This window comes from Hippopotamus amphibius, chromosome 9 (genome assembly GCF_030028045.1).
Source record: "Hippopotamus amphibius kiboko isolate mHipAmp2 chromosome 9, mHipAmp2.hap2, whole genome shotgun sequence".
NCBI classification, from domain to species: Eukaryota; Metazoa; Chordata; class Mammalia; order Artiodactyla; family Hippopotamidae; genus Hippopotamus; species Hippopotamus amphibius.
The window spans coordinates 67,087,264-67,222,895 of record NC_080194.1 but is presented as its reverse complement, the minus strand read 5'-3'; the positions used below and the strand labels follow the sequence as shown (position 1 = coordinate 67,222,895).

General features: G+C 40.4%; 1 protein-coding gene and 1 pseudogene across 6 annotated transcripts; one reads left to right on the top strand and one right to left on the bottom strand.

The window, feature by feature from the left end:
* Positions 1-13,985: 13,985 nt before the first annotated feature.
* On the bottom strand, positions 13,986-86,459 carry RAB30 (RAB30, member RAS oncogene family). 6 transcript variants are annotated; one of them, XM_057749850.1, is made up of 6 exons: positions 86,279-86,441; positions 58,759-58,854; positions 30,673-30,773; positions 26,831-26,914; positions 20,065-20,248; positions 13,986-17,117 (listed from the first exon to the last, which is right to left on the bottom strand). In XM_057749850.1, exons 3-6 carry the CDS (start codon positions 30,763-30,765, stop codon positions 16,867-16,869), a joined length of 612 nt encoding a protein of 203 aa, XP_057605833.1. In that variant the 5' UTR covers positions 30,766-30,773; positions 58,759-58,854; positions 86,279-86,441; the 3' UTR covers positions 13,986-16,866. The 6 variants fall into 6 exon arrangements, with proteins under 6 accessions (XP_057605833.1, XP_057605834.1, XP_057605835.1 ...); XM_057749851.1 differs by lacking the exon at positions 86,279-86,441 and adding an exon at positions 74,030-74,294; XM_057749852.1 differs by lacking the exon at positions 86,279-86,441 and adding an exon at positions 59,691-59,778.
* Positions 86,460-86,662: 203 nt separating this feature from the next.
* On the top strand, positions 86,663-96,597 carry LOC130861609 (cytochrome c oxidase assembly protein COX20, mitochondrial-like; annotated as a pseudogene).
* The last annotated feature ends 39,035 nt before the right edge of the window (positions 96,598-135,632 follow it).

Sequence of the window (135,632 nt, the reverse complement as noted above, 5' to 3'; positions counted from 1 at the left end):
TCATTGTGGTGCTCAGGCTTCTCAGTGTGGTGGCTTCTCATCACGGAGCCCGGGCTCTAGGCACCCTGGCTTCAGTAGTTGCAGCATGTGGGCACAAGGGCTTAGTTGCTCCACAGCATGTGGGATCTTCTCAGACCAGGGCTCGAACCTATGTCCCCTGTATTGACAGGTGGATTCTTAACCACTGTGCCACAAGGGAAGTCCCAGTATAATGATACTTTGAACACTAGGTGCCTTCAAATGATGATAGAGAACCAATTCCTTATCTTGAGAACTGATAAAAACAAAGGGAAACAATTAAACATTTATCTTAATTTTCTTATATGAACTGTACCATTAGATAACCAAAAACATGTAGGGAAGTTCTCCTTATATGGACCCCAACTAATACATTTCATAAATGATAGAAACGGAATATCACCATTTTGCAATCCCCAATGAGTAATGGATGTACTCATTGAGCATCAATAGCTGCTAATATTCCGAAAAGAGACAAGGAGCACCTGTCTATTTATTAGATGAGTTGCTGCCTGATTCATGAATCATTCAATAAAGCCAATTAGTTCTTCAAAAAAAAACAAAAAAGAGACAAGATATTATATGCTTCCTGATGAAAGAATATATCATTTCCTTTAATCTTGCCTAAGGGATTGACTCTGAGTCCAGTCTTGCCTCCATATCTAGCTGTCAATTTGCAAAATAAACAACTGACAAAAGAACATGCAGACTTACACCAGCAAAAATGAAATCAGCAAAATCCAGACTAGGGAACTGCATATCAAATAATGCATGTTCTTCAACAGATGATTTTAAGGAAAAGAAAAAGAGGGAGGAGGAGCCTGTAAATTATTTAAAAGGCACATGAAATTTTTTTTTAATGGGCAAGACTAAACTCCAGTGCCTTGAGATGCACATTTGTGCGTCACTTCCTTGATCACTGAAAGTTAAGATAGCAGTTTCTTTGAAAAGGAGAGGAGATTCAGGAATGGTTGGCAAAGTTCTATTTCTTGACTCAAATACAAGAGTGTTTACCTTATAATAGTTTGCTAAATGATACATTTGTTTTCCTGCATTCATGTCTTAGTTTATATTTTTAAATATTTTAAAAATAATTGAAAAAAGTGTAAGTAGGTTCATCGTAACGAGGGAAACAAAAGGCACTGCCACATGGAGCATCTCTCTCTGGGCCGTCCTCTTAGGTCATTTACAGAAGTCAAACAACTCACTCAAGGCCAAAGTCACATCACTAAGTGGGAGAGCCGAAGTTCTGATTTTTCCAGTGCACTGCACTGCCTCTCAAGGCTTAGAGGGAATGCTACATGAGCCCTCATCTCTCAGGCCAGGTATTTCTCTGTGAGACACCTTCTGCCTTCTTGTTGACCAATGGCTGCAGCCACTTGAATAATTTAAGGTCAAAGGTAGGTGAAGCATTCTGCAGTGTTTTTATCTGATCCATCACTTGCACTTTCAACCTAAATTAATTTGTGATGTGATAAGAGAAAATTGTCTCCATGGGAGAGAAATGAACTCACCTATAAAAATCTTGCCTTTTCCCTAATGGGATACAATCTGTTTCCTGCAGTTCTCTTTAGGTGTCAAGCTGAAGTGTATGACCACTTGGCCTATCTCCTTTCGTCACAGTTCCTTCACTGGCCAAAGAGTTTTTTGCTGACTGACTAGAGGTACCAGCTAGTTTGTCCATCCCTTGCCTGCCTTGAGTGGGAAATGATAACTGATGACACTGCAAAACCCAGGGCTGACCAGCGGCTTTTTCATTTTGTACACAGTAGATACATGGGCTCAGGGCCTGGGTTGGTGGACACAGCAGCACCTGTAATTAGATCCAGGTGCTGTATATACCAGCTGTTGACTATGACTCCAATAATTACAAAGTCAACCAAAAGCATCTTGAAAATAGATGTTATCCAAGATGGCTAAAACAGAGACCTAAAAATCCGCAGGGGCTAAAGAAACATTTTCCCACTCTTTGACGATCTAAACTTAAGATACATGTGTTTGGTAAAATAGGCATTTTTCAGCAGGCCTTAACCAGATTACTTCTCTCAGGGCTTGCAGTTTGGCTGGTATCAGGTGAAGGGATTCACTGAAAGCATTTGAACAAATATTAATATGAACAAACTTAATGGACATGACTAAGTTAGCTGGAGTCAATAAATGCCATTGAAAATATGTTACAACTCTCCTAGATCTTGGGGTATTTCTTATGTAACAAAGGGGAAGTGAATATGGTAACTCTCATATTGAAACTGTAACTAAAGAGCGTATCAGCCCAATTAACTAACACCATCTGCTATAGTTTGAATGTTTGTGTTCCCCACCTCCCACCCCAAAATTCATAGGTTGAAACCTATTCCCCAAAGGGATGATGTCTGAAGGTAGGGTCTTTGGGAGGTGATTCGGTCATGAGAGAAAAGCCCTTATTAAAGAGGTCACAGAGAGCTCTCTCACTCCTTCTGCCACATGAGAACACAGTGAAAAGATGGCCATCTGTGAACCAGGAAACATACCCTCATCAAATACAAAATCTGCAGGCACCTTGATCTTGGACTTCCCAGCCTCCAGAACTGTGAGGAATAAATTTCTGGTGTTTATAAGCCACCCAGTCTATGGAATTTTGGTATAGCAGCCTGAATAGACTAAGACACCATCTCTCAATGGCCTGCTAGATGACTAATTTTTATTTCACATATGTAGTGTTATTTATTATGTGCCTATTATATGCCAGACACAGTGGCACTTTACTTGTTTTATTTCATTTAATACACAGAGTAGCACTAGTATTCTGAGCACTAGTACTAGCTCAATTTTAAAGAAGAGAAAGTTGAGGCACAGATAAAATAATTTGTTCAAGGTCACAACCAGTATACGGTAGAGCTAGAGTTCAAACATAGGTCTTTTGTCTATAAAACCATGCTCTTCCCACCAATGCTAAGGCAAAGATTGCTAACAGCCTACCCTAATATCCATTCTCTGCTTCCTCCTCTGTAATAAAACCCCTATTTTATTCAGGAGAAAAATATGCCCTATTGAAAGACTATATTTTCCAGCCTCCATTGCAGGTCAGGTTCTGGCCAGAAAGATATAAATGGAAAAGTTGCATGAAACTTCCAAGAAGTCTCCTTAAAATGAGGGATCAGGCCCTTCTTCCTCCTTCCTTTCTCTTTCTTCCTTCCTGTTGCTGAGACTGCGACGTGGTGGCTGGGCCTCTAGCAGCCATCTTGGACAGGAAGGTGATCTTGAAAATAGAGGCCAGAGTGAGAGAGAGCCCAGGTCACTGATAACACCATGAAACCACAGTATTACTTGTTCCAGGCTGCTAAGCTCTAGACTTCTTTCACATGAGAAAAAGAAACCCCTGTCACATGAGAAAAAGAAACCCCTGCCTTGTTTTCTTGGGTTTATTATTATATGTAACCAAATAATCCTAACTAATATGCCATATTTGTCAGTATTCCACCCACATTTTGCCTTGCACAATTATCTAAAGCTAAATAATTCTGTTCTCAATGACCCACTAATTAGTAAAACAGCTGTCCATGGCTCCAGGTTGTTTAACTCTTTATTAAAAAGGCCCAAAGAGGGCTTCCTAGGTGGCGCAGTGGTTAAGAATCCGCCTGCCAATGCAGAGGTCACGGGTTCGATCCCAGCTCCAGGAAGATCCCACATGCCGCGGAGCAACTAAGCCCGTGTGCCAAAAAAAAAAAAAAAAGGCCCAAAGAGAAGAGAACTAGCATTTGTATGCCTGCGATGTGTTAGGTACCCATACTTATTATCTCATATTATTTCACATTCTTACTATCTCATTCCATGATCAATCCCATCAGTGCTAATATATCCTGCTTTAAAAACAAAACTTTTTTGACTTCATATTCCTCTCAACACTCCTTATCAGCAAAAACTCCTTAAAAGATTTATATTATAGCCACTGTTCATCTCCTCTCTTCTAATTCTGCTGAACCCAAGCAAGGCGTTCTCTCATCCCCATCCCTCTGATAAAATAACTCTTTCAGCATCACCCATGACCTTCATGTTGCTAATTCCATGGTCATCTCTTAGTCCTTGTCTTTCTTAATATATTAGCAGCACTTAACACAGTTGATCGCATCCTCCTTGAAATTCTTTCTTCACTACACTTTCAGAATATCGCTGTTTTCTTCCTGTTTCACTGGTCACGTGCTCTGTCCCTTGCTGGTTCTTTCTGATCCCTGACTAAATGTGGGAGTGCCCCAGTGTTCAGGCTTCAGGCCTCTTTTCCACTTATATTCACTTCTTTGGTGATGTCAAACAGTTTTACGACTTTCAATACCATCACTGTGGTGTCAGTTCCCAAATTTCTACCTCTAGCCTGATCTCTTCTCAAATTTCAGAAACATATCTATAAAACCACCAATTCAATATCTCTATCTGGACATCAAATAGACATCTCAAACTGGACAGGTCCTGAACTAAACTCCCGGTTCACCCTGCCCCCCATAACTACTCCAACAGTGTTTGTCTTATAAATGTCGATACAACACTATCAGTTGCTTACGCCAAAAACTTCAATGTCATCCTTGACTCCTCTTTCTCTACCTCTAAACCATGAGCAATGGGAATTCCCTGGTGGTCCAGTGGTTAGGACTCAATGTTTTCACTGCCAAGGGCCCGGGTTCAATCCCTGGTTGGGGAACTAAGATCCCACAAGCTGCTGTGCAGCACGGCCAAAGAAATAAAATAATAAGTAAATGAATAAATAAATAAAATCATGAGCACGACCTATAGGCTCTATGTTTAAAATATATACAGAATCCACGTTTGAGGATATTAAAAATTATTTGAAAGTTTTTAAATATGATTATAATATTGTGGGTTTTTTTTAAATTCTTTTAGTGATATACTCTGAAATACTTTAAGATGAAATTACATGATATGTGGGCTTTACTACAAAATAATACAGAATGAAGAAAATGGAAATATAGAAGAAACAAGACTGATCATGGGTTGATAATTGTTGAAGGTGAGTGATGTGTACATGGAGGTTCACTATATTAATACTAGTCTACTATGTTTCACCTATGTTTGACATTTTCTACAATAAAAAGTTAAATAGTTCTAATCACACACACAAAAATTCTTTCTGTGTGTGGTGATGGATGTTAAGTAGCATTATTCTGGCAATCGTTTTGCAGAATATACGTATGTCAAATCATTATGTTGTACACCTGAAACTAATACAACGTTATATGTCAATTATAGCTCAAATTTTGTTAAAAAGTTAAATAAAATATAACCAGAATATAAGCACTTCCCACAATCTCCACACCTACTCCCATGTCCCAAGCCACCTTCTCTCACCTGGGTTATAGCAGTGATCCCCTTAAATAGTCTTCCTGGTTCTGCCTTTGCCCATTTATAATCTACACTCAACAGGGCAGCAGGGTGATCCTGTTAAAATATGTCAAGTCACTCCTCTACTCAAAACCCTCCAAGGTCTGCCAACTCACTCTAAGTATAAAAACAAAAGTCTTTGCAATGGACTCCAAGGTGCAATGATCTATGCCACCACTCCCCTCAAACCTTTGCCCCTCACTTTTTCATTTTGTTTTAGTCATGTTGGCATCCCTTTGTCTTTAGGCCTTTGTGGTTCCCTCTCCCTAGAACACTTTTCATAAATATACATACACCATTCACTCTGTCACTTCTTTCAGGTCTGCTATTAAGTGACATATTATCAATGAGGCCTTCCCTTAACCACCTTATATAACATAGTAACACTCTACCATCACTGCTTCTCTCCGTATCTGGGTTTATTTTCTCCATACTAATTGTCACCCCTACCATTATTATGTGTTTCTCTATTTTCTACCCCTTCCATGCTAAATCAATTCCATGAAAGTAAGTTGTTTTTGTTTTGATTTTTTTAAACTTTGTTCACTGCTATATTTTCAGTGACTAGAACACTACCTGGAACATAGCAGATGGTTGATAAATAAATGAATACCAGTATTGAGATCCTCATGTTATAATGAGGAAACTAAGGCAAAAAGAAGTTAAGTAACTTGCCCAAAGTAATACGGATACTTTGGCCTAAAGCCTTTGTACTCTTCATTCCTTTTGCCTAGAATGCTTTCCATGTTCAAGGCAGGGTTTTAATCTTTGTCTTCTATACCTGTGAACTTTTTTTTTTGGCCATGCGGCATGCGGGATCTTAGCTCCCTGACCAGGGATGGAACCCATTCCCCCTGCAGTGGAAGAACGACGTTTTAACCACTGGACCGCCAGGGAAATCCCTACCTATGCACTTTCTACTCCAAAAGTGCTGAAAGTATTTCACAAGGTTACAATCAGGACTAAATGTAAATATAAGCATCAATAAGCTGTATAGAATTTTAGGCCACATACAAGTCGTTAGTTCTTGTGGTTTCATCTTTAAGATCAAAGTCAGAAAGACTAGCCTGTTTCTTCAAGCTTATTTTTATCTAAATGTGAAAATACAACTATTCTATGGGAAGCCTGAATAAATTCCAAGTATTAAAATTTAGATAGTCTGTCTTATGTTACTAATATGTGGTTTCCTGTAAGTAATGGAAATAAGATATTTTGGTTCTTGAAATATTCAGAGGTGAGCACCTGGCCAAAAGCACAGCCACATGATTGTGGTTTAAAAATAGCTCCAGTTTTCATCTCTCAACTGCAGATGTGTTTGGGGGTATATAGATAGCATAGAGCAGGTACAGTCTGCCAGTCAGCAGATGTGAAATAATGGAGTAAATTAATGATAGTGATTCTCAAGTTTTTTCAAAATACTGATTTCTGATTTGCCAAAGAATAGTGTATCTGAATTATTACATTGCCCAAATGAGAAGCACAGTGATCTAAACATTTAGATATTTGAGGAATAAACCACATTTATAATTTTCTTCTAGTGATCTGTACTGATTCGTACATGAATAAGCATTTAAAAATTCTATTCAAGTTTGCAACTTGTTCCATTTAACCAATGGAAAAAACCAATGTGCAAGTTGAAATAAACTTGTCAAAATTCCTTTAGTGGCAGGAACAAAAAACAAAAAACAAAAAAAAAACCCCACCAGAATGAAAACACTTAAGAATCAAAGTTTTTCCTCCAACTAGTGGTATTTGCCTCCCAGTCTTTGCTGCTTATGACTTACTAGATCATATTAGAATCGTATGAAATTGCCAATATCTGACTGATTTTTAACCTAATAAATACAATTTCATGTGGTTCAAATTAATATTAATAGAACACTTAAAACCACACGATGTATAAATTCAGAAGAGAAGTTCCTGCAAATACATCTTTTTAATGAAGGTACTAAAAGAGCAAAATTGAGTCTCATACCAACTGCTGAGAAGCTATCATTAGATAAAAACAAAATTATAGTAAGTGATTTTACAAAGCCCAACATTTATGAATGTTAAATGATAATGTCAATTAAGGTTGCAGATTGCCTAGCCTCAGTTAACTAAAGAACACCTTGCCAGGGAGCCCAAAGTCATAGTGCAATTCCTTTCTATCCTATTAACTTGACCATGCTCCATGACCCACTGTACTCTGTCTTAATCCCGGACATTTGTCCCTCAAATGTGTATCCCAAGGCAGAGAGTAAGAGGCAAGAGTTAAACTGGGGATGAGTTTCAAGAAAAGGTGCAAATCCGTGACTCCTACAGTAGAGGTGAGAGATATCTAAAAGCAGATTCCTGCAGCTGCCCTCTAGTATATGCTCAATAAATGGTAAATGAATGAAGGGGTAAATGAATGAGTGCCTTATTAGGAATGTGTAAGTAGTCTCATTCCTAATTATGAAGGATAATATTTTAAATGATATCTCTAAAAAAATAGAACCATATAATGTGTTTTAGCCAGAAGGGATCTTAAGATATCTAATCTAGTGTTCATATTTTACAGCTGAGAAAATTAAGGCTTGAAATTAAATGATTACCCCAAAGTCACACAGCTTCTCAGTGTCAGCTGGGATTAGAGTTTGACTCCTGCTTCTCAGCGTAATACTCCTTTCAATATGTGATAGGATAAAACATCTTTCTCGCCTTTGGAAATAATTAGCCTATAATTTTCACATCCTGAATATAGCAAAGAAATCTTATTTAGTGTTATAATTTGAGGAGGCCTTACTCAGTGTAGCCTCTTATTTTACAGGAAAGAAATCCGTGGTGCAAAATGTTAAACAATTTGTCTAAGGTTAGCCAGTTAGAGTCAACATTCAAACTCAAGTCTCCAGATCCCCAAATCCAGAGCGCATTCTGTGTCACGCTGAAGGACATTAGTGTACTTAAAGCTTGTACGCCTTTTACATAGCTTGATGGCGTATGATTGTCCAAATGTGGGCAACAGGAAATGTTTATTTATTTACAAGTACATGGAGAAGTAATTTCCATTCATCTTTTTAAAAAATTCTGTTACAAATAAAACGTTATTAATACATTCATCCTTTGCACACAAAATACATTCTTTTTACTTTTACTCTCAGTATGAATTATTTCTCAATAATAAAAACCAAAGCTACAAGGGACAGTCAAGTGGTTTGGCAATCTGACAATGTTTTTTCAAGAAGGAAAACCCAAACTTTAAAAGACAGTTGATATACATAAAGGAAATTGTATATTAAATGTGCTCCTTCATTGAATCCTAGAAGATTGAGTGCTGCTCTCCAGCATGATTTGTAGCCACCCTTTCAAAAAATGTGGAGGACTTAGAAATTCTATATGTGAAAGATGCCAGACACAAAAGAGCACATACTGTATGGTTCTATTTATATGAAATGTCCAGTATAGGCAAATCTATAGTGAGAAAATAGATTAGAGGTTGCTAGATATTGGTGGGGAAGCAGGGAGAGTGATTCCTAATGGGGACAGAATTTCTTTGGGAGATGTTGAAAATGCTCTGGAGCTAGAGAATGGTGATGGTTGCACCACTTTGTGAAAATACTACAAAACACTGAATTGTACACGTTAAAGGGTTGCATTGAATGGTATGTGAATGTCAATTTTTAAAAGAGAAATGCAACTTCATTTTAAAATATTTTGCTCAGATTCCTGCTCTCTCTTCCCCCTTTTTAATGTTAATTGAAGTTTTCATACAATCATCTTTCTACAGAATGTTTTCAGCTAATGGCACTCAGGTCATCATCAGCTTACATTTCTAACACACATTTTATTTAAAAAAATACATGAATACATAAGACATGATACAGCATACTGTTAATATCTGCAATATTAACATTTAAAATCAAGTATTTTGCTTGTGTTGAAGCTAACAGTTAGATTTTATATACTGGTGTATCCAAATATTACTGAGAGCCTATGCTTGAAACCAACAATCAATTAAGAGTTGAGTTCAGAAGATTCTGTGATGAACATGTTCATTAAAACTATGTTTATATTAAGATCCATGTTTCAATGGGAAGAGATAGGAAAAGGGAAATCAGGGATTCTCTAAGTCTTCATAAAACAGCTTCTCTAAATATTTTAACTAGCTGCTAAGAAGACCTCCAAAATTATATATTTTGTATTTTATTTCATCCCTATACTAAAAGTCATGCATTTAAATGTATGCAACAATATATATGGGGCACACTTTTTCCCTTTAGACGATCAAAAAATCTCTTCTTAACCCTTTATTAGCTGAAATTTTAAGCAAGGTTTTTTGTTTGTTTGCTGAAAATAGCAATTTCACACATTTATATTTATTTAAGTATATCTAAGTAGCTCCCTTACATATCATCAAAGAGGCCCCAATCATCTGGTATGTCTACTCGACACTTCAGTGAGCAGAAATTAGAACCAGAATTCCAGTCATCTGAAATTTTCTACAACAGGAACATGAAAGCCCCAACATGCCTTAAAGGGATAAAAGGATTCACAAAAAAAAAAATTTTTTTTAATAAATCAATTAACATTTATCGTCAACGAGCCTACAAGAAAGTTCTACTAACATTCTGCAACTGTATAGGACAAGTGAATATTTATTCTTAATGATTACTTTCCAGAAAGCAATATGTTTAGCAGCTGTTTTTCAGAGGGCTTATCAAGTTTTGCTATTGTTATTTCATCCAGGCATAACTGTGTAAGCTTAAACAAAAGCTCTGCACCATTCAACCAACTAGTGACAAATTATCCTAGCAGACCAGAGTCATACCTTTTGTTATTCTGTGCAGGAATTTTTGCTTTATTAGGCATTTGGTATTCCAATTTTTATTTCAGAACATAGTGCACACGTAGAAAGGGAAAGAAACCTTGCTAAATTTAGGTGTTGGTAATTATGTCTATCAAATAATGTCATATATGAAATTACATTCTAAAAGCAGTTGACAAAACTGGGATTCATGACTCCATTTTTACCAAGAGGAGAAAATAAGAGCCACACAACCAGAATAATCCTTCAGAAGCACACTTGGTTATCAATTATACGTTAACTAAAGAAGAACATATGGATAACTGAAGAGTTAATCAACAGTAAGATTGGGATCTAAATCTGATATCAACAAGAAGCTAAGAGTTTATAAATACCTATCCTGACATTCCCCAAGGGAATAATAATTATCACCTTGATGAGCTTTTTCTGTCAATTAAAAAAAATGAGGCAAAAGGGCAATAATAAATGGCAAACATGGCCCTTTAAAAAGAAGACAGGATCAACCCATTTTTCTTCTCATGGAGAATGGGATCAAGAAGAGAGAGGTTCAAATCGCACTGTGAGGTATCTCAGTAATAAGGTTAAGTTTCCTGATAATGAGCTTACAACCCTGGAATTGCCCATAGGGGGAGAGAGAGAGAAAGACTACCTTTCTTGAAGTAGGTAAAGAAGTGGAGTCTCTTGGGTAACAGTTATGCACTAAGGCAGAAGAATGGATCAAACACGTGATTTTCTTTTAAGGCCCTTTCAGAAATGGAGCTTTTTTTTTTTTTGAAGTCAGGAGGGTTCCTTGTTTTGTTCTAAGGATCTATACTTGTATCAGACCATCCAAGGTCTGCTCTTAATCAAGGAGAAAAGAACTAACATTTGAGTGCTTACTGTTTACCAAGCACTTTCAGCTTATCTAATTTTCACAATAATCCTGACAGGTATTATTACTATTAGTCTATCTTGTAGATGAGGAAACTGATGCTCAAGAGATTGTGCTTTGCATAATGTTACAGCTAATTCATGGGAATATTAGGACTCCTCACACCTAGCCTAGTGTTCCCCCTCCTAAATACCTCCCTACACCACTCCCTGAAGTGTCAAAGTCACAACCCAGCAAGGATTCCATCAGGAACTGGAACACAAAACACCTCTGAAAATTCTGCTTTAACCCAGTGGGAAAGTAAAATCTTGACTCATGCGCTTCACGAAGTCAATTAAAGAAGAGGGTAGCATTTGTGCTCTGACGTCTTATCCAAAGAAGTCAAAGAAAGTCTCACCCAAATTCAAGTGTTTCTCACCATACTGATGCAAGACCGATGACTTTTTTTTAAAAAAGACCAATGAAGAGCTTTGGAAGGATGCAAGTTACCTTGCAGGTAGAATCATTTGGGTCATGGGCTTTATTAGCAAATGTTGCTTATAGTTATCTCTGATTTTCAAATCAAAGACCTATATTGTTACTTTCTACGTGGAGCAATTTGGCCTCCGTTCTTTTAAAATTATCTTCAGATCATGTTTTTTTCAAGATAATCAAACCAACTAATCAAATGTCATTTGAGATTTTTCCAAAATAGGTCTTGGGGCCTGCTTTTTGCCAGTGACCACCAGCCCATCTGTGACAGGCGCTGCAGACTTTCGTGTCGGTATATTTATGGGATCTTTAACGGAAGATTCTGCTCTGCTAAAAAGGCCTATCCTGAAATCCTGAAAAGATACCAACTACTCACTAAAACTCACTAAAACTGAGCATGGCTTTTGTTTGGCAAGTGACGTAATTCCCACGATTTCATGTAACTTCTACTAAAACAATACATTTTTAATCTTTAACTCAAGAATCAGTTTGTGATTTCAACAGGACATCAATGAATGGACTGGCAAAGCAATCCCAGCCTAGGGCATAACAGCAAGCCAGTCTCTTGACCTAACGACATGTGATCAACCTCCTTCCTGTGGAGCAGGATGCACCTTGTGCAGAAGAGCAAAGCCTTCAAAAAATCATTAGCTGTGGGGCATCAGATATTTGAACATGTCACAAGGAGCAAAGTACTACAACACAGAATTTTAATAAGTCATCTGGTCCACCCCAACAAATGCTGGGATCCTCTCCACATCATCTTTGCCAAGTTCTTATCTACCCTTTGCTTGACAGACGCAGCCCCTTCCATGGTGAACCAAATTTTTGAGAAAGTTCTCCCTGATGTGAAGTTCAAATCTGTGGCCCTATGACCTCTATTCAGTGGGCCTCATTCCACCCCTTTGAACCACAGAGTCTTGCTCTAATGTACTAATTGTATTCCTCTCTCTTTCTCAAGCTAAATTTCTCCAAATCCTTCAAATATTCTTCAAATGTCTTAAATTTTAAACTCCTTCACCGTCTTTGTTATGCCTCAATTTGTTTTTAAACTATGGCCCACCAAAATGACTGCAATGTTCCCATGGTTGTAGGAAAGGAGATGAAGTGTCATCTCCCTTGCTCTAACTTTATTACATTAATGAGCTGTTGGAAGGGATGATAATTTCTTAATTCAGTATGCTCTCTCCCCAGTGTGAAGAATGTAAGAGAAGCCAGTTTTCCCTCCAAACACAAATAGGCTCATGTCACAGATATAAAATCCAAAAAGAAGAAAAAAAAAACAAAAACAAAATACATGCATTCCTCTCTTATCCCCAAATTAGTGTTCAACTGCATACTGCTTATGTGGAGTACATTTTGTCAGAAGGATGAGATAACACATGTTTTTTCACTGCTTTTCATTTGCTAGTTGTCTCAAGAGTATTACAGTTGCACTAAAACACATCTGTCAGGGCCATGGTTGAGGAGAATAAGTAACCAGTTGAAGTTAAAAAAAATTCTAGAAGAAAAGCGTAAACCCTAGAAGAGCTCTTCCAGAGGCTAATATGGCGGTGGTCCCTAAAGTACTTACGATTGTGAAATGCACAGAGTTCTATGGGATTAAGGAACAGAAAATGTCTATCTTTAAAGCCATTGGTTTGATATATGGAGAAAAGTTTTTTTCTGATTATAATATGATCTCACTCATGTAGCTTATCTTTAAAAAAAAAGAAGTTTTCATTTTAGTCAGAGGACCAATTCAAAATCACTTGCAACTGGTATTCATTCAGAAAGATTCATTACCTGAAACTTGATGCTGGACCTGGAAGAATTATGGGATAGCTTAAAGGGTAAATGAGGCAAAGCATTATCTAACACCGGAAGTCACCAGTGTCCTCCAAAGATATACATTCATAAACAGAAGAAGAAGAAAGAAGAAGAATCCAGTCCCTGGTTAAATTCTGCCTCCTCTCTCCAATAAGTCTAAATCGCTTAAGGTAAATAACCCTAATCCAAGTATCTTATATTGGTCAGTGTTTTTTACTTTCTTACCAAACTCTAACTCAGAAGTTGACACATTGTCAAACCAATCTGTTTCACTTTCATTTTTAGTTATTTTCTTGCCTCTTTACTCAGAAGTGCTAACATGAAATGACTCAAATAAGAAAAGGAAGAAAAGGCCAGGAAAAGCTAATGGCCTATTTGAAGTAATTGGCAGAAAGGATAACTGGCCCCATATAATCAAATTTAAATGTTAATATAATTCAACAGATCTAACAAAAGCATATAGAGGACTAGGAAGCCTTGCATAGGTAGAGGACAAAGCATAAAACCCTTTAAGAATACAATCTACACAAAGCCATAATATCATTAATATGAGCAAACTATATGATTTCACAGATTCTCCAAATCTGACTCTATGAGATGAATATGATGCACTGTAAATGGAAAAAAAGTTTTGCCATATATTTAGTAACTTTATTAAAAAAAAGAAGAAGATCACACCAAAATGGAGGCAAACATGGACTCCGGTAGTCTTACGAGTTAGATCAAGCCAAACTGAATTATGAGAAAACTCTTTTTCACCCACCATTAAGTGAGAATTCATTTTCACTTAAGAAGGCTCGTCTTAGCAAATATTGCCATGACAATAAGAACTAGTAGGCAAACCAAATAAGTTTAGGTCCTGACCTGGGTTAAGATGACCACATTTAATTAGTGTCCTTTCTCAAGTTCTATTTGAGAAATTTCTGTTTAACCAGAAAAGCTCCTCTTGGCACTAAGTTGTTTACTCAACTAATATTCACTGAGCACCTACAATATTATCAGGGCTTGTTCTCAAACTTGAGATACAACAGTGAACAAGTTTCCATAAGGCCTAATTTAGAATTCATACAACTAAGAGGAAAAAAGAAACAAAGCCCTACATTCTCATGTGTCCTTGCTGATGTGCTGTAGATGGGTGACTGTAAGTACAGAAAGGCTGAGAGGATTAACGGGGAAGAAAGGGGCCAAGAGCAGAGCTTTCTAACCCCCTTTTGAGTTCAGTTAGGAGTGGGTAAAGGAGACAGACCCCTAGGAAATAATCTTAGAATGCAAGAGTGGTCCTACAACCTGTTATCTTAGAACTGAATTTGTCCAATCTAACAATATTCTGTTCTCTAAGTTCATAAAGCAACTTTTTTTCAACACACTTGCTGCTGTGAGACAAAGTTGGGTCATGATATGCTGGGGACTTTGGATTTTTGCCCTAAATGAAAGATAGTAAACCTAAACTTAGAGACATTTCCTCACCATTTAGAAAGAGTTCTTCTGCCCACCTTGATCGGCTTTTCTGAATACCTTTACTTGCTGGCTTGGTGGGGGAAGTGGGGAGGGAAAGGCAACCATGATAAATTATTTTGGTTGGTGTTTATTAAAATGATTTTTCTTTCCTACAGAGATAGATTCTAAATAAAAGCGACTCAAACTTCTGCGATCTCTTTCTCTTATCCACAAGATCAGGACAACCACGGTGAGGCCAGCCGTAGGTGTCAGTCCCTTAAACAATATGTACAGTCCCCATGTGCAAGTGATGGGTCTCTCTGAAACCTGCTAGAGAAATGCTAGAAAGGCTTCACCAATGTCACGTCTCTACATGACACTGCTTTAAAATTCAATAGCTTTCACACATCAATATATCAGGACCGAGACTGCCAACCATCTACAGCAACAGTGGAATTACATGTCATATCCTTATCCCATTACTCATCCCTCTGTTACACTAAGCAGCAAGCTACAGAAATATCTGACAGCATCAACACCAAAGAGGTTTAATCATTTTCCCAATTTGCATTTATATCAGGGAACCAATTGGAAGGTATCAAAGTATGGCACTGAAGAAACAGTAACACATATTCAGCAGCACGGCTTCCATTTGTTTTCAAATTGGCTAAGTAAAGGCATATATACCTCAATCTGAATTGGAGATTTGCAATAACACATGCATATAAGGAAGGGAGCAAAGGAGGGGGATAGGGAGGAAAGGAGGTAAAAGGGGGAGACCAGGAAAGAGAAGAAAAGAAAAATAAACATGAAAGAATGAATGGTCATGAGTCAGAGAGTAACATTACTACAAGGAGATGACAAATGACTCTTCAATCTTCTTCTACAAGCAGAATTTTTCTAAAGTTATCATTGCAGATACAAAAATGGTTCGTGAGACTTTTCATCTGTTGCTATTCTCACTTACCATACTAAAAACATCTACAAAATCCTAAGCCTTGGTCTGTCCAAGATGGATAGTACCAGGAAGTAAAAGATGTGACCTGCTATCAAGGACTGTGCTCTGCTTTGAACTCTGCACTGCAGTCCATTAATCCACAGTATTTTGGTCAGATGGAGTCTGTTTTCTTATACTACTCATAATGTCTTAGAGCTAATCTTTTATATTAGGGTATCGACCATTCTCTCTCTTTTTTTTTTTTTTCATTTTTCAAACTTTTTAATTTACTTAAAGGGTGGAAAGAGGAGAAAATGGAAGAAGAAAGTGGTAGAGATTTACAGGGGAACAGGAAAGGAAATGTAGTCTCTTTTCCAACAAATCTACCCTAGTAAAAGGTCATAAAGAGACTTTGAGAAAGAGAGCTGATTCATGGACTTCCCTTTTTTCTTTTTCATTTTTTGTTTTGTTTTGTTTTTATTTCTATGTAATGCATTTAAGGACATCAACGTACTAAAACGTTTGGTCTGTGAAAGAAAGCGGAATCATTAGCACCAAAAGGAGTCATGGAGCTTGTATATGTTATTAAAACAATGATTGTTACTGTTGTCATGGGTAAAGGTTTCATTTCATTTTTACAACCCAAAGTTCTTGAAAGTGCCCGTGGAAAAGAGAAATAACACTTTTCAAAATCTCCATGGAGTCATCAACACGCACCACAGAGACAGGACTTGGCCTTCCCAGTTTTGGTTTATCTGGTAGACAAGAAAACCAGGGCCCCCAGAAGCCCTAAAGAGCAGCCCCCACATGCACCCACTGACGTGCAGGAGGGATCCCTACAGTACATTTCCCCCTGGACTGTGTTCAGGAATGCGTTTTACTTGCTTTTTTAGAAAAACAAAAGCAACATGCTCTGCAGATCATGGAGCGCCTAGTGCAATTTTCTCCTTGATCCAACTCCAGACTGCAAAAGGGTGAAACCGTTATATGTTCTGCTAATGCTGGCCTGTGGACCAGGCCCTTGGCCTGTCATGCTTTGTAAGCTCAGGAGCCCACAGGAGTCAGAAGGTCCCAGAGCGGGAGCCACAGGCATCGCCAGATCTGCCCAGCAATTGGTGGCCCATCAGGGCAGCTGCTGATTCCTCTTGCTTCTCCTTGCCTCAGCCTTTAGTTGAAATTACAACAAGTCAAATAGCTGATACTTTTCCCTTCTCCAGGTAAGGGTGAGGATACATTGTTCACAAGCGTGTTCTGCCTGGCTTCACGGATGAGGCGGCACGCCAAGTCAAGGAAGAGTTTCTCCACGTTATCGGATTCCTTGGCTGAGGTCTCCAGATAATACATGTCCTGAGCTTCTGAGAATTCTTCAGCTCTCTGCTGGGAGACCTCTCTCCTTTCAGCGAGATCAATCTTGTTGCCTAAAACAGCAGTAAAATCAAAGAGGGAACTGTCATTTGACTTTCTTGCAATTTTGGAAACATCAAAATTCAGCTCCGTATCTGAAGTCAAACCAGACAGATGGGCAAGGAAAGCAAAACAAATGTGACTGTGATTCCTGGATTGTTTATTTTTAAATATCAGTGCCATCTGTAATGGCAAAGAACTGGAAACAGCCCAAAAACCCATCAGTTGGGCACTGGCTGAATAAACTATGCTACAACCATAGTTATTTGGAGTTTTTTGCCACCATAAAAAGCAATGAGGACTATCTCTGTAGGCTGCCACGGAATGAGCCATTAGGATATATTGTTAAGCAAATAAAGCAAAGTAGAAAAAAGTGTATATAATATACAACTGTCTTTCTAAGGAAAAGAGATGAAAAAATACATAGTTTATTCTTTTTTTAATGAGAGACTAAAACAAAACTTTAATTTTAAAGATAATGGTTACCTATGAAAGTAACAAGGTTGAGGGATGAAAACCAGACCTTTCTAAATATATTTCGTTTTATAGATTTGACTTCAGAACCTTATCGATGTTTTATGCAATTATACAACTAATATGAAATTAAACTTAGAAACGAATTCCTGAGGCTTCCCTGGTGGCAGTGGTTAAGAATCCGCCTGCCAATGCAGGGAGCATGGGTTTGATCCCTGGTCTGGGAAGATCCCACATGTTTCGGAGCAACTAAGCCCGTGCACCACAACTACTGAGCCTGCAAGCCACAACTACTAAAGCCTGCGTGCCTAGAGCCCATGCTCTGCAACAAGAGAAGCCACTGCAATGAGCCCACGCGCCACAAAGAAGAGTAGCCCCTGCTCGCCATGACTAGAGAAAGCCTGCATGCAGCAATGAAGACCCAACGCAGCCCAAAAATAAATAAATAAAAACAAAAATAAAAAATAAAAGTAATTCCTAAAGTTGAAAGCAAAATGAAACAAATGAACCTGTTTATCATGAAGTGGCATAACCACACAAAGAGGCACTATTTCAGGTGAGTTGACAATAATTTAACCATGCATCCCCAGTGGCATATACCCTAAGGACAAAAAGAATTGAAGGAAAAAATCTTGAACTGTTGCAGGAATCATCTTGTCAGTGGTAGTGTTGTCTTCATTATTCTGGGGCTGCTATACATGTTTTAGGGGATAAAGCAAATGAGTAATTACGCTGGTGGCACTGGGACAGGAATTTTTGGCATGGGAGAAAGGAAATACAGATATTAAGATTAATGAGGTTAAGCAAAACTTCTATAGTCCTGAATTACAAATGGAAGTATCAGTGTGACTAATTCATGCTGTTATTTTATCTTTAAAAAATTTTCTACTTCTATATTGGAAATCTGACAAAGGTGATATGTCCACTGTGTAACTCGGCAGTATTGCTCGTGGTAAAAGTGACCCTTGACTGATAAATTCCATCTGGCCTGGGAATTCTATGTATGGATTATAAATACCTAAATGGAAAGCCTTAACTTTGGGCTTCCCTGTGTGTGGTGATTCTCAGGGAAGAGACCCCGAAAGTTGGACCTGCTGGGTTGTTACAGGAGAGACGGGCTCCTATCGGGCACTGAGGCTTCTAGCCAGGGCAGATCCTGCACTTGTCTGAAACAAGCCTTTGTCCTCACACCTGCACTGTCTGGGGAGGTTCTGGACAGCCGTGGGGACAGCTGTGAGGGCTGCTTCCACTGAAGAGGAATGCTTGATGCTGACTTACTATTAAGCTGTGCTTCCTGTCCTATATCCTTCTAAGTGACTGTGATGCTATGTGGCCTACGGTAATCTGTGAGTCAGAATGTTTAGCAGCGGGATCTTAGCTCACTGAGTGGAAGCGTGCCCCCTGCAGTGGAAGCTCGGAGTCCCAACCACTGAACTGACAGGAAATTCCCAGGCAGAAAACATTTTAACAACCAGATATTATGAACACTTTTCCATCATCAGTAGAGGATTTTTAAGAATCTGATCTGTTTCACTGCAATTACATTTTTATTGTGTGTATTTGTCACCACAAAAAAACCATGGGTTGGAACTTCCCTGGTGGCGCAGTGGTTAAGAATCCGCCTACCAACGCAGGGTACACGGGTTTGATCCCTGGTCGGGAAGATCCTACATGCCTCGGAGCAACTAAGCCCTTTCACTACAACTACTGAGTCTGCACTCTAGAGCCCATGAGCCACAACTACTGAGCCCACATGCTGCAACTACTGAAGCCCATGTGCCTAGAGCCCGTGCTCCAAAACAAGAGAAGCCACCTCAATGAGAAGCCTGCACACCACAACAAAGAGTAGCCCCCACTCGCTGCAACTAGAGAAAGCCCGCGCACAGCAACCAAGACCCAATGCAGCCACTTAATTTTTAAAAAAACCCACCATGGGTTGTTTTCTGCTTTCCCCCCATACTAAATAGAGGTTCTAACCTCCCACAAGAGGAAGCAAACTGCAGAATTTTCCTTAAGGGATTCTTTCTGAAAATTAGAATTTCTCAAATCAGTATAAACAGAAGAAGGAAAAAAATTAACCAAAGTCCATTTTTTTAGGTAAAAAACAATTGCTTCAATAATGAATTCCTTATCAACTTAGATATATTTTACTTCTAGACCAGCAGTTTTCTTGGCCTAGATTTTTTTTTTTTTTTTTAATGTTTAGCAGCCCACCTCACTTTCTTGGCAATTCACTTTCTTCCCTAGAGATTGTACTGATAGGAAAATCAATCAGCAATATTTTCTACTTTACTTTTCTAAACCATCACCATGGGATAGGATCTATTTCATTTTCTCTTCAATGTAATTCAGAAGAACTCACCTCGACTGCATGAATTACAGAGCTGTAGACTATACTCTTGGACGGTACCAAGGCACAAGCCTTATATGACTATAAATTCTCTGGTGCTCACAAATCAATTTCCCTCCTCATTAGTCCTTACTTACCCACTAGCACAGTGATGACCTTGTTGCTAGCGTATTGTTCTATCTCCCGCAGCCACTCAGGAAGGCAACGGAAGGATTCCTCACAGGTTATGTCATAGGTGAGGATCAAGGCATTGGCGCTTCGGTAATAACTCTGGGTGATAGACCGAAATCTCTCTTGACCTGCTGTGTCCCAGATCTGAAGCTGTAAAGGCATAAGAGAAGGATCAGGTTGGTGAAGCAAAAAAGAAGGAAAGCATTCCCTTACTTTAGTTTAGAAACAGAAACACCTTCACCCAAATAACTTCATGATTATTTTTTGCCCTGTAAAAAGAAAAAGGCACCTATAACTTTTTAAAAAATTTGTTGGGTGAGCCTGGTTAAAGATAGGGACTTGCTTTGTTTGTTTGTTTGTTAAATTATTTTGAGTTTCCCTTTTATTCTTTTTAAGGCATTTACTTTTGTATAACTCCATTTAAAAGGTGAAATTAGGGTATTTATAATCTACTTAATTTTTATTGTAAGTCTATTTCCCATAAGAATTGCTGTTTTTATCCATAGATTCCTCATTGCTCGTATCTTTAATTTTCCATTTTCCAAATCACAAAATATATTCCTATGTCTTGTTAAAGCTTTACATTCCTGTAACATATTTCAAACGTTCTCATTTTGGCTGTAAGCAATCCCCTCTATTCTTTTTTTTTTTTGTAATTTTTCTTTACTATTTTATTATTTACTTATTTATTTATGTATTTTTGGCTGCGTCGGGTCTTCATTGCTGCATGAGGGCTTTCTCTAGTTGCGGCAAGTAGGGGTTACTCTTCCTTGCAGTACGTGGACTTCTCATTGCAGTGGTTTCTCTTGTTGCAGAGCATGGGCTCTAGGCCCACGGGCTTCAGTGGCTGTGGCATATGGGCTCAATAGTTGTGGCTCACGGGCTATAGAGCGCAGGCTCAATAGTTGTGGCTCACGGGCTTAGTTGCTCCGCAGCATGTGGGATCTTCCTGGAGCAGGGATCGAACCCATGTCCCCTGCATTGGCAGTAGGATTCTTAACCACTGCGCACCAGGGCAGTCCCTGCTCTATTCTTTATTAAAAACGAAACAAAACAAAACAGACAACTAAACTATTGAGCATTTACGTGCCAAGCTCTATTCTAAGCACTTTACTTATAATAGCTCACTTAATCCTCGCAACAACTCTATGAGGTAGGTACTATTCCTACATCCATTTCTCACATGAGGAAACTGAGGCAGAGAGAGAGTAATTAACTTGCTCAACATCTCACAGCCAATATGTCCTAGAGCTGACTCAACCGGGCAGTGTGGTCCCAGAGTCCCTGATCTTAACCCCAATGCCCTATTACAAAAGTTGGGATCCAGGGCAAGCTGTCACTCTGTGATTGCTGGCATTTCAGTCAGCAACTGGAGAGGGAAAAAATCCATTCAAATGAATATACCAAAGCATTATCTTTGTTAATGAAAAGAGAAGCAATGCCATGGCAGACAAAGAAAATAAGTTCCCTCCATCACGTGTAAGCTCTGTGACCTTGGGCAAGTCACTTAACCTCTTTGGGCTTCAGTAACTTCTCTACAAAAAGAGGTTTCTAATATGCAAACCTGTTGAAGTCATTTACCACTTTGAAAACCTAATAACTGATGGTTCTAACAACAAAGAAGGCAAAACACTTCTCACTTCAACCTGAATCTCCCTGCACAGAGCAGACTTCTGAAAGAGAACTGTTCCCCAGAGAGACTGCTGAGTACAGAACAAATCTGAGGCCTTGAGAAATTACACTGACAATAATCTTCCCTTCTAACTGCATCAATTTCATGTGTCACAAGATGCATTCACCCCCAGTAACAGAACATCATTTCCTCAGGGAAGACCTTCTGGAAGCTTCAGCTTAGACCAGGTTCCCTATCCCCGCCCCCGAATAATCTCTCCTGCAGCCTCCCCTATAATTCTCCCTCACAGCACCTGACACATTTAAATCACTTATTTATTTGTAGTCACCTATTTCTTAACCATATTTCACACTTCATATTCCTCACTAGAACCAGAGTTTCATGAGGGCGGATGTTGGGGTCCCTGTTACTCACAGTTATCCCCTACATCAAACACAGCGCCTGGCAAATATGTCTCACTTCATCCTTACAACAACCCAGTGAGGGAGGCAAGTGTACGCCTCCCTTTCATTAACAGGTTACTTGCAAGCCTGGGACTCAGACTCCAGGCCTTGTGACTGCCGGGAGAGGACTCAGTCCACACACCGTGCTGCTTTGCTGATTTAAATGTACCTCTGCATCCAAAGAGGATGAGGCAGCCGGTGTCACCCTCTGCTCATACCAGTTTAGCTGAGGAGACCGATGAGTGACCGGTGGTCCCTGCCACCAATCGGTGGCACACAGGCTCCCCTTTGATTTGAAGTCACAGCTGCCCTTTGATGATGTACATGAAAGCCTGTGTATGCTGAAGGCGACCATACAGATGTTACAGCTCTTGCCAGGACAAAAGCTACTTCTCTTCTCTGCCTCAAACCTAGGGACATGGTTCGCCTCAGCCAGGCTGTGAGGCTGTGTCTTAGAACAAGAGACTATTATTTTAATGCCGCACTGAGCCTTGAAAAACACATGTGATTGGATTTAGTACTGCCAATCATTAGAAATCAGTATATTCTCATGACTGGCACATCTTGAGAACAGCTCTGAGAATTAAAACCACTGAAATATTTTCTAGAACAGTGATTGTATGTCTTGGCCGACATGGAGGCTGCTTTCCCAAAGAGGGCTGCCTGTTTCTAGCCTTGTGGTTAATTCGCAAGGAGATCCTTTATTATTCAACTCGGTCTCACTATTCTCTCTGCAATTCATTTGCTCTTTTTCAGCATTTATAGATAATTAGCAGATGCAGAAAACTGTGCTAAGCACAGGGAGGGTGCAAAGAGAGATAAAACACGATGCTGATCTCAAAGAGCTCATCGCACAGGGAGGATGAACACATAGTTGACTAACCGTGGTAAGATATGAGATGTTCTATTAAAGAGGGGCCAGAAAGAGAGTGTCTCCTGGTGTTAGTCTTATGTCCATCAATATGCTCTCAATACCACTGCCCTGGGCTTTCTAACCCCTCTCACCTCCAGTATGGGGGCTGCACTGTTGTCCACTCTCTTCTTTCTACCACCACTTACACCCCCTGTTGCCTCACTGCTACAAGAACGTACTGCAATCATTAGTTTACTACTGCATCCCTTTGTTAGACTGGGTTCTCTGAGGGCAAGGGCTGCCTCTTATTTAACCTTATACCCCCAGTGCCTTCCTAAAACAGTCCATGGTACATGGTGGACACATTGGAATAATGGCTAACTGAATGAACAAAAGGTGGTGAAATCATAAAGGAAGGATGGATTCATTCTGCGTAAATGATTAGTAGGGCATTAAAGACAGTTTCACAGACGAAATGTTTGAGCAAGATGACAGTAAGTTACTAGGCAACAAAGATGCTTTACTTAACATAGTGCGTGGCACAAAGCATCCACTCTGACACAGGATGGCTGGATGAATGAAAGGATGGACAGACAGCTGAAAGAACAAATACATTTGTGTACTTACAGGATTTTCCTATCTATGCAATATATACTTGATGAGAGAAAAATCCAGCAAATCTTCTACTTCTATTATAATTAAGCTCCTCAGGTTAAAATGTCATAGACTGAGCTTAGAGTTTTGCTTATTACTCATTAATTTATGATAGGCTAAAAAAAATCAATGGCTAGAAGAAAATTCTATATAAATTTTAATTATATTTTCTACCCAAGGTCACCTTCATAACGCAGACCACTTTAAGAGAAGAGCCTCTTCCTCAACTTTGCCTCTACTGATTTGGCACTAAGAACTTAATAGCTACGAGAATCTTTCTAAGTTAACCTTTGATTAGCTGCCTGTGATCTTGGGAGTCATCCTGGAAAGAATGGGACCTGCAGGGGAGGCTGAGGGAGGATGATGAGCAGTCAGGAGAGAACCCGGGGCTCCGGTCCTGCCCTGCCGCTCGCCAGACGGATGATCCTGCACAAACCGCGGGTGGATTCTCTCTCCATTGGCTCTATGGGGCCCTGAGAAAGCCTGAAAACTATTAGCAAAAAGACACTTAACTCTCACCAAGAAGAAGGATCCAGTAAATGTTAAAGAACCGACAACATTAAGACAATAACTGTTTCCTTAGTGAAGCCTGGGCTGCTCTCCTCACGTGTCCAAGTGTTAATGAGACACTTGGATTAATGTGGTTGAAGAGGGTCACTTTTTATCTTGATTCTACATATATGGCTAGAAAGAATCACAGGCAAATTAATTAAGACTGGACTTGGGAGAGGAGCCAACTCTCACTTCTCATAGATAAAGGTCCAGAGGCCTAAAGTGATGATAGGAACAGGAACTGTGCTATGATACAAAGATGAGTAAGACATAAACCTTGTTCTCGGGGCGCCTGTGGTCTCGTGGTACAGTCAGATGCTATAAAAAGATGGATTCTAGCTGAGTATAATCAGTACTTAAAAATGAGGTTATGGCTCACAGAAAGTGGAATAAACGTAATACCTAAACCTGGGGATTCAGAAAGGAAAAATAAGCCTGTTCTTTAACAATGGGGGCCATTTCTTGTTCACTGCTATCTATTCCCAGGGCCTGGCACATGGTAGGCATGAACCTTCCTGGTCAGAGGAATGAACTCACACGTACATATGTATGTAAATGAGAAACCCAAATATCTGGAAATAAAACACCTAAAACAGGAGTTATCTTAACCCAGCTCCTTGGGATGGCAACTACCTCCCTCTGCTGGAACAAGAGAGAACTACAAGTGGCTCTTCCTGCCACTGCCTCTGCACACTCCTGGCTCCCTTCTGTCCCCACCCAGCTCCCTCTGACCACCCCAATGCACTGTTTTTCTGAGCTTTCCAGTTGGCATTTATGTGGATTCCACACCCTGCTTTTATTTTCCAGAGCCCCCAGCTCTCCATCACTATTGTATTTGGTATAGATGTCTTTGCAGTAACAAACCCCTTTGAGGAGTCAGGACTGGAAGAGACCCTGGGAAAGCTTCTGTCCCCCACTCAGGAGCTTCATTTTAAACATATCTCTGTGTGTTTGTGACATGCTATAAGAGCACCCTGGAGCTTCTCTGCCCTTCCTGAGGCATCCAATGGAGGGAGTACAGATACCTATGGGAGAAGGATGCAAGTGACATGCACTCAAACTTGGGATGCTGAGGTTCGGATGCTGAGGTTGGGTCTGGCTAGAACTCTGATGCCACAGTTCTCATTGTGCTGCTGATGCCAAGATCATCCCTTCTTTCCACAGGATTCAGCTCTAAAAGATCTGACTGTGGAATTTCACTAACTCTGAGGGGCACAGTGCCAGAAATCAATATCTCTACCCTCCTTCTAAGTAATTTAGTCTTTTTTTTTTTGCCACACTATGTGGCATGTGAGATCTTAGTTCCCTGATCAGGGATTGAACCCGTGCCCCCTGCACTGGAAGTACGGAGTTTTAACCACTGGACCACCAGGGAAGTCCCCCAAGTAACTTAGTCTTACTGCACATTTCTTTCCATCACCTCCTTTTCTCCTTGTTCCAAGATAATGAGCTTACTATGTCTTCACTCTCCCCTGTTCTCAGAGCAGTAGAGATCCCAGGGAGGCGATGGGGTGTACTGGCTCGCACAAAATCGGCTCAGATCCTGCCTACCTCCCTTGCTAAACTGTGTAGCCATGGATAAATAAGTCACTCAACCTCTCTAAAAACTATAAAATGAAGATAACTTACCACTTACCTCACAAGGTTTACAATAAGGATTAAATTAAGTGTAAAAACAGGTAGCAGGGGGATTGATGAATATTAGGCACTTGGAAAAAACTACCTCCCTTGTCCTGTTACTGGACACACCATAGCTCATACAGGTACCAAACCATTCAGAGGCATGAAGGGGAGGGGGCAGATCATGGAGCCTTCCCGGAGCCCTCATTTTGTATTTCTCCCTTACTAGGGATAGGGGTAGGGTGGGAGACAGAATAATTCTGATAAATGATTCATACAACAGAATGACCCATAGTGAATGCAGGAATCAGAAGGCTCTTTCATGAAGCTGCTATGAAGAAGAAACAGGGAGCTCAGCTCGGTGGTCTGTGATGACCTAGATGGGTGGGATGGGGGAGTGGGAGGGAGGTCCCAGAGGGAGGGGATAGATGTACACATATAGCTGATTCACTTCATTGTACAGCAGAAACTAACACAACATTGTAAAGCAATCATGCTTCAGTGTAAAAAAAAGAAGAAAAAGAAGAAATAGCTCTGCTTAATGGCCCAACTCAAAAGATCCTAAAAAGAAATTGTTTATTTTTCTTTTTTTTTGGCTGCACTGCATGGCATGCAGGTTCTTAGTTCCCCGACCAGGGATCGAATCCGTGTCCCCTGCAGTGGAAGCACAAAGTCTTAACCACTGGACCGCCTGGGAAATCCTCTTCCTTGTTTTTACATCACCTCTGACATGACAAGAGATAGGACAAACTTGCCTTAGCTCTTCTCTCACTGTCTTCCCACCTGTAAACACATCACCCACAACCCTTCCTGACCCCATAAAGGGAATAGAAGAACTCTGCTTGGAAATAAGCTGCCATGGCTGAGTATGTAATTTTCAATGTGAGTTTCCATTAGGTGATTTAATAAATGTCTCAAAAACACTACTTCCTCTCACAGAGCACAATGAAACCCTTATTGAACACTTCGTATCTTACCTTTACTTTTTCACCATTAATCTCCACTGTCTTAATCATAAAATCAACTCCAATTGTGGCTCCTTGGCCTGGGGGGAAAAGACCCTGAAGCAGAAATAATGGAAAATAACAATAAGCAAATCTTTCAATTAAATGAAATTCTACCCCCCCACACCCACACACACTCCATTACTACCCATCACCAGCCCTTTCCCTTGGCTGAGTTAATTAGTAGAAGAGAGAGCTCTGGTTGGTGTCATGGGAGCCCTGTTTAATTTAACTCTGTGTGTATGTTCTGAGGGGAGGAGAAAGAAGGGTGAATGGGGGGAGAGAAAAAGGCTGAAAGAAGAAGGAAGGGGAAAGGGGGACAAAGAAAGGAGGAGGCAGACAGGAAGGGTAAAGGAAGAGAACTGGAAAGGATAGGGGACCTAAGGTCAAAGAATGAAAGAGAAATATCACACTCGAGGGTAAGACTCAGGCATGTGGAGCCGTAGGGACAAGGTCGGGATAGTTAAGGTGGGGGCAACATACATAGGTGCTCTAAAAGGTAAGATCAAGGAAGATTAAAACTGGCTATTAGGGACCTCCCTGGCAGTCAGTGGTTAGGACTCCACGCTTCCACTGCAGGGGGCACGGGTTCCATCCCTGGTGGGGGAACTAAGATCCCACAGCCCTGAAATGTGGCCAAAAAAAGAAAACAAAAAACAGAACAAAACAAAATTGGTTATTAGTCTAGGGCAGTGGTCCCCAACCCTTCTGGCACCAGGGACCGGTTTCGTGGAAGATAATTTTTCCACAGATGGGGGGTGGGGAGTGATGGTTCAGGAGGTAATGCCAGCGATGGGGAGCGATGGGGAGCAGGAGATAAAGCTTCACTTGCTCGCACGCCACTCACTTCCTGCTGTGTGGCCTGGTTCCTAACAGGCCAAGGACCAGTACTGGTCTGAGGCCCGGGGGTTGGGGACCCCTGGTCTAGGGCACGGACAGCCACGGTGGTGAACAACCAAGATGAAAAGACAAACAAGAATTCAACACAAGAAACATGAATGAGACAGTGATGCTTTGAATTTCCCTCTGCCCTGAGAGTGATATCTATTTCCCCTAGGGCAATGTACCATACACATGTAACTACATGAGATCAGGGCCAATAACCCTGGGAAGATACAGTAACTGAGGAAAATTAAGTCACCCAGGGAGACAGTATGGTAGAAATAGCACCCAATCAGGAGGCAGCAGCCTAAGGATCTCTGGGCAAACCATTCCCTCTCTCTGGCCTGATGGAAGTATTTCAAAACAAAGCTTTACATCAAATTGGAAGCTGAACTAGAAAGGTATGATTTTAGTAAAATTACATGTATAATGTAATTTACTGTTACATAATATTTCCCATAAGCTTAGGGAGGGAGTTGAAGGTGGAAAGGAATTCTATCATGAAAGAACCCTTCACCTAATTTCTCTTCCCTCTTCATATTCAACACTCCAGAATTTCCAGAAATTGAAGTAAAATGGACTTTATTAGCTCTGGGATCTAAGATTGGTGCATCTTTAATTAAGTCCATTCCCTAACAAGAGAGTTCTTTAATTAAAGTTTGAACTTAAAAGACTGAGCATTAAACCAACAGAAAATGTTCCATTGCACGTCTACAAAAGATATAAATATAAACATTCATAACTTTACTTATAAATATTGAATCAATTTTCTTCTATTTTGGTTTGGCTCAAACACAAGTCTGCCAAGCTTCAAGTTTATAGCTCCAGCTGTTTTGCAGTGTAACAAATGCCAAAAAATAAAACAAATCCTTCCCAACGTCTCATTTCATTCCCCCAATTCCTCATGCTTCAAAAACAGCTGAATCCAATTCATTTTAACTGTCTACTATATAACAAAACCAAACATGATCCTGTCTATGAAATATGAACTTTGGGGGGAGTCGAGGGACTGGAAGGGGTAAAAAGTAAACAGAAAATAAAAATAAGGGGTGGTTTGCTTATTGGTAAAAAAAAATTACTGTCTAAAAATTGAAGTATTTTTACCCTTAATGACAAGAATTATGCTTTTAAAAAAAAATGCCAGACTCCTATGGTCTCAGAGGTTAGAACATGCAGAAGATAAAAAATATCAGGCTATGAACCAGAAGATCTGGATTCTAATCTTGACCTTGCCACTAACATGATACGAGATGCTAATAAGTCATTTCATCCTTCTAGACCTGAGTTTTTAACCTATAAAATGAGAAGAGTGGGCTGCAAAATCTCTAAGGGAACTTTCAGTAATAAGACAAGGTCAAGGGAACTTTTGACAAAGGGACTGAAAACTTTATATCTCTGCAGTCTTGTCCTTCTGCCGAAAGCAGAAAAGGTTATTAATCTTAGGTGGAAGTGAAACAAGTTGGAGTTTCCAATATTACACCATAGAAGTTGACTGAGCCCAGATGCCTGTTAGCTTGTAACTTTTGATTTCACCAGGCCATGGCTTAGTAAAAAGTCCTATTCTGTGTTCATTATCATGGGAAAAACCTTGACATTTCCAAAAATGACTCTGTGCCCTCAAGCTGTTTGTGTTATCCAATCTGCCTCTCCAGTTTTCCAGAGAACCACAGACTGTCAGAGCTGGAAGCAGCCTTGGAGATCAGAAGGAGGCAAGGAGGCTCAGCAAGGGGACGGGACCTCCCCAGGCTCTCGGGGCATGCCAGGGCAGAGCTGGGACGAGGGCCTGTGTCTCCACTCGAGCCAGTGTCCTTCCCCAGCACCAGGTTGCCCTATGCCTTAGATAGAAGAGCTTTTCCCAACTTCCCCCACTAGCACGGCATGAAAATGCAAGATACATGCATGATAAATCCTGAAAAGGATGCCATTCATAATTTTCCAGGAAAAGACAAAAGAAGGTCAACCTCAGAATGATTTCCCACCCATTTCTGTGTGAAATCAAGTATATAATCTCCGGCAGTAATTCTCAAAAGGGCAACCCCAAAGGGAACTTGTACTTAGAACAAACGATAAGGACTCAACCCAGAGGGAACATTTAATTTAGTTCAAATAGTCCTTCACTGTTCTCATTTCATTCCCATGGAATAGGTTAGAAAAATCAGCATATTTGGTTCTAAACCAAAACGACTCAGTCAGTTTTCTGGGAGGAACGGAGAGGGCATCAGCAGGGAGTTTGACTGGTTTAATTTGAATTTGAGTTTTTAAAAAGTTAACATTTAAGTTTAACTTGATAGCCAGATGCATTCGTTATTATTAATGAGTAATCTTTTTTTTAATCTAATAAGCTATTTTTTTGATACTGCAGACTGAAAGCGAAACCACTCCCCCCTTTCACTAAAGGAAGCCACAAGAGGCGTGGGAGGGCTGGTAGAGACCCACTGAGCCATGCTCTCTGGAGATGGTTTAAAGGCCCTAGTCTCTACAAACTATTATGTATAAAATAAATAAGCTGTGAAGATATATTATACAGCACAGGGAATAGAGCCAACACTTTATAATAACTCTACTTGGAATATGCCCTTTTAAAAATTGTGAATCACTGTGCTGTACACCTGTGACGTATAATATTGTATATCAACCATGCTTCAATTTTTCCAAAAAGTCAAAAGAAAAGGAAAGAAACAAGCAAAAGATATTTCACAAAGAAAGGCGTGGTCATGTTCATCACTGCTGAGATTTCAAATAAGACAAAAAAATTGTAAATGTCAAAAAAAAAAACCCTCTAGACTAGGCTATAGAGCTGGTACACTTGCAAAGGGCGCGTTGAGGACTGGCAGCCAAGAGGCTGGCGTGGGTACCACTCACCCATCCCATTAGGATCCCCTAACCCCGCAGGTCAGACGGAGAAACCGGACCCCAGACTTCAGAGTTCTTACCTGAGTGAACCGTCTGACTAGGCACGTCTTCCCCACACCAGCATTGCCGATTAAAACGATTTTAAACAGGAAATCATAATCTTCCATACTCATTTACTCAGCTGCAAGGCAAACACAGGCACAAGTGAGGTGGGCTTGGTCAGACTTGCCCACAGAGCTCCAAGCTGCGCCAGCCCGTCTCCTCGGGAGCAACGGGGCTGACTCATTTGAGGAACAATTTAACGCTCCCCTCCGGTGACCCTGCCAGCGAGAGAGGAACACAGGTGTCTGGTCACAGACGGACTTTATTCCTTCCCAGTCACCAGGCACCACAGAGAGCAAATGACACAGATGCCCTTTCACCTGGTAACCTTTATTCTTCCAAGCAGTCAGGTCACAGGTTGCTCATGTGATAAGATGTTTACTTTTAGCAGCAAAAGGTTGATTGCAAATCCCCCTACAGACAAGCTGGGGGTGCAAGGAAGCAGAGCGAAGGGGAGCCCATCCAAAGCTGAAAGGTGGTTCATGGACATGCTATGTGTGCCTCTGGGAAGAAGGGCTCGAGACTGGGAGACTGAACAAAGGGAGGAAGCTTTCAGTCTCCTGCAAGTCCTGGGGGTCTTGGGGTCTTACCAGCGGGAGTTACTGCCATGTTCCCTTCCATCACCACCCGTTGCTATACACCTCCTGCCAGCCTTGCTGATGCTGCATTACCTCCCAAAGTGCAGGTCTTTTCATTCGCATGGATTGTGTACATGGCATTTCCTCTGCCTGGGATGCCCTCCCCCCCACCCTTTCTGTGTTATGAAGTCAATCCTTTAAGGACCAATGCAAGCATCTCTTTCTGTCTGAATTTTTCTCTGATCTTTCCCCAATAAACATGTTCATCGTTCCTCTGTCCTAAAACGTCATACAATCATTTGTTCAAATGTCTGCCTCACCCTTAAGGGAAGGGATGATGTCTTCCAGCTCTATTTTCCTAGCCCATGGGACGGAGTTAACACTTGGTAAATATCTACTCCGCAGAATTAAGTAGTTAATTAATGGGCCTATGGTTGAAGTATAGGCCTTAGTTTCTTAACTGTGCTAAAAAGAATACTACCTGCTCTGTCTGCTTCGGAGGACTGTGGTGAAGATTTGAAAGAAAAAAAAAAAAAAACTATACAGAAGAGCCTTGGTACCCATAAAGCCCTATCCTGGTGAAAACAGTTGCTGTCTACTGAGTACCTACTACGGCCCTGTGCTAGTCGCCATAGGAAGTACAGAGATGAGACAGCCTCCGCCCCCGAGACCAACGTGAGAAAAGTCACAGAGCAATAACAAACTGAAATACAATCCAAAAAACCAGAAGCAGAGCTCACTTCATAAGGTGAAGGCAGAATAAGCCCAATGGAACCTGGAGGAAGAGGGAAAAAACCAGCAAGCCCGAGAAGGGTAAGGGTGCCTGGGAGGCTAGAGCAGCCCACGGTCACTCCTACCTGTGAGCTAAAGCTCAACGGGCTGGGGGTTTGCAGGGTAGAGGGATGGAAGGAGAGTCCACTGCACTGAGACCTGTGAAGAAGCCAGGGGAGTAGATTCCCTGTGTGCAAAGACGATTTCTAAGTAGAGTCCCATGATCCTTGGAAAGACGACTGACAGCCAAGCCAGCGTGCAGGTGACGGCCCAGGGGGTTCTGTCTCTGTTCACCGGGACAGGGAAGGAAAATTATCTCTCTGTCAAGAATCTGGGTCACTGAACTCACGATCTGCCAGGCACTATACTTGACACGTGATAGCTATTTCCATTTGTTTTTACAAGTCTATCAGGCCGGTATTTTATGTTACCTATTTCACAGGTGAGTAAATTGAGGGTCACCCAAAGTCATAAAGCTAACAGCCAGACTTCAAGTTCATAAGGTACACATGCCATCAAAAGAAGCCTCCCTGGAATGAATTGGGAGGTTGGGATTGCCATATATACGTTACTAATAAGAAAAAAATACCAAATTGTACACTCTAAATATATGCAGTTTGTCTGTCAAAAAAATAAATAAAAGACACCAAAAAGAAAAAAAGAAGCCTCCCTGCCATGTGCTCCCACAGTCCCCTCCCCTGCCCTATAGTAATACTCACCAAGTTTTACTGCACTTATTTATTTATATCTGTCTCACACTCCAAGTCCACCCCTCAGCACACACGTGCACGCGCACACACCACCGTGAGCAGCAGGAAAGCAATGAAGTCTCTGTCTGGTGAGTCCTGATCCCAGGCCCTCCCTATCATCATCACCACCGCTGACGTCATCATCTCTTCATTCTTTCTTACTAACTCATTAATCCGCACAGCACTCCTATCAGGTGGACACGAGTAGCATCCTAACTTGACAGATGGGGATACTGAGGCATGGGAGAAGTTAAACAAGAAGTCATTAAGGTCCTACTTAAAGGTGGGTCCCACTTCACTGATGGAGCTGAAATTCAAACCCAGATATCATGGGTCCAGCTCCCACATCCCTGAAGCACTGCCCTACAGCGCTTTTCACAATGCCTGGCTTATAACAGAGCTGATGAATTGAATGATGAAGGGTAAGACTCAATAAACGTGATTTCCTTTTCTCTTCCCTTCTGGCTTCAAATCCAAAACTCTTTCTACCACACCGTAGCAGTTTAAGTAAGAATCAAGGTCAGACTCTGGCTAAAAACACAGGGATTAAAACTCAATAAAACTGTTAAAAGCGAAAAGGAAATAAATCTCGGGGCTAGGTGCAAGGACAGCAGGAAGACGTGAGGCTCTGTGGCTCATACACAGACCACAGCTCACTGCTCCCTAAGTCAGTGAAAAGAGAACACAGCACTGCGGCCACATTCTTTTCCTGCGCTTAGATCTTTTGCAACATGTCTTTCTCCATCTTTGGCAGAGGTCAAAGAAACAGATAATCGAGAGGAGAATATCCAAAAATAAAGGCCTGAGAAACAGGGATCCTAAGAGAAGGTCAGCAGTGCCCAAATCATGCACCTTCAGAGAAAGAAGGCGAAGAGTTACTTGGCCAGACGCATGTTCATAGTGAAGTCTCAGGCGGTGACCACCTGGAGCAAGCCAGAAACTAAAAGTGAAGGTCCTTCTCCTTTCTATAAGAAATTACTTCAGTGCTCTGGTGAACGTTTTTTTAAATAAACCTCTGGTGGAAAAAGTGTTTGGTCTCTCTAAAAATGCAGGCTGCCTGTGGCTAAGGCTGGACTGTAAACTCCGGGTTACTGGCTGTGGTTACTGCTCTGTTTCTAACAGAAAACACACTGCTGGATGAAAAGCTCACAAGGCTCTCCGGAAATTACACTCTGAGGAAGGCTTTCTGGTTGGGAAGTAACGTAACAGCTCAGGCATCACCAGTCACCACGTGATGAGACAGCATCCCAGGAGGCGGAACCCACTCAGAAGCAGCTGGTTACACACAGCCCTAAAACTGACAACAGAAGTTGAACCTTGTCTGGGGAGCACACACGTCACAAGATATGCTACTGGCCAAGTACAATTCTAGGAACTGTATATTCTATTATTGTTAAGAGCTGACACAATGTTTATTATGTGCCAGGTATTCTTCTACATGTACTCACTCATTTAATCCTCACAACAACCGAATGAGGAAGGTACTATGATTACCATCCCTAACTTACAGAAGAGGAAACTGAGGCACAAAGAGACTATCCTAAAGTCATGCAGCTAGTTAGTCGTAGGACCAGGACTCAAAGCCAGTTCCATCTGATTTCAGAGCCTGGCTCCTTCTGAAATAAGATGCTGCTGCCCCCAGCCTCGTGGTTGACAGCGCTGCTCTCACCGTCCTGAGGGCTGGAGGCTCAGCTGAACGTGCCCCGAGGGCCCTTTGAACTGCAGTGTTCTGGAACCTCCCCGCTCTGGGGGCAGCACGCCCACCCTGAAAGGGCCACACACTGATCGGAGGTCACACACGCACAGCTCCTCACGATGCCCTCCGAGCCCAGGTCTCTTTGAGGAGCTAGACCCAGACTCTTCCCTGCAAACCACACCCACAATTCAGTCACCATTTGTCCCTGTCACCAAGTATCGGCACAGGGGATATAAACAGGAACACGACTCAGATAGACAAGCGAAACCTCAGATAGCATAATCACCACAATAGCTCTAAATAACTGCATATGTACATCAGACTCAAAAAAGGAAAAATGGATGAGGATAAGAAAAAAATGAGTTTAAGAAAGTTAAGGAGGGGACTTCCCTGGTGGTACAGTGGTTAAGACTCCATACTCCCAGTGTAGGGGGCCCGGGTCTGATCCCTGGTCGGGGAACCAGATCCCACATGCGTGCCACAACTTAAAGTTTGCATGCCACAACTAAGGAGCCCACATGCCAAAACTAAGACCCAGGGCAACCAAATAAATAAATATTTTTTTAAATTTTTTAAAAAGTTAAGGAAACAAGACGTACTATGAAAAGCTTAAAAGAAAAACAAAACCATTCTAAGCAATGTGATTTTGGCAACATAAACCACTTATCAAAGGGACCTTCTTAAAAAATAAAACAAACTGTATTCACTGCCGTACATCAGAACATTTTCCCCCTTGCCCTTTTGGGCTCAGTGTAACAGATAAAGTCAAGGCTTCTGGTGAACACAGGACAGATCCTTGCTCTGCCTTCTGACCACCAGGCCCTGCCCGAGAAAATGATACTGGGGGGACTTGTCCTTGTTCAAACACCATGTGTCTCATGCAGGCCCTTTTTCCCTTTCAAGGTCTCAACCAAGGTCTATAAACTGAGGGGGTGGGTGAACAGGCACCATGGCCCCTCCTAAGACAGCCCCTTCCCAGGGCAGCCCCTCCCCAGGGCAGCCCCTCCCCAGGAGGGCAGGGGCTGCCCTTCTCTAACCCAAAGGGGCAGGATGAGTGCTGTAAGGAAACCAAGAGACCTGGGTCAGGCAAAGAACTGTGTAAAGTTTCTTCATCTGTAAAATCGGGATAGAATTAGAACCCATATCCTTGCATTGCTTGAGGGGCAAATCAGGTGATATATGGAAAAGCGATACATAATCAAATGTATAATAATCAAATTTTTTTTCTCAACCCTCTGACAAGAGTCACATATACTGACTGCAGAGCATACAGCCAAACAAAAAGGAAAGAAAATCACCTAGGGAAAATCTCTTTCCCTACCCACACTCCCTCCTGGGGTTAAGTACAGTTAATATTTTGGTATACATCCTCCTAGTTTTTTTATTATATATATTCTCACATCTATGTGTTTTTTTTTAATTTATGGATTTTTAAAACAAAAACAGAATCATAATATTACACAAAGTTTTTTGTTTTCTACAGAGCGCTGTTTTCCCAAAACCCAGAATCAGAACTCACGGTCTACAAACAAAACGGACACCCAGAATACCCATCAGCATTCACTCAACATTTGCTCCTATGACCCTAAAAACTCAGGAGGGGGCAGGGGAGGATAGTGACTTAACTTTGAGAAATACTAAATACTATAACCCAATGTTGGAGACTTAAAATGTTCTGAAAATTTACACAATGAAAGAAACTGGCTAAGTGTTTAATGCAGGATTTACCAAACACAATTTTAGCTGAAAAATCTCTTCTTAAATTAATACCTTTTAACATTCCTTGCTACTAGGACTCCATGCAACATTAGTGTGGTAAATGCTGTTTTATAGCATTTGAAATCAGGGATACCCAGGTAGGGTTGCTAGAAGGAGGGAGAGAGGGAGGGAGGGACAAAAGAAGGAAGAGGAGACACAGTTAAATTTCAATTTCAGATAGCAACAAATACATGTTAATATGCCTGCTCCAAATGTTACATGAGAATATGAATAATTTTTTAGTATATAAGTATCACCCAAACATTGCATATGACATACTTATGCTATAAAATTATTAGTTGTTTACCTGAAATTCAAATTTAACTGGGCATCCTATTTTTTTAAATTTTAATTTATTTATTTATTTTGGCTGCACTGGGTCTTTGCTGCAGCATGCCAGCTTCTCCAGTTGCAGCATTTGGGCTCAGTAGTTGCAGCGCACAGACTTAGTCACAGCGTGTGGGATCTTAGTTCCCCAACTAGGGATCGAACCTGGGCTCCCTGCATTGGGAGTGCAAAGTCTTAACCACTGAACCAACAGAGAAGTCCCTGGGCATCCTATATTGTATCTAGCAACTCATACCCAGGGAAAATCTGACTCATCAGGTCTAGTGGAAACAGAGGCTCTAAGCACAAGCCCAGCTGTGGAGGAAGGTGGGCAGGGCATGAGAAACAAGATATAAAATCGATGAATCAGAAACAACCAAACAAGGAATAAAAACGCAGCAAGTAACATTTGAAAAAAGCATTACTCAGCTGGGGTTCTTCAGAATCTGGGCCAGACTCCAGGGGCTGGGTTCAGATTGGCACACAGGGCTGCGCAGGTGAGTCTTTCCCTCCTGGGCAATGCCAGGGCACTGTGGACCTTGCTCCAAGTACATCTCCACATGTGCTCTATCTGGTGGAGGAGGCTGTGCCCTGCATGCCTATTGCTCCTACTGCCCGTCCTTAAAGACAAGGACCACACTTCAACAGGATACTCAGGTCTGCATACTCCACTAGCTGTGTTCAAGACATACGTTGGGTTAGAAGCGTTTGATCTGTCTTTTGCTCTAACAAGGTTCTGTCTCAGGAAGCTCATTATTGCTTAATTACTGGAAGGCAATTACTAAACATTACTATAATCAACTGCGGCAAGCTCACTTGCTTTACATCAGCTGCTAATTTCAGGTTATTGCAAGTTAATTATTCTCCTTGGCCAAGGATGGCAAACACCCACCTGTGCTGCGGCTGCTCCTCCTTCCTCGGGCCATAATCCCCAGCATTTTCATACGGCCCTTTACAGTTTACCAAACGCTTCCACAGGCGTGATCTACTCTGGACCTGTCAGCAAGAACTGGTTCTTATCGCTCATTATGCAGGTGAAGAAACCGAGGGTTTAGGAGATGAAGGGATTCACACTACGTCACACACTGGTGAGTTGCAAGGTGACCTCTGTATCCTATGCACCTAGAACTTCTCCCCTTTGCAGGAACACACTATGTTTTCCCAGGTTCCTGGGTATTTGGACCATGATTTGAACACTTACTTTGTGCCAGGAACTGTGCTGTTTTCATATACAATCTTATTTAACCTTTTCAGCAGCCTCATTAGGTAGGCTTATTATTCCTACCATACAGATAAGGAAATTGAGGTTCAGAGAGGTTAACTTATTTATTCAAAATTACACAGCTGAGTAAAAGCACCAGGATGCAAAACCCATGTTTTTCTGTGACAAAATTAAGTTGGAACTCTGTCTCACTCCTTATACTAAAATAAATTCCAGATGGATTAAAGATTTGGATTTTTTAAAATGAAAACATGAAAGTGCTAGAAGAAAGCATGATATACATAAATATATGGAAGGCTTTCTAAGAATTGCTCAAAATCAAAGCGATAAAATAAAGATATAGACCTATTTGACTAATTTTTTAAAATTCTGCATCGGAAAACAGTAAAAGATAAACTGACTAAAATACCTGAAGTGCATATGATCAAGGGCTAATTTCCTTAAATGCATAAAGGGTTCCTACAAATCAGTAAGAAAAAAAATGAATAACCCAATAGAAAAAAAGGGCAAAGGGCATGAGCAGATAGTTTACAAGAATGAAATTAAAATGGTACTTACATTTTAAAAAAAAACACTCACTCATGAGTGAATTCAAACTACAATGAATTTATAATTATAAATAATAATTTATAATGAAAACTATAATGAATTTGAAATCGGGGCCATTTTTCATATCAGATTGGCAACGTTCACTCTGTACTGGACAGAGTATAGAGAAACAGGGCATTGTATACTGCTGGTGGGAAGCAAATCAATACAACTTCTACGGAGGGCAATACTAATTTTTTTTAATTAATTTATTTATTGGCTGCATTGGGTCTTCGTTGCTGTGCACAGGCTTTCTCTAGTTGCAGAGAGCGGGGGCTACTCTTCATTGAGGTGTGTAGGCATCTCATTTCGGTGGCTTCTTTTGTTGCTCAGCACAGGCTCTAGGTGCACGGGCTCCAGTAGTTGTGGCTCACAGGCTCTAGAGTGCAGGCTCAGTAGTTGTGGGGCATGAGCTTAGCTGCTCCTCGGCATGTGGGATCTTCCTGGACCAGGGCTTGAACCTTGTGTCCCCTGCATTGGCAGGTGGATTCTTAACCAGTGAGCCACCAGGGAAGTCCCAGCAATACTGATTTAAAACTAAAAAGGCTATTATAGGGAGATAGGATCAAGATGGCGGAGTAGGAGGACATGTGCTCACTCCCTCTTGCAGGAGCACCAGAGTTACAAGTGACTGATGAACAATCATTGACAGAGGGACACTAGAATTCACCAAAAAAGACATCCCACATCCAGAGACAAGGGAGAAGCTGCAATGAGACAGTAGGAGGGGCACAATTGCGTTAAAATCAAATCCCATAAATGCTGGGTGGGTGACTCACAAACTGGAGAACAGTTATACTGCAGAAGTCCACCCACTAAAGTGAGGGTTCTGAGCCCCATGTCAGGCTTCCCAACCTGGGAGTCCATCAACGGGAGGAGGAATCGCCAGAGAATCAGACTTTGAAAGCCAGTGGGATTTGATTGCAGGACCTTCACAGGACTGGGGGAAACAGAGACTCTACCCTTGGAGGGCACACAAAAAACTGTGCTCACCAGGACCCAGGGGGAAGGAGCAGTGACCCCATAGGAGACTGAACCAGACCTACCTGCTGGTGTTGGAGGATTGCCTGCAGAGGTGGGGGGGGGGGGGGAGCTGTGGCTCACCGAGGAGACAGGGGCACTGGCAGCAGGGGTTCTGGGAAGTGCTCATTGGCTTGAGCCCTCCCAGAGTCCACCATTAGCCTCACCAAAGAGCTTGGAAGCTCCAGTGCTAGGCAGCCTCAGGCCAAACAATCAACAAGGTGGGAACACAGCCCTACCCACTGGCAGACAAGCAGATTAAAGTTTTACTGGGCTTCACCCACCAAATCGGATTAAAGTTTTACTGAGCTCCGCCCACCCAGCCCTACCCACCATCAGTCCCTCCCATCAGGAAGCACCCATGAGCCTCCTAGATAGCTTCCTCCACAAGAGGGCAGACAGCAGTATCAAGCAGGATCAGCAGTATTTCATCTTGTGGAACTGAACACCAAAGCCACAGAAAGATAGAAAAAATGAAAAAGTAGAGGACTTTGTACCAGATGAAGGGACAGGATAAATCCCCAGAAAAACAACTAAATGAAGAGGAGATAGGCACCCTTCCAGAAAAAGAATTCAGAATAATGATGGTGAAGATGATCCAGGACTTTGAAAAAAGACTGGATGCAAAGATCAAAAAGTTTACCAAAGACCTAGAAGAATTAAAGAGCAAACAAACAGAGATAAGGAATACAATAACTGAAATGAAAAATACACTAGAAGGAACCAATAGCAGATTAATTGAGGCAGAAGGGTGAATAAGTGACCTGGAAGACAAAATGGTGATAATCACTGATGCAGAAAAGAATAAAGAAAAAAGAATGAAAAGAACTGAAGACAGCCTAAGAGACCTCTGGGGCAATGTTAAATGCACCAACATTTGCATTATAGGGGTCCCAGAAGGAGAAGAGAGAGAGAAAGGACCCGAGAAAATACTGGAAGAGATTATATAGTTGAAAACTTCCCTAACATGGGAAAGGAAATAGCTACCCAAATCCAGGAAGCGCAGAGAGGCCCAGGCAGGATAAACCCAAGGAGAAACATGCCAAGACATATAGTAGTCAAATTGACAAAAATTAAAAACAGAGAAAAGTTATTAAAAGCAACAAGGATAAAACAACAAATAACATACAAGGGAACTCCCATAAGGGTAACAGCTGATTTCTCAGCAGAAACTCTGCAAGCCAGAAGGGAGTGGCATGATATATTGTGATGAAAGTGGTGAAAGGGAAGAACCTGCAACCAAGAATACTCTACCCAGCAAGGATCTCATTCAGATTCGAGGGAGAAATCAAAAGCTTTAGAGACAAGCAACAGGTAAGAGAATTCAGCACCACCAAACCAGTCCTACCACAAATGCTAAAGGGACTTCCCTAAGCAGGAAACATAAGAGAAGAAAAGGACCTACAAAAACAAACACAAAACAATTAAGAAAATGGTAATAGGAACACACATACCGATAATTACCTTGAATGTAAATGGACTAAAGGCACCAACCAAAAGACACAGACTGGCTGAACGGATACAAAAACAAGACCCAAGTGTCTCCAAGTGACCCACTTCAGACCTAGGGACATATACAGACTGAAAGTGAGGGGATGGAAAGAAATATTCCATGCAAATGAAAATCAAAAGAAAGCTGGAGTAGCAATACTCATATCAGATAAAATAGACTTTAAAATAAAAAATGTTACAAGAGACAAGAAAGGACATTACGAAAAGATCAAGGGATCAATCCAAGAAGAAGAGATAATTATAAATATATATGCACCCAATATACAAACACCTCAATACACAAGGCAAATGCTAACAACTATGAAAGAGGAAATGCAAGGCAGAAAAAGAGACACGGATGTAGAGAACAAACATATGGACACCAAGTGGGGAAAGCGGGGAGGGTTGGGGAGGAATGAACTGGGAGATTCGGATACCAATTGTACACTCTAAATATATGCTGTTTATTGTCTGTTAACTGTAGCTCAATAAAAGTTCTTTAAAAAAAAAAAGGCTATTATAACCCCTCTGACCCAGGACTCTATCCTACGCATATACTGATACACATGTGCCAAGACACATGGAGTAGGATATTCATTACAACAATGCTTGTATTGGGTTGGCCAAAAAGTTCGTTCGGGGTTTCCCATGTTATGAAAAACCCAAATGAACACTTTGGCCAACCCAATAATAGCAAATATGAAATCAGCCTAAATCCGTCAGCAGGAAAATAGTTGTACAGATTGTGGAAACTATACATCAATATACCAAGCAGCCCACTATGGACATCTGCAAGATACATTAAGAGAAAGAAGCAAGGTGGAGAATGGTGTATATAGTACAAAAAGAGGGGCATATAATTATTTATCTGCATATGCATAAAGTATCTCCAGAAGGATACAAAAGAAAACTAGCAACAGTGTTTGCTTCCAGAGAGGCTGTACCATCTAGCTCTTTCTGAGAAAGAAGATAACCTCTAACTCTTTTTTTTTTTTGGCACACAGGCTTAGTTGCTCCGCGGCATGTGGGATCTTTCTGGAGCTGGGATCGAACCCATGACCTCTGCATTGGCAGGCGGATTCTTAACCACTGCGCCACCTAGGAAGCCCTAACCTCTCACTCTTAACAAATTATACTCTGCCCTTCCATTCAGTCTACAATAGTGCTTGAAAGGCAAGGTAGTTATCCTAACACAGCGAAAGGGGCCCTTTTAAAAATATCTGTTTGGGGTGCTCTCTTTTTGTTTTTCTCTTTGTCGGCCCTGCGGCAACCCTTCCTGCGACCGAGAAGAAACATCCTACCCAGGTTCTGGAGTTGCTTTCTCCAGGTCATGGTATTAAACGACGTCTCAGCACAGTGAATCCCTGCATGGTGGGGCTCATTCTTTCACACCAACTTGCCTCAGAATCAACTATCCGTCATGTGACAGCCAAATCCAAAGCATAGAGCAAGAGTCTACTTGTGTCACTAATAAAAACAAAACTCTCACCCACGTGTATCATGTATTACCACTCAGAAATTACTCTCACTGTATTCTGTCTCAGAATCTTCCTCAGGAAGCAGGAGAAGTCTGTCCTTTTCTTCCATTTCACAGAAATGGCATTTGAAAGTAGGAGTAACTTGCCTTGGGCCATGCAGCATGCAAGCAACAGAGTCAGAAGAGACACGTGGGTCCCCCAACTCTAAATCAGAGCTGCCGCCAGGACAAATAAAGTCTGCACATATAAATCCCTACTGGGTAGGACCACAGGCCTCCCCACCAGGGGAGGATGCTATGGACCCACAGATGGGAGGGAGGTTAAATGCAGCCCTTGGCTTGCTTGCATTTCCAACTTGGGAGGGCTATTATGTCCAATAAAAGGAATCTCAAAGAGAGAAAAAAGAAAAAAAAAAGCAGCCCTTGGGAATATTTTTTAAGACATGCAAAAAATAAAAATAAAAAATAAAGTAGGCCTGAGATCTCTGCAATATCACTTTCAAAAGTCACGACAATAAAATATTTTATCTTCTTCTTTGTACATATTGTCTTTTATATTTTCCAATTTCCTCGAAATACAAAATGGATTTGGGATACGAGACAGATAAAGAAAATGAAAAGTAATTCAAGAAACAGCATTTCATCAGAACGTTAACCAAAGCACACAAGTGAATGATGTTGTTTAAGTAAGCAATGCTCTTTCACCTTCCACAGTGAGAAGGCATCACTGCGCTGAGCCCAGATGTGTTTTCCCACAGAGAAGTGAGAGGAGCCGGGAGGGCCACTGCCGAGGACCCACTTGGGCCCCCATTCAGTTCATTCCCCAGGCAGAGCTAATTTGTTTTGTATCACAGCACCTGGGCGCAGGTGCATGACAAAGAGCCTTGGATGCACTTGGTAGTACTGGCACCTTGTTTCCTAGGGGGAAAGGAAGATACCCTTCCCACTCATTAATCCCTTTCCAAGATGGGGAGCTTCTATCTGCAAAACATGTTTGTTGCACTGATCTAAAAAAGACCCAATTTGCTGTTTCCGGCTTCTGCACAAGCCCCAGCCAGGCTCCCTCTGTTGCTCTCCTCCAACAATAAACAATACCACCCGCAAAGAGCTGGGGCGGGGTTGTTCTCCCAGTCCTGTTCTCTGAACTGGGGAGTGTGTCTAATCTTTCCTCTGCAGGTGCTTTCCAGCGCCTGTTCGGCTGGACCGGAAGGACCTCCTTACCAGCATCTTTAGGCTCCTCCCCCAGGCTGAGCACACAATGCGGCCCAGCCAGGCGGCCAGAGGTCAGGGCTGCAGGCCCCAACACTTCCCTCTGCCTTGGGGACCCAAGGCCGACCAAGGATGGAGGTATCTCCTTCCCAGTCCCTCCAGGCTGGACCCTACCCTCAGCTGTTTAAACAGATTCCCTCCTCGCTGGAAGCAGGAGAAAAAGGAAAAGGCAAGCAAATGTCCACATGCTCTATGACTCAAACAGATGAGGATTAATGTAGCAATTCTCCCAAGTTTATCTCCCAAGACTGTGCCAGGTCCTGTGTCCACACAGGAGAATGACTATTTGACTAGAGCTTAGAGGCTTTATACACACCAGCCATTTCATCCTCGAAACAGCCCTCTTGGGTGGGATTGCTTAGTTACCATTACTGTCAATAAGCTTTTACATCTGTAGAGCACCTCATGTTTGCTAGGTGCTGTCCTGTAAATTGTCTTATCTGCATCCTGGTAAATTTGAAGATGGGGTAGAAATTCTCTCCCAGCATGGTTCCCCAACACACACACACACATACACACACACACACACACACACCATGCCATAAGCCATCTGTCACCAAGGCCTGCAGATGTGTTGTCACAAATGTCTGAATAACCCCCTCTACTCCACCTTTGCTCCCACCACACCACACTGGCTCAAGCCCTTGTCACCTCTCACCCAGCCAGTGACTTCTAACCAAGTGAAGTGTAAAGCGGCACGACTTTAGCAAGTTTTCAGTATTTATCAAAAGCCTTAACAACATCCATACTCTTTGATCTAGCAATTCTGCTTCTGGGAATTTTCCTAAGGAATGATTCCAAGATGCACACAAAGATTTATTCACAGTAACGCACAAGTTCGTTCCAGTATTACTTAGAATAGAGCCCCAAAATGGAGCCACTAAAAGCCTCTATCCAACAATGGAGAAACGGTTACACTTTTACTGAGCCACAAGATGTAACATTATGACATATATACTTGGAAGAAAATACATTTTCAAAATGCTTACTCTGGGTGGTGGTACTACAGATTACTGTATTTTCTTCTTTATATATTTATATCTTTTCTAAATTTTCATCAATGCACATGACTCAGAAACAATACATTTTATTAAAATACTGCGACTCAGTACTGGTGAGGGAAACATAAGATAGGTACACACATACCCAACTAGTGACCACCCACATTCAGCTGGCTCTTCTAGAAAGCAGATCTTTCTTGGTACAAACCAAAAGCCACAACAGAGTTCAAACCTTCCAGGCCGGAAGCTCACTACTGGGAATTTGCTTTAAGGAAAGAACTGAACAAACTCAAAATGCAATATAAACAAAAACGCTCATTACATCTTATCTAAGAGAACTGGAAACAATCCAAATGTTCAACTCAGGATAGTTCTGAACGGAACATCAACACCATGGAATGCAGGGCAGCCACGAGACATGCCAGTTATGAAAACTATGTAGAAATATGAAATAATGTTGTAAAATTAAAAGAATACACAAAGCTGCATTTGTCCGGACTGCAGCTAAAAAAAATAAGCATGTATGTGAACAAGGGCATTTCAAAAGCAAGAACATATAGTGTTTGGATTATGAGATCACAGGGAGCTCTTTGTTTTTTGTTTCATTCCCCCCCCACACACACACTTTTTAAACAAGTTTTTAACATTTTGCACGTACCACAGACACATGTTTTTAAACGTAGAAGACACAGAAAAAGAGAAAATGAATTACCGAAAGGAACACGATCCTTGCCAGCATTTTGATGTGTTCCTCCCTGTCTCTTCCTCCTATGCACTAGATGGTTTGGTTTGGTTTTGATCACTGAAATCATGACAACATTTTCTTTAAAGTAGTTACAAAATCACTGCAATTTTTAAAAAACAGAGAATATAACATAAGACCTGTAGGAACATACAGTGATGTTTTCCTAGTGCTATCAAGAGAACCGACCTCACTGCAAGCAAAAAACAGCAATATTGCACCACTGTGACAGAAACAGATGGAATGATCCAAGTTCCTAACACCTGCGCAAGCCTCTTAGGCCAGTCGCCATAAGCTGGGCACATGGAGAGTGTTGTGCTACTAAAGCCGACATCATTGGAAATTAGAAGGAATCTTCTCAGACTTGGAAAAGATAATAGATATAACAATGGATTAAGTTTTCAGATCAGGAAAAGCTTGAAGGGATCAAATCCAATTGGTCATGTGATCCAGAATATTTAACTTCCTTGATATCCGACACCCACGCCAGCATGGACCCCTCCAGGGAGAGAAACAGGGACAGGGAAAATCACTATGTAAGCAGTGCCTAGCCTCTGCTGCCCATTGAATGTGGGCCATGGAGAGAGTGAGGGGAGGCTGAGTCTGTTGTCGCCATGGAGGGGCTCGGTTTCTTCAGGAGATACCTTGGGGCTTTTCAAACAACAGGGCCCCTCAATACAAACTGACCCTTCATCTCTCACATGTGCATCTAGCAAAGCCTCTGCCCTCTGTGGCAAGGTTGGGGGAGAGCTGCTGGGCTGGGCTGACTGAAACATGAGATGCCACCGCTAACACAGCAAACCTCATTCAGATACTCCCCACTTCAAGGAAAAATGTCATGCTGCATTCTTTGCCTTAGAGGCTTTTAGAAACTAACCCCTGGACAAGACGCAATGTGACTCCGCTGCAAAATTTCCAAAGAACTAATCGGACCATGTCATTCCCACATGTCAAACTCCTCGGGGCTCCCGGCTGCCTGCACAAGCCCTCTGTGAGAGGAAGGACAGGGCCCTGGTGAAACTTAGGAGCCAAACTGCCTGAGTCTGAGTCCTGCCTCTGCCTTTTATGAGTTGGGTGACCTTGGGCAAGTTCCCTATCCTCATGGTGCCTATACTTCTTTATTTGTAAATAGGGATAATGACAGTACCTACCTCACAGGGTTATAGTATGGCTGAAAAGAACTTATACAGCAAAGCACGAAGAAGAGAGCCTGGCATAGAGGAAGCACCCAATAAATCTTAGGTGTTGCTCTTATCATAGTCATTGTTGGAGGAAGTTCAGATTCCCTAGCAGGGCACACAGAACACCCATCATCATCTCTCTGGCTTTATTTCCCAAGACCTTTGAGTTACTACCACCATGATGACCACACAGCCATGCAAGCTCCCAGGTATGGCCCCCAAGGCAGGTTCATCTCTCCACTCATATGGGGCCGTTCTCTCCTTGTTGCTGGTGAGCCACCACAAAGCTCTGGAACCTTCCTCCCCTCCCCCGTGAATTGGCCATTCTCTCCTTTATGCCTCCACTGTGTTCTATAGAGACTCTCTTCATAGATACTTCATTACCTTCATTGGTTTAGGTATCCTGCTTCCCCCACTAGACCTTAAGGACAGAGGCCCCTGTGAATTCCTGTCTGTATCTCCACTGCCTGGCACTCAGTAGATCCTGAATACATATTTATTAAATAAATGCAAAAGAAATAATGATTAGAACATGCAAAAAGCTAAGCATACTTTCTAGAGAACCTAAATAGCAGGATGAGGAAATCAAACCCCCAAACACCTTGCTCCTAAGGAGAGTTAACTGGCAAAGATCATATAACCAAAGAGAAGAAGAAAATGATAATTTCCCAGGGGAAAGCCAAACCTTGTTATAATGCAGTGTCTCTGTGTATATTGGAGGAGGGGGAGGGAGAAGTGACATTAATAATGGTTCTAAACTCACTGATGCTGACTAGTCAATGAACAGCACTTTTTAAACCTTTTCTTTAGAAAAAAGGGGAAAAAAGCTGATTGGGAAGTATTTTTTTACTTTGTTCAGAGTGCAGGTTATTTCAATATAAAATACTGCAGGGAACCCAGATTGCAAGCAAATGAGATAATTAATCTTTGCCGAACATCTATAGTGAGCCAAATACTTTAAAAATAATATAGTTTCTATTTATTAAGCACAAGGTGCTAGACACAGAACCATGCACTTTAGACACCTTATCAAATTTGATAATGCAAGTTCTCAACAACTCTGAGACATAAGTATTAGCCTCTGCATTCTACAGATGAGAAAAACATATTCACTCATTCCATACATTTGTAGTGAGCACGAACTATGTGCAAGTCACTGACCCAGGAGCAGAGGATACAGTGATGAAATGGCAGACAAAGTCATCCCCCACCCCCAACCCCGCTGCATAGAGTATACATGCTAGCTGGGCAGACAAGAGAGCAACGAATGAATGGTCGTATACATAATGAGCATATACATAAATAAACAAGAAAAATATCAGATAGTGACAAGTACTAGAAGAGAATAAAAATAAAAGAAGGGACAGAGTGTAGCCAGACAGCAATGTTAGCCTGGGTTGTCAGAGAAGGCCTGTCTGAGCTGGCTCTATTTAAGATAAGATTTGAGTAAGAAAAAGCACGATTTGAAGAGCATTTTGGGCTGAATGAATAACTAGTGCAAAGGGCCCTAAAGCAAGAATGGACTTGCCATGTTCAAGAAACCAAAAATAGAAGAATGAGGCTGGGTGTGTAGTCAAGGAGAAGAGAGCTGAGATTGACATGGGGTGGGTCACAGAGAGCTTGGTCAATTTCATTCTGAGTGCAACAGGATGCCACCTGGACTGGGTAGGGGTGGTTAGGAATGTGACATAAACCAACAAACATTTTTCAAAGATTTCTCTGGTCCCTGCAATGGAAGGTACTGTGGTACAGATACACATTGAAGCAGGACAATTAGTTAGGAGGTCACTGTAGGTAGTCTAGGAGAGAGACGATGTGGCTTGCACTAGGGTGCTGGGAATGAAGATGGAGGGAAGGAGACAAATTTTTGAAGACAGAGAAGACAGAACTTGCTGAAGGATTGGATGATGATGGCGAAGAGAGAGAGAAATCAAAAGTAATGCCTAGATATTTTGGCTTGAGCACTTGGGGGGAATACTAGCACCACTTACTGAGGCGGGGAAGATTGAAAGAAGGACAAATTTAGGGTAGAGACTGAATCAAGAGTTCTATTTCAGCCACATCAAATTTGCAATGTCTCTTAGACATCTGTCTGGATATGAGTCTGGAGTTCAGAGAAAGCTTGAGGATGAAGTTAAAGATTTGAGGGTCACTAGCAAATAGATGTTACGGGAAGCGATTGGATTAAAAGAGGACATCTACGGAGGGGTGAATAAATAGAGAAGAGAACGGGGCCACTTCAGAACAAAGGGCACGTCACCATTTAGAGGCTGAGGAGAGAAGGAGACTTAAGGAGAGTCCAGAGAAGTAGGAAGAGACCCAGGAAAGTCGAGCGTCAAAGAAAACAGAGATCAGCCTTGTCACATGCTGCTGAGAGAATAAGTAAGACTAAAACAGAGCAGTGGCCTTCACCCTGGCAACATGAAGGCCATTGGCTGGCACAGACAGGAATAGTCCCTGTAGAATGATGAGAAGAGATTACAGTGAGGGGAAGCAGTCAATGCCAAAACAACAGACAACTTTTAAGTTTTACTGAGAAAGGGAACAAAGAAACTAGAAGATTGGGGGGGGGGGGGTTTAAGGTCAACAGAGTTTTAAATTAAATAATGAATTTATTTTGTAACATTTGAGAGACAAAATCAGAAAACATTTTGGATTTTCGTTGGGGGGGGGGGTGGGAGTTGTTTTCTGTTAAGAAATACTAGAGAATGCTTATTTGCTGTTGAGAATTATCCAGTAATGAGGGTAAATTTCATGATGACAGAGAGAGGGGGCATACTCATAAGATCAAAGACCTACACACTTGGTCTTAACACAGTTAATAATGTATCCAAGGTAAAAGAAGTAGTAGGCAGGGAGCTGGGATACTAATCCAGGTCTGTTTTGACTCTTACATGCACCCTTTTTCCATCACTCCATTGACTGTAATATAATAGAGTAGCATTTGCAAAAGATCCCAACTCCAGGCTCTAAAGATAATCAGAACTGAGTTAGAAGGACTCTTAAGAGAACCTGGGGGAGCTAACACAAACACACACCCCCTTCTTCTATATAAGCAAGCTCTGTTTATCATACGGAATTCTATCATTGCATTTTCACTCAAATGTCATTTGGGGCTTCCTAGGTGGTGCAGTGGTTAAGAATCCGCCTGTCAATGCAGGGGACACAGGTTCGATCCCTGCTCCAGGAAGATCCCACATGCCGTGGAGCAACTAAGCCCGTGTGCCACAACTGTTGAGCCTGTGCTTTATAGCCTGTGAGCCACAACTATTGAGCCCATGTGCTGCAACTACTGAAGCTCAAGGGCCTAGAGCCCGTGCTCCACAACAAGAGAAGTCACGGCAATGAGGAGCCTGCGCACTGCAACGAAGAGTAGCCCCCACTCACCACAACTAAAAGAAAGCCCACGCACAGCAAAAAAGACCCAACACAGCCAATAAAATAAATAAATAAATAAATTTATAAAAAAAAAATGTCATTTATGTGTGCCCATCTGGCTGTGGTCCTACTAGGTAGAACCTTCCAATATTGCCCTTTAATGTACAGAGTGGGTTTGAGGAGGGGATGGGGACACTGAGATATATCACTGTGCAGAGGAAGAGGGAACACTGCAGGGAATAAACTCTTTAGTGACTAATAAGGTAGTAAAAATATTTTTAGAATGTCAGTTATGTATTTATATTCAGCAAAAGTGAAGACGGAAATCAAGTTATATGATTGTTTTGTTTCTTTCCTTTTTATATAGCAATCTCAGGAAGCAAGTGACTAGGGCACAACCCCATTCCCTTCAGCCCCATCTTTCTCTCACCTGGTTTCTCATTATCTGTTCTAGTTTACTTCTTCCTTCAGGGCAACATAGATGCCATCTCCCCCATGACGTCCTCCCTGATTTCTCCTTCTCTGAAGCTTTACAGCACTAAGTACTAGTACCATGTAAATTTAGCTCTTGATTATATTCAGGTTTCTTTCTTTTTTTTTTTGATCAGAGAAAGGTTTATTGCAAGGGCCAAGCAAGGAGAACAGGTAGCTTGTGCTCAAAAGACCCAAATTTTTGATCACGTTAAGTCTTCAAGCTATTCTCTGATTCAAATATCAGAGTGAGAATGACAGTACTTTTCAGTATGAAATTCAATGCAATTGTTGGCCACTGTTACTTTGAGAGGTAGCTTTAGTCATGGAAAGATCCAGATGGATTTGGGTTGAAATTGTGGCTCTGTTCCACTTCTGATAAGCTGAATGATCTTGGGCAAGTCACTTTCTGAGCCTCAGTTCCCCCATCCAGAAAACAGGAATAATGCCATCTACCACCCACCACCTGAGCATGTATCCAAAATGTGCCGGACAGCCCATTCTTCTGCTGAAAATCCTATTATGGCTTCCCATGGTTTTCAAAATCAAGTCCCCAACTCTTCAACTTGTTTTCAACATCCTCAGCCTCACTTCTCACCTACCTCACATTCCACACTCCAGTGATGATGCATTCCTCATGATATTTCTCACCCCTGTGCTTTTGTTTTTTCAGTCCCTGCCATCCCTGCACTCTTAGCCCACCTGGCTCAGACAAGGCTCTCCTCCTGGGAGCCTTCCTGGATTTGTCAGCCTTCTGCACCCTCCCCACATCACACAGGTTACATTCTCCCACACGACCCTGGCCACAGCTTAATCACTGTAGTTACCCCACTGTTTATAATTACTTATTTATAGCACTACCCACTCCATAAAACAAGGGTTCCTTTGGGGAAAGGACTGGGCTTTATTCATCTTTGTATTCCTGGCAAAGGCACTGACTTCGCCTTCCCCTTGCTGATGCTCCGTTTCTTCATCTAGGAAACAGGAAGAATACCACCTACTTGAAAGGTCAGGATTAAGTTCACATATTCAAAGTTTATCACAGGGTGTCAGGCACACAACTGGCTTTCAGTACATTTGATTTGCATTCTCAGCATCTCCAGATTTTGCTCTTTTTCTGTCCTTCATGCCCAGGCTCTTATACTGGTGCTGTGACTTTGCTGTGAGTCCTCTTCTCGATCCATATCCCTGAGCAGTGAGGGTCCCAAGCTCCAGAACTGTCTTGGGTTCCCACTCATGCCAGTGCCCTCTGAACTCTGAGAATGACGCAGTTAAGGCACCAATGCAGTACCGCAACCATCTCTGTGCAAGACGATGTTCCAGATGCAGTGAAATCGCTACAACATGTATAAGGAACTTATGATCTACTAGGGGGTAGAGAAGAGGTAGGGGGACAATTAGACAAATGAAGGCCAGGTAATTCAAAGAAGGAAAAGTTTATGTATCTCTAGGGGAAGATGGGAATGCTTTAGAGGAAGTGGCATTTCAAGTGGACCTCAAAGGATAAACTTAAGCTGAGGGGCTGTTTCCAGAGTCATATGTGCTCCATAAAACACATTACTGAAATGCTTCTGCTCCTCAAATGAAAAGTAAAATAAACTTAGGAAATGCTGCCTACTACATACCCCTCTAGGAGATTCACAATGCACAGTGGCAAGGCTCTGAGAGGGCTTGAAGGGACCCTATTTAACTTTGTTTAATCTAGCATGCCATATTTGGCCACTAGTTCTCTATTTCTTTCCCCCCTGGAGGATATTCACAGCATCTTGAGGATCATATCTTAAGAAACAACAAGTTAAATGTTACCCTTTCAAAGTTATATATTTGCATTTTTAACAGGACCTCTCAGAAATAATTTCTTAACACCAGATTTTTTTAACAACATAATCAGCAATTTAAAAAATTCTCCTGGATGGAGACTTCCCTGGTAGTCCAGTGGTTAAGAATCCACCTTCCACTGCAGGGGACATGGGTTCGATCCCTGGTTGGGGAACTAAGATCCCACATGCTGCGGGGCAACTAAGCCCGCATGCCTCAACTAGAGAACTTGTGTGCTGCAAACTACAGAGCCCACACATTCTGGAGCCCACGTGCCACAACTAGAGAGAAGCCCACGCACTGCAACAGAGTCCCCGCCCAGCAACTGAGACCTGATGCAGCCAAAAATAAATAAAATTTTTAAAAAAATTCTCTTGGCATCATGTCTAAAAGGAAAAGGCAGTGGAAGACCCTGCAGAGCTGAGTGAGTAGCTGAGATAGAACGAATGTACTCCCTTCTCTAGTGAGAGGCTGCGTGTAGACTATAAGCCTTTCTATCACCGGAGAGAAACAAGGCATCTGTGAGTGAGTCCACTCCTTCTTTGGTAGGATGTTTACAGCCTTACAGCTGCCCTCCCGCCCTCTCCAACCTGCTGACTGGGTGAAAAAAACACCAGACTTGAAAGCAAAGGGAACAATGTTGCTTAACAACAAGCCAACAGGGCATGTTCCGCTCCTTAATATTTACCAGTCATGCCTATGAGAGGCAAGACTGCTTGCCTGTCCCCACCCTGGAAGCGTGGTGCTCCATTACCCAGTCTGGGGATTAACAAATGCTTACTGGGAACGAGGCACTGTGCTCACGGTACAGAGGAAAACAAGATATAGTCCTAGTCACAAGTCCTGCTTCCCAGGCCAACAGGGAAGACAGACAGGTTAAAAACCAACTGCAATGCAGCACGCGGAGCTCAGGCAAACAATGCTAGAATCAGAGGGGAGGACACAATGCCAGCAAGGCACAAATGCAGGGACTCCTTAACTTTGCCTGGGCTTAAGTCAGAAGAGAGGCGTGTTAAAACAAGGGCATTCCTCTTCATTCTCAGAAAATCTGAAAGGAGTTTTCCAGGCAAATAAATCAATCATCTGTAAATAAATAAAAGAGGGTTCTAGGTTTGAGAAGAATAAGGATGGACAGAGCAAAACTTAAAAAAAAAAAAAAAGCAGCCAATCTTCTTGAGGAGGGGGCACACTGAGCAGATGCATCTAATATCACTGACCCCTGCTTTTTTTCTTAATAACAAAACCGTTTAGGCCAGGGAAAGAGGAGAGAAGATGATGGTGTCAAATTTGGGAAGCTTGGGGAGCAGATGAATAAGTAGTAGCAGAGTTAGCAGACTCAAGAAATCTGAATCCTAAACCAGATGCAAGGAAAGCTGAGAATTTGGCTCATTTAAACTACAGAATCCTTACCAGGCCCATGACTGGCAGTACTGGGTACTCCTAGAGCAGGGATGTAGGATGATAAAGACCACAGTGACGGCTTCCCTGGTGGCACAGTGGTTAAGAATCCACTTGCCAATGCAGGGGACATGCGTTCGAGCCCTGGACCAGGAAGATCCCACTTGCCGCGGAGCAACTAAGCCCATGCACCACAACTACTGAGCCCACATGCCACAACTACTGAAGCCCGTGTGCCTAGAGCCCATGCTCTGCAGCAAGAGAAGCCACCACAATAAGAAGTCTGCATACTGCAATGAAGAGTAGCCCCCTGCTCTCCGCAACTAAAGAAAGCCTGTGCGCAGCGACGAAAACCCAATGCAGCCAATAAATAAATAAATAAAAATTAAAAAAAAAAAAAAAAGACCACAGTGAAAGCTGCTTGAAAAGAAGTTAGAGCCCTAGACGCCCCCTCCTCACTGACAGAATTCTGGAGGCTTAGTCTAGAAAGAATAAAACAGAAATGTCTAAGATTTGCTTTAAAATAATCTGAGGAAGGCAATGAGGGATACAGATGAAGGGAAAATGTTCATAAAGCGATCATTTGTGAACCTGGGTAATAGGAACATAGAGGATTATTGCATTATCCTCTCAACTTTTGTAAATCTTTGAAATTTCCAATAATAAAAAGTAAGAGTGTCTCTAGCCCAGGAATACCCAGCACGATTGAAGGTGAACAGAAAAAGACAGGGTGCTGTGTCTGCTGAAGGTGAAATGTAACAGGTTTTCATATGCCCTCTCCTCTTGACTGCCAGAATGTTATCAGGTGGACCACACTCTGCAAGGAGGATGCAAGAGTCCTCCTGGGTGAACAGAACCAAGGGAAAACCTGAAGATGCTGTCCCAGGGGCTCCCAGCAAACAGCCCACCCAGATCAAGCCACAGGGAGGCTCAGAGTTAATGATCTCCATCCCATATTTGGTTTCCTGACAGCTTTTTTTTTGGACTGTTTTATTAAGATATAACTCACAACTCAATTCACCCTTTTAAAAAGTGTACAATTTAATGGTGTTTAGTATATTCACAGTTGTATAACCATCACCACTGGGGTGGTTTATTAAGCTATAATATTAAGCTTTATTAAGATATAACTCACATACTCAATTCAATTTTTTAAAGGTGTACAATTCAGTGGTGTTTAGTATATTCACAGAGTTGTACAACCATCACCACAATCAACTTTAGAACATTTTCATCACCCCAAAGAAAACCCTATAGCCATTAGCAGTCACCCCACTCTCCAGCTTCAGGCAACTACTAATCTATTTTCTGTCTCTATGGATTTGCCTATTCTGGACATTTCGTATAAATGAAATCATACACTACATGGTATTCTGTTGTGAGTGGCTTCTTTCACTCTTCTTTCACTTCTTTCAATGTCAAGGGCTCGACAGCTTTTTTTAACCACCCGCCCTGCCCTTAACCAGAAGCAACACAACCAAGGATCACATTCAGAGTGACATATTGGGAAAGCCTCTAATGAAGATACAGACCACAGCAAACACATAAAAGCAAGGTGAAGGAAACAGCTACTATGTGGAGAGGAGTGGGGGTGGGGTGGGGGAAGACCATTAATATTCTCACAAAAATGAAATAAAACTGCACCCATGAAGCAAAAATAGGACACTATAAAAAAGGAACACTAAGAGAACAGGGGGAAAAAGCTCTTAGAAATTGACAACTTAATAGCATAAATTTTAAAAATTCAACAAAAGGATTGATGATAAAGTTGAGGAAATCTCCTTGAGAGTAAAATCAGAATACAAAGACATGGAGTACAGGAGTGAGAAGTTAGGAATATTCTAGAGAACCAGTACGGGGGTCCAATATCTGAATAAGAAAAATTTCCAAGAAAGAGAAAACAGAAAAAAGAAAAATTATAATAACATAGTAATTCTCAACAGCATCAATAAAAACAAGAAGACGATGAAGCAATGCCTTTAATATTCTGAAGAAAAATGATTTCCAACTTAGAATGAAATCTAAGAACCCAGTCAAACTATCGATCAAGTATGAAAATAGAACAAAGACGTTTTCAGGCATATAAGATCTCAGAAATTCACATTCCATGAACCTTTTCTTAAGAAGCTTACGTAGGATGTCCTTCACCAAGCTGTATATAAGAAACAGAGGCTCTAGTAGAGACAGGCAACAGAGAACCCCAAGAGGGCCACATGAAGAAGCCAACCAGGCTAGAGAAGGGCAGACATGGTGAAGACGGTCACCACCAACAACCCCACTGCCATTAAACCCTCTTTGCTACTGTTGACCTAAATATTTAAAATATATGATTATAAAATTTTCAAACAGAAGTAAGCTCCTGACACCCATCACCCAGATTCAACAATTATGAATGTTTTGGCCTATTAATTAATCTATTCCCTTTTTTCTATTTTTTTCTTTCTTTAAATATTTTAAAACAAATTCCACATCATAGCATTTCACCTCTGTATACTTCAGAGGTGAAGTACATTACCCATTTTCTAACACCACATTACTATTACTGCACCTAGAAAAATCAACGATAATTCCTTGATATCAGTCCATAACAAAATTTCCCCATCTCAAAAATGCCTTCTTATAATTAGGCTGTTATGGGCTGAACTGTATCCCACCCCCCAAAAAAATAAATGTATATGTTGAATCCCTATGTGCTCGTATACTTCAGAATGTGACTGTAATTGGAGATAGGTTTTACACAGGTAACTAAGTTAAAATAAGGCCTTTAGGGTGGGCCCTAATCTAACCTGACTGATGTCCTTATAAAAAGAAAGGAGGTCAATGGAAAAGAATATGAAAGAGAACATATATACGTATAACTGAATCACTTTGCTATACAGAAGAAATTAACACAACACTGTAAAACAACTCTGCATCATTAAATTAAGTTTTAAAAGAAGAAGGGGGAGAAGGAGGAGAAGAAAGGAGATTAGCACATACAGAGAGACACCAGGGCCACTGTGTGCAGAGGGATGGCCGTGTGAAGAGGCAGGAAGAGAGTGGCCATCTGCCAGCCAGGAGAGGCCTCAGAGGAGACTAACCCTGCCAGCACCTTGATCTTGGCCTTGCAGCTGCCAGAACTGTGAGAAAGTAAATTTCTGTTGTTTAAGTTACCCAGCCTGTGATATTTTGTTATGACAGTTGTGACAAACTAATACACAGACGATCAGAATCAAAATAAGCTTCATGCATTACATGTGGTTATGATTCTTAAGTCACGTTATTATTTTTTTCATGCTGTTGACTTGTTGCAGAAGCCAAGGCAGTTGTCCAACACACGAATTCATCTGTTTGCTTCCTTAGAGTATAATTTAATTTGTCATCCTTTTCCCTCTCTTCTAATAAAGTTAGCACTATAAGAGAGTAACTCCTAAGAGTTCTCATCACAAGAAAAATAAAAATCCTTTTTTTTTTTTTTTGGTGGTGCCACGAATGATGCAGGATCTTAACTCCCTGACCAGGGACTGAACCCACATCCCCTGCAGTGGAAGCACAGAGTCTTAACCACTGGACTGCTAGCTAAGTCCAAAAAATTCCTTTTCCATTTCTTTAATGTTGTATCTATATTAGATGATGGATGTTCATGAAACTTATTATGATAATCACTTCATGGTGTATGTAAATCAAATCATTATACTGTATACATTAAACTTATACAGTGCTGTATGTCAGTTATATCTCAATAAAACTGGAAAAAAAAAGAAATTAGCAGAAATTATAAACAAGGTGTTCTTGCTAATTTCTTTTTGTTTCAGAAAACATCATTTTTATTTATGCTAACATATAATTCAATTTGTTCTTGTTATTTTAAAATAAATTAGTCAATTTGAAAAAAAAAAAAGGGTTAGCTGTAGAGGTTTGATTGATTTAGGGGTCAACTTTCAGGTAAGAATATTCCATAGGTGGTACTGCATACTCTCTTTTTAATCTGAGAAAGAATGACAGGTAAACTGGGTCCAGACTCTTTCTGGCACTACTGGTCATGACCATGTGCTAATGAAGTATCTGTTCATCCCCTCCATGCTATCCATCTGGGTCAGCTGAGGGCATTCACTTCATCCCACGGAAGAGTTTTGCTTTTTGACCAGCTTGCTGAGAGCTGGAGGTAGGCCACAGAGAAACTAGAAGTAGAACAGACATAGCAGTCCATTCTCTGTGACCATATCCTACCAGATGTCCAGTGTCTGGCCCACACGAAGCCTCATCAGCTGCCCCAGTAGTGGTGAGCCTTATAATTCCTAGGATTCACTCACAACCTTACCCACTAACTTTCCCATCAGGACCTTCCGTAACCCCCAGGGAAGCGACCGCCAGACTGTGAACCTGAGTCTGTTCAGTTCATTTTTAGATCTAATAGCGGCAACCCCGTTTTTAACAGTTTGCTACATTCGTACTTGCTCCTTTGTTTTAAAAAACTAAATAATGTACAGTTTAGTAACACAAACATGGGTGGTTAAACCATAAAGGAAAGGAAGGGAATGCTCAGCACACGCATCAGGATAACCACTGCCTCTGATGAGAAGAAAAGGGGAGGTAATTTTGGGGGATTTCCCTGGTGGTCCAGTGGTTAAGACGCCGCACTTCCACTGCAGGGGGCGTGGATTTGATCCCTGGTCGGGGAACTAAGATCCCACGTGCCGTGCGGTACAGCTCCCCCTCACACCGAAAAAAAGAGATTAAAAAAAGGGGAGGGGTGTGATTTGGGGATAGAAGGCACCCAAGCAGCTTCTAAGGTATCAGAAGGTTAGCTTCTAAGGTCCAATTTGATAAATTAGATGGTGGATATACAATTTTCACTTTACTGTTTTTTACCTGCAAATACATATTTAAAGCATTCTTTGGTATGTATGATAGTTTTCATATGAATTAGTTTTCTTTGTAAGCAGTCCACTGTGGCTAGAACACAGGATTTGAAGAGTGAACGGAGAAAAGCCTGCAAATGGAGCTAACTCTGAAGGCAAATGGGAGCCTCGGCAATGCTCTCTTGGGCAGATCAAGGACATTTATACCCAAGATGAACTAAAATGGCTTTCTCACAACCTACCCATTGAGAAGTATAGGAAAAATTCTTTTTTTTTCTACTAAGTTACCTGAAGATGAAATATCCAACGTTGTAAGCCTCTCACGGGGAAACATCATAATGTGGTTTTGATGTATTTTTCCAGTGAAAGAAGATTCAGCTTGCCCTAGGGAAACACATTTGCCTCGAATTCTTAAAAGACACAAAGCTGAGAGGGATGCAGAACAAATGTTTTAGATGACAGAACTGGGATATACCTTGGTGAGTTGGAGTGACAGGTCAAATCTAGCCCAATTTATCTCAACATCTACCATCTTCTGAGAACATATGATAGGCCAAGAGCTTAACAGAGTTTATCTCATTTAATCCTCACAACTTCCCTGGGAAGCTGAGACCCAGGGAAGTCACCTGCCCAAGGTCACAAAGCAAGTCAATAACAAAGTCACAATTTTGAACCTAGGTTTTCAGGTTCAGGTTTCAATCTCAAGTGAAATTTCTTCAGCTACCAGAAATTAACATTTAAAAACAGAATCTTCTTTAATGTCGTCTGTCACCCTCAGAGAAGTGCCATCCAACCCCAATCCCTTGGGCATATGAGGGTATCGGCACCTTAGAAAAATGATTCAATCAGATTGATTTCATTCATTACACATTTGGGGATCCTCTGACAGCTGCAAGAAACCTTTATTTACTCTCAAGAGCAAGTCTGTCATTAGAAGTAAGCTCTAAGAGGATTCTCTCTGCTACCCATTGCCAGCTCAGCTTTATCTACTCCCCATCAGTATTTAAGACTTTGCAAAACTCGGGAGATTGGGATTGCCATATATACATTACTAATAAGAAAAAAAAATCAAATTGTACACTTTAAATATATGCAGTTTACCGTATATCCAAAAAAAAAAAAAAAAAAGATTTTGCAAAACTCAAGCTCTGCAGTTGCAGATGGGAGTCCCTTGTCACAAAGACTGCTGAGCAAGACCCCTTAGCCAGCCTGTTCCCCACCTGCAATTTTCTCTCATCCTCAGGGCCACTGTGATTTGATGGGTGTGTGTAGCTGAGAGAACAGCACAACCGGCTCCAGTGCAGAGTCATAGCCAATGGAGCAATCCCGAAAGACAGCCAGAGAATTTTAATGAAAACCAGAAAACTCCTGGCTGCTAAGTCCAACTGCAGTCCAGGCCTGCCAGCCCCTCCCCCTGCCACTAAGAATCCCTGAGCCAGCTTCGCCCCAAAGAGCAGGGAGGAAGATCCTTTTTGTATTCAGCAATGCTTTCCATAGCAGCCACCTTCCAGGGCCATTTAGGTGAGAGGCAAGGCACACGCTAATTGCAATAGGACCAAGGAACCCTGAGAAGCACAGGGAGTGGCGGCAGCAGGTCTGAGCCAACAGATTATGAAACAGTCATTTAAAAAAAAAAAAAAAAAAAAAAAGGGCCTCTTTCCTTCTGCCAAAGCTGTCTGAACACAGCTGCATACGAGGCTAGTAAGGAATCTTAACAAGCTTAAAGGGACCGTATTTCAGATACTCAAGAACCAAAAGGGAGAAAATAAATGTTTTGATCACTTACTACATGTCAGGTGCTCTGGTCTTATTCTACTTTGACTATGAGGTGGGAATTATAAACTGCCCCGAGCAGATAAAGGCACTGACTCAGAGAGGTTAGATAGTTTGTCCAAGGCACACAGCTGGCAAGTGCGGAATCAAGACTTAAAGTTCAATATGGGAGAGGCTCATCAAAAACAAACTCAAAATCCTGACCTGTCCTGTTTAATAAAAAGAATGGTCATTTAATACACATCAGCTATGTGCCTGGAAGTAAGCTTTCTGTACACACTATATGATCTAATCCTCACAGCAACCAGACAAGATGGGGTCATTATTACCCCCATTTTCAATGAGGAAACTAAAGCTAGATGCTAAGTAACTTGGCCAAGGTCATGACACCACCAGGATCTGAACCCAGGTCTAGCTAATTCTAGAACCTCCTCCCCTGCCATGTGAAAACACTCACCCTAACAGCCTACAGAAGGGAACCACAGAGGCCATGATGCCAAGCAAACAAGCTGCATAGCGACCCACTTCTCATCAGGTAATTCACATTCCAGGATTACCTTCCATTTCCTACAAGCAATCCTCAGAATCGTGGCTCTGGGGAGGCTGACAGGGTTATTTCCCATGGACTGTGGGCTCTGTCAACACTGCATGTATGAAGGAGAAGGCCACCACCACGATGGTGTAGCCTGTGATACCTGTGTGTGTAGAAGCCAACAGCTCCTTTCTGCAGGCTTTGCTCCACAGGCCCACACACCTCACAGCAAACCCCCCTCCCTTCTCCATCAATAGCTCACAGGCTTATTTTGTATTCCTAACAGCAGACCATGTGCCTTCTCTTAGAGCAACTGTGATTTCCCAAGGGAGACTACTGTCTAGACAGAGCATCCCAATCCATCTTGACGAGAGATGGGCCACACGATGTCAGGTTTGCTCAGTTTTTTGGGAGTCTGTGTTCAGCAGCCCAGTGAATGCCCTGGGCTTGGCACCTCTGAGTTACCAGACTGAGCATCCCTCTGTACCACAGCCAATATGCGGGATTGGAACTGTCTTCCCAGCCAGGCAAGTGTTACCTGAGGGGAGTCACAGGCATCTTACACCCAGGCTACAGGTCACACACACAGGCACGCCATACAGACAGTTCCATTAATCAGGTTGAAACTTGATAGAACTGTTCTCCATGTGTATAGAATTAAGCACCCTGCTTGGAGGGGGAACTGAACACCTAATCCTGCCAGGTGCTGTGGCAGGTACCTTCACAGCCACTATCTTAATTAATCTTCACAATATGCTGTGAGGTAGATAAGATGGCTATTATACAGATGAGGCACCTGAAGCCCAGAGAGGTAATACAATTTGCCCATAGTTACACAGAAAGTGGCAAAGCTCAGATTCAAATGCATTTTTAATAGGACTCCGACATTCCATCATGAGGCCAGGCATTTATTCCTCAGATATCTATTAAGCACCTGCCGTGGGCAGCTATTGCGCCACCTGTAGAAGATCTGACTGCTACTGTGTAATGTAGGTCCAGTTATCAAAGAACTTACGTTCTCATGAGGATACAAGGTGATCTGAAAGAGAGGTGCAGATGATGAGATTAGGACCTCAGGTGAGTGATCAGGGCAGGCCACTCTGAAGAACTGGCATTTTAGCTGAGACCTGAAAGATGAGAAGGAGCCAGGCCTTTGCTAAATTAGAAGAGTGCAGGAAGAAAGAACAAGAAGGGCAAGTACCGCTTATAGAAAAAAATGCTTGGGACATCTGAAGAACATAAAGGGCACCAGGGACCAGGCTGTGTGAGCAAGAGGGAAGAAAGAACATTTGAGACAAGGCAGGGCCTTGCCAACCACAGAAGAGAATTTGGATTTTGTTGGGAGGTCCACGGGAAATCAAAAACGAGTTATAATTAAAGGAGTGGCATGATCTGATCTGTACTTTAAAGAGATGATTCTGGCTGCTGTGTGGAGGACAGAGCACAAGGAGAGGGCAAGAGCTAGCAATCAGGGGTGAGATGATGGTGGCTTGGACCAGGATGATGGTGGCAGAGGTAGGTTTTTTATTTGGAGATAGGACGGAACAGACTCGCTAACGCACTGTATGTAAATGGGGAAGGAAACAAACTCCTGGGTTTCTAGGTTGAACAACTGGGTAGATGGCAGTCCCATGTATCATGAGAAAGACTACAGGAAAAGCAAAATGCTCAGGAGATAGCATGTTTTTTATTCTTATCACATCAAGAAGAAGAAAAAAGTAGGCCCAGTTGTGTTTGTTCAGGGAAAGCTGTGAATTAAAGGCTTGCAGCTACTTAATGGTGAAGAAAAGGTGTTGGGGGTGAAAATAGAGTAAATAGCAAGAATCTGAAAGGATGCCTTAGGAAACAAGGGTTCCACTTACTTCATGGGCCATCCATCACTGCCACACTGGGACCGATGGATGGAAGGGAGACAGGAACAGAATTCAGTTATATGTAAGGACGGGCTGTCTCATGGTCAGAGCTGTGGAAAGTGGAATGAGGTGCCCCGCGGTGATGACAGCTTTCCTGTCGCTGGAAGGGTTAAAGAATAAACCAGATGACCCCCCTGGCTAGATAGTTAGTGAATTCAATAATTGGGTGGATAAAACTTCTTAAAAAGAAAAAAAAGGAAAAAAAAATAATTGGGTGGGCAACTCCTTCTAAACCTAAAATTATCCCAAATCCTAGAATTCTGTGGTTTTAAGATAAAATCTTATTAATCTGGCCTTTGGCATTGGAGTTTGCCCAACAGGGCAGAGCTCTCCTGGAATGTCCTACCTTCTAAAGGTAAATGAGAACAATATTAGCTTATTTCATTCACTATAAAGTGACTCCTAGTTTACTTCTTAGTGTCATATAAGATGATAAAAGGCTTTTTGTATAGGCAAAAGGCACAAGCTATGGAATCAGATATCCTAGGTCTGCAATTTATTAGCTCTGTGACATCTGGCAATGTATTTAAATCCTTTAAGTCTCAGTTTCTTTGAAAAATGAGAAAAACAATGCCTAATTTATTTATTTATTGGCTGCATTGGGTCTTCATTGCTGCACATGGACTTTCTCTAGTTGCGGTGAGTGGGGGCTACTCTTTGTTGTGGTGTGCGGGCTTCTCATTGTGTGGCTTCTCTTGTTGCAGAGCACAGGCTCTAGGTGCTCAGGCTTCAGTAGCTGTAGCACATGGGCTCAACAGCTGTGGCTCGAGGGCTCTAGAGCACAGGCTCAGTAGTTGTGGCCAACAGGCTTAGTTGCTCCACAGCATGTGGGATCTTCCTGACCCAAGGATCCAACCCATGTCCCCTGCATTGGCAGGCAGATTCTTAACCACTGCACCACCAGGGAAGCCCAACAATGCCTAATTTAGAATGTTTGTTGTGTGGACCCAAATCCAGCATTTGACACATTATAGTGAGAATAATAATAACTAATATTTATTGAGCTATTACTACATGCTAGCCATATGCTATGTGTTCTAAGTACATTTTTTCCATCTAATCCTTACAACAACCCAGAAGGTAGGCACTTATTATCTCTGAATTAAAAATTAGAAAACAGACTCTAGAGCTTAAATAACTTATCCAAGAGTTATCTAGCTAGTCATTTTCCAAATTAGGGGAAAAAAATAAGTAAATAAACAAACTTCAACAAAGGTTGAAAGAAAAAGACAAAGAAAGCCATATTTCAATAATTTGGAAACAAAGTAACTTACTGTTAAATTTCACAATTAAATTCATTTAGTAAATATTTTTGAATGTATAAAAGAATAACTGAATGCATAAATGATTCCAACAAACATTTACTGAGTTCATGCCAGGCACAGCATCAAGAAACTAAGGTCACAGAGAATTTACATCAATTTAATTGAGAGTTTGCCATTAGAACCACAATCTTCAAGTTGCAGATAACTATGTCCATGAAAAAAGGTACTAAGAAATGTCATTTTCATACAGACCAAAAGAAGATGGAATTACTCTTGTTCTTAAGTCAAAACTGTTAGAGGGACACTCAGGGCAGTAGGCAGAAGACCAAGAGCACACAGTAAATGGAAGCTGAGGAAAGAGAGAGTCTCAAACAAAAGATGAGTAAGACTTCCAAAGAAAGCAGAAATCTGAGAGGACAAAGGCTAACTTAATAACTCGGAGTTTGCTGATGAACTTCACTAGAATGGTGGGGAAAGAAACCAAGTCACATAAGGCATTTGGATGAATGGGTTAAAGAGGAAGAGGAGGCAGTCTTTTAAGAATTCGGGGGATAAAAAGGAGAGGGAGAGAACACTAGCTTGATGAGGAGAAGCAGAAGGACCACTGATAAGTATAGAAGGTTAAGGAGCAGGAGCCAAAAGAAAAGGAGAAACTGAAGACAAAAGATAGATGGAGGAGATACAAGAAGGAAATAGAAAGCGGACAGACCTAAGGACGTTAAGAGGGGAGGGACAGGTTGTGTAGCGAAAGGCTACCCTTGGGAAAAGAGAGGTCACCTTCTGCTCTGGGACAGAAATCAAGGAGGAGAAACTGGTGTATGGACATTGTGAAAGAGATTCCAAATCAAGCAGGATGAATACAGAGTGATCAAGTTAGATAACACCATTTGAAATCAGTATCAAAGTGATATTGATTTTCTTGAGCCACTCAAAAATTGGTATTAAAAAAGACAACCATCATTTGCATATAAGTTCTATATGGTTAAAAATCAGACTTATTGAGATATGCTTATATTCTGTTTCTTAATCTGGGTACTGTTACTCTGGTGTGTTCAGCTCGAAAACTTCATCAAGCTACATGCTTATACATGCACTTTTCCGTGTGTACATTACACTTCAATAAAAAGTTTTTATAAACCAATCATTAACTTAGAATCACCACTCCTGTACTCTGTTCAGCTTTTAAAAGAGTAAAACTCAACCTCAAACTATATATTCCTTCCGACAGTCAACATTCCTTACCATTCTTTTAGATTTGCCATAGTACTAAGTTCAAGACTAGAGGACTTCCCTGGTGGCTCAGTGGTTAAGAATCCACCTACCAATGCAGGGGACATGGGTTCAAGCCCTGGTCCGGGAAGATCCCACATGCGGAGGAGCAACTAAGCCTGTGCGCCACAACTGCTGAGCCTGCACTCTAGAGCTCACAAGCCACAACTATTGAGCTTGCGTGCTGCAACTACTGAAGCCCGAAAGCCTAGAGCCCATGCTGCACAACAAGAGAAGCCACCACAATGAGAAGCTCGAGCACTGCAACGAAGAGTAGCCCCTGCTCGCACTCGCCAGCTCACCGCAACTAGAGAAAGCCTGCACGCAGCAACGAAAACCCAACGCAGTTGTAAATAAATAAATAAATTTACTAAAAAAAAAAGACTAGATAAACAGTAGTATCTAATAAATATACATTGATGTGATTGGAAGAACTTTAGCACCAAATGTTCAGACTTAATACAAATCTACCTATAGGAAATAGCACCTTTAGGATTTCGAAATCTTGCAGACCCTACCTTAGCCAAATAATTACACTGAATATCACCAATAATGGGGTAAGCTAACATAATGTGCCTCCCCTTGTGAAGCAATGGGAAGTAAACATCAGCTATTTAGAATTCTTGCCAAAAATGGCTAACCTGAATATAACCATGGAGAAATAATTAGACAAATTCGGATTGTAAAATATTCTTAAGAAAACAGCCCTGGGATCTTAAAAATACCAATGTCATAAAACATAAAAAAAGAGGAAGGGAGACTCATAGATTTAAAGAGACTAAAAAAGAGAGAGAAAGAGACTAAAGATACTAAATTTAATGTATAGTCCTTGATTAGTTCTTGGATTAAAAAAATTAACTATTATCAACATTATAAAATTAACAATATTATTCATATTACTTGGACAATGGGGTAAGACAGACTGTTTGCAAAAATGCCTGCACTTGTTCATTCCCCTGTATCCATGCCCTTGAGCAATATGACTCTGCAGCACCTCACTTCAAAAGGAGCTTGTGACTTGCTCTGGCAAAAAGACTGCAACAGAAGCTATGCTGTGCCAGCTCCAAGCTTAAGTCTCAAAAGGCTTTGCGCACTTCCACACTCTCTCAGAATCTGCCTGTGTGCTGTGGATAGGTCTGGGCTGTACTGAGACCCTCTGGAGCAGAGACCAGCCATTCAGACTGAGGCAACGTATACCAGCCAGGCCCTAGTGGATCTGGCACAGATTGCAGACTTTGAGGGGGCCTAGCCAAGGTCAGCTGGGCCTGATCCACATTAGAAGAACCACCCAGTTGACCCACAGAGTTATGAGCATTAATAAATAGTGGTTGTTTTAAGCCACAAAGTTTTGGCAGGATTTATTATGCAGTGAAAGGTAACATCAAAAGTGAGATTTAAATACAGACTGTATATTAGACAATATTATGCAATCAATGTAAGTTTCTAGGGCATGATAATGGTATTGTGGTTATGCAGAAGGATGTTCTTATACTTAGGTGACAAATACTGACAATATTTAGAGATCAAATATGACGATGTCTGCCTCCCCAAAACATAAATCTGTATATACAGATAAAGCAAATGTGGCAAAATGTTAACAATTAGTAAAAAGAGTTTTTGAATGTTCTTTGCACTAATCTGTTCATTTGAAAATTTTCAAAATAAAAAGTTAGAAAGAAAGATTATCCACCTATCTCCAGAACATGATGACATGGAAAATTTATTACCACTATGTAATGAACAGATCCTTCTCATCCTTTTTTTTGCCATCCTCCCCTTCCCATTCCTTTATACAGACAACGACTACTGTTGCTGAAGGGGGAGGTAGAACAGATAGAAACTGCAATAAACCAGAGGCATGCCCTATTTAAAAGTAGTTAGCAATCCGTCCTCAAGCAAGGTTTTAATCCCTGATATAATCAGAAAAAAATTGTGGCAAGTTGGCTAGAGCATGAAAAGAAAAAAAACTTTGGCAAAAAACGTGGGCAGGTCTTTGAATTGTTTTGTGTTAGAAAACAAATATTCACACGTTTCTCTATTTTAAGGGATTTCTCAAATGCCTACAAATGAGAAGAGTATCTTGCATTACATCTCTTCCTCCTGAAAATCCCTCAAGATTCTTATCAATAGAGCGGAAATCTGTTTTTTCACAACCAGATGAAAGCCTCCTTTATTTAATTTGAATTTTCCTCCAAGTGATATGCAGCAATTATTAATGCTGTGTATTGACTTATATGAACCAACCCAAGGGCCTAGGTTCAAAGGCTATGGCTTTCCGAGATGAAATCCAAGGACCTTGGCTTTCCTGTGCCATAGAGAGGACGTCTGCTTACAATGAACAGCAAACAAAGCCCGCAGTGTTGTTTACATAAAAGCAGTAATCTAGGTAGAGTGATTAATTTTTCAGAACAATCTCTACAAATCTATTAAAATGTTTTTGACTTCAAAAAACTCTAATCAGGCATTCTCATTTGTTCCCACTGTCAGGTGAGAAAAACATTCAACTTACATAAGAAAGGAAAGAAAATGTCTCACGGTACTGTACCTTTACTGAGCTGGTTGTTCTCATCCATCAAAACCGAAAGTTTAATGCAGCAAAAATATTTATTTTAGGCATTATTTGACTCAAAGCCAAATTCATGCCCACTTTTTCTTACAGAATCCCTCAGTTCTCTAGCCCAAACACCCCAGGATGTCTCAGACAATAGTCTGAAACTAGAACTTTAAATTAAAATGGTTGTGCAGCGCTTCCTAGGTGGCGCAGTGGTTTAGAATCTACCTGCCAATGCAGAGGACACGGGTTCGATCCCTGCTCCGGAAGATCCCACACGCTGCGGAGCAACTACGCCCATGCGCCACAACTACTGAGCCTGCGCTTTAAAGCCTGTGAGCCACAACTATGGAGCCCATGTCCTGCAACTACTGAAGCCCACGCGCCTAGAGCCCGTGCACCACAACAAGAGAAGCCATGGCAATGAGGAGCCCGCACACCAAAACAAAGAGTAGCCCCCACTCACCGCGACTAAAAAGAAAGCCCGCACACAGCAAAAAAGACCCAACACAGCCAATAAAATAAATAAATAAATTTATAAAAAAATAAATAAATAAAATGGTTGTGCAAAAGGGAGAAGGTACCACATGCAGAAGGAATCTTCCAGTGGCTCCACAAACTTCATCCGATTCAGAGAAAACAACCAGACTGTCATGTCTTCAGGGGACCTTTGATGTTCAAAGAGAATTCTGTGCACATTAATTCACAAAATTGTTCAATGACACTATAAAGACAGCTGCAGAATGATAGGCTTTCCTGGCCCACATTTGCATATTAGCATATGTGTCTGGTAGAAGGTGTCTGGTAGAAGGACTAGACATCAGCAGACCTGGGCATGGGTCTAGTTCAGCCACTGAGCTCCCATTCACTTGTTACTGGAAGTGTTAACTGCTTAAAGCACAGATTGATTGACTGACTCATTGATTCATTCACTGAGAAAACATCTGTTGAGGAAATTTTACATGCCAAACCCAGAACAGGGAAATAGAGATGAAGGGGACGTGGCCCCTGCCCACAAGGAGCTCATAAGCTAAGGGAGAAGCACAGACCAAACACTTAGAAAAGCTGGAGTAAAGGCCTCTGAGCAGATTAAGCACTTGAGCCTGGACTTGAATCCTGGCTCTACCACTTGGCTGGGGGAATTTGGGCAAATTTATTTAATCTCTTCAAGCTTTGTTTCCTGAGCTGTAAAATGGGCAGGGTAATCATATCTCTTACATTGAGTTACTGTCAGAATTAAATGAGATAATATATGTTACTATACATGTCAATAAACTTCAATAAATGTTGGCTATCATTGTTATTATTTGTTATTATCTGAGTGGTTATACTAGATCACTTTTTAGGTCCTTTATAACCCTGAGATTCTATTAATTAGCTGTGACCCAGAGTAAGAAATTTAACATCTCTGAGCCTCTCACTATTTACCTGTTAAATGAAAGGGTATAGCTAAGAGATCTCTAAAAGCCCTTCCGGCTCTAGAATATTAAAAGGCTCTATGACTGATCTTGTATGATTTCATATGTGTCTCAGTATCACTGCTTAGATAAACTGGTACAACAAATAAACTGCCCTTCTCTGAACCATTTTTCACTTTTGCTCCTTTAATTTCATAACCTACCTATGCATATATAGGATGTGCACAAGGTACCAGTCCCCAGGGAGAAAAACAGGCAAGTGCAGGGGAAGCCAGGTCCTGTCCCCTTCCTTTAGGCTGGGTAGTGGCTTCCAAAATACCAGTGTGGGGGGAGCATTGAATGAATAGTTTCATTCATTCACCCACATAAGCATCCCACATACTGAGGGAAGAGAGCCTTCCTGTGCTCCCATGGCACCCACAACTTATCCCCATACACCACTCTCCACACTGCCATCTTATCTGCCTGCACTAGCAACTAAGCTGATTGAGGGCTGGAACTTTGTCATGCTAACTTCACATCATCAATTCCAAACACAGTGCCTGGAATGTGGCAGACACCTAATGACTTAATCATTAACAAAAATTCATACTTCTCTCAGGACCAAAACTACACATTTGCAAAGTGACTAGGCATTTTGAGGTGTGGGCCTGAACCTCTGGGTATCCTTTACAAAGGGTCACCAATCCAGGAGTGTCAAGAAATAGCTGTGTGACCCTGGGTGTGGGGGTGGGAAGCAGGGAGCGGAGGGAGGATCATTTCAGTTTCCTCTTTGATAAAACGAGGGGAATAGATTAGATCAAAGGTTGGCGAACCATGGCTCCTGGGCCAAATCCAGCCTATGGTCTCTCCAGTTTATTTAGAGTGATTTTTACATTTTTAAAAGGTTATAAAAGCAAATAAAGAATAATATGCATCAGAGACCCCCTAAGCCTAAGTGGTTCTCTAAGCCTAATATATTTACTTTCTGGCCCTTTACAGAAAAAGCTTGCTGACCCTGCATTAGATGAGCTCTAAGGTCCCTTTAAACCCGGAAATTTTAGCATTCTAATTCTGCTTGATCAGTCCCATTCTGGCTCTAAGGACAGAGCATTCCCAAATCTGAACCAGTATGCACAGCAGGAACTCAATTGTTACTTGTCTAATTGAATAAATGGATTCTACAGCAGTAACCCTAAGAACTAAATCCTCCACCAAGAGGGTAAATTGGGTCAATGTGTATCAAATGACTGCCTAATAGACGTCCCCAGTGTCAGCTTGCCACAACAAGGGGACCGTGCAGCAGCTCTACTAGCCCTTTGGATGACAGCGGCACCAAAAACAGCCCAGAGCTCAGATAACCAGGATTAAGACTCACCTTGTTCCACCAAATAAAAAATACATTTAACCATCCCCTGAACAAACCCCTTGAGCAAATTATAAAGCTATCTAGAAGTAGGTATCAGAAACACAGATCATTTAAACAGATAATCTTAATAGCCATGGACCCAAGAGAATAAATCCCACCCAAAATAAGGCATACAGGATAATTTAGCTTGCAACATTCTGTTTCTCTTTCCCTCTGTTGTTAAGAATACATAATACCAAAACAAGGAATTCAAACATTTATGTCAGGGCAGCAAGCCAAGGAAAGTCTAGAATATATGATCCTATTAACACTAATGGAAGTTGGAGCAAGGTAACCGAGACAATAAAGCCTGCCTCCACTCTCACTGCACATACTTTCCAAAATAAACAGCCAGCAATTATTCTTTTAATGTTCCTTCTCTGTACACCCAGAAGTCACTCCTGGGCATATACCTTTTGCTAATTTCAAAAAACAGGTTTCTGGCTTTTCTTTTTTTTCCTTCCTTGCCTTCACTCTTCCCCTTTCTGGATGCTAACAAGGAGTCCTCCTGAAGGGTCCTGGGAGTGCTTTTCTGCGATCCCTCAGTTGAGCACCTGCAGCATACCCCAACCACAGTTTCCCTTGTCAGACTCATCCTTAGGAATTACAAAGTTCATCTGGAGATTCTGCCCTCTGCATTCTCCTCTAAAGAAGCCACTTGGAGGACTTCCTAGGTGGTGCAATGGTTAAGAATCCGCCTGCCAATGCAGGGGACACGGGTTTGAGCTCTGGTCTGGGAAGATTCCACATGCCGCAGAGCAACTAAAGCCCGTGCCCCACAACTACTGAGCCTGCATTCTAGAGCCCGTGAGCCACAACTATTAAGCCTGTGTGCTGCAACTACTGAAGCCCACGTACTTTAGAGTCTGTGCTCCGCAACAGGAGAAGCCGCTGCAATGAGGAGCCTGCACACCACAATGAAGAGTAGCCCCCACTCGCTGCAACTAGAGAAAGCCTGTATGCAGCATCAAAGACCCAATGCAGCCAATAAATAAATAAATAAATAAATAAATAAATAAATAAATAAATAAATAAATGAAAGAAGCTACTTGGAGCTCTCCCTTCTCCCAGTTGACCAGAGAAGTCTGAAGGCCCCCCACACCCAATGATGAGGTAGATTCACACATCTCATTCCCACCCCCACCCCCACACACCATGCTCCAAATATACTGGCCTGGAAGGTTAAAACAACAATAACAACCTGTATATCTCAAAGCTTAATTCCAGGCTTTTCAGAAACCAGAGGGGAGAAGAATAGTTTACATTTGGATTCTTTTCCCGACTCATTAGTTAAGCTTTTTCCAACAGCCAGAACAGACAGACAGACACTGACCCTCCGTTGACCTCTGCATAAACTTCAAAAAAAAAAAAAAAATCCCATTCCTTCTGAGTCTTGTTTTCATGCATTTTTCAACCAATAAAAAGTGTTTAAAGTTGGCATCTTTGCTTGAAAGATAAGAATCCAACACTTGGATTATGTTATTGGAGCTCTGAGACCCCCACCCCACCCCAAGGAAAAATCCTGCAATGATAGTTTTCTGATCCCAGAACCAAATAGCCTCACCCACATCCAAATCCCATCACTGTAACCCCTGCTGCGGGACCCAGCACAGCCCTGAGTACCTGTTCCTGGCTCTTCTCCCTGCTGGAGCATGTGATTCAAGACATCCGCTAGGGCCCCAAAAAAAATCATCACATGGTTTTTTAAAATCCCTGGAAGGAGTCTAGGTAATTAGCATACAGAAATGCACACAGACTGCCTCCACCATAAAATATAGACTGCCTAGCACCCAGCAGGTACTTCATAACACCAGGATGGAAAAGCAGGAGATTCAGAAGGTATTAAGAGAGCAGAAACTGAATCTGTCTTATTCTTTGTTACCTGGCCTATAAATATTTTTTGAATGAATGGATGTATCGAGCAAATAAAAGAGGTACTAGGGCATGAAAGTATAGAGTATGGAGTAATAAACATCATCCTTGATCAATTCTAAAAACATGTTTTCTTACATTTTGACAGCTTATAAATTAGGATGTATTTTACAATGGATGGCATCTTGGCATTGTATCATAGTTTATTTGAAACCTTATCTTCTCTTTCTTTTTCAGCGGTACACAGAATAGTCTTACATAACAGTATCATAGATTCGTGAAATACAATCATTTGACGTGGCCATGGTAAGAAGGGTTGGAAAGATAACTGTAAAATTAAGCTGAATTTTCCACAAGAGTAGAAACAAAAAGAGAGGTTGGGGCTTTTTAGTGGCTGGCAAGTGGAGTGGCTATTTCTCTCAGAATAACTGCCCTTTCTCTAAGAGCAGCCTAATGGCCAATCTTTGCCAAATAACCCTGTCCTTCTGCCTACTACTGACTGGGCCAGGGGTGGTCACATGATCCAAAGTGAGCCAATCATTACTCTGAGATTTTTTTACTTCAGCCAATGAGTGTGTAGGCCAGTTTGTCTCTGGTGTTAGCAATAGTGAGATTTAGAGTTCAGGAGCAATCCCTGGCCATCCTCCCTGCCATGTGGGAGTGAAGCAAAGGCAAGAGACAGAGTCTTGACATCGTTTGAGTCCTTAAGTGGCTCAAACTAGCTACATGCTCACCAAACCCATTTCTGTTTCTTCTTAGGCCATATTTCTCAGTCTCCTTTGCCATTAGGTGGGGTCAGGTACTAAGTAATAACTGATGGAATGAGGCAGAAGTAATATAAGCCACTTTCAGACCTAGCCCATGAAAACCTCACACCTGAGATGCTTCAATCTTCTCCATCTACATGTTAAAAAGAGAGAACTCTGAGATACCTAGAGGAGATGGGAACCACAAGAGGGCAGGAGCCTGCATCCTGGAAAGATAGAAGGTGGCCTAACCAGAGAACACGATGCTGAACTGTTGTATGAACAAGAAATAAACTTCATTTGTGTTAGGCACTGAAATTTGGTGGGGTGGGGGGGAGGGGGAGGTTGTTAAGGCAATTACCTGCTCTAATATTTCCTGATTCCAGCTGCACCCAACCTTCCTATGGTTACATGAAACTCCCCAGTATTCTTCCCATAAATTCCCTCTTTGCCCAAGCTAGTTTGAGTTGGGTGTCTTTCATTTACAACTCGAAGAATTCTGTAGAACATAGCCAAGAAAAATGAACTGCAGTCATTTGAAGCAGCAAGAAGACAGAAGTAAGCAACAATCCCTAAGTGTCGAGGGAACACGTAGAAAATTTCTCAGAACGGAGTAATGATTCCAACAAACTGATGACAAATCACAAAAGACTCTTTTCCGTTTCTGAGAGCTTCTAGCTCTAAACTCATAAGCCACTTACGGTAAGATACTCTCTCCACTCTCATTTTATTAACGGAAATATATGTGAAGTTGTAACAACCCCACCTTAGGGTATACCCTCATGAGTTCTCACCCGTCTAGAATCCTAGCAAGCAAGATAAACGTCACTTACCATACACAGCCAGCCCTGCTGTCCCTGGATTCATTGGGAAATGGATCCACATGCAACTCCAGGAAGTCAGATAATCACTCTGGGGCACAGAGCTCTGGGCGTGAGTGCACAAGCCTGACCAGAGTTTTCAAAAATAAATATTCAAGCACCACCAAAGCTTAAGGGAGCATTTATAAGACTGTAAATGAAACGGTTACAAAAATAAACAGGAGTGACACCGTGAATGCCTACGTGAGCAATGAAAAGTTTTGCCTGAACTGGGAGCCGGAGATGACAGAGCATGCGTCCTGCTCAGTTTCCAGAAATGTCTCTCAATGAGCCAGAGTTGTTTTATAACAACCACTGACGACATCTATAATGCATTCCAGGGGTTCGTTACAGAGCACTTTTACACTATACATTGAGTAATCTAACTCTCACAATGACGGTAGGAGGCTGGGATTGTCATCAGTTCTTCACTTACAGCTAAGAACACAGGCTCAGACAGGTCAAGTGCTCACAGCCCCAGGATCTGTGGTTTGAGCCGAGACTTGAGCTTCAATTTCCTGACCGCACATCCTCTGTCCATTTTGTTGTCACCCAAACTACAGAATGCCAGGGCAGAGAAATGGCCCAGCTAGAGAAGGCTCTGCCCCACTGCCGTAATTCATCAACCCATTTGGAGGGTAGTTTCCTATGTTCCATGCAGCCGTATGTGGGAACTTTCCAGGGGTGGGGGGTTAAAGGGCCTGGGATAAATGCCTGGTCCGCCTGCAAACTCAGCTGGGAAAACACTCCCTGATAGACACCACAGCTTGTACCCACAGGGAGGCCTTACAGAGGAGGAAGGAGCCTGAAGCAGGGGGTAAGGAGTGCTGAGACCTCCATGTGATCCTGGCAGAACCTCATGTTCGGAAGCCTCTGAGGACCAGGCAACAAGCTCTCTCAAGACCCCAAAGATAGAATCTGGGGCAAACGAACTGAAGTTAGCCGGGGTGGGAGGAGGGGAGTCAAATACATAAACTTAGCTGGCCTCAAACAGCATTCTCTCAGACAGTTTTCATGAGCTACTTCTAAGAGACAAATTGCCAAGATCAAACACTCACATATTACTTGCAAAAGGTGAAAAAGGAAAGAAAGGGACTTCCCTGGTGGCACAGGGGTTAAGAATCCACCTGCCAATGCAGGGGACACAGGTTCGATCCCTGGTCCAGAAAGATCCCATATGCCACAGAGCAACTAAGCCCGTGTGCCATAACTACTGAGCCTGCGCGCTAGAGCCCATGAGCCACAACTATTGAGCCCATGCGCCACAACTACTGAAGCCCGTGTGCCTAGAGCCCGTGCTCCGCAACAAGAGAAGCCACCACAATGAGAAGCCTGGGCATCACACAAAGAGTAGCCCCCACTCTCCACAACCAGAGAACGCCCGCACGCAGCAACGAAGACCCAACACAGCCAAAAAGAAAAAGAAAAAAAGGAAAAGGGAAAAAAAAAATAATGCTTTAGTAAAAGCCGTTTATCCCTGGCAGCTGGTGATCCACCACCTCTAAAGGAAGACATGGGAAATTGGGGGAGCTGCCCTTTGGGGTGTTGGGAAACTTGAAGAGTAGGCCTCTCCTATCACTAATTCCCAAGCTCCGAGAATGAGAGGGAGGTCCTGCACCCTGCTTCCCCCAGAAATAGAAAACTCCAGGATCCTGAAGAAACATGAGATAGTGGAAGGAGCAAAATCCTTGATTTGGACAAACTTAGGCTTGAGCCACTGCTCAGTTTCTTGGTAGCTGTGGCCTTAAGCAAGTCACAACTTCATTAAGCCTCAGTTTCAATATCTGTAAAGGATACAACACTGACCTTATAGGATTGTGGAGAGGATAAAACAAAATTATAAATGTAAAGGACATAGCACAGTGCCTGATATATAAGAGCGGCTCAATAAATGCTAGCTCTTTCCCCCTCAATCCTCAGTTTGATTCCTTAGTACTGGAATTCTAATACTTGGTCATTCTAATTCTTAGCAATTCACCAGTCCTTAGTAGTCTCGAGAGAATCATGTATATTATCCAATATCTTGGCCATTTCACTTGCCTCTTTGAAATATAACCATCTGTGACTTTAGCTGTGAACACCTCAAATAACTCCAGGCCCTTGAGCCTCTTATTAGCCTACTTCATGCTTCCTAAATTCCCTTAGACAAACAAACAAACAAAAAACTGCAATCTTATAATCTTTCTCCAACCTGACAGAATCCGAACCTTATCGATATTTGGCACACAGCTGCACCTTACAACTGTCAAATTTAACTAAACTTTCCACAAGGCTTAAAATAAAAAAGAGCTTTGAGCTCACCAAAGTTTTGCTGAATTTAATCAATACGTAGTGTGCCTATGAACACAAGGACAACAGAAAGGATGAGGTTCTTGCGGTCTTATCTTCCTGGTCTTTGGGACCATTTCTTCTTGACATTCTCCTATCCAAGACAGGGTCATGCCCCTCCTCTACACCTTCTGTATATACCGCTACACTACACAATAATCATCTAGCTTATGCCTCCTTCACTCGCCTACAATCTCCTTTCAGGCAAGAACAGTGTTCTGTCAAATCTTGATTACCAGAACCTATCAACATAGTACCTGATGTGTAACAGATACTGAATTAATACTGGATGGGTGTATGGATACATGGATAGATGGATGAATAAATAAATAGGGCTTTTAGATCTGGGAGAGACCTTAGAAATAATCTGGTCTAATACGAGGGCTTCTTTTCACAGATAAGGAAGCTCAGGCTTATAGCTATAAGATGTCTCAGCCAAGGTAGCCTCAAAAGCAGCAAGAAGATGAAAAGTGGAGGCAGTCACATGCCATTTTGACTGTGAGTTCAAAGGCAGACATCCCTGTACACTCACCCCCAAGGGGAGGCAGTGTAGCTTGGTGGGCACAGCATGGGCTCCCCAGGTGAAGGCTTCTGCTATCTATCAGACACGTGACTTTGGATAAATTGCTTCATCTCTCTGAGTCACAATGGCTGCATCTGTTAATTGGGGCTATTAATAACTCCAGGGTCGTTGGGGTATTAAATCTGCCAACATACATAAAGTGCCTCGCACAGCATCAGCACTATGTGCTAAACAAATGTTTACTGAATGAATCATGAATGAGTCCCTGTCCAGCATACCACTTCATGAACCTGCTTTAGACTTTGTATTTAAATCTCTGCCCACATGGAAGGTGGCCAGGACACCCATAATTATAGAGCCACGTACTTGGAGTTTGTTTCTTGCTGGAATTGGATCTTAAAGCCAAGTAGCCTCTATAATGTTCACTGTTCCTTTCACCTGGGTTGCCCTTCCTACCTTCCTCGTTGCCACACAAATCTTATCCGTCTTCCATCACCCAACTAGATATGCCCTGTCTAGAAAGCCATCTCTGATTCCTGTGACGTCATCAGTCCTTCCTGTCTCACTAATTACTTTCCACCATACAGTAGAAGGGTGTATCTGTTTGGTCTTTTCAATTGCAGCAAAATACACACAATGTAAAGTTTACCATCTTAACGATTTTTAAGTGTACAGTTCAGTAGTGTTAAGTATATTCACATTGTTGTGCAGCCAAACTCCAGAACTTTTTCATTTTGCGAAACCAACACTCTATACCTATTAAACAACAACTCTGCTATTGCTTCCTCCCCCCAGACCCTGGCAACCACCATTTTACTTTCTGTCTCTAAGAGTCTGATTACTCCAGGTACTTCATATAAGTGGAATCATACAATATTTGTCCATTTGTGTCTGGTTTATATCACATACCATAATATCCTCAAGGTTCATCCATGTTGTAGCATGAGTCAGAATTTCCTTCCTTTTCAAGGCTAAATACGTTGAATAAGTATTCAATATTCCATTGCATGTACATACTACACTTTGCTTACCCATTCATCTGTTGATGGACACTGGGGTTGTTTCCGCTTTTTGGCTATTGTGAATAACGCTGCTATGAACATGGGTGTATAGAGGTATACCTGTTTTATCTCCTCTACTTAAGTGTGAACTTTTCAATGACAAAGAGTGGGTCTCAGTCATCTCTATAGTTTTCAACGTGCCTGACACCTTGTGATGGGCACTTAATAAATACCTATTAAGTAAATAAGACAGTACCTTGCTCCAAAGATGAAGTAAAAAAAAGTAAGGACCTTCCACACAAATTTGCAAAATGGCAGTATTACACAGCAGAAAAGCATAGGCTTTACAGTAAGACAGTCTTGATTTCTGGTCTTGGATCTGCCTCTTCCTAGTCATATGATCTTAGATATGTTGCTTAAGCTCTCAGAGCTTCAGTTTCTTTACGTGGTTTTTGCCACAATTAAATATGATAACTTATGTAAAGCAGTTAGCACAGCACTTGGCACACCATAAATTCAAAAAAACGTTTGCCAATATTATGATTATAAAGTTATATAATAAAAGTAACTTATTGCACATACAAACATACCATTTAGCTTCCTGGCCATGATAACTTGAAAAGCAAAGAACATAGAGAATTCTGAGACCAAACAATTTATGACCAGTAATAGTCAAAACAGAAAGACACTACACAGTGCTTACAATGAACCTGGATTGCTATCACCGAACATGGACTCTTAAGCTATACGGTTGTGGTTCTGGGAAATTATGGAAATTTTGTCACTTCAAAGGGACAGACTTAAATGTTGTACTAAGGATCATCTCATTCAGCAAAGCAGCCTAAGAGCTTATAAATGTTTTTTAATCAGGATGGCTTAAGGGTTTCTCTGGTGCCTGGGCTAAATCTATCTTGAATTTGATCATTCATGTTTTGAACTTTTTAACAAAATGATGGAAGAAATAAACAGATCTTTATTACTATTTCAGACAGAAGTATTTATTTAGATGTGTCTCAAAGGACAGTGAATGCCCCACTCCACTCCCAGCTCTTCCTGGACATGAATTCCTTTTGAGGTTGCTCTCCAAATTTTCCAGACCAGAAACATTCCTTCCCAAGTTAGCTCTTAAAAAGTAGAGTTCTTAAGTCTTAGAAGGAAAAGCTTATTCAAGTTTCTTTCTGTCTGAGGAAACAATTAACATTTGCCAGGGCTAATTTAAATGGCTCTCTTTAGACACAATCAGAAACTTGGTTGTGTGGTGGAGGAGAGGGAAGGGAAGAAAAAGAGAAGGTAAGAGAAAGTTGCTCAGATGCTAATATTGGCCCAAATATGGCCCTAAGGGACCATAACTCCTAACTTTCCTAGGACAGTCATGAAACAAATACAGAAAAAATTCACTGCCTACATTTTTTTTAATAAAAATAAATAAAATTTATTTATTTTTATTAAAAAAAAAAGAAAAATGTGAAGAAACAAATAGAGGACGAAAGAGAGAATTAGAAAATCACCCTTTAATGGATGTTAATTGACCTAGGCCAGGATTATCAATAGATGCTTAACCCACTGAATGAAAGTTGTTGAGGAACAGGATATCCAAACAATCTCAAAGTATCAATCCACAGACAATTTTATTAACTACAAAGAGAAAAGGGTTCCTTTACAATGCAAAGATCAGGCAATGCCACCTCATCCAAAATACAAACTTCATGTCACCAGTGATGTGACAAACTGACATAATGCGTCACCTAATGTGATGCGAGGGGAGGGATGCTGCATCGCCTATGGGGAATTCTTACCACGAAATGTTGAATGTGAGTCTAAGAATGAGAAAACAATCAGACAATCATGATAGTTCCCATCATGGCTTCGGCTAACTCAATGGATCTACAAAAAGCTCCTCCCCCTTGCCCATGGGTAAAATAAACCAAATCAAAGGAAATGCTACCAGCCAGCCAGTGCTGCCTTCAGAAAGCTTATACTTTTGATCAGATGGCAAGGCAAAAACAGGAAGCAGCTGGAGATGCAATAAGGTTTTGGTTCCAGAAAATCTACCTGGGGCCTACAACTACAAATTTTTTTAAGTTAGGTAACTTTAAAAAACAAAACAGAACTGGTTACTTAACCTCATTAAGAACTGTTTCCTCATTTACATGGAAAAATGGAGCTAAAATCTACCACCCAGGTTGAGAGAATAAGACAGCATACATAACGCACCTTTGTAAAGTGTATTTTATTGAAGACTCATTAAAAGATATTAGTCCCCTAGAACAAAAGAAGGGAAGCTCAGGAATTTGCATTTAGCTTATGCTCACAAATATGGGATGAATAAGTAATAATAAGACATTATGAGACAGAATGCCTAAAGAAAGTCTTTTGGGCTACAAATGCCACTGGAATTAGAGGAAGGATTAATATGAGCTGGCCCAGCCAGAGACAGCAGCACCTTAACAAAAAGCACATATTTATGTGCACATACATTTGCCAAAGCCCTATTACACATATTATCTCACCTGGGCCTCACGATAATCCCCATTTTAGAGATAAACTGAGGCTCTAAAAAACAAATTACCCACCTAGCAAACAACTCAAATTTGTGTTTGCTCAACCCAGCCACAGAAGAATGAAAATAACTGGCTAAAAGGATGGAAATAATTCACAGTTCAGTGATCCCAGGGTCTCTGTTGGGACAGTGAGTCACTGATGGCCACTCCTAAACTCAGACCCTTTCTACTAAAAAAAAAAAAAAAAAGCCAAAAATATGCCTTGGGATTGCTTCTATGGATGTTCAGAAAGATGAAAAATCAGGACTTTTAACCATATGCTTCAGATATTAAAACAGTGGAGCTTAAATTCCCCTTTCTTGTGTGGTTGTGTGACAGAGATGGAGAGGAAGTGAGCAGAAGAGGTTATTTTCATTTCAAGGTTGATGGCGTCCGCATTTTAGTGAAGTTAACCTTAAATCAAAAATAAAATTCCTCTGCAGAATTTTTTGGGGGAAAACTCTTGGCTTCTTTACTATTTCAGTTCACTTTTTAAACATCATGCTGTGGTGCAGACTGGGATAATATATTTTATTTCTCTCTTCCAAAGGTTTCCATGTTATTTACATATCAACCTTTACTACATCCATCACAAAAACCAGCAGAGACTCTCTTTTTTTTTTTTCCAGCAGGGACTCTTAATTCCATTTCTCCTCACTTTCCGTCCACCCATCACAACTTCCTTCCCTTAGTAAGAGAAGGTAGCCCAAATGACTAATGGACTTGGCAAAGGTATGTAAAAATGGCATGGTCAAAGACTGTGATAAGAATTTAAATCCCGGGGCAATTAAAGGGAAACTGTCCAGGCCCTTTGACCCAGTATTTCTACCTCGAGAAATGAATCCTATGGAAATATTCCCACAAGTTCATTACAAAAGGATGCATGCTCAAATGCTGACTGCAGCAGCGTCCAACAGCCACTGAAAAGGGTAAGTTAGGGGAACATGCAAATACGTAGGGCAAATGCCCGAAACATACTAAGTAAAAGAGAGCAAGCAGATACGTATTACAATAATATCATTAGCATATGTGTGGGGGAAAATGACAGCCATACACATCAAAATCCCAACAGTTGACTATGTGGGGTGGGATTAAGGGAATCTTCCCTTTGTACAATAGTTCAGTGTATATTTCTGTAATGATTTTGATTAATCTTTTATTTAGAATCAAAAAACTAATTTAAGATATATATTTATATGCTCTTTCATGTCCTTTCCTCTTTGCAGTTAAATGCTCTTCTCCTGAGTTATACCCTTGCTTATCTTTCCTCTTCACTTTGGAAACAGCTAGCATTCCACCTGCTTTACTACCTCTAAAATAAAGAGGGCCAGCTGTAGAAGTTTGCACCCTTAGGGAATGATAGAATAGTGGTTAGAAAGGGCAGAGAAGATCACCTACAGTATCTGCCAACAAACGATATTCCAGCCTACAAGCTAATTAAATACGTGCAGTGAGCAAGAAAATCACTATCTTTTGAAGCAGGCCTTGATGTCTTTCAGCTTTGCTGTGACATTCCTAAACAGGACATTCAGGAACGGGCAACTGACCTGGACACCAATATTCACAAGATGGCAGGCTAAGCAGACAGAATCATTATCATATCCAAGAAAACTAACATTGTTACTGGTTATGTCCTATGTGGCCCCCATTCAAATTTCCCCAACTGTCCCCCCAATGTCCTTTATGGCTTTTTTTTTTTTAATCCAGGATCCAATCAAGGGTTGCATGTGGCATTTGGTTGTCATAGCTCTTTAGTCTCTTTTAATCTAGATTAGTCCCCCATACATTTTGTTTTCTTTTGTTTTGTTTCTCTTTCGTGACATTGACATTTTTGAAGATCGCAGGCCAGCTGTTTTGCAGTATGTCCCACAATCTGGATTTGCCTGATTATTTCCTCATGATTAGATTTAGGTTAAACATTTCTGGTGAGAATTCTACCTTGGCAATGTTGTATACTTCTCATTGCATTAAATTGTCTAGTTACACTGAGTTATCTTTTTCTTCACTGTGTCACTGTGGGGACTGAGAAAGCATCAGCCAATAAATAAAATATGTAAAATAATAACGTCAAAAACAGCTTCAATGAGCACCAGCCTGGAATAGGCATAGTGCCACACATTTCAAAATGTATTATCTCATTTAAACTTCACAACAATCCTGCAAAGAAACAGAGGTTCAAAGAGGTTAAGTCACTTGCCCAAGGACACACACATAGTGACAGAAAAATGTACACATGCACATGTGAACTGACACACACACACACACACAACAAACGATCTCTGGGGTTCATGGTCTCCCTGAGGCTCTTCCAAGGACAAGTTAAGAAGCCCTACCTTAGACTAATCTTGAGGAGTTCCACCTAGCTTTCAAGGATTGAATTCCTATGGAAAATAAACTGAAAATAAATTATCTGTGGCCCATATAAAATTCTTCCACACTTGGAAATCTTATTTGGAGATGGGCCACCTTTCCACCATAGCCAAGAAAATAGGGCAATGGTTCCATAAATTACTTTAACATTCTGGTATTTGTCCTGTTTTTTACTACTTTGCAACAAAATGAAAAAAAAATAAAGACAAAGTAGAGAATTTTTCACAAAGCTAAATATGTTTTTAATTTTAAAATTATACTCTTTCTACAACTTTTGATATAAAATGTCCTTTATTTCATGAGATAAAGCGAATAAAGTAAAATATCGTCTTCATTCTGTCTCTCTCCCCTGCTCTGCCCCCATATACTGACTAACCTTTTAAATCCTCATATTTATTGCTTTCCTTTGTACTTTGAAAATGCAGTTCCCCTTTGTCCTCCTTCTCAGTACCTCCCATTGTTGTCCTAAATTACTTCCACTCACTCTCCATGTCTCTTGAAACGTCACTTCCTACTGGAAGCCTCCCCTGATTCACCCAGACAAGGGAAGCACACCGCATTAGGCACGCCTATCCCACCTTGTAATACATCCCACTTTGGCAGGAGCATTTATCACACCTGCAATTACTTCTCCAAAGATTATCTCCCCTATTAGAACATAAACTCCATGATGGTGGCGGAAGCGTCTCTTTTCACTGAGGTAACCAGTTCTTAGAACACAGTAGCTGCTCACAATATCTGCTGACAGAAGGACAGGCTGAGGCCATAACATCAGGCCAAGTAAACCAAAGGGCAAGGATCCTTATCCCTTTGCAAAGGATTTAAACTAAGAGAGAAAGAAATGCACAGTTATTCAAGGTCACAGAGATAAGCACTGATGGGGCCAAAACTAACCTTCCATTCAGCTCATTTCTCTTCCCTAAAACGCTAAAATGCCTGTGTAGGAGAGGGAGCAACTTAGAAGAAGGAAATCAGGAATGAAAAGGTGGTGATTGAGAGGTCTAAGATGACAGCTTCTGAATCTGCCTGTCACACTAGTTGCCTCCAGATGTGCAGCAGTTAAGACTTTTCATGCCTAGACAAGCACTGTCTCACACAAACAAACAGAACCACTACCACATCCTTCTCTTTAATAGGAAGCTTATAAAATAACAAACTTCTTTCATCCACAAAGGAGAAGAAATGACAGGAGGAAAAGCTGTTGCTGCTCCAAGCATCTTAAAAACAAAACAAAACAAAACAACCCTAAATGGGTAGTCTGGCCACCTGGACCTGCTCCTCAGCAATCAACAGGGAAGGGAGGGGAAAGACGGCCTGCTCACCACTTACTGAAGCAGGGAAAGAAAAAAAAAAGTATTAAATGAGGCAGAAGCCATTTGAAGTCTAGTTATTCTTTGGGAATTATGAGAATATTTTGTGTAGAGCATATAAAAACCTCAGAATGCATTAGCAGCTTTCAGTACAGGTACCAATGAAAGGGAAAGTGACATGGGCTCAACTGCAACAGCTCACTGTCCATGTGCTGCTGGGGCCAAACTATGTCTGTCACAGAAGCCACAAACCAGGCCAAAGGGTCAGGTTCATGGCTGTTCATCCTGCCAAGCACCAACTGCAAGAAAAAGAAAAGGCAAAGCCTCTGCAATGAGGACTCTGTAGAATAGATATTAGCACACTCTCATTCACCCTGGAGTTTCTGGGTGAAGTAGAGAAGAGATGGGAGGGTATTCAGAGACTGGAAAGAGACTTAGAGAAAGGGATGTCATATACTGGTGATAAGAGGGAGATTTTGAAACACATAGGGGAGATGAGAATTGCATATGGAGAGGCAGGGAAAGAAACTGGAAGAACTTCAGGAGACACAGAGGGATGGGCAAAGGAAGGTATGGCGGGAGGGATGCTCAGCAAAGCAGAGAGTAAGCAACAGAGAAACAGAGTGAGAAGCAAAGCCAGGCAGTCCATCTTTTCCCAAATCCCAAAGCTTCTCATTGCAGCCCAATAAATCACTCTACGACAAAGCCCATACAATGGACTGTCCTTTGCATTCAGTAACAGGCAGCATTTAACGAAGCATCGCCCAGCTGCAACTTTGGAGACCTAAGGGTCTGAATTGAAAATGAACAAAATTGGTTCAGCAGCAGAAGACAACCAGTAATGACTTTCCCCCAATGCCAGACTTGGCTATGAAAAGGTTTAGCATTTTGGAGTTAAACATAAAACACTCTTGGCATTTCTTCTTTTGACATTCCAAGAGGGGGTGTGGTTGACCCCAGGTCCATTCATTTCCAAGGTTGTAGATCTCTCCGCTACGACTGGCCCCATCTGCTCTGGAGTCAGCCAGCTGTTTATTTCAAAATAACATATTTATTGTACTAATCACCCTAGTAACTCTTACAAGAATACAGCCAATACCATACAGGTCAAAATGCTCTCTGTCTTGTTAAACGTGTCAGTTTGTTTAAAAACCAAAACCAAAAAGCCAAAAAAGCTCTACTATCCTCCTCGGTTTCCACCTCCAGGATCACTCTTCCATGCGCACCTTTCAGTAATGGCAAATGAAGGTTAACAGCGCTTCTAACTTTTCCTTTCCCTAATGCTTTAAAATGAACCGGAGTGTCCCTAATGATCCCTTCTCCAAACCGTTATTTGTGACTGGTGACTGTGCCTCAGGAAACGGCAGCTCATTATGGTACCATTGTCAGTGGCAAAGAGCCTATTGCAATGTAATTTAAAACACTCACACAAGCACAAATCTGTCGGCTCCACTTGCAAACAATCCTGAAACCCTGCAGTTGGGAGAAGATAAACACAACAAAAAATGCTGCTTCTAGCAGCCTAAGAGAATCTTCCCCAGACACGTGAAATGTTTCTGACTGGCACGGAGTGCACCATTAAAGGACACTGTTACCTCAAATCAGCAGAAAAGGCAAGACAAACGACGTAGACACACACACATAAAATAAAGCCCCCCAAAACTTAACCTACTCAAAAGCACGCTCATCTTAAAAATGAACAGTGTGTGCCCGCCCAAGTGACATGAAATGTTCCAAAGTAGTGCGACCACATTAAATCACTGTCTCCATTTCTCCCCACGCATCACCCCTTCCCACTCAAATCTCAGCACTCGGGCCGTATGTGACAGGACTGCAGTCCCCCACCTCTGCCTTCCTCTGATTTTCCAAGAGCACTTCCCAACATCCTCCCCAGCCCAGCCCCCTCTCCCAGCCTCCGAAAAGGTTGAGGGGAGTTGCAACTAGGGAACTGGCAGGCATCGGTCCTCCGACGGGGGAAGGTTGCTGGAGTTGTTCTTTGCTGTGACCCAAATTGCACAGAGCTTTTCGCTTAGCACCGCTTGCAAGCACCTCCCCAATCCTCCCGCCCCCATCTTCCCAAAAGAAAGCCTTGAAAACTAAGCGGGAGGAATAACTTGGCAGAACCATTTGAATAAATCACTTCAACTCACCTGGTTTGGGATTTTTCTCCCCACCCCAGGCATAAACAGAAAGGATGTGCGAATGAGTCACGCACGCAAGGGAAGGTGTTGCGATGTCCTAAGTCCAAGGGCTGGAGTCAGTCCCTGCCCTGGTGCTGCTGCTACTCTTAGCTCAGCTGGAGCGAGCAGCAATCTCAAGCCTAGCAGCAGCGGGGGGGTGGAGAGACCTTAGCACAATGAATGCAGTGGGGTTTTTGCAATGACATCATCCCTCTGTCCAAAAGGCCCCAATAGCCATGCTCAGGAGCTGTGCATTCTGGGAATTGTAGTCTCCTCAAGGCCTGGCGGGACACAGAGGCTATTGCCGGAACTACAATGCCCAACATGCGCCAGGGTCGGGCGCGCCCAGAGCGGGCAAAGGGAGCGAAGGGGACTCGGCCGCCATGTTACGCGTGCCGTGGCGATTCCGCGGAGCTGGCAGAGTTTTTAGGGAACGCGGGAGCCGAGTGGTGCTGCAGAGGGGACGGTGAGGAGGAGGACAAGCGGGTCGGAGAGCCTGGGTTCCGAACCTGGGCACCAGAGGGATGGAGGCGACATCTGGGGACAGAGTAGAACGCGTCTGGCTGGTGGCGGCAGGAGAGGCCGAGTGGGCCTTGACTTCACAGTCCTGCAGGGATTGCGGAGGCCCCCTACGCCTCTTGCTCCATTGTTAACTAAGGGATTGAGGGAGTTAGTTTACTTCTGGGCTCAAAGCATCATTTAGACCCGCTAACAGGATAGTCGGGGCGGTTGTGAATTTTGGGGGACGCGAGGACCCCGGGTGGCGATTCTCTCGCTTTTGGTCGGAGAGGCTTCCACCTACGGAGTTGGGCTGTCCCTCCTAGATTTATTTTTTTCTTCTTGTCATTTATTTTCCAGCCATCCCTACCCTTTCCCAGGGTGTCGTACCCTCACTGGTTTTTCATACAGGAATGATTTGCAAGAGGTTCCAAAGAAATCGATGTTGGAAGGTAGCTAGGCGGGAGAGGGATGGTGCTCTGGCACCGCAATAAAGAAAAGACAGAAAGAGTCCTACAGGAGTAACACACCCGGCTTAAGACGACATCTTCATACCTGCCAGCCAAAGAAGGGAGATGTTGAAAGGGAATATTATTGATGATAGGCCTATTGGCGGCTGGCGATTTGTTCCGGAGTCACTGGGATTCTTGAATAAACCTAGAATGTGTGCTAAAAATACTGCAGAGACGGGATCTTCAGTAGCGTGGATCACCAACTCATTTAAAAAATACATTTAGTGTTTCATTTGTGGAACTCTATACATACGACTGCTTTAGGAACTAATTTTCTCTGAAACTAAGTAGCTGAAATCAAAGTCATGAGTCTTTAAGTTGTTCTGCCCAGTATTTCAAGTGAACTGTATTTTTTAACTCAGTTGTGTTACTAAAACAATGCTGTGTGTTTGTTCTTTTTCAGAGCCTGTCTACACTATGAAAAGATGGGAAATTTCTTTCTTCCTGAGGGTGTCCAAAGGGCTAAAAATGCTGATATATTTGTGCCATTTTTCTCCTTTCGTTTTGCATATCATCCTGAAAAACAAAATTAACTACACTTCGGATCAGTAGGGGTATGCACTTCACCTGTTAGGAGTTAAAATTATAGCTGATAAATGGATTATCGTGTCAAGGAAAGACTAGGCAGAGTGATTATAAACGACAAAATCATGGTCGAAATATCTCTCAAATGTATGCAAATGGGAACTACAAAAACAGTTTTATAAAGAACAATCTTACATATGTCATGTTTCTGGGAACAAGTCAGATGAGTGGCTTTGTTTCATTTTTAGAGAAAGGTAGTATGTATTGGTGTCACTTATCCATGGATACAACAATGCGAAGAGCTCATGAAATTATTTCTGTTATTCAGAAATACCTTCTTTGCAAGTAATGTTGGTAAGTATAGGGAGAGGGACAAAATGTTCTATTTTCTCTCTGATCTTCAGTATAACTGTATAGACATGTTTTAAGCTTAACAGAGCTAAAATAGACTGAGCAGGTTTACATTTAGGCTTAGTTTCAAACTGTTACAAATTATTTTTAGGGCTTCTGTGATTCAGGAGTGGTGTTGTGTCTTATATGAACTTGTTCATTTTGTAAAATACTTCTTTATATAAGCAATAACCTCCTCAATTTGAGTTACTATGGAAGACCAATTTGGGCGGGGGGTGGGGGAAGCCCAGCAGGTTTCTCAGAAATATTGTATGTGAGAAATGAGACCTGTGTAATATAGCGATTTCTATAATTTGTCATGTGTTTGGGTAGTTAGAAATTTTCCCAGCCTTATATCCAATGGACATCTAAGCATAAAGAAACGAAATCGAGTTACTATCTCACAAAACTCCATGACCCTTAACTTTTAGGAAAAAAATTATGTACTCTGTGTAGAAATTTTACTTAAAAAGTAATATTAGAGGAGTTGGTGCTGCCAGCTTCTGAAAGAATAACCTCAGTGTCTCAGAGAAAAAACTAGGTTAGAAAAGTGGAATTAGGAATGCCTTAAGTAGATATAGAAAACTACCTTCTTTTTCTCTCTTAAAAGAGAATTAGGACATTGATTTGTATTGTAATTATAGGTAGCTCATTAAAGAGTATTGTGTTAGTTGCTATTATATCAAGGGTTTTTTTCAACAGGGTCAAGTGTCTGGATCACCTGTAGAACTCTAGAAATGTACAGCTATTGCCCACCTATTCACCCTGCTGAATTATTGTCCAGGGTTGTAACCAGCTGTTGTGTATTTTTAAAACACTATAGGTGAGTGTACGGGGTGGGGTAGAGCAGCCTTCCACACCCCATATTTGTGGTTTTCTTTAACTCCTTGTCCTAAATCCTAATTTTTTAAAATTATTGATGTTATTGTAGTATTCTTGGTATTTGGGTACATGATATATAAGAGAGTATCTTTATTTTAGCTCCAGATTCTTGACTCATTACTAAATTTGTGATCTTTTCATTCAAAATCATGTAACATTTTTTCATTCGTATCTGCTGAAGAATAAAGATGAGACAGAGAACAAGCATATGAAAATTTTAAAGCAGCCCCATGAGTCAAACCCTCAAAGAGTCCTCCTTTAGAGGAGGGAGGTCCTCTTGGAGATGGTATGTGAAGACTGGCTAGTGTTTTGGACAATAATATTAATGGCCTCTCTGGACTCCTGCTGCTTCAATTTCAGATCTGTCTTGAATGGCTTGCTAATTTTTTACAGAAATTCATAACATTCTAAGCCTCAGTGGTAATAGTGGCCTCATGGGGGTGATGGTGAGGATTAAACAAAGTTATGTAAAACATTTAGCAGAGGACTTTGGAATGTGTAAATTTGTTGTGGATTTTTTTTTTTTTTTTAAGTTTTTAAAAAGTAGTCTCAAAGTACTTAGGACCCAAGGACAGGGATTACCTCAGATGAACTCTTAATAGTTTGTTGATATGTCAAACTTGTATGACCAAACTCTTAGCAAAATACAGTTCCAGGTTTTCCTTTGATAAAGTGATGTTACAGGGCAACAATTTTTTTTTCAGCCCATACTGCGTAAGGAATGTGAAATTCCTGTTATTGAGATCATGGTAGTGCCTGGGGTGGCTGAAGGTGAAAAAATTACATAACAATAAAATTTTGCTTGTTTAGTTTGAAAATTTCCAACAGTTGACTATGAAAATTAGGCCCTCTCTTCACTAAGAATCAGTGTAGTTTATTCTCTAAAAATGATGTCCTAAATTATGAAAAGTGTTTGAATTGTTTCATGCCTTCAAAGTTCTAAAATAATGCTTTTATATTTCAAGCTATGAAGTTTGAGAGAACAGCTATCAGTTACATTGTCCGCCTGTCTGTATCTCTTCCAAAATAGCATCAGTTTTCTTAACCATTCTCAGAAATGAAATGCCAGCAACCCAAAGGTGATGTAAACCCAGCAGTCACAGTAAGAATTATTTTAAGCTGATCACAGAATTGAGATAACCAACTTTAAGAGAGAAAATGAAAAACATTTTACCAAAAGTTATTTTTATAGCTTTATATTGAGTTAAATGTTTTCTACAGTGTACATTTTTGAAGTGGACACAGATGAGCCTGTCATACAGGGTTCAGCAGTTGGAGTTTCTCTAGGGAAGATCTTTAACTCATTCTGGAAGCTCTAATTCATATTTTAAACCTTTTACTTTAACAACATTCAGAAGACTAAAACGTATGTTTTCTGGTCTTGTTTAGTTGACCCACTGTTGTGTTCGTAACAAGCTGGCATAATTTTAGCTGCTGGGCTTAATATGTCACAAAAGGTATATGTAGTAATAAATATTCCAGTGTCAAGATAAAAAATCAAGATGTTCATAGCTAATGATTAACCAGAAAAGTGAGCCCTCTGTCTCCTATGATTTTTATTTCTCAGTTTTTAAATAGGTTTGGATAATTAAAGTGGCACTAGAAAAACATTTCTTTGCAAGAATAAGTATATGAAGATGAACTTAGTCCAGTATAAACATGTTCATGAAAATAGCCGCTTGAGACTGCAGAGATATACAGTTGTAAGCAATTAATGTACAAGTAGATACGTATTCATAATTCTTAATTTGATATGGACTGTTTGATGGTGCTATACATTTCTGAACTTGCTGTAAAGGTTAGTCCTCAGTGAGTTCTGTCTTAAAACATTTTGGAAATGTTCATCAGAGTCACCCTCTTCACACGTAAGTCATGATTTTATGAACTTGGCCCATAGGTGCTTGTAAATGGATAAAGTTCAGTAACCATAACCCTTGACATAAGTGAAATTTTTTTTCACCTTTGAGCCAAAATAAAACTCAGCTTTCCTCATTTCTTACCCTGCACCACAGACTTTCAGTCATTAGTGTAGTATTAAGTGAAATCTTTCATAGATCCTTATCAGTTGTCCCCATTGAACTGGACAGCAGTTATGCTGTTGGCTCAGTGTTAGCCTGTGTAGAGCCATTTTCTTGTGAATGTTTCATAATAGTTTATATACATGATAAAAATTGTAGAAAAGCTTATTTTACGTTTTAAACATGCTGAAATGAAGCAACTGGTAATGTACAAAAGTATACTACTGCAAATAACAGAGTACTTCATTACAATTGCTGAGCTGCAACTAAATAGCGTCTTATGTGAGTGTGATATAAACGACCTTTACCAGTCCTTTGCTATTTCAGTGGAATATTTTGCTAGTAATAGGATAGTACAGCGTTTACTCTGTCTCAGAAATTGAGAATGTAGTGAAAATTGAGTGCTATTTTTGTTGATGAACTCTACATTTATTTATTTTACATTTGACAATCTCGATGGAAGAATCTCCGTTTCATCTCTGTTTTGTTTACTCTTTTTATCTTTAATATCGGGCATTATGCCCCTTGAGTTTCAGTCCCATGCCTATTCTGTTTTCAGTATTCATTTTTGTGTCTTTCTAAAATCATTTGCTTCTTTGTTTCTTGCTAGTCCTGAGATAATTTATGAGCAATTTTTGTAGCATTTCATCTGGCAGTGTATTTGCCTAAGGTGGGTTGCTAGATTTTCTTGTTTTCCAGATAAACTCTGCTTTCTCATCTTTCTTATTCTTGGAACCTGTTTTGCACTTGTCGCAGTTCTGGGTTCTTGTATGGAAAACCTAGGATTTATGGAGTACTGAGAGGAAGCCAGATTTCAGGAGTTAGAGGAGTGAGTGAAAGGAATGGAGAAAGAAGTAGGTACTGCACATAGGTAATGTTTGAGGTTTGGCTCCAAAAGGTAAGAAATAATAATTTACAGAGGGCATGTGGGATTGAAAGAGGGTTTATATTTAAATCTTCCTACTTCAGGGTCAAACTCACATTCTGCTTCACAGCAATCGGATCATTTTCCAAAGGACTTAAAATTCTATCTTGCCCTGAAATCAGGCCAGGAGGATAGGGGAAAGAGCTCTGAAGTACTTTTGTGATATTTTTTTCTATACTCAGTGCTTTTCATTTGATTTGATGATTTTTCCTTCCCAGTTTTCAGTTTTCTTCCCAGATCTTTCATTTAACCAAACTGTACTCCAAGAATAGTTGTTTTTATGACAGTTCCCAAAAAAAACAGCAATGACAATGAGCCTCAGCTTCTTTTGAAAAATGACTTGATCTAAAAGGTGGTGTCTGCCCTTAATATGCCTATATCATTAATTCTTCCTCGCCAGACTGACTGGAATCTTCACAGCCACTTTTAGAAAAAACAGTTGGTGCTCAGTTGAACCAGGAGGTTAGAGTTGAACAAGACCGGTCTGTTTCTTGTCCAGCTGTGCTTTTATCAATATACATTTACCTCGAGGAGGAGAAATCTGAGATAGTCGAATTCTTCAGATTGCTTAAGTGAGACGGGTTTGATTGTGGAAATACAGGAAAATGCACAAGAGAGAAAAGCAACTAACATCTTAGGGCAACCAGACCCTCCACAAAAAGTGGAAAATCCAATTCTGACTGATACGAACTAAACTTGCCATAACCTGAACTCACTCTCATCGCATTACCCAGTAGTGTAAATGAGCTGCTGTTTCCCCCTGGGAGTTTAACTGGCAGAATAAATGGAAAGGTATCAGCAGAAGAAGGAAGCAGGTAAGATAAGATTTAGTATAATCAAAAATTTATCAAAGGAAGTTGGTTATTACTAGATCTTGGCACAGTAACCTGGTATGTCCAAATGTTATTTCATTGCTTTTCATGATGCACCAGAAGAAATAACCTGAGGTATTTCCATGAAAAGACGAACTTACAACTACCAGTGAATTGCTCTTTATTATAAGTTACCTTTTGAATTGCAGTGCATGGTGCAAGCCTCCATACATTCAGCAAGATGCCCCATTTTAGGCTAAAACTTGACTGTCCAGACTAATAACTAATAGCCAATTTAAGATTATCCCACAGTCTCCCACCTCTTCAACCATCTAGAGAGAGGGGAAAACAAAACTATGTTAACAGAGTAATTGTTTGTTGTCACGGGCCCAAAGTTATACCCAGATTCAGAAAGTTATTTGACACTCGTGTTTACTGCTGAGTTAATTATTTAAGGTGATTAGTTACTAATTTGTTAATTATTAATGCCTGCTCAGTGATCTGATAAGCTTCAAACAGGCTGTTCATTTATGTACCTGAGCCCGTTCTGCTTTTCAGTAATCTAGGTAGAAACTCAAAAGTTATGTGTAACCCATTGTAGCTTGAGATAACCCTAAATTTCTAGAATATATCTTAATACTGTGTAAAGTTCACTTCAAATGCATTTAGCAGTTCAGATAACTGGAAAGTAATTCTGATAACACTGGCAGGGACATGCTGTTACAATATTTTTGTGCTAGTTGAGGTCAGAATAGACCTACTGCCTATCTGTCACGTTGTATTTGTTTATATTGTACATTATGGTGGTTAAATCCACTTAAGATCATCACTGTAAGACTGTGAAAAGTTGATTTAGTTGTTCAGAGTATGGACTTCAGCAATGGAAAGACCTAGGTTTGAATCTCAACGATTATGTGACTTTGGGCATCAATCAGAGACTTTGAATCCTATAAAAATAGTATTTGCCAGCTTCATTGAGTTTTCCTAAGAATTAAGAAAATTATGTGAAATTTAATAAGCACTCAAAAGGCAGTATAGTGTAGTGGCTTAAAGTATAGTCTCAGAGCCAGTCAGCCTGGATTGAAGTCTCACTTCTGCCAGTTGTGCTGACTTGGAACAGGTTATTTAACTCTGGCCTCAGCTTCCATCTGTGCAGTGGGAATAGTACCTCCCTTATTGGGTTGCTGTGAGAATTGAGATCACTTTTGAGGCAAAAACAAGCTTTTTGCAAATCTATTCACCATATATTAGGATTCACTGAAAGTACCTATATCCTTCAAAGTTAAATCATTTTTAATCATGAAGAGCATGATTCTCTCTGCTTTAGATGTTATAAGTTAATGTCCCATCAGTTTTAAATGTTTACCAAATACCTAGCTTAGTAAATATTTTATACACTATATAAATATTTTATGTGTAACATATATGTGTGATATTTACCGTAATTCAATTAACTGAGGGACTCTATTGCTGACAGTTTAAAGACTGAGAAAATAAGGAGAATGTTATCTAAGATAAAACCATTTTCAGGGTTTGGTCTGCAGATCCCTGAAGTGAGTTCAAGCTTTATGGCCAACTTTAAGAATGTTAGGTCTGTAAGGAATTCCAAAGACATAGCTTGAAAGAATTGCCTTCGAGTCAAGCCTGTGTTCTGGATTCCTGGTCTAATAAACTAGTAAGTAAGGTATCAGCTTAGGCAAATCTTTTTGGATCCATTTCCTTATCTTTAAAAATATGGTAACATTTAACATAGAACACCAGATATGTAGTTTTCTGTAATATAAGTTCTATAGTGTGGTCTACAGGCTTCAACATCAGAATCTCCTGGGATACACGCCAAAAATGCAGATTCTAGTGTCCCAACCTAGATATGCTGCTGAAAAATCTGAGGGCAAGATCTGTGGAATTTTTTTCTATGCCACGCAGCATGTGGGATCTTAGTTCCCTGACCAGAGATCAAACCCACACCCCCTGCCGTGGAAGGACGGAGTCTTAATCACTAGACCACCAGAGAATTCCCGGGGGACCTGTATTTTTAAGGAACTCACCATGTGACTTCCTCTTCACCTAGTTTTATTTGAAAGCACCAAAGTCAGGCCTCAATACATAGGCCCCCCTTTCATTTTTGTGTTCCTAACTCCATCGTGCTCAGTACTTCTTATTCATGCTGCAATTCCAAGACATAATTGCCAAAACTTTTCTAATGTTTCTTTGTAGGTATATTCAATGAAGAATATAATCCAACCACATCAAATATTGCTTCATTCGGGTGTATAATAAAGTTTATTTTAGGGAAATGAACAAATTATATGATCCATGTCTTCATCTAAAGCATTTGATTAAAAAATTTTAACTAAGAAGAAGCCCTACAGTATGCTACTATAGTGATCCAGATTATCAGTATTTGGGGATGGGGGCACAGTTTCAACCAGTTCTAAATCCATTTCTTTCATTTTGTACATATGTACTGATTCGTTGCCAAGTGAAAGGTTATGGAAGTACAAAGCTGACTATGACTCACTAGACCCTTAGACTCACCCTTTTTACTGTCATGTATCCCTTGGTCAATCTAGTGAAGTCTATGGATCACTTCAGAAAATTTTTTTTTTCAGAAAAGTTTCTAAAAAGTATAAAATGCAGTATATTGGATAATAAAGGGAGACAATAATGTTGAAATAGTTACCAAAAAAATTTTAAACAAATTTTGGGTATAGAAATATATATGCTTTATAACTTGTCAACAAGCTCAAGCAAGTTGTCTGCAACAGTTGTAATAGGAAAATATCAGAGTTCAGCTATGACAGTCGCATTTACTCCTGACGCTACTGTGATCTTTTGCCTGTATTCAGATTTTATTAGAAGTTATTGAAAATAGAGATGTAATTTTTCCCCATCCAAATTCATGGGCCCCTGAATTCTGACTATGAACCCCTGATTAAGAACCCTGGTTAAATTTTTTAGTGATAGAAACTTTCTCTTTCACTGTTGTACACAAGACGCAATTAAGACCTTTAGAGATGGGTTTCCTAGGGGGCTCAGTGGTTAAGAATCCGCCTGCCAGTGCAGGGGACACAGGTTCAATCCCTGCTCCAGGAAGGTCCCACATGCCGCAGAGCAGCTAAGCTCATGTGCCACAACTATTGAGGCCTATGCTCTAGAGCCCGTAAGCCACAACTGTTGAACCCATGTGCCACAACTACTGAAGCCCACGCACCTAGAGTCTTCTCCACAACAAGAGAAGCCACAGCAATGGGGAGCCTATGTACCACAAAAAGAGTAGCCCCTGCTCTTCGCAACTAGAGAAAGCTTGCGTGCAGCAATGAAGACCCAACACAGCCAATAAATAAATTTATTTAAGAAAAAAATCTTTAGAGACCCAAGTGCTGAAAAAGTTATGACACCTTACCTCATATATTTCAAAATCAAAATAGTTGCACCTACAGAGGTGCCTACTGTCCTCATGGCGGCTGCGCTGGAACCCGGGGAGCCAGGGAAGGGGAAGTCCTTTAAGCTCCTAGGAATTTTAGATGTTGAAAACATTACCTGTGCAGGAGATTTGATATTATATGGTTCATTAGGATCTGTTGTGGCTGGCCTTGGATATTTTTTGTTAACTAGTAGAATTAGAAGATCATGTGTTGTTGGAGTAGGAGGATTTATCTTGGAGACTTTAGGATGCTGGTTCCATTGTAGGTATAATTATGCAAAGCTAAGAATCCAGGAAAGACTTACCAGAGAAGGAATTAAAAACAAGATTTTATAAGAAAGTACCCACCTTGATCCTGAAAGAAAACAAACCAATGGTGACAGCAGCAGCAGTTGAGCAGTCCTGAGCATAGGAAACCCAGATACAGCTCACCTTCAGTGTGAACAAAGCTGAGATCAACTACAGAAACCATTTTATGTACCATAAGGCAGCTTTCAATCAAGTAAATAAAGCATGTGTAAGGTGTAAAAAAAAAAAATAGTTGCACCATAAAGTGGACTTGAAGTTCTCATGTTGAGGGCATAGATACTTTCAGAAAGTGCTAAATTACCTCCATTTGTTTCATGGGGGCAGGCAGGGAAAGAGGCTGCTTTGCTATTGTCTGAAAGTATCCAAGCTTGTTTATGTCTGCTATACTTGGTACATGGTAAGAGCTGGATAACAGTAAATGAATGAGCCTTTTCCATAAGGGGTTCACAATTTTTGAGACTATTAAATTCGTCAAGGTATAACATGGAAAATGGAATACCATACTAGGGAGTATATGCTTTGTTTGCTCTATAAATGAACAGATAGGAGGTGTTTATAACTCAAGTAGTATCTTTTATAGATAGAATTAAAGAGTAGGGCTGGTATGTATCTTCAAGTGGTTGCACTGGTATGTAATCTCCCTGAGGGAAGGATTTTTGTCTGTTTTGTTCACTGCATCTGATATATTCCAAAAACCTAGGAAAGTGCCTGGCACACTCAACTAGTTTATCCTTACCTAATCAGCCTCAAATCCATGGTACCTCTGTTTCTCTAGACAGTGCTCAAATATTTCAACATTAACCTACCTCCAGCTATGGAAATTAAAAACACCTCTTCTTTTAACATTCAATAAGTGAATCAAGAGGGATATTTTTTTTTCTCAACAGCGAGCTAGTAAGTACTGCCATAAGTATGTTTTGCTACCACTTTAATTCAATAGTACTTGAGAGCAGAAATAACCTCCATTTTAAAATTAAGGGACAGGACTTCCTAGGTGGCGCAGTGGTTAAGAATCCACCTGCCCATGCAGGGGATACTGGTTAGATCCCTGCTCCAGGAAGATCCCACATGCTGCAGAGCAACCAAGCCTGTGTGCCACAACTATTGAGCATATGCTCTATAGAGCCCGTGAGCCACAATTGTTGAGCCTATGTGCTGCAGCTACTGAAGCCCACGCACTTAGAGCCCGTGCTCTGCAACAAGAGAAGCCACAGCAATGAGGAGCCCGAACATCACAATGAAGAGTAGCCCCCACTCGCTGCAACTAGAAAAGCCCATGTGCACCAACAAAGACCCAATGCAACCAATAAATACATAAATCAATAAATTTAAAAAATTAAGGGACAAATCTGCCCGGGGTCACCTGTAAACAGAGGAATTGAAAATAGGACCCAGGTTTGTTTGACATTTAAAATCTACACAAGAACTGCTGCTAGTATCTTGCTTTTAGATGAAACAAAAAAGGAGACGAAGTAAATGTCCCAGACCGAAGTATCTCCCATTTGGCCAAGAGGCACAACAACCATGTGACACCAAGGCCTTAACTATTTAAGTCACATTTTTAATTCTCATTTGGAAATTTATTTTTTTAAACTTTAAATATAGGTAAGATATAGTTTATGCTGCAATAAGCTCTACTTTATTTTCACAATGTATTAACATCTGTTTCATCTTTTCTATTCTGCCCTCCAAGAAAAACATTTCAAGGTTTCTGGGGTTTGTGTTGGTAATTTACAGCTAAAAGGATTTTTTAATGCTCATTCTCCTACTTATGCCCACCAATATCAGTGGGTATGTTTTCAAATAGCTTGTATAGAAGGCAGTAAAGCAAGCTTAGACGAAAATATCATTGTTTAGACTAAGAAAATGTGTATGAAAGTGAAGTGATTTGCAAGCCCTTTTGATCCACATGGGGAGCACTAGACCAATATATCTAAATTAATGCATGATATAGATGCATATTTCATTTTGAATTCAGCACTCATGTTGGTCAGTCCATAACTTGGGAAAGTTAAGTAGAACTTCGTTTTTACCTGAAAAAATTGGGTACCATGGAAGTAAAACCTGGCTTGGCCTGTGCTGATAGGAAACCATTTATAGGCTTTTCCCATATTACTTACTGTGAGCATTCATTCACTTCACTGCAGAAATACTGTTTGATCACAGCGTGCTGCCTCAGAGCCTGCTGGAGACATTCCATAATATGTGGTATATGGACCTTATTGCCATTGTAAACTATAAGGATTTCGGAATCACACCCAGTCCCAAGGGTTTACAATAAGGGCTTGTTGACCTGTAGTTATTTTCTTTCCAGAATAGTCATCTAGGTGATTTGGTACTTAGAGGCATAAATATGGTGACAATATTCTACCTTCCAGCTCTTTCCCTTTTAGCACAAAGCAGCAACATGACTGGGTCATAAACCTGTAAACTGCCTTTGGCAGCCAGATGTTATTGTTACCTGTAGGTAATATGCTCTTCTGCCTGGCATGCAGCAATTGTTTAATGGATAAATAAGTTGTTAAATTATAACACTTTGGTGGATTGCTTAATCCTTTAAGTAATAATTGACTTACATCACCTCTTATAACCTGATTGTTTTGTGACAGATTTTAGCTAGTAAAGTGGACTGTTACAGACAATGAAGGAAATAGAACATTGTTTATGAAACCCTAGATGGCCTGGACAGGAGACTGAATTGGAATCCTTAATTCCCAGTACAGAGAGGGCCTTGATATTTAAGAATAAAAATATTAATAACTGAACTTTATATCATGTGTTTAATGTCATGACCATAAAGCCATTACTGTAACACTTAAGTTTATCTGCTAAAGGAAGTCTGTGAAATGTCTCCAAAATGACTTGGTTTTTAGTGACATTAATTGTTGTTTTCCTTCAGGACATGATTCTTTATAGATTCCAAGATGATGCAGTTTTGTCAAAGGCTATTCCACCCTCATTTTCTTTAAAAATAAAAGATACTCTGCAATTAGATAAAACATTTTTAGATAGACTACCTCCATCTGGTCTCTTTTCCTATCACCCAGGTTTTTCATCAACCACAGCTCTATGAAAGGACATTAAAGGGTCTCCTGTTACACACTATACACTAATTCTCATAGAATATTAAAATAAGATGACAACTTCCATTATCAGCCTACACGAAAATCTTTCCCTACCTTCTGTCCTCTTTTATTTCCCACTTATCTTTGTGTACTACTAACTATATTGAGAGTACATGCCCACTAAGTTTTGAGATTCTTTGGGAGCAGGAGCTATATTTATTTTCACATTTCCTTCTATGCTTAAAACAGGCCTTCTGTTTCTTCAGCAAATATTCACTGAGTATCCACTAGGTGTCAGATATTATACTAGGTAGATTCTGGGGACACCAAGGTAACTAAACAGGGACATGCCATTCAGAGTCTAACAGTCTTGTGAGGTGGAAAAATATATCTGTAAGCCAAAAAAACTGCAGTGTAATATTATAGTGGAATAGATGATTTCCTAGTTTGAGTTCTAAAAATATTATTTCCAAAAATCTCTCTCCAATAAGTCGGACTCAACTAAATTTCCACCACTAGAATGTCATTATAAGACATTGCACTGTGGTTGCGTCTGGGCAGGAAAACTAAAGGATGTTAATGAGCTATGAAATCGCTTTTTTATTCCCCTTAAAAATTTTTTTAATTTTTAAATTTACATAGTGTGATTCACTCTTTTTTGGTGTATAATTCTATAGGTTTTGGCCAATGCACAGTCATGTAATCACCACAATCAAGATATAGAATAGTTCCATCACCCCCCAAAATTCTCTTGTGCTGCCCTTTTTATAATTTGTTGTGATAAAAAATGATTTTATTTTTAAAAATTAATGCTTGAATGTTATATGTATATCTTTTCTTATCCAAAAAAGTACGTCTTTGGGGACACCTTTTTTCTTAAGCCTCTTTAGAAATACAGATATCCAAGGAGGGGCTGAATCATCACAGCCTTGTTAGTCATCCGCATCTTGGTTTGTAGATGAAGGTGTTGAAAGGAATATAGGACTCAGAAAAGGTAAAGGGTGCATGGTATATGTAGTGTGTGTGTGTCTTAGGTTAGAAAGAGGATAGGGATCAGTGGGTGGAATTGGAGATTAGGGCCTGACAGTGGAACAGTGTGCATGGAAGGGTAGATATGGGTAGTGTGTTTCGTGTTTAGTATGAGGGCCCTGGGTTCTCAGAGATAGGGAACACCAAACAAAGAGATGAGTCCTGAAGAGGAGGCCTTCTTGTGAAGATGAATCTTTATCTGAAGTTACACAACAGGGATTCTAGTACTGATTCTGCCAGTAACCTGTGCTCAAAAAGTCACATCCCCTTTCTGGGCCTCAGTTTCATCATCTATAAAAAATAAGTTTGGACTAAGTGTATTCTAAAGTCCAATTCGGTTTTAACTAGAAACAAATGTGTCTGTGTGTGTGTGTCTGTATTTTCTGAGTTTCTGCCCTCCAGTTTCAACTGAAGAGGCACATCTGTAGATAACAATAACCAAACTCTAGCAAGCGTCATGGTCCCCTAAAATTTCATGTAGTTTGATGTCAGGAGCTGCAGAACAAAGTTAAGGCTGATCTGAATTGGACTTCAGTGACACAGCTCTCTGACCCTCAGTCTTCTCATTTATAGAATGACTGTATTCTAAGGTTCCCTGTAGTTCTCACATGCTATGACTATGAAACCTATTAAAACTACCAGTGTTACTTCTGTTCTCACTTCCTCTGGGTTTGCACCTGTTCTGACATTTATTTTTTAAATTTTAATGAGCCACTATTCATTCAGTGCCTTATATGTGCCAGAACTTTTAATTTAGGGTATTTTACCTACATTGTTTAAGGGTTTTTATAGTGCTATTGACCTTTATATGTGTACAGATATGGGAAAATCGCACCATGCCTTCTCCTCCTCATCCTAGATAACATTTCTCAATATGCAAGATCTCATTTCAATTTATATTAGAAGTAGCGCTAGAGATGGGAAGAAGAGGGGAAGATGTAAATGGCTTTAAATTGATATGTGAAGGGAAAGGAGCTAACAGTTGAGGGCCTACTATGTGCTAGGCACTTTATACACACCTGTCTTCTTTAGGTCACTGAGATAAGCATATAGGTAGAGAGACATTGCAAAGGGAGACTATTTGTCTTGATAATAAGACAAATAGGAATTCATGGGAATTATTCAGAATATTTGTTTTTCATGTCATTCTCTACTATGAGGGCACAGAAAGCACAGCGCCTCTACACAGTTTGACAGATATTTGCTGAATGAATAGGGATTTTACTTACGCCCTGAAAGGATTTTCTGGATCCATGGACCTCTTAGAATTTTAGAAAATCTATGGACCCATCTAGGATGTCACCTCTCCTATTACACACAAAAAGAGACAGCTAAGTCCCTCTCCTTGCCCTAATCACCTCCACATCTGTATTTTTGCAAAACCCATAATTTTGGAATGTTTTCAGCCCTTCTTTAACCTGTTCATGTGCCCAAGTAAGAACTCAGCCCTGGAAACATCTGTGGGTATCTAGGCAGCTTAGATATATATTCCATTAACTTGTGCTTGTAGTACTGTATAGTGCTGCCATCCTTTATCAGTCCTTTACAGATATGAGAAAATTCTTCCGTGCCTCCTGATCATTAACTAAGTCATGTTCAGTTTTCCTTCTATGAGCAGAAATTGTGTCCAACTTGCTTTTAGATTCATTAATTTGTGAGCAAACCAAAGATCAGCATTACATCTTTTATCTTTTTAAGGTTTTTGAAGTAGAGGTTGTCTAATTTTACAAATTACGGTTTGTACCAAAACTTATTTTATGTTGGTAGCATATCTCTGGCTTTCTAGATGGAATGATTTCTATTTGTTTTTTCACCTCTCCCCATTCAGAAACCCACTTAAAACACTTAGGCCAGTGTTTTTATCTGTGAAATTTTATCTGGGTAGATGAAAAAATTGTCCTTGTCTCATAGTTGGAGCAGAATGATTTGCAAAACAAACATTCCAAGCAATTCCAAATATGGAATGATAACTACCCCATAAAGTTGTGAGGGTCAAATTGGTTAAAGGAAAACTGAATGCCTTGTAAACCATAAAGTTTTCTAGACACGTCTAGCCCCTACCTTTATATAAAATCCTCAAGGCCTAGTACAGTCTAACTAGAGAAACTATTTGGAGGTTTACCTAATTGCCAATAGTAGTGTCCCTTTTATACATGACAGCAAGACTGTATCTAACCCAGGCTTGTGATGGAAGAAACTTAAGTTGTTTACCAGTATTATTATTAAACTGGAAAATAAAGAGGGAGTTTGTTGATCAAATGGATCAGTATTTTGAGGACTTACTATGTGCCACGGACTTTTTAATTTACACAAGAACTTTCTGGATGAAGAGTAATCAGATTTCCACTATTCACTCAACCCAAGCTACAGTTATAGCTAGCTAACATTTGAGTACTTACTCTAAGCAAAGGCACTACTCCAAGGACATTACATTCATTCCATTCACATGTTTCTCAATCTTTATAACAACTCAGTAAAATACTGCTAATATTGTCATCATTAAATTATCGATAAGAAAACTGAAATTTAAAGAGATTAGGCAATTTGCTCAGCAATATTGCAAAGCTGAGACTTTGTACCCTGACTTATTTGACACCAAAGTCTGTACTCCATTCCAGTCCACTACCAAAGCTTCCAGTGTTAATTACCACTAAGCACTATTGTCATTTATGAAGTAAGTGTGGCTGTCCATGGCGGGGAGCCAGTAAAGGGAGGACTAAGGAGGTGTTATTGGGCAATTTCTGAAATAAGGGGTGCCTTTTGCCACAAGTTTCTTGCAGTGAAATCTGGTTGGAAGAATAAGAAAGCTTGAGGTATGTGGAGGTGGCATGGTTGAGCCTGTCCAGGAACTGATTACATCTGAGCCTTTGGCCCTTTTCCCTGTCAGCTGACTCAGAGCTGAGGGATTGACCAAAGCCCAGGCAGGTTTATTTCATGGGCTTTAAACTTCAAAGGATCTGATTCCTGGCACTGTGAGGCACATTGCTTTTCAGAGGCCACAGCCTTGTTGGGGAGAGAAAAGGATAGTCTCCATGAAGTGTTTGCGAAAGGCCTATGCAGTGTTTGCTCTAAATCCAGATATATACAGCTTGTTCTGGGTTTGGCAATAAAAATCACAGGGCCACCCTAAGCATGGCTGAAAATCAGGTATTAAACTGTAAGTATTCCTGTGCAGTAAATAAGCAGTTAAGAATATGGGTCCTGAGGATTTCCCTGGTGGTCCAGTGGCTAAGGCTCTGAATTCCCAGTGCAGGGGACTTGGGTTCCATCCCTGGTCAGGGAACTAGATCCCACACACCGCAACTAAGACTCGATGCAGCCAAATAAATAAATATATATGTATATATATTTTAAAGAATATGGGCCCTAGAGTTAGATGGACCTCGATTCCAGTCTTGACTCCTCCACTCACCTGGGGATAAATTACTAAGCCTCAGTATTCTCATATGTGAAATGGAGATTAAGGTAGTACTTACTTTATGTAATTATTGTGAAGATTAAATGAAAATAAAGCATATATCACAGTACCTAAGATATAGTAAACACTCTTGGAGCATTAGTCATTATTATTCAGAGAAAAGCCATATTTTATAAGAGAATCTCAAGGCTTAAAATTAATTTTGCTTTCTTTCACTTAACATACATCCAAAAGGCATTTATTAGTGTGTTTGGTGGGAGGGATAGAGAAAATAGTAATAACTTTCTTTGAACATCTAAAATGAGCCAAATATTTTAAAAAATGTATTGCCTCACTCAGTGTTCACCACAGCCCTATGAAGCATTTTCCCACTTTATAAATGAGACCCTAGGGACTTCCTTGGTGGTGCAGTGGATAAGACTCTGAGCTCCCAATGCATGGGGCCCAGGTTCGATCCCTGGTCAGGGAACTGGATCCCACATGCATGCTACAACTAAGGAGCCAGCTTCCTGCAACTAAGATCTGGTGCAACCAAATAAATAAGTATTTTAAAAATAAATAAATGAGACCCTAGGTTGAAAGAGGTTTAGTAACATGCCTAAGATTTTTCTAGTCCTCACTAACTCCAAAGCTTGTGAATAAGATAGCCTTTATGCCCCCTGGATCATGTTATTCTGCGGGCAGGCAGACATATCAACAAGTATTTATATTCAAAGTGCTGTTATTAGAAAGACACTGGAACTCACCAAAAAAGACACCCCACATCAAAGTGCTGTTATTGAGGTTTATACAGAAGACCATTTTATATAAAGAACTTGAGCATCCATTGGAGGGTCCCCTGCAGATACCAAGGGACAACTGTACTTGGTGCCTAGAAGCCCAGAGCAGGGAAGATGAACTCAGGGGGCTGGGGGAAATGAAGGGAGTCCCCTTCACAGGAATAGATGCCAATAGTGGGGCTTTGGGCAGGAATAGGGTAGGAGGCTTTTGCTGGTGGAAGAAGAGTTAAGAGAGGTCCGAATGGGTTTCCTCAAGCCACATTGAAGGAGAGTGATTAGGAGGCCTTTCTGGAATTTCTCAAGTCAATGTGACTGCCTTTTAGATCTAGCATTATAATTGCAGCAAATATTATAATTGCAGGCAAAGAAACTATCCCGGAAAGACAAGATTATGTTGTTTACTTGAAGTAAAGTGGTGGGGGTTATATATAAATGATGTGTGTCTGTATCAGAAGCATCTCTATATCCTTGGGCTTTGTAACTGAATTAATATTAGTAATAACAACTAACACTTATTGTAGGATCATTAGGTACTAGTCACTGCTGTGTTTACAGGCCAGACTCTTAACTGCAGAAAGGTGGAAAGGCTTTGTCTAAGTCAGTAATCTCAAATTAAGTACACTTAATTTAGGCACACAATATATGTATATTACTAGTATAAGATGTCCATTATGAAATGTAGATACAATAAAAATTTTAAGGGAAAAAATAAGGTTGAATTAAATAATTTTATCTCAGGGCAAAATGTATACTTAGGATCCTATACCTTGTTATTAATAGTGGATATAAATTGATATTTCACATATATGCAGAATATAGAAAAATGGTACAAATCAACCGGTTTGCAAGACAGAAATAGAGACACAGATGTAGAGAACAAACATGTGGACAGCAAGTGGGGAAAGTGGAGGGGGGGAATGAATTGGGAGATTGGGATTGTCATATACACATTACTAATAAGAAAAAAATTCAAATTGTACACTTTAAATATATGCAGTTTATTGTATGTCAATTGTATCTCAATAAAAGTTCTTAAAAAATAAAAAATAAATTGCTATTTCAAATACACTTCTTAATAGTTTTGGTTTCTTTTTTTTTGGTCAAATTGTCAGATTTGATTAGATCACCATTTTATTTAACCTCATAATGTGACTGACACTAAGTAGAAGTACCATTTCTGCCTTTTTTTGTCCTTCTATGAGTCATCCTCAATTCGAAGAGTTTTTTAAAGCCATCTTTTTAAACCAAATGTTCATTTTATGAAAGTTTAGTGGAAATTAGATTTTTTAAAAATCCATAAATTCTTTTTTGAACCTCAATATTTCACTAAATGCGGAAAGTGAAAGAACCCCCATTCATACTTCATGTGACATGTGAACATCAAATATAGGGACAGTGTGGGGATGCCAAGTTCAATTCATATTAATAGAGGTTAATTTTTCTTTTTGATAGATAACAAACATGGGTAGAAGCTACAAAAATTGTCACCACACCTCAGTGAGTTGTCTTGCATATCTCTAGCGTGAGCACACTCTACTTTAGAGATCAGTGATCTAAGCAACAGGACCTGCGGCAATGAAATGGGAATACCCAGCCTCATCTTTAGCAATGATTGGTCCAGATTCATTTATGAATGACAAATAGGAAGGCTACAATAGGACTTTGCCAGAAATCAGAAATGCTGAGCATAGCTGAACCTTTGAGAGTGTGGTCTGTCTGTACAAAATCAGAACATATATTCACTGAGTGGCTCAGAAAATACATTCTGTTTTTTAAGAAGATGGACCTTGTCAGAGCTATTTAGATTTTTTTAATTAATTTATTTATTTATTAATTTATTGGCTGCATTGGGTCTTCATTGCTGCACATGGGTTTTTTCTAGTTACGGCAAGCAGGGGCTACTCTTCATTGTGGTGCGTGGGCTCCTCATCCAGGTGGCTTCTCTTGTTATGGAGCACAGGCTCTAGGTGCATGGGCTTCAGTAGTTGCGGCACATGGGCTCAATACTTGTGGCTCACGGGCTCTAGAGCACAACCTCAATAGTTGTGGCACATGGGCTTAGTTGCTCCGAGGTATGTGGGATCTTCCTGGAGCAGGGATCAAACCCGTGTTCCCTGCATTGGCAGGCAGATTCTTAACCACTGCACCACCCAGGAAGTCCCAGAGCTATTTAGATTTAATCCCAGCTCTGCTATTTACTAGTCATGCAATTTTGGAAAAGCAGCAACCTCTTGTAGTTTTTTTTTTTCATCTCTGAAATGAGGATGATTAACACCATTACCTACCTCACTGAGAATTTAACATGATGCTGTTGAACTGTCATTGTGTGCTCAGAGATGCTGAGCTAAACTCTTTACAAGAATTCATTTAATCTTCCAGATTTACTAGTGTGTTGGAGACTAACTGGTTGTTCATCAAAACATGGGCAAGTAAAAGGACAACATTTCCTGGCCTCCTTTGCAGCCACATTACTGTGTTCTGGCCAATGAAATACAGGCAGAAGAGATCAACACCACCTCCAAACCTGAGCTATGAAGCTTTCCCATGCAGTTCTCCATGCTCTCTTCCCTCATCTATCAGAGAACCCAGCAGAACTGTTAGATGCAAGGGGCTCTCTCTTCCTCCCCCCACCTCCAACCTCCACTGGATTGTGATGTGAGTCAGAAGTAAACACGTGTTAAGTCACTGAGATGTGAAGTCAGCAGTTAGTATACCCTGACTAAAACAACAAGGTTTGACAAGAACCCAGAGAAGGTAGAGAGAAATTGTTTAGTGTCTGGCATATTATGTATAATAAAAAGGGTGATTAACCTCATTAACTTAAGAAAGATGAAGGTTACTTTTATGGGAAAGATTATGAGCAAATAGTTGTTACATTACTTCAGGTAAAGTGTGAAAAAATGTAAGGATTTACACTCCGGTTTCAAAAGCTTTTCATAGACACCCTGGAGACACCTCAAGGAATGAAGATACCATCCCTACAGTGCCTTGTATACTGTAGGCTACTAAATGAAATGAACACATTTCACTGTTTTATAAAGATATATAACAAGTATGAATACATTTCTTATGCTGCAATTAGGAATCCTTCCTCCATCTTGATGTTTTTCTCTTGTTATTCAAATCCAAGAGCTGAAATGTGGGTTTTCAATTTCTCCCTTGAGTTAGTCTATATATAATCAATAACTTCCTTCATTCTAACACATTTTCTAGACATTGCAGTGCTTAGCTAGAGACATATTTTTATCTTGAGAAATTGAATTTCTGTAATTTGGTTTACCCTTGGCCTTTGAATGATCCCATGTCATATTTTTGATCTAGCAACTTTTTGCTATGTTTCCTCTCTTTTTTATGCTTATTTGCAAAGTTGATTCCTATGGAATTGCCCAGATAGCTACTTAGGCTTTTAGCTTCACATTTTCTCCTCAAATGCAGATGAATTATTTCTTCTTGACTTTGGTGAATGAGAATGTTGGCACAGCCTCCCAAGACTATTTGCTACTATTACCCTTATCATGCTCCTTCCCTCAATCTTATGTTTTCGAAACATTTAGGAGCTGGGCAATTGGTTTTGAAGCCTTGATAAATGTTCACGGAAGCTATGTGTCTTAGAGAAGACAACAGGCTTTCTTTTCAGACGGATCTGATTTCCAGTACTGGCATAGCCACCAAGTAGCTACATATGACATTGGTCGGTTATTCACTTCTTAGGAGTCACAACTAAAATTAAAATAGTAAAACCCACTTTGCAAAGATAAATGCAACATATAGGCTGATATCTTTTCTTTTCTTTTTTTTTTTTTTTTGACCATGCTGCAGGGTATGCTGAATCTTAGTTCCCTGGCTAGGGATCGAACCCACACTCGCTGCAGTGGAAGGGCAGAGTCTTAACCACTGGACCACCAGGGAAGTCCCTGATTTCAATTTTTCAATATGGATGCAAACATCTTAACATACTAGCAAACCAAACCCAGAATGTACATTATAACCATGTATTTATATCAGGAATATGTTTGTTTTAATATTTTAAAAAATCAAAATGTAATTTATACCTTAACTGATTGATGGGATAAACACATTTGGTCATTTCAAGAGAAGCAGAAAAAACTTTAATAAAATTTGACATCCATTCATAAAACAAAACTCTTTTTTTTCCTTTAAGAACTTTTATTGAGATACAATTGACATACAATAAACTGCATATATTTAAAGCGTACAATTTGATTTTTTTTTTCTTATGAGTAATGCATATATGGCAATCCCAATCTCCCAGTTCATTCCCCCCCATCCCCCACCCACTTTCCCCACTTGGTGTCCATATGAAAAACTCTTGCCAAACTGGGACTAGAAAAGAACCTCTTAAGCTGATTAAAGGATATCTATTTTTTTTTAACTTGCGCTTAAGAAAGCAAAAGCTGTCTTAAACTGATAAACAATAACTTATAAATGTATATAATACATAATGGTTAAAAGATGAAGAATTTCCCCTTTGAAATCAAGAATAAAAGGCATATTTTATTCACTGCTGTCCTGGAGGTCCTAGCCAGCTCAGCAAGGCATTCAGGATTGGAAAGGAAGAAAGAAGATCCAAAAACAACTACATTTAAATTACTAGACTCAAAAAGAGCTTAGAAAGTTTACTGCATACAAGACTAATTATAAAATCAATTGTATTTTCATATACCAGCCACATATAATTTTTTAAAAGTATCTCAAATAGACAACTTACAATAGCATTAAAAATAACAAGTACCTAGGAATAATCTAACAAAAGATTTGTATCTCTAGAGAGAAGACCAAAACTTTATTCAGAGGCATTAAAGAAGACATAATAGAGAAATATTCCATATTCCGACTAGTTATCTATCACCCCACTTCTTAATGCTCTGAATATAATACCCTTTCCAAAAGCCGAGTCCTGCTGCTTCAGAAAACTTCCTGTCTCCAGTTCTTTGTTGCAGTAAACAACTGTGTGTGTAAGAAGGAAGAACTAAAACTCTACACAGCAATAGCTCCTAATAGTCTCAGCACTGTTGTGTCCAATCCTGGACACAAACTTAACTGTCATCAGCTCTGATGACAAGGGACACTCTGCTGGTACTACATGGTACACCCTGACCTTTGAAAGTTCTGGGGAAGTCCAACACATCTCCAAAAGAACAGTCAGCATTTACAGATGGGTTCACTCTATCCAAATCACAGTCCTTCTTTGGATCCTTAATACAAGCCTGTGAGGAAGGGTTTTGTATTATCCCCATTTCACATGTGAGAAAGCTGAGGCTTCTCAAGGTTAATGACAACCAAAAACCCACAATCAACCATAAAGCTGGGACTCAAATCCAGGGCTTTTGACATCAAATTTGATGCATTCTCTTCTATAAAAACAGTATGTTTTTGAGAGCAGCCCTGTCCTACAACTTTTGCCAGGGCAAATACAATGTTTTATAGATTATTGAGTCTTTTGGCTGGGCAAATTTTTTCCTGATGCCTCTATTTTCAAACAATTGCGTTTCTAAAGGCATTATATTTTTACATCTTAGAAGGAAAGGGAAGGAAAGAAAGGAGAGAAAAAAGTATAGACATTGTAATACTTGCTTCACAAATTGGCCATTGATTTTTTTTTAATTGAAGTATGGTTGATTTACAATGTTGTGTTAGTTTCAAGTGTACTGAACAGTGATCCGTGTGTTTGTGTGTGTGTGTATTCTTTGTTAGATTCTTTTTCCTTATAGGTTAATACAAAATACTGAATGTAGTTCTTTGTGCTATACAATAGGTCCTTCTGATTATCTTTTTTATGTATAGTAGTGTGTATATGTTAATCCCAACTCCTAATTTATCCCTTCCCCTCTGGCAGTTGAGTTTTTTTTTTTCTTTACATGCCTGTTAATATTCGTAATTATGCATTTATGTAGAGCACATACAGTCCCAGTTGTAGAAAGCTGGGTAATAGAGCAAGCCCCTGTTCAACTTTATTAAGTAGTGCCAAGTTGTTTATCAAAGCAGTTGTTCTATTTTGCATTCTTTCCGTGAATAAATCAGGTTCCTATTGTTTCACATCTTTGGTATTATTAGACTTAAAATTTTTTTCCAACTTAATATATCTATTTTGCCTTTCCCCAATTAATACTGAGGTTACAAACTTTTTGTCACCTTTGTGTTAGCCAGTCACGTTTCCCATTCTGAGAAACCTGATTTGTCTTTTGCTCATTTTCTATTTTGTGAGTTGAGTTTTATAGTTAAGCCAAAATCTTCTTTCCCTTACCTGTGTCATGAGATAATAGATTCACCTATCTTTCTCAGACTTTTTAGGATTAAATAAGGTAAAAGATGGAAAGGGCTTAGCACAATGCCTAGCACATAGCATGTGTTTAATAAATATTGTTGGCATTTATTGTTACTGGCAGCTACTATACCACCAGAAGATAATCCTACAGGCTTTACAACCAGAGTATTGCCCAGATCAAGGCAGAGGAAGCATCACACCAGACTAACTGCAGCCTCTTTTTGCCAGGTCTTTTGTGAAGTTCTTAAAGAGACATCCTTTCCCTAGAGAGTTGCGGAGGGGAGAAAGACCCCCAGAAACTAAGTGTTTTTGGTTCTCGGCATGTGATTCACAGGGAAGATATATTGCTTAAGACATCTCCTTTGTTCGTTTGTTCATTCTTTTATTTTTTACTCAATGGACCTTTATTGAAGAGCCAGCTATGCACCAGGCACTATGCTAGTCACTGAGAATGGAGAGAAATATATCATAAAATAGCACTGTAGAGAGAACTCTGGGGCAATCATCTCAGGTGCAAAACTCTGGGTGTCCGGGACTGTTCATTTGGAGGAGGAGGGGGCAGACCACCAGTGATGGTGGGAAACGTATGAGCTTGGCATCAGAGGGATCAAGGCTTGAATCAAGGTGCTGCTTACTTTCCATGTGAACTGGAACAAATTCTTCCTCTCTCTAAACGGCCATTTCTTATCTCTTAAATGGGAACTAAATACTTACCATGAAAGCTTATTATAAAGATTCAGCAGTGTCATGTAAGTGACATGCTTGGCCTTTAGTGGCTCCTCCTCCTCATGAAATTGATCTGCCCTCTGCTTCTCCAACTTCTCTACTCCAAATTGCATTTTTCTCTGTTGTGGTTTCCTTTTCCCTTTAAACCTGACTTTAATTTGCTGTAAAACTGCTCTCTCCAACAAATAATAACAATAAAATAAATGGAGAAGTGGGCGGGACACACAGTGTACTTTGCCCCCAACCAGGAAGCTGCCCTCCCACTTCTCTTCCCACACAACCATCATTATTTCAAGCACAAATTCCTGGGTCTCAAAGGCCAGTCATCCTTAATTGCCCATAACCAAGTGTTTCAGACCATCTCTGATTAGTACATCAAAGGAGCCCATCTGGTGCAGGTAGACCATTTCCACATTTGCTCTTTATCCCTCAGTAACTGGTCAGACTCCTCAGAAAGGAAGGGGATCTTGAAAGGTTGTTGACTCTAGAAGAATGCTGAGTGTGTCATCTAGGGCTCTGGTGCATTGTCCTCTCCTGGTTAGTGATGGCATAACTCCTTTGTGTCTATTTGAGCCTTGCTCTAAATACTGAAAAGGTGTTTTTTTTTTCATTTATTTACTTCATCGTTTATTCATTTATTGACCACCTCTGTGCCAGGTCTGTGCTAGATCTTGGCGATATACCAATGAAAGAGACAGACAGACGTGCTCCTGACCCTCATGAAGCTTATATTCTACCAGGGTGGACAGACCAAAAAACCAAAAATCATGTCATCAAATAAATTAACAAGAAAATTGTGATAGATAAGTACTGTGAAAGAACTTAATAGGTAATGTAGAAAAAGAGTAAATAAGTAATGGGCAAACAGAGTGGTCAAAATGAGCCTTTCTGAGGAGGGAATATTTAAATTGAGCCCTAAGGTGCCAATATGAGAAAAGCCAGGAAGAAGCTTTCTCATCAGAGGGAACGGGGGAAGGGTTTGGTATGTTTAGAGAAATTGAAGAGGTATGAAATGAAGATAAACTAAGCAGGGTTTTATAAGCTAGGACTATGGATTTTACTTTAAGTGTAATTCACTAACTATTCAACAAACACCGATTGAGTGCCTAGTCTGCCAGGCATTGTTTTAGGCTCTGGACATGCAACATTGAAAATAACTCTTGAAAGCTACATTCTAGTGGGGGAGACAAGGAGTAAACAAAATAAATAAGTAAAACAGCATTTTTAGATAGTGCTAAGGAGAATATTTTAATAAACTAAGAAAAGGAGTTATGTATAGGGTAGAAATTTTAGATAAGGGTGATCAGATAAGGCCACGCTGAAAAAATTACATTTACGTGGAGATTTGAAGTGTCCTTGTGCTGTCCAGGGGCAGAGCCTAGTATTTAGAGGTCAAGGAAGAGGAAGAGAACCAGGAAAAGAGAATGACAAGAAGCATCTGGAATAGTAAAAGAAAAATAAATTTAAAAAATTGTCCCTGAAGCTGGAAAATGTTTCAGGGTGGAGAGAGACCAACAGTGTAAAATGCTGCAGATAGTAAATAAAGGTAAGGACTGAAACACAATCATTGGATTTAGCAACATGGAGGTGGAGGTCATTGGTGACCTTGAAAGAACAGTTTCACTGCTATAGTGGAAGCAAAACCTCGGTAGGAGTATGTTCAGAGAGCATTGGAGGAAGGGAACTGGAGACCCTGAAAACAGACAACACTTTCAAGGAGTTTTGCCATAAGGAAAAGGATGAAATTAGGCAGTAGCCACCGGAAAAGTTAGCCAAAATAGAGTTTTTCCTCCAACTTTTAAAAATGTTCATTTACAGATAAGTTGAATGAATAGCACGATACCCATATATTCTTCACCTAGTTGTAGCAAATGTTGACATTTTGTCATATTTGCTTTCTCTCTAGAGAGAAGGGTTTCTTTAAACCTTTTTTCAAACTATGAAATATAATGCACATACAGAAAAGTCCATAAAACAAAACATATAACTCAATGAATGATCACAAAGCCAACACCCATGTAACGGCCACGAATATCAAGAACTAGTACACTGCCTGCATCCCCACAGCCGCCTTGTGCCTCTTCTCTCCTATCAAAAGGTAACCACCATCCTGAACTTTCATAGTAATGACTTCTTGCTTTTCTTTATAGTTTTACTGCAGAATGCTCAACAGTACAGTTTCATTTTTTGCTTTTTTTGAGCTTTAAAAATGGAATAATACATACAGCGATATTTTGTGTATCTAACTTCTTTAGCTCATATGTTGTGGGTTTATTTCTTCATTGTATAGTATTCTGTTATAAAAATATGCCACCATTTATTATTCAGTGTACTGTTTATGGTCATATTGATTGTTTCCAGTTTTTCCTTCTTCTGAATAATGCTGAATGCTGCTATGAATATGCTTGTATATGTCTCTTGGTGCCACATGTAAACGCATTTCTGTTAGGTATATTCCTAGGAGTAGAATGCTGGGTCATAGGTATGTATATAAGCAACTTCCAAAGCTAATACCAAAGAGCTTCCCCATTGGTTGTACCAATTTACATTCTCATCAGCAGTATATGAAGAGATGTTGCTCCACATCCTTTTCCTTCTTTTTCTTTTTAACGCTTGCCATCTTAGTGGGTATGTGGTGGTTTATCATTGTGTAATTAACATTCCCCTGAGTGCTGATGTTCTTTGACCATTTGGATATCATCTTTTGTGACATGACTTTAAAGATTTTTTTTCCCATCTATAAATTTGAGTTGACTTCTATTGATTTGTAGATATGTCCTTGTAGATTATGTGTTGCATATCGTCTCTGTCTGTGCTTTGCCTTTTCATTTTCTTAATGCTGTCTCTAGATGAATAGAAGTTCTTCATTTAATGTAGTTAACTGATCACTCTTTCCGCATTATATAATCTCCTAGAAGTCATATCGTTCCACTTTCCACATTTAGTGTTATAATCTACATGGTGTTGAGTTTTGTATACTGTCTTTCCTTTTTTTAGTACATGGATATCTAATGACCCAGTACCATTTATTGAAAGACCATCCTTTCCTCACTGTTTAGAAGTTCCACCTCTATGATAAATCAGATGTTAGTGTGGCAGTTCATTCCTAAGTTTCATGTTCTATTCCATTGGTCTATTTTCTTTCCTTGCCATTACTATAATGACAATTACTATAGCTTTATAATAAATCTTGATATCTGACATGACAATTACTTCTACCTTGTTCTTTTTCAAAAGTGTCTTGGCTCCTATTGGATCTTCCATGTCCTTATAAATTTTAGAATCAGCTTATGTAATTTCATAAACAAAACAAAGTAAAAGTCTTCTTGGGATCTGGATTGGAATTGCTTTGCATCGATAGATACTAGAATTGATATCTATAAAGCAATTGAGTCCTCCAACCCATGAACATAGTATATCCTTCCTTTTTTATTTTTTAAGTTCTTTATTTTTTCTCAATAAACTTTACAGTTTTCTATATAAAGATCTTGCACAGGGACTTCCCTGGTGGTCCAGTGTGTAAGACTCCAAGCTCCCAATGCAGGGGGCCTGGATTTGATCCCTGGTCAGGGAACTAGATCCCACATGCATGCTGTAACTAGGCGTTCGCATGCCGCTGGGACTTCCCTGGTGGCACAGTGGTTAAGAATCCGCCTGCCAATGAAGGGGACACAGCTTCAATCCCTGATCTGGGAAGATCCCATGTGCCTCAGAGCAACTAAGCCCATGTGCCACAACTACTGAGTCCGTTTGCTACAACGACTAAAGCCGGCATGCCTAGAGCCTGTGCTCCACAGCAAAAGAAGCCACCGCAATGAGAAGCCTGTGCACTGCAATGAAGAGTAGCCGCTGCTCACCACAACTAGAGAAAGCCCGCACACAGTAATAAAAACCCAATGCAGCCAAAAAATAAATTTAAAAAAAGAAGATCTTGCACATTTCTTTGGTGTGAATTTATTTCCAAGTATTATTTGAAACTTTAAAAATTGTAATTCCTGTTTGTTGTTGGTACATAGAAATACAATTGATTTGTATATTGGCCCTTTATCCTTCAACCTTCTTAAACTTGCTTTTTAATTCTAGTAATTTATCTGTAGTTTCTTTTGGATTTTCTGTGTATGTAACCATATCATGTGCAAATAACGACAGTTTGTTTATTCCTTTTCTTCACTCTGAAATTACAAAATACCTTCTTATTTCTGTTAGTAATTTTAAAATAATTAAATCTTTGATTTATCTGGAATTTATTTTTGGTATACGGTTTGAGGTATGGCTCCAAGCTAATATTTTTTTTTCCCAGATGGACATCCTGATTTTTAGTTAAGAGTTTTGGAATAAGCCATCTTTCCCTAGTAATTTGAAATGAGACCTTTATAATATATTAAATTTCTGTGTGTATTTGATTGTATTTTTTATGGTTTTTCCTCTCTTCACTGATGTTTTTTTGTCTTAGTTATTGTAACTTTAAAATGTTTTAATATCTGGTGGGATTTTTATTTTTAGAGTATTTATTTGAGAATCAGCTTACCTATTTACAAAAGAAAATTCTGTTAGGATTTTTATTAGAAGAGCTTTAAATTATAGATTCCATTTCTGATGTTGTCTTCCTACCCATGAACTGGGGCTACCTTTCTAATTGTTCAAATCTTTTGTGTTCCTTAGTGTTATAATATAGACCTTGTGTATTTCTCACAATTAATTCCTAGGCTTTTGTCTTTTTAGTTGATATCGTTAATGAAGATATTTACTGCATTTTATTTTCAAACTGGTCATTGTTTACTTGAAGTTTAGTTTTTCTGTGAGTTAATTTTGTAATCCAAACACTGAACTAAATTCTCTTCTTGTCTGTAATATTCAGTTGTTTCTCTTGTTTTTCCCCAGGTAAGCAATTTATATCATCTCTAAACAACATACAATTTATTTCCTTCTTTCTACTGTTTACTTCTCTTATGTTTTTCCATTAAGGAGTTATAAGCAGGAGGATTATCTAATCTGATTACAATATTAAAATTACATTGTCTGCAAAAGTAGAACCAAGGAAACCTTTTTGGAGTCCAATAAGTAGTTCAGATAGGAAAAGATTGTGATTTGGGTTAAGAGAGTGGCAGCAGAGATGGATGGAAGTCAATAGACTGGAAATACATTTTGAAAGTAAAATAAGTGGCAGAGAACAGGCTGATCATACTATGTTAAAGATTTGCAGGCATCTTGGAAATCTTAGAATATAAGAATCATAGTTAGTTAGAAAGGACCATAAATCTAGTCAAGAGTATACTCTACTCCTATCTTTTCTTGGATTCACTCCAACTTCCTAGCCACCTCCAGTGACAGAGAACTCATTACCTCCCATGTAATGCATTCCATTTACTCAATTTACTCCACAACCCACCTCTTTGTCAGATACTGGGTGGGGCCCTAAGAAACAAGGTTCTTAATCAAGATTCACTCCCCTCTCAGGGGAAGCTCAGAGAAAAGGACAACTCTCTTAGAAAGTCTCTTTCCTGCCAGACTCTGCCTTCTAGTTTCCTGTCTAAATTTTCTTGCAGAACAAGGCTGATCTGTCTTCCTATGCAGCTCATTCAGATGTTTGTAAAGCTAATCAGAGCATTTTGGGGTTTCTTAACCCCTCCTTCTTTTTCTTTTTCTTTTTCTTTTTAATCTGATCTGACTCCAAGTTCCCTTTCCAAGTTCCTGGTCCACATTTGAGAAGCTTGAACTTGTACTTCTGTGTTATTTTTCTGAAGTGTTATTATGTTATTTCTTTACCTTTACTCCATAATTCAATACCTGGGGAATTAATGTTCATTATTTATAGTGAGATATTCTTGTTCATATTTTTTTGTTTTGGCTTGGTGTTTACTTTTTTTTAAAACTGTCTTCATTAAGGACTTAGTATAGCAAGTGCATAATTAGCTTTGGGAACAATAGAATACAGAGCAATGTAATCAACTACCTTGCCAGGCTCAGCAAACACTCGTTGGTTACAATGAGAAAGCATTTATCCAATGAAAAGACAGAATAAAATAATAATGCATATGGGAGCTAGCAAGTTGGTTAGTGTTAAGTGAAATATAAATATATGATTTCTCCAAGATAAGCAACGATATAGAATCTGCTTTTATGGATACTATATAACATCCAGTCCAAATAATAAGCATTTTTTTTTCTCCAATAGTCCATTACTCTTCCAAAGTAGTTATGTTAATTATGTGTTCACAATCCCCATCCAGTTTAACACTCAATATATTTAATGAAGATGTTACCTTCTTGGCCAGGCATTTTTGTGTAACATTTGAATATGACTGTATTTACAGTATCAGAAGTCTTAATGCAATTTGACGTGTTTTCCCAAATGAGCTGCAGAGAAGTGACAGAGGGAAGGGAAGAGGTTTTTTCTGTAAAGAGAGTGACCTTGGTCCATTCAGAATGGAAACAGCTGTGGATTATAATGGGTTCCTCTGAGAACTGTCATATTTAAACTAAACTGATGATATGGTAACTCATGGGATAATTTCCTACTGCTTTGCAAGTGTTGTGGGTAGTTTGCTTTCCTGCATGATGTAAGATAATTTTTTTCTCCTTAAATCTTTTCTTTAAGCCTGGGTAACTTGGAATAGTGTAAAGAGCGTTGGTTTTACAGTCAGATATGTCTAACTTTGAATTCTGATATGAATCAGGATAATGCAATAGTTTTTTTTTTTTAGATGTTAAATAATGCTTTTATTTGTATTACTGTGGGTCTTGTTTTAGTTCTATGGCAAGGTGAATCAAAATGGCATGAAATAAGAGACAGTGAGATCTGTTAGGAGGCCATTACTACACTGGGCAAGACACCATGAACAGAGATGGTGGCAGTTGGCATAGATGGGTAAGCGAGATCAGAGCACAGTTAAGGTACAGAATCTATAAGACTGAAGATGCTGATCAGATGTGAGGGCAAAGAAGAGATAGAAGTTTAGTGCACATTGATTCTTTTTTTTTTTAATTAATTATTTAATTTTTGGCTGCGTTGGGTCTTCATTGCTGCGTGCAGGCTTTCCCTAGTTGTGGCAAGCGGGAGCTACTCTTCGTTGTGGTGCGCAGGCTTTTCATTGCGGTGGCTTCTCTGGTTGCAGAGCACAGTCTCTAGGTGCGCCGGCTTCAGTAGCTGCAGCATGTGGGCTCAGTAGTTGTGGCACACGGGCTTAGTTGCTCTGCGGCACAAGGCAATAGTTTTTTATGTTGCATGTTACTTAACTTTTCTAATTTGTTTTTTAAATATTTAAATGGATTATAATATCTCCCTAGTAAGGTTACTGTGAAATTGAATTAATGCAATGTGTGTATTATTGTCATTGTTCGATGTTTATTGTTTATATATATATATATATAAAAAACCAACTAACAAAAACCCTTACTTAGTACGTATTTAGTAATGTCAGAAGCCAAATTCCCCACCATGTGTTCCCTTTCTTTGTAATCCATTCATTTGCCTAAATTACTTCTCTTCTTTCATATCTGACTTTACTGGGTCATCAAGTTTTTCTGATTCTGCTTTTGAAATGCTTTCAAATTGATTTCACTATCTCCATTCTTTTTGGCATTGCCGTAGTTCCCGATACTGTTGTCTTTAGCCTAGATTATTGCAATAGCTTTTTAACTAATTTATTTCCCTCCCTCCTGTTCCCTTGGCACTTCCGATACATGCCATCCAGAGATTCTCAAAACAAAATTTTGACTATGAGTCAACTTCTCTTGCCTAAGTACTTTTAATGACCAATCTTTATTGCACAGCTCGTCTTCATCTCCAATATCAAACAGGGTGTTCTATGTTACCCACCCTCTTCCATTAGCTTCTTTAACTTTCTGTTATTGCATTAGGTTATGGCAAACTTTCTGAACAAAAAGTGGCTTTTGAACATATAATAAATATGTTCAGCATCACTTAAAATGAGAGATCTGAAAATTAAAACTAATTATTATTTTTCATCAGTTTGGCAAAGATAAAAAACTTTGACAATACATTATTTTGGCTAGGGTGTGGGGAACTATTCTCATACATTGTGTTTTGTTTTGGGTTTTTTGTTTTTTGTTGTTTTTCATTTAGTGCTGGCTTCTCTTGTTGCAGAGCACAGGCTATAGAGCACAGGCTCAGTTACTCCACAGCATGTGGGAACTTCCCAGACCAGGGGCCAAACCCATTTCCCCTGCGTTGGCAGGCAGATTCTTTTTTTTTTTTTTTTTTTTTTTTTTTTTTTTTTTTTTTTCCTCCTTATAAGACTTTTATTAATGCCAGAAATGAAAAAGTAAAAACATAGTGAATTTTAAAAAATCAGCGTGATTGTAAATACAAAGCTGGTTTGAATGGGGACCGAGGAGGAGGCCTTGAGAGGAGAAAGCCAGGCCTGAGAGGAGCCGTCAGTCTTGACCCGGACCTGGTGGCTACCATTCACCTGCTGCTTGCTGCATGGTGAAGTGGCCTGGACACTGAGCCCCCGGGGGCATGCCATGCCCTTGCAGCCAGCCTGTGTGCTGGGCCTCAGGGCTCCTCCACCCCCAAGGAAAGCTTAACCCCCCACATTCCTGGGCCTGTGGACTTAGGGACTTGCAGGGTTGAGACCCTTTGGTCCCCCTTTCTGCATGACACAACACCTGATATGGAGGTATTTCCTAACAAACGAGATGGAAGGAAATGAAGCAAAAAGGAACTACAGAAAACCACGTGAGATTAATTGCTGCGCTGTTCTGTTACATTGATTCCCAAATTTTCTAGAAAGGTGTACTCTGCACAGTGTACAGACATGCCATGTGCACTTGACTTGGAGTGGTATCTGGGATCATTTCTGTTAAAAGATAAAAACCCCTCAGACCCCGTCAGGATCAAAGACTTCTATCACACACGGATCCTCTCTGCCGGAAAACAAGATTTGGTCGGCATCGTTGTGATCTACGGTGCCTTTCTCAGGAGCTCCTGTATTTTGTGTCCCTCAATTGTTATGCTTATGTGTAGCCAACCATTAGCAGTTTTATCAAAGGAAGACATAATCCCATACACCCTGGAAATGAGGGTGAAGTCATATTTTTTACATCTGTAATTGCTTCCAAACAAGGCACACCCCTCAAGTGTCTATTGCTTCGTGCAGTAAATATGTCCCTGGAAATGTTTTGTAGATACAGATTTTCTTTTGGTCAATTGGATGACATTTCACTGCTCACATAATTTCAGCTGCATTTACTTTTCCAGTCTATCTTCAATCTGGTGAGGTTCTTGACACTTGGACTTACAATTTTTCTGCACTGGCCTTTGTCGGGCAATCAATGATCTAAACACAGGTGGCCCACGCATGAGGAAGCCACTGTCCATGGGAACTGGCAGTCTGTAGCCCTGGATTCTTGCCTGAGGCTCTGTGACTGTTTGCAAGTCACATAAGGAAGAAGGCAGCTCCTTCCAGGCTCTGGCCGTGGAGTAGGCTTAGGGGTGCAGGGAGCCCCCTGGTGGCTTCATCCACACTCACTAAGGACTCAACTTAGTTAAAGCACTTGGCAATCTTCCCCCATCTTGATGTGGGAAGAAAATGACGTCACCAGATTCTGCTGCTTTGAACATCAAAATTACTTCTTTTATGGTCTGAAAAGCCAAGATTTTGGCACTTACCTTTGGAGCAGTTCGAAACCCTGCAACCCTGCAGCACAGCCTACAGTTGCCCTGACTGACCCCGCTGTCAGAGACCTGTGGCAGGCAGATTCTTAACCACTGCGCCACCAGGGAAGTCCCCTCTTGTACATTGTTGATGGGAGTGTAAATTAGTACAATCTTTTTGGAGAATAATTTGACAATATGTGTTGAAAATGACCATAACTTTGACCCAGCATCCCATTTATGTATATACAAAGATATATATGAAGAATATTCATTGCAGCATTGGAACAGCAAAAGATGGAGAATAACCAAAATGTCTATCAAGAGTGCGATGGTTATGTAAATTGCAGTATATCCACAAAATGTGATTCAAAAGAGTCAAAAAGAATGATACAATCTCTGTGTAATGATATTTTTAAAATCTCTAAAATAAATTAAAAACCAACATGCAGAGCAGTGTATGCAATATGCTATCATTTGTATAAAATTTTAAAAGATATGTATGCATGTATATTAAGTATTTGCATTACTGAATCACTTGCCATACACCTGAAACAAACACAGCATTGTAAACCAACTACACTCCAATAAAATTTAAAAAAAGAAAAAACAAAAACAAAAAAACAAAAATGCAGAGCAGTATATGTAATATGCTATCATTTGTACAAAATTTTAAAAGATATATATGCATGTATTTTACGTATTAAAACATCTCTGGAGTAACATACAAAGGATTGAAAAGAGTGATAGCCTCCAAGGAGGTGAACTAGGAGAGACTTATGCTTTATGTTCATCAGTACTGTTTGAATTTTTTTTCACCAGACACATATATTATTTTTCAAGAAAAACCCAGAGCAATGGCTAAACAAATTATGGCAGATCACCTTGATGATATATGAGTCTGGTACTGTACTGCATTCAAAGCACTCGTATGAGATGGCGTTGTTCATCTCCAACAGAGGGCTAAACTGATGATGGATGAGATGGAGCGCCTGGACAAGGTTCCTGTGTCATTAAGAAGTAGAAGGGATACGAGTCTGGCCCTACCTGGCACCAGCTCCCTGCAGCCTGCCTTGGAAGTACCTAAACTGTGAAAAATACCCCATTTTATTCTAAGTATGACTCTGCATGTCTGTGCTGTTTTTTCACTAGACTGGAAGCTTCTTGAAAGCAAGAGCCATTCATCAGTTTATCATCAGCTACTATCACAATGGCTGATACGTGGTAAGTGCTCAATAAAAGTTTGTTGACATCAACAATTACACGATGGGGGAGGGGGGGTGAAGGGGAAGCTGAGATGAAGTGAGAGAGTAACACAGACATATATATACTACCAACTGTAAAATAGATAGCCAGTGGGAAGTTGTTGTATAACAAAGGGAGTTCAACTAGAGGATGGAAGATGCCTTAGAGGACTGGAACGGGGAGGGTGGGGGGAACCCGAGGGAGGGTGGGGGGGGAGTCAAGGGAGGGAGGGAATACGGGGATATGTGTATAAAAACAGATGATTGAACTTGGTGTACCCCCCCCCAAAAAAAACAAACAATTACACGATTTTCTTTTAGCAGTTGAATACCTATGAGATGTAAATGCTAGAACCTACCATCTTTTCTAAAAGGTAGACTCTTTTGTTTTTATTTTGGGGGGGCCTCACCACACGACTTGAGGGATCTTGGTTCCTCAACCAGTTATTGAACCCGGGCCTCGGCACTGAAAGCACCGAGTCCTAACCACTGGACCACCAGGGAACTCCCAAGGTAGACTGTTTTAATTTCTGTCTTCATTATACCAAGCAATTTAAAAAGGAAAAAATGGAATTGTGATGGTAAACACTGTAGCTGCAGAATTCAGGAGCAAGCTATTCTCTTTGATGTTTGGTTTCCTAGTGGGTAAGAGAATAGTTCGAAACATTCTAAAAACACATGCCTCTCCACATAGCTGACAGGGGTAAGTATGAGCTGACCTTGTGGATTATCCTGTGAAACTTTTCACACGATGTGTCTTGTTTTTAGCTGCATTTGGACTGCTCAGAGCAGGAGTAGTTGGCCCCAAGCCTATTTGTGCCTGGAGGAGTTCTGCCTCATGTCAGAGGATTTCTGCCCCCACCAGCTCTAGTGACGTGCCTCTGAGATGCACAAACACGACACACTGCAAAGCTTATCCAGACTCTGGAAAACTGGTATTTAGACTTTCCAGACCAATCAGCAACTCCTAAACGGCATTTGTTCAAAGCCAAACTGAAAGTTACTAGACATTTTCCAAAATAGTGCTTAAAGCAATACTTAGTTCACTGAATCAATAAAAAAGATTTCTTACAGAGAAATCTTTTATTGGTCTCCCCTAATTTCCCATTTTCTCTGGAGGTGTGAATCAACCAATACTGAACAAGGGTTAGGGGCTGAGATGTGGTTTGGGTCTATCAATTAGGACTTAAAACTTGGGCTTATCAACTTAGAATCTCAGAGAATTCCTTTTCCAGCATCTCCGGGGCAAAGCAGAAAGGTAATAAAAATAGCACAGGCTGAAAGCAGGCTGACCAGAGTTTGAAACTAGGTTCTGTCAACAGCCAGTCATGTGACCTTGGGCAAATTACTTAACTTCTTTGAGGTTCTGTGTCCTCATTTTGCAATGTTGTGGCAAGAATTTGATAGATCATCATCAGCTCACTTCCAAGTATGTTTTAGATGCTCACTAAGTCTTGCCGAGCAAAATGAATTGAATAACATACTTAAGATGACTGGCATATAGAGGAGTTTAATAAATATTAATTCCCTCCCTACTCTCCACCCTTCTTACTTTCAGTTCAGGCTATATGTTGCCCTTTGGTGAATTTTTCCCCTTCAAGGTTGTTCCCAAAGGTCACCAAAGACTATTTTTAACCAGAGAAAAAAATTAATTAAGGCAAAAAGGCAGCATGCAGTGGAGATGTACTCACTTTAGCTTCTAAGCCCCAAAAGGATGGCCTTGTTTTTCTACTTGTTTGATCAAGAATAAACCCGTCCAATGCCACTGAGCAGAGAAAAATTTTAATTTTGGTTTTTAAAACTGTTTATAGTGTTGCAAAATGGGTTAGAAGTAACCAATGGAGAGCAGCCATTGCCAAACCTTGCATTAGAATCTTTTTTACACTTTTCTTACAAAGGCACCATGGATCAGTACTGAGCACATACCTTTAATCTCTGACCAACCTAGATTAGAGTCCCAACTCTGTCACTTATTTCCTTGTGAGCTTGGGCTACTTGCTTAAGCAGTCTGAGCCTCAATATGCTTATCTGTGAAATGTGACTAATAAGACTATCCACCTCATAACAGTATGATTTACAATAGCCAGGACATGGAAGCAACCTAAACGTCCATCAACAGATGACTGGATAAAGACAATGTGGTGTATATATACAATGGAATATTACTCAGCCATAAAAGAGAATGAGATCATGCCATTTGCAGCAACGTGGATGGACCTAGAGATTATCATACTGAGTGAAGTAAGTCAGACACAGAAAGAAAAATACCATATGATATCACTTATATGTGGAATCTAAAAAAATGATACAAATGAACTTATTTACAAAACAGAAATACTCACAGACATAGAAAATAAACTTCTGGTTACCAAAGGGGAAAGTATGGGGCCGGGGGAGGGGATAAATTACGAGTTTGGGATTAACACATACACACTGCTGTATATAACATGTATAAACAACAAGGACCTACTGTATAGTACAGAGACGTACTGTATAGTTATTCAATATCTTGTAAAAACCTATAATGGAAAAGAATCTGAAAAAGAGTATATGTATGTAATATATATGTATGTATAACTGAATCATTTTGCTGTACACCTGAAACTGACACATCATAAATCAACTATACCTCAATTTTTTAAAAAAGAGTATCCACCTCATGAGTTCTGTAAGGACTGAATTAATTACTATGCTTACGATGGTGCTGGCATAAGGCTCACCCTCAAAAAATTGTAGCTATTATTTTCACCATCTCACTTATTATACCCCAAGAGGCAGAGACCATCATTGCCTCTATTTTACAGATGAGGAAACAGAGTCTTAGACGATAAATAGAAAAATATTTAGCATATCACCAGGCAAATAGTAAAAGCTCAAAATATGTGAGCTTAAAAGAAAGAATAAAAGCAATGCCCCCCAACCTGCAGATCAAGATCTGCAATTAGAACTTAAAGTCGAGCACTGATCCTTTATACTCTGTAGGCATTTTGTGTGGAAAGAGAAAACTAAAATGACCTATTAACCTGTCTGTCTACTCCCAAGTGCTAGGAGGATATGGCCAGAGTCCCCATACAGCTAGCGTGTAGGTGTTGTATGTGCTCAGTAAATATTTGCTAGTCAGCTAAGTGAAGTGGTGAGCACACGGGCCCTGTTCAGAATCTTTCCCATCAGGAGCTGTAGTGCAGCTCCCATTCCTGATCCACCCCCTCTCTTCATTGTGACTTCCTTCCTCATCTTAAACCTTCAGGAAAATCAACACAGGACCCTCCTCACTGAAAGACAAGAGGATGTGTGCCTTCAACAAAACACTTGAGCTTTCCTAGAGATGTCAACCTTGCAAATTTCACCGAAAGTCCAAACGCTGGGCCAACCACGTCTAATTGAGAAACTAATTGAGTAGAGTCTTTATTAAAAGTAGGCACTGGAGGGACTTCCCTGGTAGTCTAGTGGCTAAGACTCCAAGCTCCCAATGCAGGGGGCCTGGGTTCAATCCCTGGATAGGGAACTAGATCCTGCACGCTGCAACTAAGAGTCTGTATGCCGCAACTGAAAGATCCCATGTGCCGCAACTAAGACCCTGAGCATCCAAACAAGTAGATAAATGTTAAAAAAATAAAAAATAAAAGTAGGTACTTAAAAGATTGTAACATTTTGGGGGATGAGCAGGACTCATGTTGTTTTGGAAAGGAACATGTTTAAAGCCTGAATAATCAATAGCTAAGCTCTGAAGAACTTACTTGCTTCAGTGATGCATAGTAAAGGGAATGTCCCCAGTAAACGGTAATTTTTATTGTCAGAGAAAGAAGAGCAAGAGTTGAGGCCAAATCCCTTAATAATAAGTTTTCATATCCAAAAGCTCAAATCCGCAGAAGACGGCCTTCAGAAACAGGATTTTATTGGTATGTTTACAAAGACTTGCCTAGAAGACAGGCGGCTGCGATGTAATTGTGAGATTTAAGGTTAGAAGAATTTAGGTTCCAAATCCCAACACTAACATTTTTAGGCAATGTGAACTTGGATTAATCACCTCTCATCTCTGAGATTTGGGTCCCCCATCTGAAAGTAATTCCTAGGATTTTTCTGAGTAACAAGAGAAATATGTGGATTATAGCCCTTTATAAATTGTGAAGTACTCTTAAAAACACTAGCAAGTCCTTTTGTCTCTGGCCCTGTACCAGCAATGCCCTAAGAAAGGAAATACGGTGCTGTGTGTGAGATGCCAGGTTTCCCGTCAGATGGGCTGCAGATCTCACAGGCATTCTTGTATCAGATGTTGAGCCACTGATAGGGTAGAAGGAGACATGAAGGGGAGCTGGGACACAGGACGTTCCAGGTCAGCTTTCCCAGATCTATCTGGCAAGGAACTCTTCACCATCGTTCACCCTCATCAGGAAAACTCATCTGCACTCTCAACTTTCTCAAAGAAGAAACGCCTCTTACAAAGGATCCAGGAACTTGCAGGAAAAAGGGAAACTGGAGGAAGAATGTTATTGCTCAGCATTTTGTTTTCAGAATATTCCTGCAGTGACTTTTCATCTTCAGACTTTTTCATCTTCATGTCAGTGTGAACAGTTGGCATGTTTCATGAGCTCTTTCTTACAGCAGTAGTGTGGTGTCACACACAGAGTTTTAGACTCAAGGCTTGGCTCCAAGGCCCTATCCTTTCATTAATGTGTGACCGTCTGCTACTTTCTTTGAACTATGGTTGCTTCGCAAAACTAAGCAAAGCCATGGAGAAGAAGAAATATCACTTCTTAGCTCACAGTTTTTGCTCTCAGAAGCCACACTTTTAGTTCCCAAGTAGATTCCTCTTGTATTGGTCTCCAAATGGTATTTCCTGAGTTATTCCACTCTCCCCTATGGTTGTGACCTCCAACATGATCTTCTTCATTTGAGAACTTAGTGCCAAGGCCTGAACCCAGCAAACAATAGGTTCTCAGTATATTCTTGTTAAATGACTGACTACAAGCATTAACTTAAAACTCATTGTATTGTCCTTGAGTGAGGCCCCCAAGGTACCTAGCACAGTGCAAAGCAAGTGCTCAAGAAACACAAATTGATTAATTCATCCATTCTGCACTTATCATCTCTTCTTCCTGTTTCACTTGCATCTTCTCATCTTTGGAAGTTGAAATTTCCTGCTGTGTTTTCTGTTTCCCAACTGTCACCAACCACGAGTATAAACTGCCATCTTCTTGGAAAATCTCCCCTTATAGGTAGGGTTTCCAGGTTTAGCAAATAAAAATACAAGACACCAGCACGACAGTGTAAAACAATTATATTCCAATAAAGAGCTTGAAAAAAAAAAGACTATACCTAGGATATCTTAATTTTTGTATAAAAAGGGAGGAAAGAAAAATGTGTATGTAATTCCAAAGACATTCTCCTGAAAAAGGAAATAAAATCAAGAAACACACACACACACACACACACACACACATATACATATACACACACCAAACAAAAAAAAAAATGACATAAAGTTAAATGTGAATTTCAGATAAACAGTGAATAATTTTTTTAGTATAAAGATGTCCCATATAACATTTGGGTCATACTTATACTAAATTTTTTTCACTGTTCCTCTTAAATTCAAATGTAACTGAGATCTGTATTTTATCTGGCAACCCTACCTAGAGGGTCTTACCCCAAGCATTGACACCAACATGAAAGCTGTCATTTCTCGAAATTACACCTTTTAGGCTTCATCCTCATTAATTAGTCAGTCCCCAAACATGCCTAAGGAGACCGCAAGCTGTTTTATTTTCCTTTAAGCACAGGCCCTGCTCAGAGTCGTATGTTGGGGAAGAGAGAATCAAGCCTCTCAGTTTCCTTGCTGATCTCAAGCTTCCTTCCTTCCAGCAATGCTCTCTCTCTCTTCTCATCCATGCGATAGGTGCTTGTAGAAATATTCCATCAGCACCCAGAAATTAGAGCATCCAGACACTAAGCTTAGGTTTCCCTTCTTGCACCACTCCCAAAACCGGTTTATCCTTCCAAATCTCCCTGCTGCTGTCATTGCAGCAGAAACCTCACCTCCTTTTCCAAACACAGGAGACATTTTAACCTCTACCTTTTGTATATCTCCTCCTTTTGTATGTATTAAGTCAAAAATCCTGGGTTGGTTCTTGTTGCTCTTTTTTATTTTTCATTGTTTACCCTGCAGAAACATTTCTTGGACCTGCCTCTTCCATTCCACTTCTCCAGCCAGCCTTGTCAATTTAGTATGTCATCACCTGGGGCCTGGATTGCAGCAACAGCATCCCAGCTCTTCTGGCTCCCTGCATCTGTGCAACTTCTAGTACATTTATTGTTATGTAGTGCCCTTTTCCCATCTGGGATTCCCTTTTGGGAGAAGCTAGCGTGAGTCTCTATTTCCTGTTTAGCAAATCAACACCAGGCTTCACAGCCCCAGCCTTCAAGGCCCCATACATATATAATTTCTTCTCCATGTCTGCTTTCCATAGACTGATGCAATCCAATTTCTATTTGCAAGTCCCTGCTTCTGGCAGCACCAGCGCCATCACTGCATTTGCTTTGAGTCCCTAAATCCCTTCCTTCTCCTCCTCTGGGTCAATCCATGTCCCTTGCCTCCTTCAAAACCCAGCCCATTAGAAGATAACAAAGCCAATCTTGGGGTGAAGAAGGTCTTTCCAAATGAAAGAAAGCAAAAGATGAAAACATAAAGGAAATGTGCAGTAAATTTGGTTACACAAGAATGAAAATTTTCTTTATGTCAAAACGTCCTATAATCAAAACAAGAGAAACTAGGGGAAATGTTTGCCATGTATAATGAAGTTAATATTCTTGATATAATTTTACAAATCAATTAGAAACAGACATTCCAAAAGGAAATGAAGAAAAGATACTAGTATGTGACACACACACAAAGTAGAAGAGGCCAAGGCCAAAAACATGAAAAACTTCAATAGTAATAGAGAAATACAATTAAAATAAAAATGAACTTCCCTTTTCCTTTATCAAAAGGGCATTTTTAGAAAGGATGATACTCAGTGTCAACGTGAGTGCAAGAACAGAATCTTTCACACATGCTTTAGCAATTTCAGAATGTTCTTTCTTGTGCTTCTTTAAAATTGCATAGATTTGAAAAAATATTACTTTTTTACCTTATTAGCAGTATTTCCAATTTTTTCTGCAATAAATATGTATCCTTTTTACAGTTAACAATATGCACAAATATATTTTTCAAAATCCTATAAAAATTAAAGGGAAGATGAGAGAGAAGAAGGAAAGGACACTGTCTTAACTCTGATAGACATGGTTTGGGAATCCCTCATGGCCACTAATAGCTCTTATTAACCTCTCAAGTCTAGAATCCGCACCTCAGAGAGCTGTTGTTAAGAGGAAAACAAAAAATAGCGAATAACCTGTTGCCACAGTACCTGGCATTTCATAAACACTCAAAAAATGGTGGCATCTATTAGTATTCTGTTGCATCCTCAGCATAGAGTTTGTGTTCTGCATATAGTTGGTGCTAAACTAAAATATCTGACTGATGATGTGATTTTATCTGGACTTTTAATATTTTTGTCTACCCCAGACTCTCTTTCCCCTTTTCCTTTCCTCCTGCCTCTTCCACATCCATCTATCCATCCCCTTTCTCCTTCTCATTACACTCCATGTCTTATGGAACAATCTTTCCCAAGTACTCTGAATAGCATTTTTCAAAATCCAACTCCAAAAGCCACAGACTTGTCAGCCTCACCTGAAGGTCAGCAGCAGTGGCAATGGTTCCCAGTTTCTCTTCATTCTTGCTCCTTGTTTTACTAATACCTGGCCTGAAAATCACCTGTCCTCGGGATGCCTCCTATGCTTGACTGCATTTGTTCACATGAGTGCTTCCCAGTGGCTTGTGGCAGGTCTGTCTGCTGGCCTTTTCTTTCCTCCAGGCTGAAGCTAATTCTATGTTTCTTATGATGCTTCCTGCATGTTCGTATTCATCAGTCTTGTAAATTGTTTACAGCTTTTACCAGTAAGCAAAAGATCCCCCTTCCCTTTCTTGGCTTCCCTCCTTTCATCCCTTCCACTCCTTCACCCTCCCCTCCTGAAAATATAATTATTATTTTTTCTTTTTCTCTGACATAAATTTGTATTTTCTGTGGGAAAGTAGGGTGAAGGTTTCTGTGCCTATGACCCACAGGCACGATATTGACTATACGTCCTTGTATTATATTGATATTTCAAAAACATACACTAAACACTTTAGGGCAACGGATAAGAGTAATAACAATAGCAGGATGTGAAGCTGTAGTAGTTGTGGCTCATGGGCTCTAGAGTACAGGCTCAGTAGTTGTGGCGCATGGGCTTAGTTACACCGTGGCATGTGGGGTCTTCTGGGACCAGGGATTGAGCTCATGTCCCCTGCATTGGTAGGCGGATTCTTAACCACTGCGCCACCAGGGAAGTTCCAATCAAAATGAATTTATCAAACACAGAGCATATACCATGTGCTGAGCACTCTACTAAAAGCACTTTGCAAACATTACCTCATTTAATCTTCACAACAGATACTATTATATCTCCTTTTAAGATGAGGAAACTAACATCCCACAGATCCCACAGTTAGTAAGAGGTGGAACCCAGGCAATCTGGTACCAGTGTCCATATTCACAACCACTGCATCGTACTTTTCTCACTCATGCCTTGCACATAGTAGGAACTGAAGAATTATCTGCAAGTCCCTCCTAACCTTTTTTTTTTTTTAAAGATTTATGTACATATGTATGTATACATGTATGTATGTATTGGCTGCGTTGGGTTTCATTGCTGCTCACAGGCTTTCTCTAGTTGTGGTGAGCGGGGCTACTTTTCATTGTGGTGTGTGGACTTCTCACTGTGGTGGCTTCTTTTGTTGCAGAGCACAGGCTCTAGGTGCACAGGCTCAGTAGTTGTGGTGCATGGGCTTAGTTGCTCCGTAGCATGTAGAATCTTCCTAGACCAGGGATTGAACCTGTGTCCCCTTCATTGGCAGCTGGATTCTTAATCACTGCGCCACCAGGGAAGTCCCCCTCCTAATCTTTTTAGCCAAATCAAAGAGTAATGACCACACATTCCCAGAAAAGCACCTCTTACTTAGTCTTTGATCAAAACAATTGACTGCTTTGCAGACAGGCTAAAATTCCAACCCAGTCTGGTACAAAGCAACCAAACTGGGGTATTTTTTTTTTTTTTACTGTCAAGAGGCTAGTTCCCCTAGGGCCAGTGACTCTGTAATGATAAATACCCTAGGGTGTGAGGAGGTTGACATTTTTTTAAAGGTTCCTTTGGACTCCACAGATCCTTTTAGAGGTATACCATTTGGTAAGCTCCTTTGATATTTGTTTTCTCATTTAACTCTCACAGCTACCTTATAAAGTACCATTTATAGACCTAATTTATATTGACAGAGAAACTGGGGCTCATAAATGTTCAGTCCCCCAAGGTCACGCTGGCCAGGAAGTATTTAGGATTTGAACTTTGGACTGTCCAAAGTCATCGAAGTTTCCATGATCCTACTCTTAGAGATGGCAATATCTATAAGGCTGCCCTTATCGCCACTGGGCCCAGACGCCTCACCTGTGGACTCAGAGTTCTGACTACTTGTGTGAACCCAGGTGTGCACATTTGGAAGCACTCTCTGTTCTCAATCAACAAGGAAGGAGTAACTCGGGCAGTAACATTTTCCCTTATAACAGAGCATGTAGAGTAAGTCTTCATGACACCAAGGTAGTAGCTCTGATTTAAAGCCACGATAAGGGGCAGGGAACATTTTGATCTAGCCAGTCTGTGACTCTACCCATCAAATTAATGATACTAAAATTCTTTGAAGGTTCAGACTGCTATGAAAGACAATTGTAAAAGCCTTGGATTTTGATTGTATTTAACCCTGATTCAATAATAGTAACAGCTGGTGTTGCTGGGTAGGTTTGGTTGCGAGTGCGTCTTTAAGACATTTGAGGATGTGGCTAGGAATATAGTTGACACCTCTGGTGTTGATATTTCTTATTGAAATCAGTATGCACACCGACTTAACATTTTTTTTTATTGAAGTGTAGTTGACGTACAATATTATGTAAGTTTCAGGTGTACAACATAGTGATTCACAATTTTTAAGTTATACTCCATTTATAGTTAGTATAAAATATTGGCTATATTCCCTGTGTTGTACAGTATACCCTCATAGTTTATTTGTTTTATGCATAGTAGTTTGTACCTCCTAAAACCCCACCCCGAACTTGCCCCCTTTCCCTCTCACCACTGGTAACCACTAGCTTGTTCACTATATCTGTGAGTCTGTTTCTTTTTTCTTATATTCATTAGTTTAGTTTTTAGATTCCACATATAAGTGATATCATATCGTATTTGTCTTTCTCTGTCTGACTTATTTCACTTAGCACAATGCCCTCCAAGTCCATCCATGTTGCTGCAAATGGCATTATTTTATGGCTGAGTAGTATTCCATTGCATATATCTACCACATCTTCTTTATCCATTCATCTGTTGACACTGACTTTTCTTGAAGTAAGCAATGCAACCACTAGATGTTCCACACATTTATGTTTCTAAGCAGAACCTCAACTCTATTCAAAAAGAAATTCCAAAGTGGTTCCATCTCAAGGCATTTTTTTAAAGTTTACTGTATTAAAGTATAGTTGATTTAATGTTAACTTCAACTGTACAGCAAAGTGATTCAGTTATACATATATACATTCTTTTTCATATTCTTTTCCTTGTGATTTATCATGGGATATTGAATACAGTTCCCTGTGCTATACAGTAGGACCTTGTTGTTTATTCATTCTATATATATTCAATAATAGTTTGCATCTGCTAATCCCAAACTCCCAATCCATCCCTCTCCCTCCCTCTCCCCCTTGGTAACCACAAGTCTGTTCGCTATATCTATTTCTGTTTCATAAATAAGTTCATTTGTGTCATATTTTAGATTCCACATATAAGTGATGTTATATGGTATGTCTTCTCTGTCTGATACTTTACTTAGTATGATAACCTCTAGGTTCATCCATTTGTTGCTGCAAATGGCATTATTTCATTCTTTTTTATGGCTAAGTGGTATTCCATTGTATATATGTACCACATCTTTATCCATTCATCTGTTGATGGACATATAGGTTGTTTCCATATCTTGGCTATTGTAAATAGTGCCGCAATGAACATTGGGGTGCATGTATCTTTTCGAATTATCTCTGGATATATGTCAAGGCACTTTTAAAAAAAGTAAATAAATTTATATATTTATTTATTGGCTGTGTTGGGTCTTCACTGCTCCACACGGGCTTTCTCTAGTTGCAGCAAGCAAGGGCTACACTTCATTGTGGTACTCGGGCTTCCCATTGCAGTGGCTTCTCTTGTTGTGGAGCACGGGCTCTAGGCACGCGGGCTTCAGTAGTTGTGGCTTGTGGGCTCTAGAGCGCAGACTCAGTAGTGGTGGCACATGGGTTTAGTTGCTCTGCAGCATGTGGGAACTTCCCGGACCAAGGGTCGAACCCATGTCCCCTGCCTTGACAGGCAGATTCTTAACCACTGCGCCACCAGGGAAGTCCCAAGTCTTAATATTGGCTTGCAATGTCCAGAAAATAAATCAAACCTGTTAATTGATTGGGAGTATTTAAAAGGGAGTATGCCAAAAAATTATCCCCGACAGGGCTACAGATTCTTCCTAAGAAGCAACTCTTAAGTTTGCCTCAGTATCCAAGGGTATGAGTCAAACCTGCAAACTCTATGCTGGGACTGAAAGAGTAGCCCAAAGCTACTCTTCCAGGACACAGCCTGGAAGATTTACTTTTAATAAAAATGAAATATTGATTTTTTCTTTTCCTTTTTTAAAAAGCAATATGTGGTCAATGTAGAAAAATTTGAAAACAAAACAAAGCTATAAAGCAAAGTAATTTTTTTTAGAAAGTCACCTCAGGGACTGTGCCTGAAGTCACATACAAAATAATTCTACTAATTCAGTTCTGAGTACATTAATGCTGCGATTTTGATGGTGGTTTCCCTTTAGAAACAATAAGTATGATCTCAGGATTTATTTTAAAACATTTTTTTAATCATCTTATTGTTTCGAGGAAAAAAAACAACTTTTGGGGCTTCCTAGGTGGCGCAGTGGTTAACAATCCGCCTGCCAATGCAGAGGTCACGGGTTCGATACCAGCTCCAGGAAGATCCCACATGCTGCGGAGCAACTAAGCCCGTGTGCCAAAAAAAAAAAAAAAGCAACTTTTGTGGTGGAAGCTATAGCTACTAATGCATAGAGTGCCTGTAAAAACCAACCACAAAAGAGGAAACTCTCAGAAATGCTTGATCCTTGCTTAACATCCAAGCTTTTTGTCCTAGGATTTGTGGTTACTCCATGTGTCTTGACACTTCTCAGATAATCAGATATTGTGCCTGGGTTGAGTGCCCTGTTCCAGGGTTTATTTATTGAATTGATCGTCAGTATTTACAGCAGGGGACATTAAGACAGAGATTGTTAAGCTTGAAGGAGTATTTATGTTTTCTATTGTTAGCAGCACCCTGGAATTAAATTAGTACAAAGAAAGAGACGAGCAGAACAGTCCCCTTAATAGCAGATTATAGGAATAAAATGGTAGGTGCAAAATGGGTGACGGAAATCCTGAAATTATGCATGTTTGAGGACTGCTGATCCGTAAAGTGAATTTTCATCATTCTTCATGAACTCGCTGTATTTCAGATTTTGTGACTTTCTAGGAAGCTTAGACTGTCCTGCTCTTGGGATAGGAACAGCTTGACGTGGGAGAACACTCTTTGAGGATAGTTTCTGAAAATAGAGTGTTTAGTACTAGATCATGAGGTTGTAAGTGATTTAATAAAGTGTTGCC

Coding starts and splice junctions, on each gene's coding strand:
- RAB30 (XM_057749853.1), bottom strand. CDS start 30,765: ATGAGTATGGAAGATTATGATTTCCTGTTTAAAATCGTTTTAATCGGC. Junction 26,915..30,672: donor TAGTCAGACGGTTCACTCAG/GTAAGAACTCTG, acceptor TTTCTGCTTCAG/GGTCTTTTCCCCCCAGGCCA. Junction 20,249..26,830: donor TTAATGGTGAAAAAGTAAAG/GTAAGATACGAA, acceptor ATGCCTTTACAG/CTTCAGATCTGGGACACAGC.